The 138,505-nt window shown below is 37.5% G+C and overlaps 9 protein-coding genes and 1 long non-coding RNA gene across 20 annotated transcripts; 9 read left to right on the top strand and 1 right to left on the bottom strand.

The window, feature by feature from the left end:
- Positions 1–2,840: 2,840 nt before the first annotated feature.
- On the top strand, positions 2,841–9,614 carry grk7a (G protein-coupled receptor kinase 7a). The gene is made up of 4 exons (XM_079380291.1): positions 2,841–3,683; positions 3,838–4,275; positions 6,268–6,548; positions 6,884–9,614. The coding sequence occupies exons 1-4, from the start codon at positions 3,087–3,089 to the stop codon at positions 7,215–7,217; spliced, it is 1,650 nt and encodes a 549-aa protein (XP_079236417.1). The 5' UTR covers positions 2,841–3,086; the 3' UTR covers positions 7,218–9,614.
- Positions 9,615–10,027: 413 nt separating this feature from the next.
- On the bottom strand, positions 10,028–23,134 carry atp1b3a (ATPase Na+/K+ transporting subunit beta 3a). Its single transcript, XM_079379694.1, has 8 exons — positions 22,876–23,134; positions 21,486–21,614; positions 21,247–21,345; positions 20,930–21,117; positions 18,088–18,138; positions 14,049–14,135; positions 12,805–13,293; positions 10,028–10,514 (listed from the first exon to the last, which is right to left on the bottom strand). Exons 1-7 carry the CDS (start codon positions 22,988–22,990, stop codon positions 13,126–13,128), a joined length of 837 nt encoding a protein of 278 aa, XP_079235820.1. The 5' UTR covers positions 22,991–23,134; the 3' UTR covers positions 10,028–10,514; positions 12,805–13,125.
- Positions 23,135–26,364: 3,230 nt separating this feature from the next.
- On the top strand, positions 26,365–30,982 carry LOC306845945 (uncharacterized protein). The gene is made up of 6 exons (XM_079378966.1): positions 26,365–26,588; positions 26,720–26,887; positions 27,348–27,611; positions 27,878–27,970; positions 28,184–28,198; positions 30,339–30,982. The coding sequence occupies exons 1-6, from the start codon at positions 26,531–26,533 to the stop codon at positions 30,389–30,391; spliced, it is 651 nt and encodes a 216-aa protein (XP_079235092.1). The 5' UTR covers positions 26,365–26,530; the 3' UTR covers positions 30,392–30,982.
- Positions 30,983–31,832: 850 nt separating this feature from the next.
- On the top strand, positions 31,833–52,078 carry xrn1 (5'-3' exoribonuclease 1). 2 transcript variants are annotated; one of them, XM_079379135.1, is made up of 42 exons: positions 31,833–32,037; positions 32,981–33,213; positions 33,514–33,611; positions 33,854–33,963; positions 34,038–34,148; positions 34,256–34,341; positions 34,417–34,504; positions 34,616–34,784; positions 34,856–34,923; positions 35,540–35,674; positions 36,678–36,747; positions 36,972–37,077; positions 37,182–37,271; positions 37,795–37,951; positions 38,058–38,177; positions 38,268–38,437; positions 39,382–39,499; positions 39,605–39,700; positions 40,399–40,499; positions 40,620–40,751; positions 41,105–41,267; positions 41,383–41,496; positions 41,577–41,675; positions 41,827–41,942; positions 42,959–43,105; positions 43,198–43,287; positions 43,451–43,586; positions 43,667–43,723; positions 43,819–43,951; positions 44,036–44,105; positions 44,240–44,435; positions 46,208–46,303; positions 46,381–46,473; positions 46,621–46,710; positions 46,895–46,972; positions 47,577–47,693; positions 47,803–47,944; positions 48,086–48,246; positions 48,969–49,082; positions 49,252–49,351; positions 49,448–49,605; positions 50,569–52,078. In XM_079379135.1, exons 1-42 carry the CDS (start codon positions 31,963–31,965, stop codon positions 50,857–50,859), a joined length of 5,094 nt encoding a protein of 1,697 aa, XP_079235261.1. In that variant the 5' UTR covers positions 31,833–31,962; the 3' UTR covers positions 50,860–52,078. The 2 variants fall into 2 exon arrangements, with proteins under 2 accessions (XP_079235261.1, XP_079235262.1); XM_079379136.1 differs by having other exon boundaries at positions 31,895–32,037; positions 46,211–46,303.
- A 419-nt stretch (positions 52,079–52,497) lies between these two features.
- Positions 52,498–65,208, top strand: gk5 (glycerol kinase 5). Its single transcript, XM_079378949.1, has 16 exons — positions 52,498–53,052; positions 53,128–53,221; positions 54,252–54,327; positions 54,416–54,509; positions 55,896–56,027; positions 56,103–56,178; positions 57,131–57,192; positions 57,711–57,784; positions 57,878–57,938; positions 58,037–58,163; positions 59,012–59,116; positions 60,394–60,488; positions 60,612–60,715; positions 62,154–62,213; positions 62,307–62,440; positions 63,884–65,208. The coding sequence occupies exons 1-16, from the start codon at positions 52,924–52,926 to the stop codon at positions 64,048–64,050; spliced, it is 1,590 nt and encodes a 529-aa protein (XP_079235075.1). The 5' UTR covers positions 52,498–52,923; the 3' UTR covers positions 64,051–65,208.
- A 237-nt stretch (positions 65,209–65,445) lies between these two features.
- ppp1r7 (protein phosphatase 1, regulatory (inhibitor) subunit 7) lies at positions 65,446–70,514 on the top strand. Of its 2 annotated transcripts, XR_013782006.1 has the most exons (11): positions 65,446–65,511; positions 66,148–66,243; positions 66,331–66,386; positions 66,469–66,534; positions 66,681–66,811; positions 67,355–67,517; positions 67,629–67,745; positions 67,834–67,938; positions 68,282–68,368; positions 69,249–70,157; positions 70,275–70,514. XR_013782006.1 is itself a non-coding variant. In XM_079378590.1 (10 exons), the coding sequence occupies exons 1-10, from the start codon at positions 65,472–65,474 to the stop codon at positions 69,423–69,425; spliced, it is 1,038 nt and encodes a 345-aa protein (XP_079234716.1). In that variant the 5' UTR covers positions 65,446–65,471; the 3' UTR covers positions 69,426–70,514. The 2 variants fall into 2 exon arrangements, 1 of the variants encoding a protein (XP_079234716.1); XM_079378590.1 differs by having other exon boundaries at positions 69,249–70,514.
- Positions 70,515–71,974: 1,460 nt separating this feature from the next.
- On the top strand, positions 71,975–84,576 carry ubxn7 (UBX domain protein 7). 4 transcript variants are annotated; one of them, XR_013782012.1, is made up of 12 exons: positions 71,977–72,077; positions 73,611–73,767; positions 73,885–73,952; positions 77,274–77,339; positions 77,422–77,534; positions 78,516–78,662; positions 78,771–78,861; positions 79,854–79,981; positions 80,062–80,518; positions 81,864–81,943; positions 82,745–83,447; positions 83,585–84,576. XR_013782012.1 is itself a non-coding variant. In XM_079378728.1 (11 exons), the coding sequence occupies exons 1-11, from the start codon at positions 72,008–72,010 to the stop codon at positions 82,904–82,906; spliced, it is 1,539 nt and encodes a 512-aa protein (XP_079234854.1). In that variant the 5' UTR covers positions 71,975–72,007; the 3' UTR covers positions 82,907–83,531. The 4 variants fall into 4 exon arrangements, 3 of the variants coding, with proteins under 3 accessions (XP_079234854.1, XP_079234852.1, XP_079234853.1); XM_079378728.1 differs by lacking the exon at positions 83,585–84,576 and having other exon boundaries at positions 71,975–72,077; positions 82,745–83,531; XM_079378726.1 differs by lacking the exons at positions 71,977–72,077; positions 83,585–84,576 and adding an exon at positions 72,211–72,328 and having other exon boundaries at positions 82,745–83,529.
- Positions 84,577–84,746: 170 nt separating this feature from the next.
- On the top strand, positions 84,747–90,550 carry LOC306846489. The gene is made up of 4 exons (XR_013782075.1): positions 84,747–85,048; positions 89,393–89,471; positions 89,638–89,719; positions 90,161–90,550. It is a non-coding gene; the product is annotated as an uncharacterized lncRNA (long non-coding RNA).
- Positions 90,551–91,506: 956 nt separating this feature from the next.
- tfa (transferrin-a) lies at positions 91,507–99,256 on the top strand (the record flags this gene model as incomplete). The annotated part of the gene is made up of 13 exons (XM_079379930.1): positions 91,507–91,521; positions 91,607–91,709; positions 92,532–92,714; positions 93,603–93,763; positions 93,959–94,106; positions 94,415–94,569; positions 94,674–94,770; positions 95,403–95,564; positions 95,677–95,827; positions 95,938–96,005; positions 96,100–96,287; positions 96,532–96,697; positions 99,120–99,256. 13 exons carry the CDS (start codon positions 91,507–91,509, stop codon positions 99,254–99,256), a joined length of 1,734 nt encoding a protein of 577 aa, XP_079236056.1.
- A 13,120-nt stretch (positions 99,257–112,376) lies between these two features.
- LOC306846444 (eukaryotic translation initiation factor 4 gamma 1-like) lies at positions 112,377–137,909 on the top strand. Of its 6 annotated transcripts, XM_079379838.1 has the most exons (33): positions 112,389–112,780; positions 122,269–122,348; positions 122,519–122,637; positions 122,726–122,809; positions 123,000–123,032; positions 124,621–124,800; positions 124,887–124,971; positions 125,750–125,860; positions 126,194–126,345; positions 126,421–126,513; positions 126,600–126,678; positions 128,504–129,310; positions 129,399–129,484; positions 129,587–129,773; positions 130,487–130,620; positions 130,710–130,832; positions 130,921–131,328; positions 131,895–132,041; positions 132,134–132,367; positions 132,551–132,655; positions 132,820–133,089; positions 133,233–133,341; positions 133,883–133,997; positions 134,087–134,352; positions 134,446–134,570; positions 134,676–134,848; positions 135,030–135,155; positions 135,233–135,314; positions 135,412–135,510; positions 135,875–136,009; positions 136,140–136,221; positions 136,345–136,485; positions 137,213–137,909. In XM_079379838.1, the coding sequence occupies exons 3-33, from the start codon at positions 122,563–122,565 to the stop codon at positions 137,392–137,394; spliced, it is 5,028 nt and encodes a 1,675-aa protein (XP_079235964.1). In that variant the 5' UTR covers positions 112,389–112,780; positions 122,269–122,348; positions 122,519–122,562; the 3' UTR covers positions 137,395–137,909. The 6 variants fall into 6 exon arrangements, with proteins under 6 accessions (XP_079235966.1, XP_079235968.1, XP_079235969.1 ...); XM_079379840.1 differs by lacking the exon at positions 125,750–125,860 and having other exon boundaries at positions 112,377–112,780; XM_079379839.1 differs by lacking the exon at positions 123,000–123,032.
- The last annotated feature ends 596 nt before the right edge of the window (positions 137,910–138,505 follow it).

Consider the following 138,505-nt stretch of genomic DNA (forward strand, 5'->3'; position numbering starts at 1 on the left):
TTTATGAAAGAGGAAAAAGTGGGAAATAAAATAACAAAAATTGTTTTGGCCAAAAATATTGTAACAACAACTTGCTCTGATGAAAATGAGACATTATTATTATTATTATTATATTAAATCTTGTCTCAATCAAAGACTATAGAGGACTTTGTCTCAATGTTTTCCAGATGTTGTATTTTTTACACACAACACAGAAATATAACATAGTTTGAAGGACAGAATTCACAAATAAATAAATAAAATGAAATAAAATATTCTGGCAAGAAACAAGATGAAACCAACATGCGAAATGTCAATATCATGAAAATATTTGACATAGGCTATTTTTGTTAGTTTAAAAAGTCATGATTTTACAAACGTGCAAAACATCATAAAAGTGCATGTACATGGATATTGAAGGCATTTAGCAGATATTCTTTCTAAAATGACTCTTCGTGGTTAATTGATTTTCTGCTGAGAGACCTTCAGTGCCATGTTGCTGTTGCTCAGATCTCTGTCCATGTGGAAGAAAGATGTTTATTTTCATGTGTTTCTTCTCGGTCAAAGTTCTTTCCACAATTTTAATGATTTTTACCAGCTCATAATGATTGTAACATAATAACAGTTATCCACTAGAGGGCAGTGTGACTTGTGACATGACGCGATGGATAAGACACTGGGACTGATTGACTTTTAGCATGAGAGCTAAAGCTATCTAATAAGAGAAAGTGGAGCCATTGCCAACAGGCAAACAACTCCTCTGACATCAGTTTTTACATTATTATTATTATTTTTATTTGTTTTAGCTTTACTAGTAAATAAAAGTACTAGACCTCTTTACTCTTAAAATATTTTTTTGTAATATATGGATAATTCCTTAAAGCCAGTCAGTGTAACTGAGCAGATGTATGTAACCATGTACTGCATTTACTGTTAACACTTGACATTCCCTTCCACTTGACATTTACAGGAAATGCTGAAACAAAGCATATTTCAAAAGAACACCCTTGAGACTATAACCTCCACAAACATTAAGCTGAAAACTCTGAACCAATTTGTTAAAGTTATAACATCGTAAAAAAAACATAGTAGACATGCAGAATAATGTCTTTATTAATAATATATTTAATTAACCTGTTAAGACACTTACAAGCAGTGGACACAGTAAATGTGCAATGCTTCATATGGTCATAGATTATATAGTATAAGTATAATGTTGAACAAAACCCTGTTAATGTTGTATTTAGCCATTTGCGCGAGTGACCCGCTGATCTGCTCAGTACTTTGTCTCTGGGTTAAAAGCAGATGGGGGATTGTTAGTCTGTTCTCTCCCTCCACCACCTCTTTAATCCTCTCTTGTAAGAGGAGGTGATCTCCAGGTGAGAATGAAGGACAGAGATGACTGCCTAGCTGTGTCCAATCTAAAGAGAAAAGTGAATATGTGCAGAGTTACCATTTGACAGTGGGTACAGATATACATGTCTATTAATTAAACAAATTTTCTTGGTTCTTTGTAAATATACAGTTTGATACAGAGATACAGAGATCGCTCCCAAATAGTAAAAGAACTGTGTAATTTCTGTTACTGCATGACCTCTGACTGCAGCATAACATCCCTGTCAATATGGCATAACTATAACCAAGTATGGTTCATCTTGATCCTTGAGACTGTTCTAATTCTCATTTTGTTTTTATAATATCTACATTTTTTGTGTATAGCCTATTTTATCTTGTTTTATCTTGATTTCATTTTCTCTACAAACTGACCTTTTTAAAACTAACAAATGGTGTGAGATATAATGTAAAGGACTGTTTGTGAAATGAATCTGTTTTAAATGGTCACCTAGGCTAGTGATCTCTGTATTTCATCACAAAGTACAAAGAAGGAATTAATGTGAAGGGTAATGCTTATTAAAGCAGGTCTAAGAGAGATTGGCACACTGCAGAAATGAGGCCAGTGCAGCAGAGTGCAACTCATGAAGGTACAATGTTTCTACTTACAAACGTCAGCAAAGCCACATAACCTGAACTTACCTGGCAAGATCACTGTAGACTTCAACAAAAATCAGGACAAATAATGATTCATATTTGTGGTCATAATGTCATATTTCATTGGAATTTGTGACACAGGATTATTAACTTGCATTCAGAGTAAATCACTACATCATAAATATAGTACTGATTATTTATCAGCTTTTATTCCTGCATAAATCATATGACATGCTCAATAATAAGCAAAATCTTGCTTTTCTCTCATTAAAGTAGGATTATAACGCCACATGCTTACAATTTTGCCTAATTTTGTGCCATTAACTGACACGTAGTCCCAAAGCATTATGCAAAGTGTGATAGCTCAGAATGAATCCCTGAGTGAACGTACTCCAGTAAAGACAGAAAGCATGTGGATACTTGTAGATACTTACGGCAGATCCTTCTGAATAAATTGTTTTGAAAATTAAAAAAGGTATATTTGACTAAATGATTATGCTAAATTAAAAAAAGGCAAACTGCTAATATTTGAAATCAGTAAGTAAAATTATTCAAAATCATATGATTTGTCAACATATGGACATTAGTCCCTTTCTTTGGTATTTGGTGTGGCAATAGCACATTAGCCATTGGCCTATAAACAACAGGAGAAAGTTTTAGTGCATCCTGCTAGCCTCAGCATTTTGTACGCTCCATGCTGAGCTGTTAGCTCTCGCATTTTTGCTCCTCTCATCGTATCACCATTTATGTTTAGACAACAGAGCCCGATGGCCATCCATTTACTAGCGCTTTGCATCTGCCTAAATATAGTCAGCCCTAAAGCTACTTAGTGGGAGAACCCTCTTATAAGTTCCTTTCCTTGAATAGTAGCTGAGTATAGACCACACAAATATACTTAAGTGAAAATCCCTTGCAGGTATTTAATTCTAAATGAGTAATTACTGGGTTGTCAGTGTGCCTTGGTCTGCAGGTGCGTGTGTCTTAGTGGCTCATTCGCGCCTTGGCTTCGAAGCGAGTCGCACACAAACGCACTGGCAGTAGCATCTTCTAGCCTGATACCGCAGAGCTTCTGGAGCTATCTATTTCTCTGGGGCGACTAACCTGATACAGCCGCCACAATGTGTGACATGGGGGGACTCGATAACTTGGTGGCCAACACGGCCTACCTAAAAGCCCAAGGGGGTGATGACAAGGAAATGAAGAAACGTCGCCGAAGTCTCTCTCTACCCAAGCCAGAACAATGTGCGACTCTCAGGTCGACTCTGGACAAGGAGTTTGATTCCCTCTGCGAAAAGCAGCCTATTGGAAAGAGGTTTTTTCGCCAGTACCTGGATCAAGTGGGGCCAGATTGCAAAGCTGCTGCAGAATTTCTGGATGATCTGAACGACTGGGAATTGTCAGAGGCCGCTGCCAAAGACAAGGCCCGTACGAATATCATCAATAAGTTCTGCAAAGATGGCTCCAAGAGCTCCCTCACCTTCCTGACTGGAGATGTAGCAACCAAGTGCAAGGCGGTTACTGACAAAGATTTTGAGGAAGTGATGGGACAGGTGAAGGAGGCCACCAAAGAGTTCATAAAAGGCAAGCCGTTTACAGATTACCAGACAAGCGAATTCTTTGACAAGTTTTTGCAGTGGAAAGAGTACGAGAAACAGCCAATCACTGAAAAGTACTTTTATGAATTCAGGACACTTGGAAAGGGCGGATTCGGAGAGGTAGGTTCTTTTCGCGAAGTGCAGTCTATTAGCATATATTTTAAATTGTCAACCTTAACTAGGAGGTGCTAAAAATTCAGAGTACATGTCTTAAATCAAAGATATCTTGATGTAGTCTCTCAAACTTAACAATGTCAATCATATACACTTCCAGGTGTGTGCAGTGCAGGTTAAGAACACCGGCCAGATGTATGCCTGCAAGAAGCTCTGCAAGAAGCGCCTCAAGAAGAAACATGGTGAGAAAATGGCCCTGTTAGAGAAGAAGATCTTGGAGAAGGTCAACAGCATGTTCATTGTCAGCCTGGCGTATGCTTACGACACCAAGACCCATCTCTGTCTGGTCATGAGCTTGATGAATGGAGGTGACCTCAAGTATCACATCTATAACATTGGAGAGAAGGGTATTGAAATGGATCGGATCATCTATTATACAGCTCAGATTACAACCGGGATGCTCCAACTGCATAACATGGACATTGTGTACCGTGACATGAAGCCAGAGAACGTGCTCTTAGATAGCCAGGGCCAGTGCCGTCTTTCAGATCTTGGTCTCGCTGTGGAGATTCCCGTTGGAAAAACCATCACCCAGAAGGTGAGTTAATCGCATTTATGCTGTGATCAGTACCGTTAAAGGCACCGGATAACAATTGGGTATGCTTGTATGAGATTAATAGCATGGAGAGTCATTCTAAAACTACTAAAGGAGATGAACAACTTCACATACAAGGCTCAGTTAGCTGCAGTGTCCTTACCTGCACCCTTGGCTCATCGTCTCTTTAAGCTTTTGCATTGGTAGGCCACAGATAATTGTGATTAGGAGGATTCTTCATTAAATTATATTTATTTTCACTCAATTATATCATTATTCATTTCATAATATGCTCTGCATTAAAACTCTGCTGTAGCTAAGATAAGGTTACTTCTTTCAGAGGGCCCACAAGTGCTTCACCTTTGCCCAAGAGGTGCAATAATCACAACTGGGTCTCTATCTCACTACAATAAACAGTGTTATACAAAATAGCATGAAGCTATTTAGTTTATAAGTTTAATAATGTATTGCAGAGTTATTGATAGTAAAATGACAGTACACTAGCAAGTAGGAAGCTTGATGAAATTTACTGATGAAATTATGATTGATGAAAAACTTTACAGAAGTAAATTGAAAGCTCGTTCAAGGAATTATGCCATAGGTAACAAAAATGACCAATTAAATTACTCAGTCATAAGTTAAGGGCTCATTACAGATTTCAAAGGTCTTAATATTTCAGCACAACACAAATTAGGTTAATTGAACCTTTAGTTTTAGAAAGTATCGAACTAAATGGTTGTTAGAAGCTACATTTGTAATGACAAATGGCATTTGTAAAGATACATTTATATTAATGTAGTATATTCATATAACAGAGGGAATATACTACCTTCATTGTGTTGTCCCTCAGCTTTACATGGTTTTTGTTTGGTATTCATATTTTCTTATCATACTTCTTAAGCTCACTCTGGTGGAAAAAAAGGAGGTTGCATATTCAGTGTTGTCCCTCATGACTTGTTTATCTTTGATATGTTGTCAAATGTCAAAATGAAACAACTTTCATGCAGTGACCCTAAGCTTATTATCCCGTGCCCTTCTTGAGTCCTCAAAGCAGGCTGAAGCCCAAGCTGAACCACCAGGGGTTTGGTTGGCTTTACACTCCTGATCCTCTTAGGCAGAATTACACAAATCTGTCTCTGATCAGATAGCCAAAGGCTGGGGACGCGCATGCATTTTATGTTTAAAGGCTTTGTGTTTATCACTGCCATTTTCTTGTCTTTCTTGAACACTTTATTGACTGTTCTTGAAGCCTTGATCTTCTTGACATCTCACAACTTTAAAGCCACGACCCAGCAGTTTGATTTATGTAACTACACTATATGCACAAATTATAGCTTCAGAGGTCTGAAGGTCTAGGTCATTCTAGTCTATGGTAATCTAATTATGTTAGTCTGGCACAATGACCATGCATCTTTTCCCATGTAATCACTACCAAAAAACAATGCTTTTGTCTGGAACATCTTAGTTATTCAACATGATTGTGTTGTTGTAACTATTATCACACCTTAAATCCCCAAATGATTTTTAATCACCCATAATGGTCTGTCTTAAAGCCATGCAAGTAAATTGAAGTGCTCTGCTGTTAGATTAGCCATATAGTGAAAGCATAACGTTGTACACAAAGGTGCACATGTGCATTTGAGCCTAAGAATGGATATCTTTATATAACCAGACTGTCCAGTTCATCACAGTGGATCGGCACATGACTCCTGACAGGTAGTAGAGGATTACAATTAAGCTCCTTCTTTCTGGCAAAGAGAGGAAATGAGGTACAAGCAATAGATAGGGTAATACTTACATAAAATGCTCTACTACTACAATGCTGTTACCTTAATAAACTCCTCTGACAAACAGATATGCTCCTCAAACCATGACAGTTTCATACAAAGGGGCGGTTTTGCATCTTATTTAAACAGATTCCTATGGGAAATTATAATATTAAAAAAGTTCAGTCTGAGCTTTTGTCCCTCAAACCCTTTGCTTCTCTTTTCACAGGCTGGAACAGGTGCATATATGGCACCTGAAATCCTCACTGAAATCCCATACAGGACATCAGTGGATTGGTGGGCTCTTGGTTGCAGTATCTATGAAATGGTAGCTGGCTACACCCCGTTCAAAGGTCCTGAAGGCAAGAAGGAGAAGGTGGAGAAAGAGGAGGTACAGAGGCGCATCATTAACGAGGAACCTAAATTTGAGCACAAGAATTTTGACGCCCCCACCATAGACATCATCAAGCAGTTCCTCAAGAAAAAGATTGATGAACGTCTTGGCTGCAAGTAAGTCCTTCTATCCCTCTTAACCTTCTGATCCTTCAGTGTATTAAAGCAGGATATGTGGACCCTAACCTGTTTGAAATCCTTTACCACAATATTCTCCAATAGTGTCCTACAGGTCAAAGGTATTGTATCAAATTCGTATGCCTTGGCAAAGATGATTTTCTATATATAAAATCCTATATATCCAACCTATATCTCTTCTTTTGGGCCAAATGTAATAATGACCAAAAGCCTTGGTTTTCTTGAACCAGAAAATGGCAATATTGTGAAATGCATCAAACTCCTTTTTCCCAAATGACCAGAGTGTATAATTGTTACTTGTACTATTCTCACAGGGGTGATGATCCCAGGAAGCACGAGTGGTTCAAGTCCATCAACTTTGCGCGTTTGGAGGCTGGCCTTATCGATCCACCCTGGGTGCCCAAACCCAACGTTGTCTACGCAAAGGATACAGGTGACATTGCTGAGTTCTCTGAAATCAAGGGTATTGAGTTTGACGAAAAGGATGACAAGTTCTTCAAGGAGTTTGGCACAGGTGCTGTGTCCATTGCCTGGCAAATGGAGATGATTGAGACTGGACTCTTTGATGAGCTCAATGACCCCAACCGGAAAGAATCATACGGTGGTTTAGATGATGACAAGAAATCGGGCACTTGCACGCTTCTGTGAGAGGACCAATCTAGCCACCCAGTCCAGAATTCACCAGCAAATGCTTTCAGTGGCATCACTAATATGAATGAAACTGTGCTCTGTGTCGAAGAAGAGTGGACCGTGACTGGAAAGAGATGGGACGTTAGTCCACTGTAGCATAGAAGGAGACACTTCAGTTGCACCGCCACATGGTTTGAGAAACACTCTAGACCTTCCATGATGTGGTGGACTGAGCTTTGGACAAGTCAGGGAAGTTCTTCTCTGCAGTTCCTTTATGTCTCGTGAAATAGTCAACCTCCTATCCAACAGGGGGTGCAAGTAAAAGTACTATTCCCTATTGAGAAGATGATAGAAGAGTAGAAGACTACAGGCCACCTAAGGATTTTGATGTAACAATAGCGACTCAATGTAATCGGCTACAGTTTGTGATCAGAAGGCAGAGATGTGTGGACATGCAAAGTGGAGTCATTCTCAAGAAGCAGCGGCTTGCATTTCAAACATCTCCTGCCTTGCCAAATCACAGTTTATTTGTGGATTAGTTCACTGTGCACTAGTACACAATTGGCATCTACTGTACACATACTCTTTGTAAGACTTTAAGAAGCTACTGAAGGTCAGGCCCAGACGGAATCTACGGAATTCGTCCTCGTTTTTTGAATTCGGAATTCTGTGGAAAGTTCTACAAGCTTACGGGTAGCTGAAAGCAAAATTAAATAAGCCAAAGTTCCTCCACCAATCGATTTTCCAAACCATTTGTCCTATGTAGGGTTGCTTGAGCCTATCCCAGCATCTCAATCTGTAGACAGGGAAAGACCCTGGAGAGAAGGCTAGTCCATCACAGGGTCAAATTTGTGAAAATGTGTAACAATATAATTGTGAAGGATGCAAAACTGTTGTAATGGTGGGCGTTCCAATTGCACAGATTCCATGTGGGCCGGCTTGTTGTGACACATGTAAACATCTACATGCTAACAAAGTGCATTTGAATGAATTGTGTAATTGTTCAACAGAGCTCCAATGATCTCTGTTGTGGAGAATTGTTAACTCATGACCTCCATGCTTGTGATCTTTGATAGCAGGGCTTTTCTGATTCTGCACCTTGTGTGTATAAATATGTACATATAAATATGAATTAATTAATCAACATATATTGTTAGCTCTGAAATAAAATCAGAGCTTGATTGTTTAGCATTTAAAGGTAATTCCATTTGTGTTTTATGATCATATCCCATCATGACAGAGTGGTAAATATGTGCACAGGAAACAGCCTTCCTTTACAGATAAGTTCAGCTGAAAGAGGTCAGTCCTCAAGGGCTTTGGCACTGTTATGTCTGCTAAATCCTCACCAGTTGCGCTATGTAACCAAGGTGGAGGTTATGACCTCTTCCAGTCTTCAGAGGTGTTGCTTCTATGATGCTGAGCAAGAGCAAACAACTGTTATTGTGACATAAAACTGACCAAACTACCCGTCTGCAAATTAATAATTTGTTCTGTTTTTGCGTTTTTACTGTTTGCTAGGTAAGTAATAATGACTGAATCGTCATAATTGTATATAAGGTTTGAGAATGATTCTAAATAGAAATTTCAGATATTCATCAGGGGCATGGATTCAAAAATGGATCAATAAAATGTTTCTTTCTTTTACAGATTTACTAATTAGCTTTTTCCCCCTCCCATAACACTGGTGCTTGGTGCTAATTCAGTTTCAAAGCAGCAAATTCAGAGGTCTCCCATTATTTCTGGTTTGAATGTGTTCCTGAGATAAAGTGTAATTCCTCAAGTAATGCTCAATGAAAATTTAACCATATGCTAACCTGTGCAAGAGTCAAAATCTAAAAATATTCCCCAGATTAAGGAGTCAAATCACAGACTGCCTGAAAAGTTCTGGGCTGAATTCAGAACACCACACTTATCTTGTAAGGCGATAATCTGGTTTATACTCGCGTACTTAAATCAACCTCTAATCCTTGGATCCTCCAGTCTGATTTGCTGAACCAAGACAAGTCACTCTCACCAGACTTACCAATTTATGATCTCCACACATAAATGAATCTGCTTCCCGCATTCAAATACTGTTACATCACTTCTGAGCTTTATTAGGCAATGTACATGTAGAGATGGTGTGTATATTACTATTAATATGCAGGTCTGCTTAGTTGTTGAAAGTCAGAAAAGTCTTCAGCCGGTAAAGCTAAAGACCCTGTTAAGTCAAACAGATCCCACTCCTCCTTCTGTGAATCAATATCCACTAATGCGGAAAATAAGCTTATGTGTGTAAGAAGCAGTGTTAGTAAGAGTGTCTCTTCACATCTACAGGTAAAAATACACGTTGGGAGTTTTGATTTTGGCATGTTTGTCAGTAGTCAGAGGAGTTCTCACACTTTTAATAATAATAATAAAATTTTATATTTCCTGAAATATAATAGCAGCTTTATATTTTAATAATGCTTTGTGAAAAACATATTGTTTTCAAAATAATAACTGGGACCTTTATATATTTATCTGTTTTTATATTATAATTTATATTGTCACAGACCAAAGCAAATTATTATACTATCTGGAAATTACTTGGCAGTGTATTTATTTCTGTATAGACCTTTTAAAATACAAACCAGATTAGTTTTTTATTAATTACTGTTTAAAACCGAGCCTGTCAATAGAATAAAGTAACTGTGATTAATCAGCCTTAAAAATTCTAAATTATTAAGTGTGTGCTAAATAGATGATTGCATCAATTACCTGAAACATTGGCCATCTTAAAAGACCATCTATGTACAGACTGAAGCAGATTCCCATGTCTGTGACTAAATGTGGTCAACTAATCAGTTGATGCAAACTGCTGATTTATTGATAGCTGTTGGCAGGAACAGACAGTGCTATGTTTGGTTGAGCACTGTGACATGTTTAAGGTAAACTAATATAATATGCTTTTAGACATTATATTCTAACACCATCATGTGGTACGTTCAGGATATTACAGACAATTTACAACCACCGCTTCCTTGTTTTCTTTTTATTTGTCAAAATAGCATTTGTACCAAGATGTTAAATGGCTCTTAAGGCATCTGCATGAACGAGGATCCATGCAGAGGTTATGAAAATCATTTAGGTTACAAATTTGCTCTTTACGTATTTCATATTTCAAAAATGTGTCAATGTCACTTTTGTTTTACATAAATCTTATAGCAATATGACAATACGATCATTAAATATATTCACATAGAGCAACACAAACACAAAAACACCAACTAAGGGTTAAGATAGCGACTAACCCGTTTCATCAATCACAATGTAAACAAAATCCCTTTAAGGGTACTGTCAGGGAACTGTTGTGTGTCTGTCATGTGTTCCTGCCCCTTGTGCCCATATTTGGTTTGTTTCCTGTCCTTGTCATATGTAATCATTAGTTAATTCTTGTCTAGCCGTGTTCGTCTCGTTATCTATGATTTACCTGTGTATATTAGTCCTGTCTGTTCCGTTAAACTTTGTCTGGTCTACTCGTTACTCCCCGGTGTTCCTGTCTGTGTTTTGGTCCTGCCTTGTCTTGCCCTGCCTTGATGTTAAGTAAAGACTATTATTTGAGTTTATATCCTCGTCTGCGTGTTCCTGGTTCCTCCCTCGTGTGTGCACCGTGACAGAAGACCAGACCTAAACAGTAAGCGGCGCCCCTTCACCTCGTTTTGTTTTCCGTTTTGAAAAGTCTTTTGTTTGTTCCTGTTTTTGGTCTGTCTCTCGTGGCATGGAAGTCGCCACTCGACATCCCGCCTTAGCCCACTGCAAGTCGGCGTGGGAGTTCGGCGGGATCGCCGCGAGTGTCGCGAGTCCGCTGGCCGCGAGCCCTGCAGTCAGCCGATCGCGGGAGAAATTCGCCGTTGTCCGCGGCTCATCCAACCCGCCGATCGTGGGAGATATCCGCCGCCGTCCGCGGCTCCCAGCCTGCCGCTCACCCAAGTCCGCCGTCCGTGGGGAAAGCCAACCCACCGTCGGCGGCTTCCCCAAGTCACGCCGCCGTCCGCGGCACACCGAGCCCGCCGTTCGCGGGAGTTCACGCCGCCACCTGCGGTTCACCCAAGTCCGCCGTCCGTGGGGAAAGCCAACCCGCCGTCGGCGGCTCCCCCTGTTCACGCCGCCGTCCGCGGCTCCCCTGTGCACGCCGCCGGTCCGCCTCTGACTCAATGCCCGCCGGTCCGCCTCTGACTCAATGCCCGCCGGTCCGCCGCTGACTCAAGCCCACCGGATTGCCGCTGACTCAAGCCCACCGGATTGCCGCTGACTCAAGCCTGCCGGTCGCCGATACCCTCTCCGTGGATCAAGTCCCACCCAAGTCCGCCGTCCGTGGGGAAAGCCAACCCACCGTCGGCGGCTTCCCCAAGTCACGCCGCCGTTCGCGGCTCACCGAGCCCGCCGTTCGCGGGAGTTCACGCCGCTACCCGCGGCTCACCGACCCCGCCGTTCGCGGGAGATCACGTCGCCGTCCGTGGGGAAAGCCCACCCACCGTCGGCGGCTCCCCTGTGCACGCCGCCGATCCGCCTCTGACTCAATGCCCGCCGGCCAGCCTCTGACTCAAGGCCCACTGGATTGCCGCTGACTCAAGCCCGCCGGATTGCCGCTGACTCATGCCCATCGGCCGCCATGACCCTCTCCGTGGATGAAGTCCACACGTCACGGCCAGGAGTGCCGTATGTATGTCTCGTTGTGCCCACAGGAACATTTTAACTTACCATGTCTTGTCCATGGAGACTCGTCTGGGGCAGGCGGCTCCTTGAGTTGTGGCCATGGAGGCCAGTCGCAGCCGCTTGCCCCCCCTGTCGCAGAAGTGGAGGAGGTTGCTGAGGGACCCTGTGAGGGCCCCTGACTCCTCGTCATGCCCAGAGGAAGCCTCAGCTTCCTAGCCAGCCCAGGAGGGCTTTTGGTTCCTGTGGGATGTCCTGTCGTGTTTGTCTGACCCTGGAGGGTTTCTGTCGTGTCTTGTACTGTTTTGTCTGTCTAGCCCCGGAGGGCTCCTGATACCCCCTGGATTCCCCATGGAAATTTTGGGGGGGGGTAGTAGAGCTCTGGGTGGAGTGGGTGGGCCGAAGAAGGATGCCATGGCCACAGTTACCACCTGCCATGGCCTCCTGAGCTCCCTGCTCCGCCATGGGTCCTGTCTGTCTGTTCCGCTCTGGAGGTCCCCGTCCTGTGGTCCGTGTCTGTCCTGAGAGGCCTCCAGAGCGCCCACCCCCCCCTCCCCGATGGAACTGTTAAGGCTCGGGACGAGCCTTTCGGGAGGGGGGAGTTATGTCAGGGAACTGTTGTGTGTCTGTCATGTGTTCCTGCCCCTTGTGCCCATATTTGGTTTGTTTCCTGTCCTTGTCATATGTAATCATTAGTTAATTCTTGTCTAGCCGTGTTCGTCTCGTTATCTATGATTTACCTGTGTATATTAGTCCTGTCTGTTCCGTTAAACTTTGTCTGGTCTACTCGTTACTCCCCGGTGTTCCTGTCTGTGTTTTGGTCCTGCCTTGTCTTGCCCTGCCTTGATGTTAAGTAAAGACTATTATTTGAGTTTATATCCTCGTCTGCGTGTTCCTGGTTCCTCCCTCGTGTGTGCACCGTGACAGGTACAACATAATGACGTTAAAGAATTCAAAACATCTAGGGAATGCGAGGCCCAGAGTTAAAATACAATTAGATGTTCAAAGACACTCTTGTCTTCAGCAGGAGGAGGTGCTAGATAGAAGACTAAACCGGGTTCCTGTGGAGACACGGTCAGTAGGATTCATTAACAGAAATCAATCAGTCATGCCTGTCTGTGGAGAGTTAAATTAGGTCCTTGAGACCTGCTGAGGACCAGCAGGACATACAGTGGGGGTTTAAAAGGAGGACAGGGACAACAGGGAGAAAAGTAGTGCAAGTTTCACTTTAGCGTCCGCACCAGCAGCTGCTTTATTCGGACACCAGGACACGGAAAGTGACTCGACCGAGAAACTTATCACGCTCGTCGTTGTTTTTGAGGTTGGAGCCCTCTACCTTGCACTCTAAAATCAGCTCGGAGTTGTAGTCTTCCTTCTTAAGAAACAGCTTTACGGCAACCAGAGGCTGAACATAACCCTCCTATAGATGACCAGAGACAGAAAACCAAGGTAAAAAAATGTGTACTTCAATATACACACTTAAATTAAGATGTAACACTATATTGTCATTCTATATAGTATAATACTATTTTTGTTATCTTATAACTATACTATTGAAATTTTGTATCATTTATGAATTCGCCCCATTCACTTCCATTGTACATGCCTCCATTGTAATTCTACGTTTTTGAAGAAATTAACAGACAAGTGGATTTTTTTTTGTGGTAATCAACATTGTTATAAATACTAATGACTGACCTTAAATGTTATTGAACCTGGAACATTCCTTTAAAGGAATAGTGCACCAAAACAATTAAAATTCGCTGAACCCTCAGGCCATCTAAGATGTAGATTATTTTGTTTCTTGAATGAAACAGATTTGGAGAAATATAGCATAATATCATTTGTTCACCAATGGATCCTCTTTCACTGGAGAAATCGTGATGATAATGGATTTGTTTATTACTTTTTGCTTCGCAAGACTTAATTTATGGACTTTGTTTTGTGGATTATTGTGATGTTTTTATCTGCTTTTTGGACTCTCATTCTGACGGCACCCATTCACTGCAGAGGATCTATTGGGGAGTAAGTGATGTAATGTTAAAATTTCTCTAAAACGGTTCCAATTAAGAAGCAAAATCATCTGCATCTTGACTGGCCTGAGGGTGAGTACATTTTCAGCAAATTTTCATTTTGGGGTGAACTATTCCTGCATGTTCTGAGCTCTATACTTACATGTGTTTTTTTCCCATAGTAAGGAAAGTACATCCTATCAATAGTCCCCTCATGGGGAAAATACTGCATCTGGAGAGGTTTACCACTCTGAAGAGAAAGAAGAAAATACCATCAGACAACTGAAGACAGCAGGCTGTCACTGGGTGAGAGTGGATGATGCAGTTTGATGTAGTTCTAACAATAACATATGTAAAATATAGCTGCAAGCAGCAATGACGGGGCCAAGCATTCCAGCGGCAAAATGAGGAGCTAAGCATAGCATGGAGCATCAGACCAACTCCAGAAATGAGTAATCAAAGGCATTTACAGATTATTGTAGTCCAAATGGCTGGAAAATCATTTAAAACTACTAGTAATAAGATTGAATGACTTTTCACTTTTGACCAACAGGTGGCACCGTTATCAAATCGATGAGGTGTGTTCTATGTGAGGTGACAATGGCACACACAAAGTTTGGTGTCAATATGCCAAAGCATTGCAGAGATACGGCCTCAAGTGTCATTTTGGCGTCATGCCTCAAATTCATTGTTGTGGTATGTGAAAACTGTTTTGTCTATCAACACAAATTCCATAACTTTTTGTCAGCATGGACTGAAGATGATATGAATCGATTTTGGTGAAAATCGGACCAACAGTCTAGGAGGAGTTAGAAAAAGTAGATTTTTAAAGAAAATCAAAAGGGTAGAGAGGAAGTTTGGCTGACTACGGCAACATTGGTATCGCTGTTCTGAGCAAGACCCAAGGAATCTATTAATACAAGTCTCATTACAATAGGCAAAATTCACAGAAAGCTATTAGCATTTATTTGACATTTCATTGTAAAGTTTTACCACAAGGTGGCACTGTCTTAAAACAGTTTAAGTACTTTCAGGTCATGGTCTCCATGGTAAATATAAAGTTTTGTATTGCTACACCAATGCATTCGTAAAATATAGCATTTTATGTCATAAAACTATTATAGTCAATGGTAATTTCATGTTTTGTTCAAATATAGCGCCACGAAGAGGCACAATCCCACCAAAGTTTGTATGTGTCCTTAGAGTGTGCCCATACATATGTGTCAAATTTGGTGAAAAAATCCAATTTTGTTTTGGAGTTATAGACATTTGTGTGTAAGTAGATGAAAAATGAGTGACTGCCGACATTTTTGTGCCACTTACTATCAAAATTTTGGCAATTGGGCATTAGTGTAAGGTGGTTTCGTGTCGATCGGAGTAACGGTTTCAACAATATTCGCAAATGTTTTTTTAAGCGCTACAATGCAACGTAGCACAAACCATAAGCCAAAATCTGGCAAGTTTGATATCGCTGGACTCGGCAAGGATTCAGGAGTCTAAAAATGTAATTCTCGTAAAAATAGGTCAACCCCACTCAAAGTTATAAGCATGTGAATATTAGATTTTATCACTAGGTGGCGCTGCCTCAAAACTTCTCAGGCTCCTTCAGGGCATTGTGCTGATTACCCATACCACGTTTCGTAACGATATGTTAATGCGTTTGTAAAATATAGCATTTTACTACAAAATTCAACATAGCCGATGCCCAAAATGGCTGACATTGGGAAAATGGTTGGACTCGGCATGATGCACCGAATCTAAAGAGACCAGTTTTGTGATTTTTGGCCAATTATTCACAAGTTATAAGCAAAAATATGCATTTTTCATATCTCCTGACCACTAGGTGGCACAGCGCCGAAACACTGCAGGTAGCCTCAGGTCATGCTTGTTATAAAAAAATGGCTGCCCACTGCTCCGGGTGTGTGTTCACTGCTATGTGTGTGCACGTTGGATGGGTTAAATGCAGAGCACGAATTCCGAGTATGGGTCACCATACTTGGCAGCCATGTCACTTCACTTCACTTATAATACACACCAAGTTTCGTGTTGATCCGTCAAACCCTTGCGGAGATATAGCCTCAGATCCATTTTTGCATGCTTTTCGGCGAATTCGTTAGTGTGGTATTCGACAACGCTTGGACGAATCAACTTGAATTCCATAACTTTTTGCCACCATGGTCTGTAGATGATCTGAGCCAATTTTGGTGAGAATTGGACGAACCGTCTAGGACGATTTCGACAAAGTAGGTTTTAGCGAAAAAACTAAATCTTACGATTTTTGAATTTTTGACTTAATTCGACAAGGATTCAGAGGAAAAAATTATTTTCATTTTGTGGCTTACAGTTCAAAAGTTATTAGCATAACAAAATTTTAATTTTGGACTAGTGGTGGCGCTAGAGAGTTTGAGTTAGAGACTCCAAATTTGCTGTGGTTACTATTGACAGTATCATCTATCAGTGTGCCAAATTTTACAACTTTCCTGCAAGCGTTTCTGTGGGCTGCCATTGACTTTCCGGCGGAAGAAACGGAAAAAGAATAATAATAAGAACGCTAACGATTACAATAGGTGCTTACGCACCTTCGGTGCTTGGCCCCTAATCATCCATGACATATACAGTAGCAAAAATACATTTGAATGCAGAGCATAATGTATCCCAGCAGAGAACAGACAAAGCAGATTGCTGCTTTGGACAAAACAAGCGCTAGAAGTCATGCTGCTGCTTTGCCATGCTAAATGAATTAGTATTTGTTCATTAGCCATCTTTCTTGATCAAAAGTAGTGGCTCATTAAGAAAATGTTCAGATGGTAACCATTGTGATAATGGACAACTGATTTTGATTAGGGATGCGAGTACATCAGTACCACATCAGCTACACTCTTAAAAATAAAGGAGCTTCACGATGCATTGGAAGAACCTGTTTGTAACCTAAATGGTTCCCTAAAGAAGCTTTAACATCTGAAGAGCCTTTCTGTTTCACAAAAGATTCTTTGTAGTGAAAGAAGGTTCTTCAGATTATAAAAAGGTAAGAAAGATTCTTTAAAGAACCTTTGACTGAATGGTTCTTTGTGGAACCAAAAATGGTTCTTACTATGGCATTGCTAGAAGAACATTTTGAAGCACCTTTATTTTTAAAGGTGTAATATTACAGATATGTAATTGTGCAGCTCACATTCTCTACTTTTTTTATACCGCCATCTGACGCTCAATGTTACTCAATAAAACACTAATAATTGAATAACACTGTAATTTAATCTTTAGCAAATCACAAAAAGACTATCCATTTTTCACACTGTAAATAATAATGTTTATGCGTAGCATTTGAAATTACTGATTTTAGTTTTTATTGGTTTATATTTTGTTTATTTCATTTCAGTTTAGATTACATTAAATATATCAGGGTGCATCCCTAATTCTGACAAAATGTTGTGGCTTGCAGAAAATTTAAGGTAAGGAATGATAAAGCATATAAGAGACATGCTCGATCACGGTAGATGCAAACGAGACACCGGGAGAATGACAGAGACCAGTGATCTTACCCATCACTTCACAAAGGAGTTCAACTGGCAGCATGCAATTGAGACATGAGAGATAAAGAAAAAAGGGAGGGAGAAAAAAAAACACCCTTGAGAGAGGATGGAATAACAATTAGAAATCCAAGCAGGAAACACAACAACATATAAATCAAACTTTAAAGCTGAAATGCACAAGAAAATTGCAGAAATACTGGCAACTACAAACACCCAACACTGTTTTGCTGTTTTACAGAGCAACGAAACACCCCAAAATAATCAGACCTTTGATTTGCTAGTATCTTACAATTTGACTGGCCATGTGATTTTTACATTCGTTATATCTTGTTATGAACCCTCAGTGAGCAAACCAAAGCCATAATAGCCAAAACAATAATGATAAAGGAAAATGGTTAGGTAGACAAGAAAGTAATTGTTGGAGAATACTTAGAAGACCAGGCATGGACCTTAATTGTGATTACTCTGAGAAACAGCCAGCATGGGGTCTTAATCTCTTAAAGTTGTGTTGAGGCATTTGTGCCGTTTTAGTTTTAAATTGCAGCTTTAAACCACATGAAACACCACAAATACAAACATATACATTAGTTATGGTCTTATACTATATCTTAATATCAAAATGTAAATCATTCTTTATTTGGCACCCCTATTAAACAGGTCTACTTTTGTTACCTTTGATGTGCAGTTGATGTATGGATCTCCAGCTGGCTTAAGACCAATGATCTGAGGGTTAAGAATAACACAATATCAGCCTGATTTACCCTCAGTAAGTCAATAAGTCGATATGAATACCCAAACACGTTTACTCTTGAAGACAATAGTTTGGTAGTGCATAATTCATTTAGAATGACATGCTTTGTATCTACAAAAATACAGTAAAAACAGTAATATTGTGAAATATCATTACTATTTTTGTCATATCATAACTATTTATAACTAGTTATATCATAACTATTATTAACTATTTATATCATAACTATTTTCTATTTTAATATATTTTAAAATGCAATTTATTCCTGTGGAAATCCAATTTACTCCAGTAAACAGTTGTGTGTTGTCTAATATATTTTGTGGCAATTATGATACAAATTTTCAAGGTTTCTTTAATACATAGAAAATGAAAAAGAACAGCATTTATTTAAGGGGTGGTTGACTGTTTTTTTTTTTCTAGGTTTGATTGTGTTTATGGGGTGCAGTGCAGTCTAACATGTGTTAATGCTTCGTTTAAAAAAAAAAACCTTTACCTTTATTCTACACCGCTCTGTCCCTTCTCCTATAGAGAATGGGAATCTACGTCACGCCGCGTTGGATTCTGCCATGTTTTAGGACACACTCAGGAGCACACAGTGTAAACACACGCAAATCACCACAGAAAAAGCTGACCATTTACTATATTTTTTTGAAAATCATCTTACATACTCTTAGAATAAAATGGACTAATATGTAAATCTCTTTAAATAAAAAAATTGCTCTGTGGTTTGTCTGAGAGGCTGCAAATATGCATTATTCAGTCTCCTTCACTACAGAGGTAACGTTACTGATATTGGTTAGAGTAGCAAAACCATGGCTATTTTTTAAAGGGGAGAATACATAGCTATATCTCAAACTGTGGATCATTTATCATTGTTATATATTGTCATAATGCCCAGTAAAACTGCTCAATGTAAAGAATTAAGCCATTATAGAGGTAACAGAACTTACTAGGCTGCTTTGAAACTATCTGTACTGTGGATGCCATGCAAATAAATACCTTGACTTGAATGAACCAAGATGAAGATTCCTTACTATTAGAGATACCAAACAACGATGCAAGCGATCAAATAAATGAATGAATGAAACTTAATCCGTACAAACAAGTGGCTGGGTATCAAAGAGCTGCCACAAGATAACATTTCCATATATGATTTTCTTCTATTTGTAGTGTGAGGGCTTACAGTTTAATGCAAATCACTGTATAAATCTACAGAGATCAATTATTAAGCCACATATTTGAGTTGTTTACCATACCGAGGTAAGGTTTAACTTTCATCCGAGTTCTGTAGTGAATGTAGACATTTTATATTATTTTGTTTGATTCAACTTAAGATCACGTTGAAATGATTAACGCTTACTGTGTCATCATAGCATTGATCAAAAGCAGAGGTATTTCATGATGCAGACATTGATCAGGGCTATGACATAGCCCTTATCAATGTCTGCAGGAAATACCTCTGCTTTTTCAGCTTTCTAACGTTGAAAAAAATCCAGTTTTTCACACCGGCCATGCAAAGGGCTCTGGCAAATGATGTCAAGTGAGCCTTAACCACTCCAACGCGGTCCTAAGTAGAATAACATAAACATTAAATAATATCAACCTTCTACATTCACTATATTATCCAGTCTCTGCTGTAGCTCCCAAGACCTAATTTCCCAGAATGCATTGCTGCTGTGACATTCCCAATCTCTATAAACACGCTGATCATTTCCTGCTTTTATGAAGACCCTCCCTCAGAAATAAGCAATGCGCTCTGATTGGTTAGCTAGTCCAGTGTGTTGTGATTGGCTAAACCGCCTCTAGTGCGCGTCTAAACGTCCCCCCCTTCACCTCAGGGGCATGTGCTCCGGTTGTATTGTAAACAATGGCGCCGTTTATATTGCTTATCAATTTGAGCCCAAATGAGACGCTGAGGATATTAGTGAAGAGGATCGCTCAGAACCTGTGCAAGCATGGCTCTTAATGGTATGTTTTTTGTTTGTTGTTGTCCCATACTTTTAGATAATCTGTTATTTGTAAATGCTGCTGCTTCTGTTAGCTTTTAATATACAGTTTTATCCTGAGTAAAGCTTCAATACAGTACGGCAACCGCACGCGTGTCCATGTATAACGCTTCTCATAGCTATGTGAAAAAATTGTATAAATGGAACAGTTCATTGTTTGAGCTGAGCTGGTGATCTGGATGAGAGATTGAAGAGAGAGAGAGAGAGAGAGAGAGAGAGAGAGAGAGAGAGAGAAAACATTGATTTCGAAACTAGTGAATCCATTAGAATCGTTAGAAGAAAAAAAAAATCGCGATTCATACGTACACCCCTAGTTTTCTTCTTCTTCTCTAAAGCAGCGCCAGCATGGCCTCGCCCCCTTTGTTGCATGTTCCCGGGAGCGGGGGTTGTCTGGGTTTGTGATGTCACAAACCCAGGAAGTAACTCGTTGTAGTCCCTACGAGCCGTTTTTGTAGGCATTCAATTAAACTGCCAGAATAAAAAAAAAAAAACGATATCTCCGTTTGCATTGAACTTTCAGCGATGCAACTTTGCAGATATTGTTTATGCTCAAACAGCAACATTACACGCTAACTATCATTAAAAAAGTGTCAACCACCCCTTTAAAAATAAAAACACATTTGTAACATTATAAATGTCTTTGTCACTTCTGATCAATTTAATGCATACTTGCTCGTTGCAAAATAAATGTTTTTTTTTTTTTTTAATCATACTGACCCCAAAACTTTTGAACAACAGTGTATGTAAGGTTACTCACCCTATTCATCTTAACAATAACACATGGCTGTCCTTTAGCATAGCCAAAAGTGGGGTCCTCCATCCCAGAGCAACGCTGCAGTAAACTCCTCCTGAACTGGCACACCTTCTTCTGAGGTTCCTCATCCTGCTCAGAGTACTGACCCGCCATACACAAGTCATTTTTGGCTTGTTCAGAGTCATTATACTCTGGAAATGGAAAACAGAGAAACTATAAATATACAAGTACTATGCAACCAGATGAGAAATTATATTTAAAAAAAAGAGGGGAGGGGGGGGGGGGGGGGGGGGTTGTGAGGCAAAGAGTAGAGCACTTACGATGCAGAAATGATTCTAGATGCTGGACATACTGGCCATATTCAAGAGGTTCTGATCTGTTAAAAACTATATTCAAAGAGTTTGGCCTGATAGCCAACCCTGCAAAATAGAAAAAAGTTAGTTATACTTTTTTTTAAATAACTCATAGCTGAATAATATATACAACTTGAAATAGCCCTTTTAATTTACAATCTTCAATTCATAATTACTATCAATGTTTCCAAAACTGAAAAACTCACCTGGGAACGCAACCCGATCTCGATACTTTGGTGTGTCTTCATTCAGCGTCTGAAGCATCGCCCACATAGTGAAGACAAACATAGCAGCCAAGAAGCCATAGAAGACCAAGTAAAAGAGGAGGATGAGACCTGAAACACAGTAGGCTACTTTTGAAAATCATTTTCAAGCTGAGCCGAAGCACAACCAAAACAATGTTTTTCCACAAGACGCATGCACTTTTTTAACCGATAGAGGGCCAAAAGGTGTTGTAAAGCCTTCATTCATTTCAGTGATTTAAAAAAAAAGATGTTAAAATAAGTGTGGAAATAATTTTGCGTGTAATATATATCAACTCATTAACTCAAATAATGCTATTTTCCATCCAGCAGTTGATCGTTGTCGCTCAAAAATAATCAAATGTGTCATTTTCACAGAAAGTTTAGTGAGGCGTGAAAACCCCAGGCCTGACGACGTCACGGCGCTCAGCGACGACCCTTTGATGTTACCGACCGCTCTGACGTCAGGTCTTTCTTCAACACGAACGAGAATAAATGGGTTTCTAGAAAATCGGGGTCGTTATTTTGACTGGGTGAAAACTATTCATTCTGCAGGCCTTTAATCATTTAGACTAGTTTTACTAGCCAAGACAGTCGGATGAATTAAATAGGCGTAATGGGCCTGAGGTCAATGAGGACAAGAGAAGGTTAATCATGGCACGAGCCTTTCTCTCACATTAAGCAGTAAGCATACAGAGTGTCTGATAATATTATTGTTTTTAAGGATACCATCATGGAATCAGCGCCTGTTTTCGGTAGATAATGTAAACAAGAGCCTTCCTTTAATAAAACAGATGTACGTAGATTGAAAACCACAGTCTGGAATAAAAATATTTTTTTGCCTAATGATGATTATTATTAGCATCTACAGAGGCTCATTTATCTCACCACAGGGAATTTCAGCTCACGCGCAACATGGACGTAGTCATTTCCTTAAAAATAATGTCATTAAAGCACTGCTGTCGCTTCTATGTTCTATAGCTAACATCCTCATATTGATTCAGAATTTATTTAATTTACAGAAGATCTGCTTGGACCTGGAGATGTTGAGCATTGAGCATCATATTTATTTATCACTGTAGATTATTCAAAACACAGACGAGAGAAGACACAAATCGCCACTAATGTCATCAGTGAAAGAGTTGATGACATCAAGATGTCGGAATGGCTAAAAGATAACGATCACTTTCCTCAATTTCATTCTTCATTCATGACCCCAGGGGGGTCTTCATGCTTTAACGTTAAATGCTGAACAGTTTTCTGCAACAAAATCCGCACTATATGCTTATTTCTGTAAAATGCACATTTCAACACTTGCATGAAAGATGCGTTCACAGGGCTTGTGTCAGCTCACCCCAATTCCTCGCAGTCCGACCGAAGAATTCTCCAGTTCTTGGATTGTAGATCACGTCTTTCCAGCTGTTCTCGGGCTCTTTGCCCTCCGCCGGGGTTTCGCTCTTTTTAGACATGCTGGGATGAGGTGATGTGACCTGGTCTGAGGAGGCTGAACTCAGGGGGCTGATGCCCTGATGAACACCAAAGAACCTCTGGCGTCTCCAAATGCACGGCAACGCTCCTGATGCCAAACCTGACCGACAGCAGCACTTTATGTTGTGGGGGGGAGGGAACGAGGGGGCAGCGCTAATGCGCATGCGTCAGCTATGCGACCCTGAAGTTGTTACAAATTGATTGTGAATTTTTAAATGCCGGAGAAGCTTGGTGTTTGGTGTTTCAGGAAGTAGCCTAACAAGATGAATTCATTTCCATATACATAGGCCTATAGTGGTTATGTGCATGTCAAAAAAAGGATACACTAATTATAGTAACAACAGCAATAATAGACCTAATGATTATTACTTAAATGTTACTTTTTGTAGGTGTTGGGATGTTGTCATTTAATTTCAATTACAAAATGTGTTTAGTTTCTTATTTTAAATTTCAGATAAAGTTGGCACCAAATAAATGTTTACATGTTATGAAACACATGACACTCATTCTGAGATTCTGTGAAGATGAAATTCAACCATTGACTTGATTGATAGATAACCTTTGATTAATACGGTCTATAATTTTTGAAGTACTAAGACTGAAATAGTATTTTCTTGTAAAACCTAATGGCTTTATTTGCTACTTCAAAAATGTAAACACGGGAACAAAGAGAAGAACTGCAAAAATGAATGCTATTGCCATCACTATTCTTCAGCTTTCTGAGTGCAGCTGAGCTGTAATCAGGCAGTGCTGTTAATCAGAAGCAAGATCTCAGTAAACACAGATTACTTATGTAACACAGAAAGAAGAATTTGTTAAATGGGAGGGTGAAAGGGTTGTGGCAATGTACCCTGCTGGAGCTGTCAAAATAAGTTTGTTGAACTCTTGAATTTCTTAAAGAAAGAAGACCCGAATCTTGAATCTTTTTCAAGATTCTTCTGATCTCGTTACATTTAAAATCAAAGGCGATTCCATCTGTGCATTATCCTCCAAACCACAAATTTAGTCCAAATCACGTGGTCAGTTTAAACATTTTTCATGTATTATTTGAATTAAAATGACAATTGTCATAAGAAATCAATGAAAATCAAAAATGGTCAAATAAAAAAGACATCTGAAAACAAATACCAACAGTATCATTTACAAAACATATTAGGAACGTACTGGGATTATTAAGTAAAATATTGGAAATATCTTTTAAAACAGAGAAAGAATAAGTATAGTGTGTGTAAGGAGCTTTCAAAGTTTGGATCAAGTCTGTATGAAACAGACAAGATGCTTCAGCAAGAAATGCACATCTGTCAAGCCCTGTTTGAGTGTTTTGTTTTGTTTTTACGTGAAGCTAAAAGCTAAAAGCTAACATTGTTCAGTGTCTTACTTGAGGTTAGTTGAATAAACAATTTCAGATCATTCATTTGAATAAATACTGCTTTTCATTCATTTTCAATCTGTCACAATTGTCTTTTCTCATTATGTGCTTCTGAAGTGTTTGTTTAAGTTACAAAATGTATAAGTCTGCAACAAAACAAAAACATGAAAAAAATTCTCAGAGCCTTATCAAATACTGCCTCTTACTGGTCAGTAGGTCTAGAAATAGCATACAAACTCCTTGATAAAGATGACTGTTGGATTTTTACTTTGTTCTTATATTGAGAAACAAACTTGTCAACTTGATGGCTGGTTAGTTTAACTTTCATAGTTTAATATTGCAGAAACAGAAAAATGTTTGTCAAAACAGGTCAATTTTAATGTATTTTACTTTAACGTCTTTGAAATGTCCTTTAACCTTCCCTTTCCGATACAGATTTACAAAGTGAATAATTATTTTTTAACTATACGTTTTGTTTTAGCCAGAAAATGTGGTAGTAATTTGAATGATTTACAGGCATTAGTGTTCTTGTTAAACTATACTTTCTGCAACACAGAGATGTAAAATGACCAAATAGTATATTTATCATATTCAGTTGTTGTTGTTAAATATATCAGTATCAGTATCAGTAATGAAATATGTTGGATTTGTAATTCATAAAAACGAATTTGAAACATGAAAAAACGTAGAAAGCAAATTTTAGCAGCATAATATACAACATAAAATGAGATGAGGGTTTTTTATTTTATTTTTTTTGGTATGGAATCTCAACACTAGCAGTAGACCCTCACTATCTTCTAATCTTCTACAACTATTCAACTACTAAGGCACTTTTAACTCTTGAAACCATTAACCAAAAATATGCCCTGCTAAGTCACTGGGTTTTTTTTTTGGGGGGGGGGGGGGGGGGGGGGGGGGGGGTTACGTATTGCTTTCTTTCTTGTTGGTAAGTTTGTATTGCAGCACTTCTGCATGTCTTCTCAGGATGAACCATCATTCATTTTCAAATCCCTTTGTATTAAAATGTCTGAAATTTAAATGTAAACATATACCACAAAACACTAAGAGCAAATGTCCAAAGAGTATGTGCCATAAACTTCCAGTGTCCTGAACAAGACTAAACCCAGGACTGGTTTCTCCAGTAGTATTTGGGTCAGAGCACAGGAAATTTTCAAGATATATTTGTCATTTATTTTTTAAGTGAACATGATGTACATCACGCCGTGTCAAAATAATTCAGTTTTTTCTACATTGTTTAAGTCTTTTAGACTGAAAGTTTTTAAATCCTCTGCTTTTCCTTTTCTTATTTTAAGTATCATAAATTCCTGGCCTGTTTTCATCTTTTGCCATATATGGTTATGTTACGGTTCCTCATTCTCCCCCTCTCTATTTTTTAAAATAACTAAAGAAAGTAAGAAATGTCTTCATTTAAAAAAAAAAAAAACTAAATAATAATAATAATGCACAGATTCATTATTACCAGTGTCAGAAAACATATGGTTGCCTTCCAGCTAATTTTGCACCCAAGAGTGTTTGTTTTAAAATAGTGTGCTTTATTTCCTGCTGGCAATGTGTGTAATTTCACATTCATTTTCATTAAGATGAAGCTTTTGCTTTTAGTCTCCAAAAGAATGGCAGTGAATGCCATTGTCTGCTCTCTTTCAGTTTTTGTTTATAATGACCTACATGATCCTGCTACTTATGTTTTTCCAGCACCTCCCTAGACTAAAAAAAGCTTTCTTTCATGGCCCATCATGCGTTTTAGGAAAATAATAATAGGCTAATTATCAAAGTTCCAAACACTTTTTCTGCTTCAGTCTTAAGGATAATGAGAGAGACTAAAAACTCTCCAGTGCAGTTTCTATTGAATATTTCTGTTTTTATAGCTGTTAAATGTCAACTTCAGGTCAGTGTTTATATGTTACAGACTCTTCACCCTGGTGTGACAGCCTCCCTCCTCAGTTTCTCCTGCTAACACGTGCTCTCAGTGTCTACTAGTTTAAGACAAACCTGCACACTGCATACTTTAGTCGTCTTTTTAAAAAGAAACTGTGCAGTGTGAATCAGCATCATAGATACAGAAACCGAAAGAAACAACATTTGATTACATGTTGTCATCGCCGCTCGCGCTTCACATTAATGTTACGCAGAAATGCTCCTCTTTGTACCCTTCGCTTTTCTTGTAGATTTATCCTGGTCTCTTCCAACGGGTAAGTCTTTTATCCTGTTATAGCATCATTCCTAAACCAGGAGTATTTCCATATTTTCCTCCGTTATGATCTGTTGTTTTAAATATGGTCAAGCGATAAAGCCCTCGTCTGTGTGTTGTTGTTGCTGTTAGACATTATTATTCAGTTCGAGCGCAGTGTTTTGCTGAACGGGACAGTCGTGGAGAGGATCCTTGTCAGTGAAGCGAATTTAAAGGGACAGTTCGACAAGCAACCTGCTGTCAGACCCATTGAAGATGAAATCCTGAAGATGATGGTGGAGAATGATCACGAATCAGCAAGTAAACAATGTTGCTGCAACATTTTAAGAAGTTTAGCATTAGAGAAGGAACAGTAATATTTTTAACGATGCTGATTTTTTAATGTGCTAAACTAATATTTAGAACCTAATTTTAAAAGTTATATTTTTAGTATATCTCTGTATATAAAATGTATTTCCTTCTTGTGTTGGGTTACTGTAAAGTTTAAAATACATAAGTGAGTAAATTATATTGAATGACTGTTACTTTAAATGTAACATATGCAATGTTTGAGCTTGGACATGCAAATTTGTGTAAACAATAAGTTAAATGTACTGTTGAGCATATAATGATGTTGTTGAATGCAATTCCTTAGAGATCCACCAAGTGGTGCCATTTATTGGATTAAGTAAAAATATCAGAATTATTGTAATAAATATTGCTCTGTCACGTATTGTCATGCAGCCAGTCTGTGATAATAAAATCCATCTTTATTTTTCAGGTTATGGTACCTATATACGTTTGAGGGAATGTAAGCTGCGAGGATATCAAGTCCTGCAGCTGTCCGACCGGTTTCAGGTCAATGGCAAAGATTTCCTGACTTTAGATTCAGACAGTGATTCATGGACAGTGTTGATGCCAGAGGCACAGGATCTAAAGCAGCCATGGACACTTAAGGCCGAGCACGCGAGTCTAGAGAAAATTCACCTGAAGGAAGAATGTGAGGAATTCATTAAAGAGATGAATGACACCCAGAATCAAGAAGGTAAACTCTTATGATGATTATTTGTTAGAGTAATTGATGCAACTTAAAGAAAATCCCTCTTATTAAAAAATGTTGTTTGACTAAAAAAACTGTTGTTGTTCCCATACAAAGCACCCTCCATATTTATTTATTTTACACTACACTTTTGTGAGTTTCAACTGTGAACATTTTATGAATACTACACTATAATATAATAAAATAATACATGACTACAGGATTCTTGTATCTGAATGTGGAGTTTATATTATCTGTTGAATGTTTTTCAGGGCTCGGTGTGTTAAGAGTGATGGTTCCAGTTCTTGCCACTGTTCTCTTCATTGGATTTGTCTTTATGAACCTCCTTATCTTCAAGCGACATGGTGAGCATACGACTGGAATCATGTGCTGTCACATGTGTATTTGTGAAAACACCACTGCAAACCAGTCAGACCACTACCAATGATTGTTTTAAATGGATAAAAAATGAAATGATCACAATGAGCGTAAAAATATGTTTTGTTTGGTGTCAGTCACATGTAACAAGTTCCCTTCCTCCTTTCTTTGTCTTGCTCTTTCTCTTTTGCTCGATGCAGGTCATCAGCCAGGAGGTGAGATGTTTTACATTGTTTACTAAATGCCTTAATTGCTGCAATATAAAGGCTGACAGAAGATTATATATTGACATTGATACAGCTGTCCCTGTCGACTAGACGGCACTCAGTGATCTAAGGTTCCCAGACTCAGATGTTCTGTAATCCATGTTCTATTATCCTAGTTAATAAGAAGTGAATTTCACTAAAAATGGATTTAATAGTACAACTTGGTTTAGAATTCACTAGAATTGTATATTCGCCTTATATTTAACTACGTTGGCCACAGTTTACATTACAATGGTACAGTGTAATTAAAAACATTTTGAAAATATTTAGCTTTATGTGGTAAAGTAAAAAATTTGACTATCAACCATGCTTAAGGTTACAGCAACAAAAAAATTCCTTCAGTAATTGTTCTCGTGTGTCTCTTACAGAAAGTAAATACAATCCATGAGCTATAAACTCTCAACACATTAATAAAACAAACATAGAGAATGTCTCATACTGTTTCTAAAAAGCTATGTACATACATTCCGTAAAGGAACAGTTCACACGAAAATGTACTCACCGTCTGGCCATCCAAGATGTAGATGAGTTTGTGTCTTTATCAGAACAGATTTGGAGAAATTCTGCGTTACAGCACATGCTCACCAGTGGATGGGTGCCGTCAGAATGTGATGAAAACATCACAGTAATTCACATGACTCCAGTCCATCAATTAACATCTTGTAAAGTGAAAAGCTGCATGTTTGTAAGAAACAAATCCATCATTAAGGTGTAAAATACAAGTCCATAATCAATAATAATAACTCCTGTGAAAACATCCATCCCCTGTTGTCCTCTTACATCAAAATCCACCAACGAATTTGTTTAGAATGGTTTTGGACTATGTTCACTTGTAAATGGTGCTTGATCCGTGCATATTTTCTGGTTCAGACAAGAAGATCTTTTTTACAACAGAAAACTATGTAATGAATAGAGAACTCGTATTTTGGCCTGAAGCAACAGTTTGAAGTTAAGATAGTCTTGATGGATTTATTTACTAGAAATACTTCAGCTTTCAGCCAGCGGAGAAAGTGTAGGCGCTGTTGTGCCTTTTTGGAGAGTGACATGGTGTTAGTGGTGAGATCCTCTGATGTGCACCCCCAGGAATTTAGTGCTGCTGACTCTCTCCAAAGTCGAGCTGTCGATGGTCAGTGGGGGGTGGTCAACGGAGTTTCTCCTGAAGTCCATCACAACCTCCTTTGTCTTCTCCACATTGAGGGACAGATTGTTAGTGCCACACCATTCAGCCAGCTGTGCCACTTCCTCTCTGTTGTGTGTTTCATCGTTGTTGCTGATGAGACCTACCACTGTTGTGTCATCCGCAAACTTGATGATGTGGTTGGAGCTGAACTTGGCAGTGCAGTCATGGGTCAGCTGTGTGAAGAGCAGCGGGCTGAGCACACAGCCTTGTGGGGCACCTGTGCTCAGTGTGGTAGTGCTCGAGGTGTTGTGGCCGACACGGACTGACAGAGGTTTTCCAGTTAGAAAGTCCAGGATCCAATTATAAAGGGAATTGTTAAGGCCCAACAGGTTTAGTTTATTTATGAGCTGTTGTGGGATTATTGTATTGAATGCCGAGCTGAAGTCAATGAACAGCATTCTAACATAGGAGTCTTTATTTTCTATGTGAGTAAGAGCCAGGTGGAGGCTGGAGGAAATTGCATCGTCCATAGAGCGGTTTGGACGGTATGCAAACTGTAGCGGGTCGAGTGTGTTGGGGAGGCTGGTTTTGATGTTGTGCATGACTAGCCTCTCAAAGCACTTCATCATGATTGGAGTCAGTGCTATGGGACGGTAGTCATTTAGACAGGACACAGGTGACTTCTTTGGTACCGGTATGATTGTTGTGGATTTGAGACACGAGATGTAATGCTAAATTTCTCCCAATTCGTTTCACTGAAGAAACAAACTCATGTGCACATCGGAAGGCCTGAGAGTCAATAAACTTAAAGGAAAGTTTCACTTTTGGGTGAACTATTCTTTTAAAAGGTCAACACCAGTGGACTAGCTCAGGATGTGTAAAATTAGTCATACAGTCATACCAGACAGGTGTGTTCACATGCTTTTATGCTGTTGATTATCAAATGTGTTATTTATTGCTTTCCTCTAGGTGTTTTAGGCTCAATTATCCACTATCCAGCTCATCACCTTGAAGTATCATAGGACGAACAGAGTCAAAAGGACATTATTCCAGCGCTGAAAGGTCCCTATAGCAATCACCTAACCTGCCCGACCACATTATTGTGAAAAGTCAACTCTTTGTCATGATTCCAGAAGTCTTAGACTGATTTCTAGGTTCAGTAATAAAATTGTTCCAATGTATATATCAGTATATATAAAAATGTTTTTTCTTGAAATGATCTTGAAAGCTTAATTTTTAATTGTGTTATTAGTATTGTATGCGTCACATACTGTTGCAGAAAGGTTAACAACAATAGCTGTGCCTCCAAAAAGCAGTTTAGCTTTTATTTGGTAATTTGTTTTACTGTAGCTGTGGTCTTTTTATGCTACCAACTGATATTCTACCATTTTTATAGCACAATCTTATTCGTTTTCTTGTGTGTAATGTCAGCTAGACATATTTGTTTTTGATGTGTAATATGTTACATTTTCCTTCACTAAAACAGCTGATAACATGTTTGAAAGCATCTGTATAGCCTACCAAAAGATTTTCTTCTAGCATATTATTTGTGAGTTCATCCAAAAAGACCAAAACCAGCAAATAACCAAATAAAACGTTTTCTTACCTCATAGTAGGTCTACTCTTTCATTATTCATTCCACTTTTTATTTATTTTCTCTAATAAAGATGGAGTAATTTGATATAATATAATGGTGTTATATATTAAAATATGAAGTATATAATAACATATTATATAAACCATTGTTCCTTTTCAGAGATAAAACAATTAATGTATTAGTAATTATTTTATTATGTCATTAGCATGATTATTTATCATAGTAAAGTTAATGCATACAAATAAAACTATTTGTGCAAAAAATATTTTGCGCATAACACAAATGAACATTTATGAATTTGGTTTGTCTGCCTTTCATCTTTTGACTGAGTCTGTGATTCACAGCAGACAGCCCTAACTAGGCCAACTTCATATTTTAGTACGGTTTATAGATATGATATAACAATATAAACAAGCCTACTAAAAGACCTACAAAAGAATATCAACTACATGTAGCATGATTTACAAGAGTCTTTAAGGTCTTACAAGGGTCTTTGATGTTTCTTTTTATTCATAAATGGCCCAGTAAGCACTATAGAGGATAAGTTACATGTGCAGAATGCTCTGGTGAACTACACTTAACCTTGGCCAAGAGAGAGGGAATGTTGTCGTGTCAAATTGCCTCTTTTTTCTCACATTACATCACATCCCTAGTGGTACGTTTTGTTTCTGCCGGAAGAGTGTGCTGGTCGTAAACTTCAGGGATATTTTCTTATAGTTATAATAATTACATAATTTGAAAATACGTGTGCATTTTCACTTACATAACTTGCTAGTTCCATAACGTTGATTTAATATTAATATTATGTTTCTAGTGTTTTACAAGTATCGGAACGATATTAGAAGATGTTTCCACACGGACATTTTATTGGCTGGACAGTAACAGCTCATACAGAAACTAAACCGACTAGCAACACCAGGCTATGAAATTCTGCTCGCATTGGCTTCTGATTGAGTTTTCTCTTCATTGTTGTTATTTGAAGACTTACACGAGAAGATGGGAGTGCCTAAATTTTATCGATGGATATCGGAGCGGTATCCGTGTCTGAGCGAAGTTGTCAAAGAGCATCAGGTGAGCTAGTTTGGCTAAATATAACAGGCCGCATAGAGATCATTTACAGCTCTGTGAACAGAAGCTCAAACCTTACACCTAACAGATACAAAACCTTAGTTTTGCTGTCCCTCCTCCATGAATATGTTATGTATAGAGGGGGATGTTATCTTTATGTTTTACCGACATTATTTCTATACTGTACATTATAATGACTCTGTCTCCAAATCTAATGAGCTGTCTAACGTTACCTAGACATCGTAGGCGATTTTGAACGAGCTACCAATCATAAATATGCAGCCAACTGTAACAAGAAACACAAGCTGAAACAGTAACTTTAGCAGGTGATTCAAGTTCAATCAGCAACATTTCTGACCATTACTCGGAACGCCCCTAATACATTTATTTATTTATTTAATTGAACGCTGAAGACCACCATCATGCCTTCCTTGATAGACTCCAATGAGTGTTAAATATTTTTCCTGGACTGAACCGTTTTAAATATAAATAGATAACGTTTTTAATAAGAGATAACGTTTATCAGATGTATTTGTCATTTGAATATATTTTAGAATCTGTATGTTTTATTTAGCTTATGTGTGTGTGTGTGTAAAACTAGTCCTGTTATTCACTTTGTTCTCGCCATGAAAGTGACTTGCTGCTGACAAACTAATTAATTCAATTATTTGTATATTTTAGTCTTAGTAATTTTAGAACATAGCTGATTTATTTCATTTAGTTAAAAAGCTTTTAGGTTTTTCATGTAATCATATAATAGTTGCATTGAGTACTTGTTTTTCATATTGTTATTTTAAAGTTGTTTATTTGTGTTATACTCCACAGTTTTTGTTTGTTTGTCTGTTTTTGAACATAACACTACCCCTGAGATTTTTTTTTTTCTTCAGAGATATTAGTCATATTTGGTCAAGTTTACTCCAGCCTTGTGTTCTCTCTCTCATCCCAGATCCCAGAGTTTGACAACCTATATTTAGATATGAATGGGATCATCCACCAGTGTTCCCACCCCAATGATGAGGACGTACACTTCCGTATTTCTGAAGAGAAGATATTTGCTGATATTTTTCACTACCTGGAGGTGCTCTTTCGCATTATTAAGCCCAGGAAAGTGTTCTTCATGGCTGTGGATGGTGTTGCACCCAGGGCCAAGATGAACCAGCAGCGTGGAAGAAGATTCAGGTATAGCAGAAGACCTCAACATAACACATACACAGAATTTAGACTGAAATATGAAAGGCTTAAGGATGTTTATTTGATGTTTTATGACAGGTCATGTATTAAAAAGTTATTTATTGTCTTTTACTATGACAGTTCTTTGTGCACTGCTTTTTTTATAGATTGATGTAAGTGGACAGATAAACACAACACATACATTGGCGTTTAAAAGTTTGCAAATCATACCAATCCCAAACCATTGTATCAAGAAAATACATTTTTTAAACTCTGAAATAACTTTTTTCTGTCCTTTGTGTATTAAAGGTCAGCAAAAGAAGCTGAGGAAAAAATCAAGAAGGCCTTGGAGAAGGGTGAAGTTTTGCCCACAGAGGCCAGATTTGACTCTAACTGCATCACCCCTGGTTTGTGTGCTCATTTATTACTCTTATTCTGTCCTACTGATGTTGTATACCATTCATTTTCTATCATTTTACAGCAGGAATGCATATGAACTTTAATTATAAAATTAAGAAGCTGGTTAAGGTCTAAATTTTCAATGGGTTTTAAATCATGGATAGGATGGTTGATACTGGCTGTCTGGTGTTTTTATGGGACTTTGTTTCTGCTAAATTCTGATTCTGTTTCTCTTACTTGACCTCTGTAGGAACGGATTTCATGGCCAGGCTACAGGAACAGCTTAAATATTTTGTTCACAATAAACTGTCCACAGACAAAGCATGGCAGGGAGTGAATGTGTATTTGTCTGGTCATGAGGTGAGTTACGTGACTTCAGAGCTTTGTGTGGTGTGCATTTCTGTGAAGTTCTTCTGATTCCGGTTTCTTCTCAGACCCCTGGTGAAGGAGAGCACAAGATCATGGAGTTCATCCGTTCTGAGACCACCAAACCTGGTCATAACCCAAACACAAGACACTGCCTTTATGGTCTAGATGCCGACCTGGTGAGTACAGTTGTGTGAAACAGAGAAATGTTGGTCATAGTCCAGTTATTTTTGTATTTATTTTAAGCATGCTTTCTCCTCCTTTCTCTCTTTTTTTTTTTTTAAAGATGATGCTTGGCTTGACCAGCCACGAGCCTCATTTTTCTCTCCTCAGAGAGGAGGTTCGCTTTGGAGGTAAAAAGTCACAAAAGAGGTAAGTGTGGCATTATTTTCATTGCGCCAAGTTAAAAGTTTGTGTTCCTTTATAATATATTTTCCTGGTCTGTAGGATAACAGCTCCTGAGGAGACGACCTTTCACCTGCTTCATCTCTCTCTTATGAGGGAGTACATTGATTATGAGTTTTCAGGGCTCAGGGTGAGAATATATGTCTCTCTCAGATGGCGTGATAAGCACAAATCTTGACAAAGTTATTATAAATAATATACTGAGCTGTAGTCTGCTCATAAATTCATCTATTTCCATTAGAATAAGATCTCGTTTGAGTACGACCTGGAGCGGATCATAGACGACTGGGTTCTGATGGGTTTCCTGGTGGGGAATGACTTCATCCCTCATCTTCCTCACCTGCACATCAATCACGATGCACTGCCACTGCTCTATCGAACTTACATCAGCGTGCTGCCCAGTTTGGGCGGTGAGTCAGTCCACCCGCATGTTATTGTAATATAATGCTGATAAAGTGCTGATTACTGTTGTCTCCATCAGGCTACCTGAATGAAAACGGTCATCTCAACCTTGCCCACTTTGAGAAGTACCTTGAAAAGTTGTCAGATGTGAGTGTTTGGAATTTTTTTATTTTTTATTTGTTCAGCAAAGATGCATTAATTTCATCAAAAGTGACAGTAAAGCTTCAATTCATTCAAAAATGTTGAATAAAAATGGAGCACAAAAAAGCAGCACAACTGATTTTTAACATTGATAATGATATGAAATGATTCTTGAGCAGAAAATCAGCAAATTAGAATGATTTCTGAAAGATCATGTGACACTGAAGTAATGGCTGCTGAAAATTCAGCTTGGACAAAATGGAAAAAATTACGTTTTAAAATATATTTAAAAAGAAAACAGTTTAAGTTAAGTTAGCCTAAATGTTAATAGAACTTTAGATTAATTTTTTCTTGTATAATGATCAAATGAATTCATTACAAAACAAATGCGTATTTATTCTTTGGATCTGGGCTAAATGACTAAAAACACTGTTACTGCATTCCCGACATGGGATAGATCCTCAGCCACCTCTGATATGCCAAATACAGACAACACCTGTAATATTAAATCCAAAATAGATGCACCAGATTTATGAAAACTATGATTCCCAATTCATTATATACTGCAAGAGGAAGGTAAATTCACCTCTTAGTCCATTCCATCTCTCTCTTCTCTGTTCAGTTCGACCGGGAGCACTTCAGCGAGGTGTTTGTAGATCTGAAGTGGTTTGAGAGTAAGGTGGGGAACAAATACCTGAACGAAGCAGCTGGGCAGGCAGCCGAGGAGGCTGATGCCAAAGACATGAAGAAGAGTAAGGTGAATATTTAAAATCATCACAAACAATGAGGAGCCTATCCTTGTTTCAAAGAGGGGGTGTTAGAAGTAACCATGTGCTGCCGCCATTGTCTCATGTGAGTCCGGTTCAGTTTTAGTTACCAGGTTCCTGTTTTCTAAATGAATGTGCCACTGTTCCTGCTTTCACCTCTTTTGTTTCTTCATGAATAGGGCTTTGATGAATGAGCAATAGTAATGCTGGCTGTGTTGTGTCGTTTTCTAGCTGGTCTATAATAAGCATTTAAAATAAATAATTACTTTTTTTTTATTATTATTTATTTTGTGTCGTTTAAAGGCATAGCTCACCCAACAATTAAAATTAATTTGCTCACCATCAGTTCGTTCCAAACCTGTATGAATTAATTTTTTCTGCTGAGCACGAAAGAAGATATTTTAAAGAATGGTGGTAACCAAACAGTTGACGGTGGCCATTGATTTGCAAGTCAGCGCTACCGTCAACTGTTTGGTTTCTTTTGTGCTTAACCGAAGAAACAAACTCATACAGGTTTGAAACAACAGCTCCGTGATAAAGACTTTACTTTGACCTGGGTGAACACAACACCCTTAACAGCATAGAGAGTTTAATTACTGAAATTTTGTTTTTAGTTTCTGGCTTCATGAAAACTTTAGTTTGTGTTTTGTAAAAAAAAAAAAATTGATGTATCGCATTAAAAATCGGACTCTTTTTCATACAAAAACAGGACATAAAAAGCACAATAAATGCAGTTCATACAACTAATGTGCAATATTTTAGGCTGTATGATATATTATCATGTGACGAACGGACTCATTATTCACTGATAAACAGCTTTTACTGTGATTCTTATATTTTGGCCTTTTTTTTTTTGTTTTTTTTTGCTCATTGTATGGTAAAGATCAATGTGAAAACTCTGGATTTATTTATTGATCCATTCCACACAAGAAAGAAAGGTTCATGGAAAACAAAGACAAGCTATTTTTTTAAGTGATCCTTTTATTTTTTCAGTCTTCGGGCAACTCTCTGTGTCTTGGTGCTCTTGATGGAGTTAGGGACTCTCACAGCACTCCAGGAAGAGGTACATAAACCCATTGTTCTAGATATTGGCTAGCACTTTATTTTAGAATTCTATGCATGTACTATGTACTTACTATAATGACTGGGTACCAACCTTGAACCTAACCTTAAGTCCAAGTAATACATAAGTGCACATACTGTGAAATGAAGTGCAGCCAGACAATAACGCACATTTTAAAGCATTCAGCTTGTAAATAAAGCTTAACATTTTTCACAATGCACTAGAAGGCGCAGAGGAAGACGGTGAGGAAGATGACATGTTTGAAACAGAGTTTCGACAGTATAAGCGCACTTACTACATGACCAAGATGGGCGTTGAAGTCGTCTCAGAGTAAGTCTATTCATTTTAATTTTGGAATGGATGGAAGCATGTTTTGTCTGCATCTGACAATGAATAGCTTTGTGAAAACTAATTTTCTCTGTTTCATCTTGCAGTGAGTTTTTGGCCAATCAGGCTAAATGTTACGTGGAGGGGATCCAGTGGATCTTACATTACTACTACCATGGAGTTCAGTCTTGGAGCTGGTAAGCTGAGAGACAGAGTGAATTATGCTTAAAATAGGGCTGCGTGTTTTGGAAAATATTTTAGTTTTGTTTAAAAATAGCAAAATACAGGTTAGCTGTGTTTGTTATTATTAATAATAATATAATAATTATTACTTTTATTAAATAAAATATAAAAAAAGAAATTAGTAGTTTTTATATTTCACTGTAAAATATATTTTTAGGAACAATATAATGTTATTTTACATTAAACGGTAAAATTACAATGCTAATATTTATAATAATTTCTAACGTTTGTTATGACAGGACACCACCCTTAAGCTCTTAAAGCTGCTTCTTTTGTCGACAAGCGCTTATTATTTCAAGTATGGGAAGATGATTGGCCTTATTTGCGTTCCTAAAAGCACATTAATATTAATAAATGCTTTCTTACGATTAATCATGCAGTCCTACTTAAAAGTACCAGGAACAAGAAAGTAAATTGGGTTGGTTTTGATGTAATGTTGGTTTCAAAGGATCGTACTCACCTCTCAAATCACTATAGGTATTATCCGTACCACTACGCCCCCTTCCTTTCTGATGTGAGAAACGTGTCTAGTCTCACGTTGACATTTGATCTGGCCAAACCCTTCATGCCGTTCGAGCAGCTCTTGGGCGTCCTCCCTTCAGCCAGCAAAGACCTTCTTCCACAGTGTTACCAGGTGGCACACACACACACACACACACACACACACAAACATTGAGTCCCCATTATGTCAATGTTCCTTAGAAACTGTCCCTCATTTATTGACTGGCTGTCCTTCACAGCATCTGATGACGTCACCGGGCTCACCCATTGTTGAGTATTACCCACAAGACTTCAAAACGGACCTGAACGGCAAGCAGCAGGAGTGGGAAGCCGTGGTGCTCATCCCATTTATCGACGAGGTGCTTTAAACATCTGCATTCACTGTGTTTCTCACCATAACAGCTGTGATGGAAGTGCAGTTTCATGATATGATATGCGTTTGCGTTCAGAAATGCTTGTTAGCTGCTATGGAGACCTACAGTCATAAACTGGCTCCATCAGAGAAGGCCAGGAACAGACATACCGAGTGTGCCGTCTACTGCTTCGATAAAGAGCTGGACTATGTCTACAACTCCCCCCTCCCTCAGCTCTTCCCCAACATTGTCCACTGCCATGTCAGGTATGTCCTGTCTGTTGTTGAATCTGCATGCCACAGTATATTTCACCCGCTCACATGTTAACATGGTATTAATCCTGATTGTGACGATAATAAATCATGTGCTCGTTTTAATATACTGTTATACTTTTGCATTTACATGAACACTTCATTTTATAGTTACAGATAAATTTAATTATTATAACTTCTAGTTACTTGTTTTATTGTTGTACCTTGATTTTAATATGATTAGTCACATTTCTGTATTTACCTTTACACCTGTCAGTTTATAATAAACAGATAAATTCTAATTAATATTGCAAATTATATATTCTTCTTATTTAATATTAATAGAATATTTACCTTTACTCTTGGCACATTCTAATTAACAGAAATTCTAATTAATTACTAATTATTTATTCTTCTCCTTTTTATTTAATATTATTTGTAAGAATATCTTGCCTTCATTTTAATATGGTGTCACAATTCTGTATTTACCTTTACACTTGGCACTTTATAATTACCAGATAAATTCAGATTAATATTTTTTATTAATTAATAATAATAATAAAAAACAATATAATTTCTTGCCTTCATTTTGATGTGGTGTCACATTTCTGTTTTTACTTTTAAACTTGTTACTTTATAATTACCAGATAAATTAATTATTTAATATTCATATTATTAATATTAATGCTTTAATATTAATTGATCGTATTAATAAATTGAAATGTTGATATAGTGTCACAGTTTTGTATTTATGTTTCCATTTTTTCACAATTATATTATTTATTTATTTATAGTTTTGTTGATATTTATAATTTGTAATGTTCTCAATTTAATACATTGCCACTTATGTATTTACATTTATACTTTACACGTCACATCAGTACACTCTGAACAGTGTCAGCGCTTGATTTATTTATTTTTTGTCTTTTGGAAATAACATCCACCGCGTTTGTGTTTAGGCAAACACCGATCCCGATGGATGCCTGGCGTGTTTCACAGGATCATGTAGCGCATAGGATTGACAGAGGAGTTCTTTATTTCTGTGGCTTCCCCACCTTACAGCACATCCGTCATAAAGTAAACAATCCTCAACCTGCCTGTCTGCAGATTATCCTATTAATGGGGATCAGATCTGATCATCACAGCATTAATGATAATTTTCCTGCTGTATCTCTCACACAGTTTTATAAGAAGAAAAGTGGAGTGATGGTGTTCCAACAAAGCAGCAGAGGGGAGAATATGATACTGGACATTTTAGCCAGCCAGGAAATGGAACAGGTGGGCAGTTTGTCCCCTCACACTAAAGGCCGCTTGACTTGTAGTCTTAATGACTTTTTAGGACTATCTCAGACACTAATATACATTTTGCAGGGTTTCTTAAAAAGAAAAGGCCTAAATCACTCTTCCGCAAATTAAGGCCTAAAAATGGAATTTGTTAATTCATAAGATCATGTTGCAAAAAAATAAAAGGAAATCTTTCTATTTTTGCTTTCCACTGCAAATAACTAATCATCCTTAAATCAAGAAACATTTAATTGATAAGCTAATTGAACATAACGAAGTCTTGTTTTTTGAGAAACTGAACATAATTGAGTGAGTTTATGCGTAAAACAAGAACAAATGTGTCAAAGGTGTATGCAAACTTGTTTTCCCTTTGAATTAAGTAGATTTTTCCGATCCCATTGTCAGATATCGCTTCATTTTGCTTCTCAAGTAAATATATCTTCATTTTGAGAATATTTATACATTTGTATTGGAAAGCCAGTGTGGCTTTTTTGCAGTAAAAGTTATTTTCTGTTTTCTATTGGTTGTGACCAGGGACCATATTGACATTTACATAGAAGGAAATTGAATAAACTGAAGGAAACAGTTTATTCAATTTGAAACGAAAAGGTCCTATAACCTGCTGAAAACCTCTTTTCAATGTATGTTGATTTATGGTAATGTGGTAATATGTGTGTTTCTCCTCGTTGCAGATGGAAGATGTCTCGGCGCTGGTTCTTGGAAAGTCTTTGTTTGTGAACTGGCCCCATTTGATGGAAGCTCGTGTTGTAGCTGTTTCAGATGGCGAAACAAAGTAAGTTTGTTTGTTGTATTTTCTGTTGACATTTCTAAATGAGTTGCTGTCATATAGTCATGTAGCTCACTCAGACTCTCTCTTTTAGACTGTTAATAGTGTCTCACTCCTATTCTGCAGGTTTTCTTTAGATGAACCATCAGGATCACAGGTGTTGTATCTGGGGAACACACTACCGCCTACTAAAGTCACCCGTCTGACTGATAAAGAGCAGAAGGACTGGGTCAAAGAAGTGCAAGGCCTTTCAGAGCAGTATGCTGCCCTTTTTATTCATGCTATTGGTACTTGTCTAATAAGCTGCAATGTTTTTATCTGGCTGATACCTGACTTGCATGAGTGAGGTTTTATTCAGTGTGGCAGTATTTGAATGAGTTTTTTTCATTGTGGTGTATTAATGGTCGATGCAATTTAGACCATACTTCATGCCTATAGGCTCTGGTATCTTTACAGTATGAACTAATTTTTTTAAAAGCAATCCTTAATCTTAGCTATGCATGTTCAGAGTTGTAGAAAGCTTTGCATATTTTTGAATTCTGTCATGTTAAGTGTCTATGTTTGATTGTTTGAATGTCCGTATGTAAAATATTACTTTATCTGCTTTTCAGCTTCAGCAAGCGCAAAGGCATTGTGATCAATGAGACGGATGTGGTGGTATATGCCCAGCTGCTGATAGGCAGGAAGTATGTCGTTGGTCAGAACGGAAAGGTCCATTTGGAAAAGCAGTTTGCCAAACAGGTCCTGCCCTATCCCTACCAGACCATTGTGAAGGTAAATATTAGAACCACCCCAAAAGTAAACAGGAATTCTAACCAAGAACCTGCTTCTTGGGAAAAATGTAAAAGTTGTTTGGATGTTTTAAGTATGCAGTTTTTTTTCACTTCAGGATATCAAAGCCTTTGATTCATCATTGGCGCGCTTCAAGACACTGGAGGAGCTGTTTCACCCAGGAACCGTTGTCTTTATGGTTGGAAACCCATATTACGGCGCAATGGGAGATGTATGTACTGGTTTTTGTGCTCTTCAGACCAGCTGGAGTTGTTAAATGCCAGTTATGTAGGATTTTTTCTGTTTGCTTAGGTGCAAGATTCTAGTGATGTCATCAGTGAGGGACGGGTTAGAGTGGTCTTCTCCGTACCGTGTGAACCTCAACTTGATGCCTTAATACAGAACCAGCATGTAAGTTTTAAATCTGTCTTTGCCCAGTATACTTTGCACTATTCTATGTTTTTCTTCAGTTTATTTACTTGTAATTGTTTTTCACACTGTACATTTGGCCTTGGTCTGATTTGTTTTTAGATTTTACCAATAGTCTTTTGTTTTTGTTCAGAAATACTCTGTGAAGTACAGTCCTGGGTATGTGCTCGCCTCCCGCCTTGGTATCACCAGCTACCTCGTCTCAAGGTTCTCCGGTAGCATCTTCATCGGAAGAGGATCCAAGAAAAAGTCAGTGAATAAAATAATACATACTTTGAATCATTTAATGTATTGTTAATACATTGCCTTTCAAAAGCATTCAGACCTTTTAAACAATTATAGATCCAAGGTTTACATTTGTGACACTGGAGCACAAAACCAGTTTTAAGTCACACAGGTATATTTGTAGCCGTAGCCAACAATACATTGCAGGGTTCAAAATGATCGATTTTTCATTCGGATAAATCATTAGTATATTAAGTAGAGATCATGTTCCATGAAGATATTTTGTAAAATTCATACCGCAAATATATCAAAACGTAATATTTGATTCTTAATTATGCATTGCTAAAGACTTAATTTGGACAACATTAAAGGCGATTTTCTCAATATTTTAATTTTTTCTCAGCCAAATATTGTCCTATCCTAACAAACCATGCATCAGTGGAAATCTTATTTATTCAGCTTTCAGATGATGTATAAATAAAAAAAAATTACCCTTATGACTGGTTTTGTGGTCCATTTAATCTCTGATATTTTTATTTAAAAGCACTATTTTTCTCCACAACAGTTTTTTGTAAGAACTTTTAAAATTAGTTATCTATCTAAATTTGTGATAAATTCCATAGGAATACACAATATGTCAGGATCTTAAGTTATTGGCTGATATTAGAGGTTCTTTTAATATTCAAGATTTAAGAGTTTTATTTGTCACATACACTGGTATCGGTTGATTTTGGATATTTAATTGTCACTTCCCTTTTTTACCTTTAGGTTACCTTTGCTATTATCAGAGTAAATTCACTTGCAGAATTTAATTTCCTTTTAGTGTTTACTTTTTTTCAGACAATATAGGCATTATCGGTCATTAAAATATATATATATATATATATATATATATATATATATATATACATACATGTAGGTATAGGTTATCATTTTAATAATTGTATATCAACAGGATTTGGCTTTGATTATTTAATGAACAATTTTCATTGAATTTCACTAAAAATGAATGGCTTTTGAATTAATGTTTCTCTGTACAGTCCTCATGGAGAGCAGAAAGTCAATGCGGGCCTTAATCTCAAGTTCAACAAGAAGAATGAGGAAGTTCCTGGCTACACCAAGAGAACAGAGAAAGAGTGGCTCTACTCTGCTGCTGTAGAGGATCTTTTATCTGAATACTTAGAGAGGTGTGTATGTGTATTGGAGGTTGTGTGTGTGCTTGTGGTTGTACCTGTGGTTCTGCAAATAATTGAACAATTTTTTTGTCCTTGTCGCTCAGATTTTCAGAGCTTTTTGACTATATATCACGAAACAGTCACGATGACGTCTTTTACGAAGATGACATCTGGCCAGGAGAAGATGAGAATGGGTGTGTTTTGAATCTGTTTTAGACGAGCAGTAGTACATGGAATGCAAAACCTCTTTTAATATTACTTTATTACCGATAATTAATTATTGTTCCAAATGCAATGCATTTTCGGTATGCCAGACTTTATAATAATGACCGTTTATCATTGTGATGCTTTAAATAGTGCTGAAAAGGTCCAGGAAATCCAGGGCTGGTTGAAAAACCATCCAGTCAGTTCCTCCTCCCGAGTTTCATGTGATCTGCAGATCCTGGATGCTGGCATTGTGGAGAAGATTGAAGAGGAGCTGGAGAAAACAAAGGTGATTATCACATACAAACCTCAACAATCACAATAGCTGTTCTTTCTGTGGATGATGTGTTGATCATGTGTGGGTCACAGGCAAAGAAGATGAACAAGAAAGTAAGGGTCACTGTGAAGCCCCACCTGCTTTTTAGGGTATGTGTTTGTCAGTGTTTATATATTATAAGAATTTATTTTATTTATATACATATAGACCGAGAGAGAGAGAAAATATGCATGTGTGTGTGCAGCCTTTGGAGCAGCAGCACGGTGTTGTTCCAGATCCTGACGCAGAATATCATCTGTTTGACCGTGTTGTCAATGTGAGAGAAAGCTTCTCTGTCCCTCTCGGTCTTCGCGGAACCATCATTGGTATCAAAGGAGGTAAAAGTGTAAACCCAATGCAGACTCTGGCATCCTTCTGCATCTCGTTTTGTCCTTCATTCTTTGTCTTTCCTGTTCCATCAGCTGAACGTGAGGCTGAAGTTCTGTATGAAGTGCTGTTTGATGAAGAGTTTGCTGGAGGACTCACTGTCAGGTACTGAAGTTATTTTTGATCAAATGAAAAAATACTTATTTCATAACCATTCAAAATTTTACCAACACCAAACTTTAAACGGTAATGTGTGTGAGTGTTAGACAGTGTTTTATACGCATCTGTTGTGTGTACAGGTGCTCTACTGGGCGTGGCTATCGACTGCCCCCCAGTGCCTTAATCAACCTGAGCCACGGCAGCAGAAAGGAGCATGGCTCTCACAAACTCACTGCCATCGTCAAGCCCCAGCCCTCGTCTTCATCCCATCTGACACACAAGAGCCAGCTGGGCGGCCTTAACCACTCGCCACGCTCACCGTTTATACCTACGCAGGTAATGGGCGCACATTCATTCCTCATAATCAGGCCCTCAGTGACTCTACTGATACTCAACTAGCAAATAGGTCATAAAGATCCTCCTTTATGCTGCTTGTGGTAGAGTTCAATATCTCTGAAGCAGAGATTTTGGACTTTGGCACAGGACTGTGATTATTTAACTTGTCTAGGACTCTGTACTTTTCATTTGATTCCTACGAATAGATTTTAAATGACAAGGGCAGATTTTTTTATATACATTTTTATTATATACAGTATATGGGTCAAATACGAAATATCCCATTTTGGTGTCCGCATCAAATAAAATTTCTAAAAGTGGTTTTATATACATAGAAAGCATACTAAATGCAAGTAAAATGTTGGCTTTAATGATTCAAATAAGTTTTGTAAAATAAAATGTCAAAATATGAAATAATGTTCCATAGTCATTCAGTGTAACCGATATGTGACCCTGGACCACAAAACTTCAAGTCGCTGGGGGTATATTTGTAGCAATAGCCATCAATTTTCCTTTATCAAAAATCATTAGGATATTAAGTAAAAGTCATGTTCCATGAAGATATTTTGTAAATTTCTTATCATTTTTTATTAGAAATATGCCTTGCTAAGAACTTCATTTGGACATTTTCAGGCGATTTTATCAATATTTAGATTTTTTGCACCCTCAGATTCCAGATTTTCAAATAGTTGCATCTCTGCCAAATATTGTCTGATCCTAACAAACCATGCATAAATGAAAAGCTTATTTATTCAGCTTTCGAAATTGACACTTAAGTCTTGTTTTGTGGTCCAGGGTCACATATATTTATGTGTAAATTAAACAACATACTTTACAAAATTTAGTATGATCACTCTTATATATTTTAATATTTTAAATGATTGAAAACTTTTTGCTGGCAAATGGATAAAACCTAGTGGTTTGAAGGATAGTAGCAAAGACTGGTATAGATTTAAAATTAAGATTGATTAGTTTTTGGGGACTGCACTTTGATCCTTAAATAGTTTTTTTTAATGACATCTAATGATCCTGTTTCCAAATATGCCTGAAAAGACTTTTTTTTGTTTGTTTGTTTTGTTGATGTTTTAGTGGGTGTCTTTAGTGAATCATGATAAAAATGTACGATATACTTTATTTTTTGCTCTGAGAAATATAATTAAACAAGACATATGAGTAGTTGACATGAAAATTGGACTGTGTCCCATGCTGTGACATAGCAAAAATGTAGAAAAACAACCTTAACATACAAATAACATGAGAAAAATGTATCTTCATTCTTAAAGTTACAAATAGCAAGAGAGAGGTTTATCTTCAATGTTAGAAGTTTTTTTTTTTTTTTTTTTTTCATCACATCATAGGACCCATTGATATGTAAACTACCCATATATTAATGTATGGAGAAAAAAACAACAACATTCAAAGCTGTATTAAACTTTGATTGTTTTGATGCTTAAACCCTTTTTTGTCTTTGACCTAAATAAATAATAACAAGAAGGTTACTGGAATAAATCAAGTCGCATTCGGCTGGTGATCCAGAGCTAAATATATTATTTTGAAAAGAAAGGAGATTCAGGAAATTAAATGAACCAGATTTGCATGAGCACCACAACTCGAACGTTAGTACTTGTGTGCTAAATCTGTTAGGTCTTAATATTAAGGTGTGATTATTAAGTAGAAATCTGTGAAGTGCCAACAGGTTCCCCTTCAATAATGGAAAGGGAAGTATGTTGTTCCATGTGAAGATCTGACGGTGTTGAATTTCCTATTGACAGCAGCAGAATGGCCGACAGAGTTTTAATCTCAGGGCTGACACTCAGGGCAACAGAAACTCACCTCACAAAGCCCTCAACCAGAAAAACCAACACAAGGTATGAATTGTGTGAGGTATAGGGGCTCTGGGGATTGTTCATGATCCAGTAGAAGACTTTTCTTTGTGTTCCTCTAGGGCTCTAGTAATGAGAAAGAGTTCAGTAATGTATGGCAGTCTCTTCAGAGTTCAGGAATGCCCCAGAAACCACCAGCTCACTGGCAAAATAATGTAAGTACTCTCTCTTAATCTGTGTGCTTGTGATCAGTGTTGTTATCATCAACTAAAACTAAACATACTAAAAAAAAAAATCATACTACAATAGTACTGGTTATCATATGTAGTATATGACGTGTACCTGGTGTTATTTTTTGACAGGCTGGAAAAAGCAGTGGACCGATGCTACTTCAGCACCAGCTGGAGGGCCAAAGTAAACAAAGCCAAGGCAACGATCCATCCAGCAAACTTGTATGTTTTCATATTTCATACACCACTGCACTGTATAAGTCAGCTGTCAAGCCCTATCATTTGATCAATATGATGACCTTATACATTTATACAGTAGCTTATATTCTAATATCAAGTTTTCTTTATTAGCTTTCTCTTTTATATTTTATACTGAATGCTTAAGTTTTTTTTATTTATTTTGCAGGCCTCAGGTGGCAATATTAGACTTCTGAAGAGAAATGAGGATGTGAATATGGCTCTCGTACAAGGCCCTTCAAATAAGGTTTGTGGGTATGGTTTACCCAAAAATTAATATTGTCCTAATTTACTGTTCCTCGTGTCATTCCATAACTGTGTGACTGTCTGTCTTTCGTCTGTGAAACACAAAATAAGATGATTATAATTGGGGTCCAGTGTTATTAATGTCCAGTGCCAAACACAAAAGGCCGATTTAACAGTTAAAAGAAACTCATAGGCTATATGTTTGGAACAACTTAAGGATGGGTAAATGATGACAGATTTTTCTTTTTTGGGTGATCTATCCCTACTTTTTTAGTATACATTCATATCAGCATAATTTCAAACAGTGTTTTGGAAAGATAAAAGCTGCAAATAAACCTGAACAAACAGCCACCAGGGCAATCACTATCTGTTCTTGGCTTCTCATTCAATTCATATCTAAATAAAACCGACTGCGTGAATATGCGGATTACTCAAGAGGTAGATTAATATACAGGTGCCAATCTACAACACACATTCCACTTTCACTATTATGCACGAGTCATGTGGAAATGATTATATGAATGACTCATAAAAAAAACCTAGCAATTTTTTTGGCAATAATTAGTATAATACATTTTTTACTTATAGTATTTATATGTTTACAGGCATCTACAGAATTTGAGGCGCTTATAGCCAATCTGAAGCTCTCAAAGGATCCTGAGCCACCTACAGAGCCCAAGAATCAATCAGGAGAGCCTCTTTCCCCTCAGTCCTTTGCCATGGTGTGTAATCCATGGTTCTCATATCTGCAGCACAAAAGAGTGAAAAGGCATGGTTATTTAGATGTCTTTGAATGTTTCAAGTTTTTTTTTTTTTTTTTTTTTCGAGCAGAAGGGAACTCTGCTATTGAAAGAAATGTTGAAGATTGACAGCTCTGGACCAAGTTCCTCTGCCCCTGATTTCACTGGTGGCCAGGATTCAGCTAACCCCAATGCCCAACAGCAGAGCAAGAGACGCTCCAGCAAAAAACTAGGTACTGCATTGTGTCCAATCAGAACCAGAATCAGTCTTGTAAGATTTCAGGCTGTGGAAATGTACTTTGTTAGATGATTAATTCTCAAACCTGAGATGCACAATGAATAATAATAATAAGTGAATGTTCTCTGTCTCTCAGCTGCTCGGATAAATACTCCTCAGACTGATGCGCCAGCAGCGGCGACTCCTCCTCTGGCTGGCCAACCACTCCTCCTCCCCAGCATGGCCACTGAACTCGGGCGGGTATGCATGGGGCTTGGGATGGGACCTCCAGAGTTCGCATTCCTCCGCAACAGACAGGTTGGTCCATCTCACAAACTCCACCTAGATCTGTGTAATCTGGAGTAATGTGATTTTCAGTTGATGGAAAAGCACAGGGACTTATGAAATGCCCACAACTAAAATGAGGTTAAACCAAAATACATATTTATAATAATGTGCGATGTAGATAATTTGATAAAGTGTGCTGTCTAAGAAAGAAAAAAACATCCATAAGTCCATATAACAATACATATTTAAAAAAAATCAAGTCAATCATAATTTGAGTTTTATGTTTTTTAATTTGGTTAGATCTTTACAAGGACTCTGACCAGAAAGTTGGAGGAAGAATAAAAAAAAAAAGCTCAATACCCAAGCCATGTACTGTCATAATTGACATAAAACAATGGTTCTGATTCACTAATAATTGTGTGGAATGGATTATTTCTGACACTAACTTCTCCCAAAACATTTTCTGTATGAATGCCTTTTCACACCAAGACCAAGTGGTTGGTGTGAAAATTAGGTGCGGTAAAAATTTTAATTTGAATGAACAGCAGTTAACACACATTTGAATGCTGTCAGCGTTCCCCCTACTTTTGTTTAAAATTTAGAATACATTTTTGTGCAAAAGTTATTGATGAATGAATGTTGAAAGGTCATATGCAGATTTCAAGCACAAATTTGTATGTAGTTAAGTGAATGAGACTTAATGTTTTCTGCCTCCTCTTTCCATCTCATTTGCTCTTTTTCTTGTTCTGTAGAGTCTCACAGTGTGTCAGGTGAAGTTGTCTAATGGCCTGCTGGTTCACGGTCCTCAGTGTCAATCTGAAACTGAAGCTAAAGAGAAAGCTGCTCTCTTTGCCCTTCAACGATTGGTAAGTGCAGAAATGATCAATTTGTATTAAAAAAACAATGATAATTCAACGACTTTTCTTGTTATATAATGAATGATGTGCCTTAATGGAATATAGTATAGTCTGCAATAATTTTAGTACATGTTAAGACCTTGTTGACTGCCGAATGAAATCATCTTGACTTCTGCAGAACTCACTGGGTTCGTTCCCACTGCCTCCTCCCATATTCCCTGGAGTCCAGCAGATGAGGCCACTTGCTCCTCATCCCTCCATGTTTGGTCAGCCAGCAGGTCTGAGTCATATTGTCTATTTTCTGTTAATTCCTTTTCTTCTAATGCAGATGTTCTTTACATTTGCACTTGATCTTATATTTTTTGTTTACACAGGTGGTCTTCTGATGCCGCCACAAGGCTACAGACCACTTCACTGGGGGATGCAGTTTCCCCACCAGGGCCAACCGTTCTATGGAGGAACTTTCCCTGGAGCACGGGCCCCTGTGGCATCAGCAGCCAGTGGATCCCACAATCAGTTTGTTCCCCTCCAGGTAAAAACAACTTAATATTGTCAAATATAGATTTTATTAAATTTATTGCACATACATTCTGAATATTTGAAACCATTTCAATACTCTTTTTCCATAGTATCGATACACTGGTACTAGCTGCAGATTTACGACATCAAGTTGATACACACAGTAATGTTCATTTTTATTAATTAAGGACATAGTCCTTATGTCAACGCCGATAGCCTTATGGTTGATGCACCGACATATACAGCACAACTGCGCTCCTGGCGACTTGAGTTTGATTCCCGTTTTGAGGTCCTATGGCAATCCCTCTCCCCTCTCTCTACCTAATACTTTCCTGTCATCTCTCCACTGTCCTGTCTGAGTAAAGGAATACAGAAGCCCAAAAAGATATAACTTTTCAAAAAAGTCAATTGCACTGCGTGTTTCAGAACAAAGTGTGGCACTGTGATCATTTACACACATGCATCTCAAAGTGGTTCAGTAATTTTCCAGATAAATAGATTTTGAGCCATAAATAAATGTAAAGATATTAAGCAAATTCTCAAATATTAAAGAACAAAATCAGCAAAATCATGTGGTTCAACCGACATGCAAAGAAAAAAAACATTATCATGACTGTGCATCGAGGTCAAAATGTCTTTTAAAGGGATAGCTCACCCAAAAATGAAAATTTGATGTTTATCTGCTTACCCCCAGGGCATCCAAGATGTAGATGTCACCTACATCTTGGATGCCCTGGGGGTAAGCAGATAAACATTTTTTTGAAACAAATTTTCATTTTTGGGTGAACTATCCCTTTAAAATGTTAGGTAGTTTGATCTGTTTATTACGACCAGTCAAGGTTAGTTCAGGTTGTGGAACTCCCCTGAAACATATTTTTTTTCAAAATACAAAAGAGTATCACAGACACACTTATTTGTCACTGACCCATTTATCCTGAAATATCACTTTAGCTATAACATGCCTTTTTGTCTTTAGGTGACCAAGAAGCGAGTTTCAGGCAGAACTAAAAACCAAGAGGCAAACCAAGTGTCAGGAAGCTCTGCCTATGCTGGTCAGACCCCAGACGGTGGACTGGCTGCTTCTGCCCCAGTGCCTGCATTAGCCCCCAAGACCCCCCCACCCCTCAGCACCCATGAGCCTGCAGATAAGCCCACCACACCCAAGACACCCAGACAGAAAGCCAATCCTCACACACCCGGCTCGGCCTCCAAGCGGAAACACCGGAAACTGGCAGTCAATTTCGAGGCTGCTAAAGTGACGGACTGAAATCATTTTCTCACACTGTCCATCTCTCTTGAAGGAGAACCCCGACATTTCATAGCAAGAAACAAGATGCAGTTGTCCGTCTTCATGATTCGATCGTTTGGTGAGACAATGCATTTGTCACTGGCATCAAATTAGTTTTGTATTCGTTATAGTTGGCATGTTTTGAGTGAAGGTAGTGGAGGAAAACATTTTTATTGATTATTGCACCAAAATGATCATAGAATCATGAAATGGGTTTTTACATTTACCTCAGCTTTTTCCTTTCTTTTCCTTTCCTTTTTTTTTGACCCAGATCAGACCTTTAAGCTTTTATAATGATCACTGGTTATTTTCTGATGCTGGATTTTAATATTCAAAGTGCAATAATTAGTTTTGTAGACAAGACGTTATGCACAAGGAAGTGATACGATGTGGCACAAGCTGCTGCAATACAACATCTGTACTCGCATTTCATTTTTTCTCTGTTGCGCAGTGTTGCAGTCCAGAAAGGAAGGATAGAGAATATCATCGCACAGTGTTACTCGGAAAGCAGTTAAGCTGTCAGACTGAACCCTTGGATCTAGTTTCAGAGGTTCAAATTAAGACCAGTCCTATGCTCAAAGATCTGTTGGAAGCATTCTATGGAATATTTCATAGCCCTAAAGCAGGTGTTAAAACCAGCTCATGATGTTCATCAAGCCAGGAAGCACACTGATTTAAGCAAATGTAATCTCTGTGGATTTATTGTTTGTATGTGTGTGTGTATATATATTTATATACACAAGACTAAACATGGTTGGGCAGGGGATGCAAACTTAAAAATGATAATAAGATGCCTTTCTGATAAGACGTTGCTCAAATTGTGAACATTTCAAATTGGTTTTATTTTTGTATTCGCCTACCTTTTTTCCAGGGGAGATGTTTAAGTTCTGTGGTTTTAAAATGAATTTTGTGTATTTAGATCTATGGATTTTATATGCACCATTTTACAAATGGATAAATAACTATTTCTATGCCGGCACCCTTTTTGTTTTCTTCATCTCTGCGTATTTGTATCCTGCCAGATCTCTTTTGTCCAAGTTTTAAAAGATCGCAACTAAACCCTTTTATTTTTTAATGACATTTGAGTTGTTTATTTAATGACTTAAAACCAGAATGACAAAAAAATGAGTGCACCTCCTAACAAGATGGTGTGCTGTAAATAGACATTTTGTTATCATAATAAACATTTTGCTATCATAATGCCTCTGATCTTGTGATCATTATTAGGGTTTCACAGTGGTGTTTTGACCATGCTTGCATGATTTTGAAACTCTTTTACATGTTGAAATGTTTTATTTCCTTAAAAATCCAACACAAGCAAAAATAATTGACCTCTAATGGCCTGGCTTATAAAGCTGTTCAGTTATGACCTAAATTTCAAGGACAACCCAGAAAATAATATGTTAACAAGTTGCTATAAGAAATGCAATGATTGTCTGAGCATCTTATTGGCAAAAACACTGGAGCTTCTAAATTCATGTTTGAAACATGATTGCTACTCTTGTATCAACATGTAAAAGTCTCTTCCAGTAATTTTGACGTTCGTAATGGTGAAATGGTTTTCTGAAATGGTGCTCTGTCTCTTTAAGAACTCTCCACACCTATCGACTGATGTGTGACGTACTGATTTGTGCTTAATCGACCGCCTGCAATATTTTGCGGTCTTTTCAGAAGTTAATGCGTCCACTTCAAGTTTCGGTAACTTTTATCACTGACTGGTGAAAACAAACGACTGTTTAACGATTTAAAACTATTTAAAATAGGGCGCGAGTTGGGGAAAGTTTGGGGACATACATAATATGCTTTCGATTATTATTTATCCATTCAAAACACCCCTTTGAATGAACACATTGAATCTCATCGGATTAAACATCTGCCAGTGGTCTGGCGTTCAAGTCTATGGAGGAGTGAAACTCAAAGGTCCACGGAGCAAAGTTGAAAACGGGATCATTTGACTCCAGTTTGGATCCTCCCTGATATAAGTTACTCGCAGCCATGGTGACTAAAGTAGGCTTGCGGCTTTTTGAATGAACTCATTGTGCGATGGGGACTCAGAGAAACGGCTTCAGCAAACGAGAGACTTTCATTCTCTCTGTTGATGTGGGAACAACCTCCATCAGGTGCCATGTGTACGACAAGAGCGCCAGTATCAGGGGATCCTGCTCCACGAAGGTAAATGACCGCAGGATGACTGACTTACAGGATCGTGCCAGTGTGTGAAATCTGACAGCAGCTTCCTTGTTACAGGTGTCCCTACTTTATCCTCAGCCTGGATGGGTAGAGATTGACCCTGAGGATCTGTGGAAAGGGTTTGTGACTGTAGTCAAAGGAGCAGTTCAAGGTCGCACCCAAAAACTTTTTGGACACTTAAATTACTTTACATTTTTTTTAAATAAATGTCATTGCATCAGATTTTAGAACATTAAACCTAGTGGTATGCTTGCAAACAAATATTGCACATTCAATAACAAACTGCAGTCAATCTTTCTGTTTTGTGTGAATAAACTGTGTTATAATTAAATGATATTAAAACAGACTATTTTTACTGGTGTTGCAAGATTTATCAATCCCAACGCATTTACTGTCTGCATTTTTAACAGGTTGATTATATAAAATATTATGAATAATGCATGTTTGATACTCGTTATTAAATATTTTAAATTAAAATAATTACTTTTGTGTTTGTTTTTTTAAGTAAACCGTGAGTGAACAGGATTTTTGTAATTACATCCTGGAGCATATTATTAAAGTGTTATTGCACGTATGTTAATGTGTAATATGACACTGTACAATTTTACAGTCCAAACTTTCAGTATGACAGTGAAAATATAATAGCATTTAAACTGAGCATTACTTTCACATGCTGCCTTTTATGAATGTAGTGTTTGTTTACCAATAAATACATACATACATTAAATAATCCGTGTGGAAAGAGAATCTAAAACAAATGAATTCAGCATATTGGATGTTCGATATGAGAAGGTGTTAATGTACTTTTCAGGGCTACTGTAAATCATTTTGATGTGCAGTCTGATATATTAGTGGTTGAGGCCCACTATAAGTGCTTAGCAAACATCTAGAAGGATGCAATTATTTTAATTTTATTACATGAACATAATCTTAATTGATATGCTAAAAACACTACAAATAAGGATGTTAAACTCGCATCATCTTTTTAGAAATTAGAGTTATATTTACTGCAACAGAGGTGCCAGAGGTACATATCAGTTTAGATAGAAAGGTTCTTAAATATTGTCTTGGACAAAGGGAGGCCTTGTAGTCAAAAAGGTTGAGAACCTCTGTGATAAATGTAGGTCCATGAGTTTACAATAATGACAAGACTCCTCTCCTCTTCTGTCTCTTTGGTTTAGACTCAGGCTTACAGATGTGCCAAATGGAAAGTCTTGGCATCTCAACTCAGAGGGCAACGTTCATAACATGGGACAGGTTTGTATATATTAAATCCCGTGATTGTTTTGCAGAAAACTGAGTGAACTGACTGAGGTGACATGTATTCTTTTGTTATCATCTCCAGAAGCACAGGAAAACCGTTTCATAATTTCATCACGTGGCAGGACATGAGGGCAGCCGAGTTGGTGAGATCGTGGAACAGGTCCTGCACTATGAAGGTGAGACATCTGTGCATGATGTCATCTTGGGATATATTTGTTAATTGCGGACAGTATTATTGTTTTTACTGTTTTTGATCAAATAAATTCTGCCTTGATGAGCATAAGAGACTTTTCAAAAACTTACAAACTCCTTAGTGAACCATAGTGTAATTCTATCACTACAAATAAAATGCTTACAAAATTGTTCTACTAACCCATACTATATAAAAAATAACTGTGTATGTGTTGACAAGCTATTGATACTTTTTAGGAGTGGGTACAGTTGCTAATAATCGCCAAATGGCTAAATAATATAATTTAATAGCAGTTAATAAATACCAGTTTACCGCAGTTTATTACTGCAAACAAAGTGTGTATTGTTTGGACAGTGACAGATCGTAGTGTTTGTCGTTCATTGTGTACGTCAGTGAATGAGTGTTTGTCCTGTAAGCTAAATGAGCAATACAGCAGTGAAACAAGAACCGCTCTGACTGCTCGAGCACGGATTGCCGATATAATTGTGTAAGGTGCTGACTGTGAATGTGGATGGGAATATTTGGCCTGTGAGGATCTTTGTTACACATGCTAAAAGTGCTCATGTTTGAGTCAGCAGAATGCCCTCCTTAGTGGCAGGTTTGAGTTTCATGTTTGAAACCTAGTGTGGTCATGTAATGGTCCTACTGCATTCACATTACTTAGTTTTGTCCTATCATTGCAGAGACAAAACAATGTCAGTTTGTACATTTTTGAATGTCTGAGAAATTTCAACCCATGTAATTGCAGAGCAAACATCCCTGTGTATGTAGTCGCAGATAGAACTGGTTATACTTGAACAACTTTCAACAGAGTAAAATGTTTTCAGTATCTTATCACCGAGGGCAGAGGTCAAGCTTGAAGGTGGCGGTCTACTGTTTTATTTTTCTTCATGTTACTCTTTTCTTGTCAAGTCTTTTTAAGTTTTTTAATTAAAAGTGAATAGGTTTTTTTTCTTTTGTTCATCGTAACCGATTTGCATTACATCATTTGGATCCTCTGCAGTGAATGGGTGCCGTCAGAATGAGAGTTCAAACAGTGTGTTTGTAAGAAACAAATGCATCATTTAGACGTTTTTAACTTAACCAATTAATAGAAGAGTCCTCTATCAATAATATTGCTTTTTCCAGTGAAAACATCAGCTTGTCAGAATCAGAAATATGCACAGTTTAACCACCAAATACAAGTAAATGCAGTCCAAAACACTTCTAAACAAATATGGTAAGCAAGTGATTTAATGCTAAGTTTATTCAAATCTGTTCAGAGAAACTCATCTACATCTTGAATGATCCAAGAGTAAATACAATTCGGAAAGTTTTCATTTATTATTATTGCTTAAAAACATTTCTTTGCATGTATGTTTTATGGCAGACGGTACACGGAGTGATGAAGATGCTGCACTTCCTCACCAGACAGAAGCGGTTCCTTGCAGCCAGCCTGGTAGTTTTTACCACCCAGCATGTGTCACTGCGTCTTGTCTGGGCCTTGAACAACATTCCTCAGGTAGTTAAAATATGGCATTCAGCATTTGTCTTCTCTAGGACTAGTATATTTATCCTTAACCTCCTCTCTCCTCAGTTGTGGCAGGCAGTCGAAGACGGCTCCTGTTATTTTGGGACCATAGACACCTGGCTGCTGTACAAACTGACTAAAGGTGGGTATTTCATTATGAAATAGAAATGTTGTCCTCTTGTATAGACATAATTTGAACAGTGAAAATCAGATAGCTGAGTGCAAAGTATTCTGGCTGGATTTCTTTGAGAGGTTGCTGAAATAAAACCAGTTTGATCTGTAAGAGGCTCTTCAGAGTGATCTGCTCAATGAAAGCGTGCCACAGATCTGATATCTTACATCACTGACTGACACTATTCTTAGAAAGCAATTTGCCTACAACCCTTGACAAAGGTGAATGAATGTCACACACCAGTGTTATGAGTATTAATCATAAGCTGCCACATATACACAGTGATGATTTTACAGGGCTTATTATCATTGTCACATTTTCCAACTTGACACATCAAGTGATAACGATGGCCAGGAGCCAGTGTGTAGTGTTTCAAGCTATTTAATTGTATTTTGCATTCATTAATCACATAAACTATCGTTCAGAATGGTTCAAGTTGGTTGGTTTTAATGATGTTATAAGAAGTCTCTTATGTTCACCAATGCTGCATTTATTTGATCAAAAAGTTAAAACTGTAATCTGTTGAAATATTAAAATTTAAAAGAAATATTTTCTATTTTAATATATTTTAAAATGTATTTTATTTTCATGTGATGGAAAAGTCTTCAATGTCACATGATCATTCAGAAATTATTCTAATATGATGATTTGGTGCTCTTATTATTATTATTATTATCAATAATAATGGTGAGTCAATCTGAAATCCCTTTGCATACCTTTTTACAATTAATTCAAACAATTAATCACGATTAATTGCACACAAAATAAAAGTCTGTGTGTATTTTTTTTTAAATACATGTGTGTATTTATATACACAGAATAAATATACACAGCATACAAACAAATGTAAACACAGACTATTATTTTGGATGTGATTAATCATTTGACAGCCCCATTTTTATTATTTGTTTGTTTTTTGCAGGCTTGGTTCATGCTACTGATTACTCTAATGCCAGTGCAACCGCAATATTTGATTCCTATCAGGTCAGTTACAACTGTCCAATTACTATATTTGTGTGATTGCTGTTATCTGACCATTACCTCTGAATTGTGGACTACAGTACAAACACGTGTATCAGACATTTAAAAACAGATAGTTAGAGGTAGTTCACCCAAAAATGGAAGCTATCATTTGCTCACTCTCATGTTGTTCCAACCCTGTATGACGTTTTTTCAAACATGGGACACAAAAAGAGAAAATGTGCTGCGCTTTAATATACAATTGCTTTGTTTGAGGAACAGGGTGAAACTTGTTCCCCTTTGTCACGGCACATAACAGTTTAAAGTAAATCAAAATGTACCTCAAAAATGAATGCACATGCTTGGTGCACAGTATTCCAAAAATGTTTTTTATCCATCATTTTTTGGGGTGAATTATCTTTTTGCGTTGTTGTTCTTTTATCATTTGTCCATATAGTGTCTGAAAACATGCTTCTGTAATTGGTGCCTGCTCGTAGGATGTTGTGTGTGCTCATAGTGTGTGTGTGTTGTGTGATCATCAGATGTGCTGGAGTGGATTTGCTTGCTCACTCCTCTCTATACCTCTGTCCATTCTCCCCAGTGTGCAGAACACCAGGTAATCATGCAACCTGAATTGCTCTGATATTTCCAAATACCTTCTAGGTCACTTTTGACTAAACAATTAATGCTCTTTTTTTCTCATATTTAGTCATAAATTTGGCACATGTGATCCGTCCATATTCGGGGTGCCCATCCCAATCATGTCTGTTGTGAGTATAAATGTTGTCATGCAGTTTTAATAATATATGTGTGTGTTCTTGTTTTTGTATTTGGTGCTACAACCCTACATTTCATGTCTTTGTCACAGATGGCGGACCAACAAGCAGCCATGTTTGGAGAATGCTGTTTTGACATTGGTGATGTGAAAATTACTATGGGCACAGGGACCTTTATGGACATCAATACAGGAAACAAACCACACACGTCTGTTGCTGGTATGTCATTCCAGTGCTGCTCGTACCTTATTGGTTAAGCTTTTCACAGTATTCAATTGGAATTCAACTGAAATGAAAGAAATACTGCTAAACCACTAGACCTAAATAATCAAAGAAACATCTAAAACATCTACACAGCCAACTAAACAGCATTTTTGACTGCATGGAATCAAAAGTTTTGTGGCTTTTAGTATCCACTAACATTCAAAGTGACCTTTTTTTTCAAAAGAAGTATATTTTATTCAGCAATGTTGCATTAAAATGATCAAAGATGACAGTGAGGACTTTTATAATGTTACAAAAGTTCTTTCAAATAAATGCTGTTCTTTTGTTTTATTTATCAAAGAATCCTGAAACAATGTATCATGGTTTGCACAAAATATTAAGCAACACAACTGTTTTCAACACTGACAATACAAAATGTTTTTGCACCAAATCAGCATATTAGAATGATTTCTGAATGATCATGTGACACTGAAGACGTGAGTAGTGGCTGCTAAAAAATTAGGTTTGTTAGCACAAAAATAAAATACTTTTAAAAATATATTAAAATAGAAAACAGTTCTTTTAAATTGTAATAATGTTTGACAATGTTACTGTTTTTACAATAGTTTTGATCAAATAATTGCAGGCTCAGTGAACATTAGAGACTTTCATAAAGATTAAAAAAATCTTTCCAACCTCAGACTTTCAAATGGTAGTGTACATTACTGGAAACAGCATGTTAGGGCACCATGTGACCCATTACTCATCATCAATCTGTGTGGCGAGCGAGAAAGGAGACCGTAATGCATCCATTTGTTGGTCCCTCTTTATATCTCTCTTTTTTTCATCTGTTTTCTGAGTAGGCCTTTATCCGCTGGTGGGCTGGAAGATCGGTGCTGATGTCGTGTATCTGGCCGAAAGTAATGCTGCTGGAACAGGTGCTGCCATTAAATGGGCCCAGGATCTAGGTGAGGAGGAGGACTAATGTGCATTTACAAGCCCACACATATTTCTTAACTTGATTATGCATTATTCACTACCAAAAAAAAGCCATTCCAGATAGGGGTGTGCGATATATATCGTCTGTGATTAATATCGTAATTGTTGTTTTAACGTTTTAACAAAAACCATTTAAAACACCCCTACAGAGCGCACGCTTAGATTACGTGAAGTCTAGACTTGTGCGAGTGCGCATTTAGAGTGTGTTCTTTCACTGCATGATTCAGTCTAATAAAATGCATTTAGAATGATCACAAAATCAAGACATGGAGGCAGAAAATGTATATATTTATTTTAACTATGTGCCGTTTTTCTCCAAAAATTACCATGATGATTTTTTTACAACAGCTCAATAAATAAGAAGTTAAAAAGAATTATGTTTTAGACACCATATTGCCTATTGTTGCTCTATTTTGCCAACAAAAATCATTCCAAACAGCCACAGCACTGTTTTACGTCTCTGAACAACATGGCGGTGTTTCGTTCCTGAATGATTCAACCTTTAAATAATTTGGTTCAATCGCAATGATTCACTTATTAACAGTGACTTGCTCATTTTAATTTCACATTTCGACTTTTTTTTTTTTGATGTTTTTCATGTTTTAAATCATTTCAAATATCAGTATTCAACATTTTCTGTTTAATATATCAAAACATTATTTATGCATTTGTAAATGCGTTCCTGTCCTGCATTAAACAGTGTGTGAATACATCTAAATGCCACTTCAGATGCAGCTTCTGTTTTCTCTGCATTGCAAACATGAATTTTGTTGATACTGATTTCATTTGCTTGGTAACAGCCCAAATGTCTCATTCTAATTCACTGATTAAATGTAAGAATGTGACTCAAAAGATAATGGACACTTTTAGAAAAAATGGCTTTATAAAGGTAAAAAATGCCCATAAAATGTAAAAATCTGTTTAAACTTATAGGAAAAGATTCATTTCTATCAGTGTTACCTGACCACCACAGAATATGAAGAGTATCAAAAATTTTAGGAGTCAGCTTTCCACGGCAGTCCTTAAGATACCAGCACAATAACACGCTCAGCAAAATATCGTCTAATTATCGTTATCGATAAAATCCCAGAAAATATTGAGATGTTATTTTTTGCCAATTTCGCACACCCCTAATTCCAGATAGTAGATGCATGTTCCACTCCATTATGAGAATTTTTTTAACTTGGATTAAGTTAATAAATAATTTTATTATTGCAGCGTAATTTCTTTGATGCCTGTCTTACAGAGCTCTTTTCTGATGTGAAGGAGACTGAGGCTATAGCCACTAGTGTGGAAGACTCAGACGGAGTGTATTTTGTGCCTTCTTTCAGTGGCTTACAGGTGTGTTTTTTGTGTGCATCCGTCATACTGCTTTTAAGTTGCTGTTCATTCTCTGTTGTAAATACAAGAGAATTTTATACAGTGTCGTGTCATTTCAAGACGTTCTCTGTTGATATGCAACAGGCCCCTATGAATGATCCTAAAGCTTGTGCCTCTTTCATGGGCTTAAAACCTTCCACAACCAAGAGACATCTTGTTCGAGCCATTCTGGAGTCTATAGCGTTCAGGTGAGCTTGCAAGATCTGACTGTATCATCAACATAAGATGTCTCATGAATCAAAAAATGTGATATGTTAAAGCTATAAAATGTCAAAAGGCACTTATTGTGTCAAGGTCAGAAAATAACCAGGGCTTTGGGAAAAATGGGTAAATATCAGCCCGTAATAAAAACAAAAGTTAATTTCTGACACTAGTATATGACCATCTACACTAAAACACTGTGCAAGCTAAATTAATCAATCAGTTCTCATATACATAGTGCTGGATTGCTTCAAATCATCTGTTCTTGTTCTGATAAAATGCAAGATAACCTAAATAAATGATTAACGCCGGTGGAACTGAAAATATTTGAGCATCAGAACACTGCAGGACAATGTAAATAGACTTTGTCCTCAACTGTATGTGTTTTGAAGCATATCCAATCCTGTTTGTAGAATTTAGCTTATTTTATTTTGCACAATATTTTAATAATTTATTGTATTTAAATTAATTTGTATTCATTTAATAATCTAAAAATGAATTATCCACAATGAATTCTTTAATGCTAAATTATTACTACAGTTCTTTACTGCAAGGAATGGTCACGCTATGAAATTTGTAGAAAAGACCAAATTTATCCCCAGAAAACCTGCAAATTCTTAGGCCATTTGATCTCAAATTGTGTTTGCAGGAACGAAAATGTCACTTGGGTTATAAAGCACATTAAATTCTTAAAATGAGTTCTTCAATTATCATCTGCTTTGGTGTACAATCAGAAAACAGAAATGAGAAGGTGACTGGATTCAAACCACTGTCCCTTGGCATTTTATACCAATCTAGAGTAGTTCTCAGGCCTCAAAATAGAGACTCTTTCCAACTTTCTCATCGTTTCAAAAGTTCCCCCAGCAGAGAAATAAAGGCCAAAGTCAATAGCCTAGGATAGTTTTCTTCTCATGTTCTTCTGTTCCAACTCCACTATATATCCTGTAGAATTGTGTTTCTGTTTCTTCATGTTTGCACTGTAAATGCATGTCATAAATAGGGATGCATGATATAATGGTTATCACAGATATTGGATTTTTATTGGATTGTTGTCTCACTCTCAAAGTGAATCTCCATTTTTCATACTGTACATTATAATGTGAAAATTTTACATTTCCAACCCCATCTCAGACGAATATGCACGTTTTTATTTTTTAAACAAGTTAGCAATTTAGTATGATCTTGTATTTGTAGGATTTATATTCATATTCAGTATGATTTTGTATTGGCAATTTAGTATGATTCACACGAAAACATTCATTTTAACCAAGCATGAAGGTTGAACCCTATAAACCCAACTCAATAGTTAAAATAGTTAACATTTTTACGGGACTGTGTTGGACTTGGATCAGTATCAACCAGTGCATTCCTAGTCATAACATGGTAATTCTCATGCCACAATTCAACTGCAATTCTGATTTTCAGGAACAAGCAGCTCTTTGAAGTCATGCTTAGAGAAACCCATATTCCTATCACTAAAATCAGGTGAGGGTCTTGCCCTGTTTGTGTGTCATACTGCATTGAGCTTGATCCTGCCTGTCTAAACTTCTGTGCACACATTTTGCTACACATTTACAGGGCAGATGGAGGTGTTTGCACCAATAATTTCATCATGCAACTCACAGCTGATCTGTTGGGGCGTAAGATAGAACGTCCAAGCCACTTTGACATGTCCTGCCTTGGAGCTGCTTTTGTTGCAGGACTTGGAACAGGCAAGGATCCAGCCACATTTGAGTGCAGCAAATAAACTCTTCCTAATCTAGGCTTAATCCGCTTTAACTCTGTATCATAGTTGGTAATCAAATTTCTAAGGTCTCTAAATTATCTACATGATCAGAACTTTTCTGAAAAACCCGTTGTGCACAATCTACTACATACCTTCAACTATCTGATTGATAGTCTATACTTGCTTAGCAAGCCTTTTAGTATAATTTTCAAAACAAGGTACATGTGACTTTTACTGGTTTACTTGATTATCTATATGTGACCCTGGACCACAAAACCAGTCATAAGGGTAAATTTTTCTAAAATTTTGATTTATACATGATCTGAAAGTTGAACAAATAAGCTTTCCATTGATGTGTGGTTTGTTATGATAGGACAGTATTTGGCCGTGATACAGCTATTTGAAAATCTGGACCCTGAGGGTGCAAAAAAATCTAAATATTGAGAAAATCGCTTTTAAAGTTGTCCAAATGAAGTTCTTAAAGTATATTTACAGCTTGCACCAGCGCAAACCATCTTGGGCGTTAAAATAGTACTGTCTGGATTTACTAAAGAGCGCAGGGAAGAATTATCACTGAAAAGATGTGGACAGTATTTTTGCGCCTGATCTTATTGAATATGCATTTGTAGAAGTTTCCCTTTCAGACGCAAAATTTATGGGAGGAGAGTATTAAAATGAATCAGACCACACAATTTACTTACGTTTTGCTTGTCAGATTACTGGTATTTGCGCCATTATTTAATGCCCAAAAAAAGAGTGTCAAAGTATTTTACACCTGTGTCATAAGCAGATCACCCGCACCTGATGAGCATCAGCTCTGCTTATTTGTGACTGTTAATTTGTACTGCGCTTGGTATATTGCATTGGTCGATATGTAAATGAGATGTTGCATCTGTGTTTTTAATTTGCATGTTGTCAGTAAATAACCCGCAGAAATTTCCACACCTTTTGGAATTGCGTTCTTGCGCTAATTTGCCCTGATTAGTAAATCTGGCCCTAAGCCTCTATCAACTTACTAAGACATATTATTGGGAGATATAAAGTTACAGCTGATATTTATTTATTTACTTATATGCATTTTATGTAAGTCGTCTGCTATACTGTTATAAAGATCTCTGATTTAAATGACAAGAATCAGGACTTCATCTTACTTTTGCCATATAAATATCAGCAACTGTACAAAATTGCATGTTTTTCAATTGTTTTTTTTTTTATTTTTTTTTATTTTTTTTATGAGCTTCATATTTTCATGTATCATACTAAATGAGCCATAACCTGATGCATCAAATATAGTACTCATCAAAATCACATAAATACTTTTTTCCTGATTTTTGCCTAAAAGTTCAATAAATCATTAAAAAATAAATGTATTTCAAATGTCAGACTTTAAAGATTTAATCTGCCCATTTTATTTTGAACTGTCCTTTAGGCTACTGGAGGACCCAAGAAGAGCTGAAGAAGCTTTTGACCACAGACCAACATTTCCTTCCCCGAAGGAGTAAAACAGATTGGGACAAGGGCGGCCCATACAGAGGTGTACTGCAGAGCTGGGAGAGGGCTCTTCAGCGTTCTATGCACTGGTACAGCCAGCCCTGATTTATCAGATTAATACAAGTTTCTTCTGTGAACGGGTTTAGGGCAGTTCTCTCTGTCACTGAGAAAAACACTTGAACAGAACGATTTCCAATCTGGATTTGGAAACTTGTCCCAATCAAAGGTTAGGCACAGTTTTGCCAAATCATGGGGGATTTTACAGATTTACAACTTGTGTAAATCCAAATCACCCAGTTGTGAATCCAGTGGTATTATGATGATGAAGTGGCAGGCTACAGCACAAGTCCTACTCATAGTATTATGATTTTGCCAATCAATATTTTAGTCATTAGGCACTAAAAATCAATCAGTGCCTTAATCCAACTACTGTTTTTTTCTTTTTTGGGGGGGGGTTATGAGCAAATGAATTAATATAAAGAGCCTTAACTCGAGGTTTTGCTGCTCTTTATTTTTATCATACACACAGTGCATCCATTTATTGTATTGTAATTTATACAAGCATTCATTAATGCGGTTGTGATTTTCATGTAATTTTAGTTAATATTTTCTAATTGCATATATAGTCTTGGCATTATGTAGGTTATTTTTTAATCAAATGGACCTCATAATACAAAGAGAATGCTGCAAACATGGAAAACTTGTTACCTGAAGGACTATAATGGCTAATGTGTTTTTTCTTCCACTTTAATCATCCAACCTGCTATACTTGTTTGTATACAAAACTGTTGCAGTGTCACAGATTGTCTCTTTATAGTATCAACAGTGGCTAAAAATAGCATACATTCAACTGAAGTAAAAATGAGTAACTGTGAAACTGTATAATACCCTAGGCTTTTATCACGATCTTAAAGAAAGAATAGACAGTGAATATTTGGAAAGCTAAATGTATTAATATATCATCAAAGAACTCATTGTGCCATGTTTCATGTCAGTATGTGAAATTAGTTGGTTTAATAAAATGTCAAATTGTGTGCTTTGTCATTCTAATAAAGCAATGGTTTTCAATCTGAGGTCAATGGACATATACATTTCTGACTACCTAATTAAACATTAACTATGACCTGGTAAACATTATATAATTCATGGGTCTAAAAATGGTAAAAGTCATGTTTTTTTGAATGAAATTGAATATGAAATTAGATGGCTGAAGTGCTGGGGCTCCGAACAATGTAACAGTGCAAAGTCTCTCAATAAAAGACTAAACAAAATAAGGATTCATTAATTATATATTTAAATGAGAATAAATTGGTGTGAATGAGAAATAACAACAGATTTATTTATAATAGCTAAAAAAAAATAATCTCGGAGCATTTTTTGCGTTTGGTTTTGTCGTGTATTAAATTTATTATATAATCGTAAATTATTTATAGATCATTTCAAAGGGTGTAGGAAACGGATTGCAGGTTTGCTATTGGTTGATCCAAGTGTCAATCATCTAGCAAAGTGGGCGGGATTAAAGGAAAATGGCGACTTTATCTGTCGGAGAGCCTCAAGAGATGGAAGGTGAGCTGACTTGTTTATTTAAAATGACTTATTTTCAACGGAACCTCTAAAAAACAGCGATTATTCTTTTTGTTCTCTCTCTTTATAACCAAGCTGTTTCTATTTTTAATCAGTTAATACATTCGTGTGCTCTTACCATTCATTCAGACAGAAATGTGTGATTGTTTACGTTTATCACACAGCTAGCTAAAGCTACTCTTATAGTCTGCACGCATGAAATGGCGATAAAAGCGGCTTCATTTCTTGGTTGCTATTTTGAGTGTATTTAAATGCCAGACCTCTGCTCAGCTGTGTGTTTAGTAGTGGACAGGGCGTCAGAGCCAGCACACCTTGCTGGTTAGCTAATGTAGCCCACCAGCTCACATTGTTACCTGTTAAAGTCTCACCTGTTCGGATGGATAAAGTGTAGGAGAACCTGCATGTGAGCTATCAGACGCCTCCATTTGTTTCCAGCTGCTGTATCAGCACAGTTTGCTAGATGCTGCTGCTGTGGGATGAGGGTGTGTGTATGGGATGGGTTCATCTAATGAAATTGTGCTATCACGATTATTTGGCCCAGATAACAGCAGTGGTATTTTGTATAAAGGTTAGTACTGTGGGTGTGTCTTAATTATTCATAAAAGCTGTGATTTAAAGTTGACAGGAGGGGTGAATCTGAGGAATCTGGTGATGATGAGACCAAGAGGAAGAGTCTCAATGGAGAGGTCGACTCCTTGCAAGCTCCTTCGACTGGTGAGACCACCTTGGCGTGAGGAAAACAATTAAAATGATTGGTTTTATGATCCATTTCCTTATCGCTTCTCTCACTTCCCTTTTTAGTACCCGAGGAGTCACCTGTTGACATGGACACCATAACCTTAGACCCAGATGAGGAGGTGAAACATTCAGTTTTTGAAAGCGTAGACAGATGGATGTTATTAGCAATATGATTCATTGTGTCTTAATTTATTTATTTAGGATGTGGATCTGGTCCACTGTCGCATTGGGAAGATTGAGGGTCTGGAGGTTCTTCGGAAGGCAAAGGTGAGAGTATTGGGGGGTTTTTTGGGAGGAGGGGGGAGTCTAGTTACTGGATAACGATTTGTATAGATTTGCTTATTTGGAGTATCAATTAATTATGCCAAATTACAGGTCTTAAATTTAGTAATTTTCTGTGTTTCTATCATCAGACAATTTCTCTTAGGCAAAACCTCATCAAACGCATTGAGAACTTGGACAGCCTCGTCTCATTGAGGGAACTCGATCTTTATGACAACCAGATCCGCAAACTAGAGAATCTTCAGGCCCTAACAGAGCTTGAGTAAGTCAGAATTTTTTTTTTTTTTTTTTTTAAATACATAAGTTATTTACACACTGCTGTTCAACAGTTTGCAGTCAGTGTTTTTTTTTTTACCAGTTTAATACTAATGCATTCAATTTCTCAAAAGGTTTTAAATTTTTCTATTCAAATTCATCGTGACATTTTTTTGGGAGGACACAGATGTCAGGATAACTGCCCTAATATCATAATGAAGAAGCTTTGTTAAATAAAAATCTTGAAAGGAAAGTGTAATTTAGCATGATTGTTTTGCGAAAAAAAAAAAAAAAAAAAAAAAAAAAAAAAAAGCTGCTAAAAAAATGTATCCACAAAATCAAAGTCAAGTGGTGCAACTGGCATGCAGGAAAAAACTAAATATCATTAAAAAATAAAAAAAAGCACAGAGAGGAAAGTGGTATAAAGGTTTCTTTCAAAACTGTAAAAAACCAACATGAATACATTAATAAAATATTTTCTAAAAATTTGTATCATCCCTTGTACTTGAAGAATTGAAAAACATGCCTCATTTGTGATCGTGATTTGCAGGCAGCTAGATGTATCGTTCAACTTACTGAGGAAGATTGAGGGATTGGAGTGTCTCGCAAAAATCAAGAAGCTGTTCCTGCTTCATAATAAGATTGCAAGCATTGCCAACCTCGATCAACTGGCGAGCCTCCAGATGCTTGAGCTAGGCTCTAACCGCATCAGGGTGAGACATCCGAGACCACATCTGCTCTTTATGTTACATATTCTTCTTTACTTACTCCGTGTCTTGGCTTGAATTTTATGTATGCGAATGCTTATGTTATGCAAATTTTAGGTTATTGAGAATCTGGATTCTCTTACTACTTTGGAGAGTTTGTTCCTTGGCACAAATAAAATCACTCAGCTACAGAACCTTGATGGATTGCACAGTCTGACGGTTCTCAGTATCCAGGTGCGTTTTTGCTAGAAAGGTTTTTTTTTTTTTCTTTAAGCCAAATTTGCCTTCTCCGTTGGTGTTAACATCTGTTCCTGTCTGACAGAGTAACCGCATCACGAAGTTGGAAGGACTCCAGAATCTTGTGAACCTGCGAGAGCTTTACTTGAGTCATAATGGCATCGAAGTCATCGAGGGCCTGGAGAACAATGTAAGATCTAGCATGGTTGCCCACAGATGCAATACTTCTAAATTTGCACAAAAATGTTTGTGCCTTAAATCTTGTTAAATATCTGTAGCAATTTGCAAGTTAAAAAAACCATTATAAAATGCATGTTAAGAAGCTGTCAGGCTGAAATCAGGTAGTTTTGTTTAATAGTCACGTTTCTCCAGCTATTCTGAAGTTCTCTGCCTCTCCACTGCATCTTTTCTCCACAGGGGATGTGTCTGTGTTCTGATCTGTCGTCACATCAGTGGTTTTATTTTTATCTGCCCCAGAATATTTTAGTTCTTGAAAATACATATCTTTCATCTTTCTTCCCTTTCTTTTTTAGAAAAAGCTGACAACTTTGGATATCGCTGCAAACAGGATAAAAAAGATTGAAAATATCAGCCATTTGACTGAATTAAAAGAATTTTGGGTAAGAAAATAAAGACAGGTTCACTTTTTTTTTATCTTATAAGTCTCCTATGCTCAACAAGGCTACATTTATTTGATCAAAAATAGTTAAAAACCGTAAATTATGAAATATCGTTACTGTTATAAGTAACCGTTTTCTATTTTAAAGGGGTCATTAAGTGGAGGATCAAAATGTTCTTGATATTTACATTCATAAGTGTACAATAAAAACATACTGCAAGTGTGAGAACTTAAAACTAACTCCCCAGTTTAAATTATATACATCTTTTCTGCCCTTCTGAAGCTCATATTTGAAATTGGGAGTTGTGACGTCATGATCACCATATAAAATCAAGGAGGTGTGATCTTAAAAGCTCATGTCTGTCCATCAATCACAAGATCAGTACTACTGTTCTGTCAGAGGATGTAAAGAAATTGCACTTCCAAAACTTTGAATAGCCTTCCCTAAAGATTCGATAATTAGAAATGCATGGCTGAAATTTATTTTTTATGACTTGTCTGAGAAACTGAAGTTTCTTCTGCCAACTGCATTTCATGACCCCTTTAATATATCTTAAAATATCATTTATTCCTGTGATGGCAAAGCTTAATTTTCAGCATCATTACTCCAGTGTCACATGGTCATTCTCATATTCTGATTTGCTGAACAATAAACATTTATTATCAATATTGAAAACAGCATTTAGAAATACTTAATCTTTACTTAAAGTTGAATTCATGTTTGCTGAATTAAAATTGTATTTATTTATTTTGAATGGCAGTATATGTAAAAATCATACTTTGGAGTATCAATGCTTATTTTTTTTATTTTTACTTTAATAACGTATAAAAATTACAAAGCATTGTTAAAAAGCTTTTTTTTTTCATTCTTCCTTATACAGATGAATGACAACCAAATTGATAACTGGGGAGACTTGGATGAACTCAAGAACACCAAAGGTCTAGAGACTGTCTATCTGGAGAGAAACCCTCTGCAGAAGGACCCTCAATACAGACGCAAGATCATGTTGGCTCTTCCCAGTGTCAGGCAGATAGATGCCACCTTCATCCGTTTCTGATCATCCACCTCATTGTGCCCTCCCTCACCCAAACCATCCACCACTTATTATAAACGCACCACTACCATATTACCCTCATGGACACCGTCTGCCCTATTTATCTTTTTTTTTTTTTATCTCTATGTTTAATTTTTAACAACAAAAAAGAAGAATCTCACACTCCCAGTGTTGCCATTCCATGTGCTGGCACCTTTTACTCACACAGAGACTATATACCTATGCTCTGACTTGCGCTATAGTGTGAATGCTTGTTAATTTATTTTCAGTTTAGGACCTTATCAGTCTGAACTTAGGGAGCTGACGCCTGTTGCTCGGAAAATGTATATCAGCGCCAAGTCTTGCTGCCCTTAGCATTTTGGTTAGGAAATCATTTCATCGTAGTTATCCCTTCTTTCTTTCATCAATTTCAAATCAGAAATTTCCACCCTCTGATTTACATCAGGTGGTTAAAAAATTCACATTGCATTCAGGTACTAAAGATGGCTATGAGGAACTTCTTATTCTTTGATGTGATCAGGGACTATTTCCGTGAGTGTTATGCTCTTATGGATTCTGTTTGCATATCAGTTCTGTTTCTGGTTGTAGCAGTATGGCTGGTTGAAATGGCATTACGCATATTGTTCACTCTTCATTAATACTCAGTGTTATTAGAGATTAATTCCATGATAAATGAAGGTTATTCCACACAATCTTAAGTGATTTTAGGGATTCAACAGAGCAAGGTGATGTCAGGTGATTAGTATTTTTTTAAGTACTTTTTTGTGAAAAATTAAATATCACAAAATATTCACACAGAGACACCTCATATTATTGTATGATCTGCAGAGTCGTTTTTTCCCCCCGCAATAGGAGGTGAATGGAAGAGGCCACAGTGTGGTGACTGTGATTGGCCACTCCCATTTTCCAGGAGAGAGGGGGGTCCGAGGGGTTTCACTCAGCTGAGTCTTTATGGAATGAACCCAGTCCCTTGGGTTAAAGAGCAACTGCATAGGATTGCTTTTAATTTGCTTGAATTTTCACTTTGTTTTACAAGCTTGGTTGACTGTTTCAGAATTTAATGTACTATAAATAAACAGAATTTGAACAATGCTCACCCTTATGATGTTTGTTTTGTATTTAAGTATGTATGTTTGTTTTGCATCTTGTACATGATTTTGATCACAGAGAATTTGAAGCTTTTAATAAAAACAGACACTCTAAAATGGTCATGCATGAGTCATATTCAAATCAAATATTTGTCATTAAATCATGTTATATAACAGCAATCGCGTGTATATTCATTTGTTTCAGTATACAAATATTACAGCACGATATATTTATGTCATTACTTCTAGCCTGTATAACCCTAAATTGAGCTTGTATTACATTTACGCACATGAAATAATGGCAGTATGCTAAATTTACATTCGATTTTTCATGAATCACAGATTTTTAGCAAAAGCTACAACTGGTAAACAGTGTCCCTCTACACTGCAAGAGTTTAAATAAACTAGCAATAAATCATAAAATGTTTGCATATTTGTATTCTTTTGAATGAAAGCAATTTGTGAAATGCTGAAAATACATATTTTGATGTAATTTAAGAGATTCCATGTGTTACAAAATGTACATGTTCCTACCATACATCAAAGAGATATCTGACTACAACAATACACAATTTTGAACACAAAGTGGTTATACTGTAAATATAAATATAAAACAATACATATTATATTTTAAGAATAAATGTATGTCTGTTTTGTCAGAACAGTGGATGAATAGGGATTTTGTTTAGACTACTTTCATTGCAGGTGTTGACTGATCTAAAAGGTGCATGCATGGTGAGTTCATTCTTTCTTAATTGAATTCCTGTCAGGACCACTATTGTCAAAGATGATTGATAATTAGCATACAGTTTGGATTGGTGGTATGGTTCTGTTCTGGGCAAGAACTCCCTGCGCATCCATGCAGCCTAGCATGAATGAGAGCAGGGAGAGCAGCGATAACCCCCCAAGATAAACAGAACAGAACCAACAAAAGTATTGCAGATATTGTTAAAGTTCAGTCATTTATGTACACATTTTAGAATTAGTCTGATTAAAAAAAGAATCAGAAGGCAGGATCCTGACTGACAGAGGGGGAGTTGGGGATGGAGGAGGGTAATTAGTTATTGAGCAATGTGAAAACAGCTGATAATACTGACAGACCTTATATATGGACGCTTAGATAGATGTCGTATTCCTGTAGGTAGATGGGGATATGCTGAGAGTCAGCTGATGCGAGCTTGACCTGCCAAAACTAAAGCTATGTAGACTAAAGCATTTTATAAATTTGGCAAAATTTCTGACAATTTCATGTGTCATGGTGTATTAGAATGATGTTATGATCATTCCTTACACATTTTACATAATTTAATCAAAATTTTAGATTAGTCTTCTTAAAAATGACCCCCATTTGCACAGTGGCATCTTGTCCGTTATACTACCTATGAACTACATTACCCAGAGATCCAGAGAGGTGACGCACGGAGGCAGATGTGGAGAGAGATCCTATTGGTCGATGCCGCGCATGCGTGCAGTCGTGTTGTTGTCAGTGGCGGCAAGATGGCGACTCTCGGAGACGCATCAGCCCCGGGGGTTAATGGGTTAATACAACAGTTCACAGCCATAACTGGTAAATATTGACATTTTGCATTTGCGGGAACTCTTGTACAGGCCATTTCGCTTGAGTAAAACACGGGGTCTTCAGAAATGCTGTATGTATTGAGAGGGCATCATCATTACTGCCCCCTCTGTCATGCAAAGGAAAGAGACTAACGAAAGCTTCGGCTAGCTGCTATCTGCTCTTGCTTTAATATGGATCTACATGCAAAAGAACAGAAAGCGGGCGATCTAATGTAGACTAATTTCTAAAGTATGCTGATGGTAATGTAAGACTCTCTCAGACTGAACTTTGAGCATAACGTTACTTCTGTTATTTCACCATCGCTACACGTGTAACACCTTTAAATTCAAATCTGGCTCGGGCTGCACTGATTTTCACTCTATTATTATTATTCCCACTGCTAGATTTAAACGCTACAGGTTGATTGTGTGTTTGGACGTTTCCAATCACCGTGAGTGTGTTTAACAACTTAGACAAGTGTGTGTGGATATGAGCCACAGTCCACAATATGGCGGTTTGTGTAGAGGCTGATTCTCAACCAGTTATCCGTTTCTCTGTATGCTTCTCACAACTCGCATCTAAGTCAAAGATACACACATAACTATGTTCTTAAAGCACGCAGACTGTTTAGTTTAGCTGTCATTGGAGGTGTGCGCAAAGGCTGCTTTTGTGCATCGCATGATGGTGTGCATCATTTGATAGTTTCGTTTCTGTTGGTCAGAAAATACAAGCCATGTTTCGCAGCTCGCTACTTTTTGGTAAAGGTGAAAGATGCGCTGGTTGTGCGCATGCGCGCTCTCTGAAGGGGCGGGCGCTGCTGCTGTGCGTCTTCTACGTAATATTAGATTTTTTTTTCCAGCGCATTTTGTTTGAAACTTACTACACTGTTATAAAACTATAAGGGTTTGAACAAACTAGGTATTTGTATAAGTGCTGAACAATGTAATATCTTAATATAGGTTTCCTTATCAATATTTACCATGGTTTCCATACCACAATTATTTTAAAACACCTTAATTATTGCATTTTTACCTATTTATTAGTTTTATCTGGCATACCATCATGAAAATTATAACATGGGTCTTTTTCAGGCCAGAAACTCCCAACCACTACCAAACACATGTACACATTTTTATGTCTGATGTAATATATTATAAAAAATCAATGTTGAACTTTCTCACTAGATGGATTGCAAAGATATTTTTAAAACGGAAACAGAATGCTTAAGGTTAGTGTTTACAAAATATGAACAAAACAAAGTTATTTACAATTCAAATATACCATTTTGTAGTGCCATGTCACTATTTGGTGAAACAGCACTGCATTAATTGTGTTTAAAACATATGTCGCCATACAGTATAGTCAAAGGTAATCCTTGTTATTTAGTGTCTGACACTTATTTGAAGACCACAGTACCAGTAGCATGTTAGGTTACATATTCGGCTCTTGAAGTGCATCTGTTGTATTTTTTCCAGTGTGTTTATGTTTCACCTCACATAATATATGCTGGTGATATCTTTGCATGTGTGTGTTTGTTTGCAGGAGCCACAGAGAGTGTAGGGAAGCATATGTTGGAAGCATGTAATAATAACCTAGAGATGGCCGTCACCATGTTTCTAGACGGAGGGGGCATCGCAGAGGAACCCAGCACAAGTGCCAGTTCAGCCGGGGCATCCAGCAGCAGACATCCCCCCGTAGAGTGAGTGACTTCATATGACACACCAAAAGCTCTTGGTCTCAAGCTGCTGTATTGGTTTTTTGAGTCACTGCATGCTCTGTGCTTTGAGTTTGAAAGCTGTGTTCTCCTCTCTGGCAGAGATGATGTGCGAGCACCCATTCCTCAGAAGCAGGACATTCTGGTGGAGCCAGAGCCCTTGTTTGGAGGTACAGTTCCCATTTATACATCTTATCTGTCTAACCCAGGGGTTCCTGAACCTTATTTTGTCACCCAACCCCTTAGGTGTAAAATATTTACTTGAAGTACATCCCTGAGATTTGACTTTATTTCAATAATTTATTAACGTATTTGCATGTTCACGGTTTTCTGTTTCCAATTAATGGTCAGATGACATGCAAGTGCATATATCAAATATTTAATCTAAGTGCAAGTGTTTTATTCTTATTTTGTAGCTAGACTTTAAGGTGAAAACTTTTAATTGTGATAGTGTCTTTAAAAAAATTAAGTTTTCATTTAGCCAAAAACACAAAAAAGGAAAATTGCACAGAAAGTTTATTTAATAATCAACACTCAAATCAAAACTTGAGTCATATGTAAAGATTTAACTTGCAGTAGCGAAGAAGAAGAGTATGTAGTAAGGCTGTCAAATTGATCAATCGTGATTAATTGCATCCAAAAAGTTTATGTTTGCATGATATTTGTGTGTATTTATACGCATATTTAAAATACACACACATAAATATATATTTAAGAAATATTTACATGTGTGTGTGAGTATGTATGTATGCATGTATGTATATTACATATATTTCTTAAATATAAACATGTATGTGTGTGTATTTATATACACAGTACACAAACAGATGTGACCCTGGACCACAAAACCAGTCATAAGGGTAAATTTTTTTTAAATTGAGATTAGTGCTGTCGAATGATTAATCGCATCCAAAATAAAAGTTTTTGTTTACATTTTATATGTATGTGTACTGTGAATATTTATTAAATACACACACAGTATATATTTTGAAAATATTTACGTTTATACATTTATATATTTATATTCTTGTATTTTATATTATATATATAAATATATTTAATATATAAACATAACTTATTTTTCATAACTACACACGTGGTCAGAATTGTTGGTATCCTTGGTAAATATGATCAAAGAAGGCTGTGAAAATAAATCTGCTTTGTTAATCCTTTTGATCTTTTATTTAAAAAATTCACAAAAATCTAATCTTTCATTGAAGAATTTGAATTTTAAATGGGGGAAATATCATTATGAAATAAATGTTTTTCTCTAATACACATTGGACACAATTAACGGCACCCTTTTATTCAATACTTTTTGAAACCTCCATTTGCCAGTTTAACAGCTCTAAATCTTCTCCTATAATGCCTGATGAGGTTAGAGAACACCTGACAAGAGATCAGAGACCATTCCTTCATCCAGAATCTTTCCAGATCCTTCAGATTCACAGCTCCATGACGGTGCTTCTTCTCTTCAGTTCACCTCACTCATTTTCTACAGGGTTCAGGTCAGAGGACTGGAATGGCCAGCAGAAGCTTGGTTTTGTGCTCAGTGACCCATTTTTGTGTTGTTTTTGAGGTTTGTGTTTGGATTATTGTCCGGGTGGAAGATCCAAACATGGCCCATTATAAGATTTCTAATAGAGTCAGTCACTTATTGATTTTTTATCTGTTGGTATTTGATAGAATCCATGATGCCATGTGTCTAAACAAGATGTCCAAGACCTCCAGCAGAAATATAGGCCCACAACATCACAAATACAGCAGTATATTTCATTGTACACATGGGGTGCTTTATATCCCTGTGTTCCCCAAACCCATCTTGAGTGTTTGCTGCTAAAAAGCTCATTTTTTAGTTTCATCTAACCATAGAAGCCAGTCCCATTTGAAGTGCCATTCCTGTCTGATAACTGAATATGCTGGAGTTTGTTTTTGGATGAGCTAGGAGAATTTTTCTTGAAACCCTCCCAAACAACATGTGGTAATGTAGGTGCTGTTTGATTATTTTGTTTAGGTTTTCTGACCCCGAAACTCAAGCTCTTTCTGCAATTCTCCAGCTGTGATCCTTGGAGAGTCTTTGGCCACTCAAACTCTCCTTCTCACCGTGCATTAGGACGATATAGACACACGTCCTCTTCCAGGCAGTTTCGTAACATTTTCTGTTGATTGAAAATTCTTAATCATTGCCCTGATGGTGGAAATGGGAATTTTCACTAGTCTAGCTCTTTTCTTAAAGCCACTTCACTAATTAATTTATGAAGCTCAATTATCTTTTGCTGCACATCAGAAATATGTTCTTTGGGTTTTCTCATTGTGATGGATGATTAAGAGAATTTGGACTTTGTTTTCCCTCCTATTTATATTTCCGTGAAACAGGAAGCCATGGCTGGATAATTTCATGTTCATAATCACCCTGGAGTGCTCAAAATTGTGAATATGAATGGGAATATACTTCAAATATATTTTACTCATAAGAATTTCTAGGGGTAACAGTAATTGTGTCCAACATTTATTTCATAATGATATTTCCCCCCATTTTAAATTCTTATTCTCCAATGAAAGATTAGATTTTTGTGAAAAAAAAAAGATCAAAAGGATTAACAATGCACATTTATTTTCACAGCCTTCTTTGATCATATTTACCAAGGGTACCAACAAGTCTGACCACGTGTGTATATACATCAATGTGTTTGTATTTATACATAATTAATGTACACAGTATACACACATATATTATGTAAACAAAACCGTTTGGTTGCGATTAATCGTTTTACAGCACTAATTGTCTAAGATTTATCACATGAAAGCTGAATAAGTAAGCTTTCCATTGAAGTATGGTTTGTTATGATTGGACAATATTTGGCCGAGATACAACTATTTGAAAATCTGGAATCTTGAGGGTGCAAAAAAAATCAGTTGTCCAATTTAAAGTTGTCCAAATGATGTTCTTAGCAATGCATAATACTAATCAAATATTAAGTTTTGATATATTTACAGTTGGAAATTTACAAAATATCTTCATGGAACACGATCTTTACTTAGCCTAATGTTTTTTTGGCATAAAAGAAAAATCTATAATTTTGACCCATACAGTGCATTGATGGCTATTGCTAAAAATATACCTGTGTGACTTATGACGATTGGTTTTGTGGTCCAGGCAGTGTCACATACAGTATGTAAACACAAACCTTTATTTTGGCAATTAATCGATTTGACATCCGTAGTATGTAGTAGTAAAGAGGAAGAGATGATCAGGTTTATGTGCGCTTCACTATGAAACACGCAGTACATCAGACTATACAGATATTTAATTAAATCCAAACATTTGATAATCAAATCAATGATAAGCTATTTCGCAATTATCATACAGCCTCATTTATGTATTTAAATTTTACATTCAATATGATTATTTATTAGCTTTTTATTAACTCTCAAACCCCAATTTGGGAAACCCTGGTTTTGTTTACTTAAATAATACCTCACTTCCACAGTACCAAAGAGGCGTAGACCAGCACGATCAATCTTTGATGGATTTCGGGATTTTCAGACAGAAACCAGTAAGTACATGTGAGGCATTCTGATGGTAGACATGGTCTAGTGCTTCGTCTGAAACCCTGCTGTTGTGATGTGAATCTTTAGTGCGACAGGAGCAGGAGTTGAGAAACGGAAGTGCAATGGACAAGAAGCTGAGCACTCTAGCTGATCTGTTCCGTCCCCCCATTGAACTCATGCACAAAGGCAGCTTTGAGACGGTAAGCTCTACGACTGCTTTAGTGAACACATTAGTATTACCAGTAACACATTCAGTTATCAGCTAATTCATGTGCTTCAGTCCTCTGTCTCATTAAGTACAAAATTTGTCAGCATAATAATGTGTTTTGTTCCTGGCCAAGAACAAGTCAAGCCCTGCAAATCAGGGAGTGTTCAAACACAGGTTCAGGCTGTTGTGAGCCTTACAGAAATCAGGCCGGGTGGCATCAGTTCTTGAAGAAATGTTCCTGGTTCAGCTCTTTTGACAGCATCTGCGACTGATACGGCAGAAAATAATATAAAAACGATCACAGAAATGCGCTTGTAAAAGTGTAGGGGTCAAACTATTGCACAAGTAAATTTGCATTCAGAGAAAAATAAAAATTAAGAGGAAAAGAATTTGTGCGCGAATCAAACTTTACAAATGAGCCAAAGCTATCAAAATAAACATTGTCTATTTTTTGTAAGTTGGATTTGTCTCAAAAATACATTGTAAAATATATTTAGGCTTTCGCTCATAGCTTATTCACACTTTCTGATCTGAATTTTGTTTTTAAACATGAAAAAGTTAAACTTTATTCAAATAAAATCAGTATATTTTGTTTTAAAATAACAGGGGCCTGTTTCATAAAACAATTTTACCAAATAAGCCAGGCTTATTTAAGTTAGTCTGACTTATTTTGAACCAAATCAACTGACAATAAGTCAGACTAACTGAAATAAACCTGGCTTATTTGGTAAACTTGTTTTATGAAACAGGCCCCAGGTAACATTTCAGAGCAATATTGATGTTATAAAAAAGAATCTGTAGGTTTCATAGAAACCTGTATTGTAGACTGTTTATGTAAGAGAATAAATAATTTCAGCACAACAAAAATACAAGCTTGTTTATGCTTTTAATTTGTTTTAATATTCCTGTAAGTCAAGTCATTATTTCTCCCTATGTGATTTAACACATTCCCACAATGCATTTGTCACCTCAGGCGAAAGACTCTGGTCAGCTTGAGAACAAATGGCTGATGATCAACATTCAGAATGTCCAGGATTTTGCCTGTCAGTGTCTAAACAGAGACGTGTGGAGCAATGATGCTGTGAAAAACTTAATCAGAGAGCACTTCATATTCTGGCAGGTACATTTACACAGACATAAATGTCTTCTGTCCTTTGTCTTCCATGAGATTACTTGAGTTGTGAATGTGAGCTTTTGAGTTGTTCAAGTAAGCTGTTTTTGCTTATAGGTGTACCATGACAGCGAGGAAGGGCAGAGGTACATTCAGTTTTACAAGCTTAACAAGTTCCCCTATATATCTATCTTGGACCCTCGTACAGGTGAGAGACCCAAGGCAGTGTTGAACTGATTTGTTAAAAAAAAAGTTTGGACCAATTCATTTCAGATGGCCATGCCAAGTCAAACTGAAAATAACTAATGTGTCTCTTCTATAATGAGCATGTTTTTGATTTTAAAAAAAATATTTTGGAATTAACAAATGCCTCATAAAATGAATACATTTATAAAAAGATATATATTTTTATGTCAGTGTAATTGAAAGAATATTTTTTTAATCTTAAAAATGTTATTACTTTTTCTTGATTTTTGTTGTTGTTGTTGTTGTTTGTTTTTTTACATTTACATTAAATTCATTAACATTAGTCTTAAATGGAAATGTAAAAATATCTGGGGTGTAAAAAAAAAGCCTCATAAAATGAATACATTTATAAGAAAATATATATTTGTGTGTCAATGCAAGTTGAGGTTCTAAAACAATATATATTTTTTTAAATCTGGTAAAAAGATAAGTTTTTTCTTTTTTTTGTTTTAAACCTCTTGAAAATGGAAATGTAAAAAATGTTTCAACTATATAAAACCAACATAAATTCAGAGAGTACATTACTAAAAACCTGACACATGCATTTTGAACTAGATTTTTATTAAATTCATTGATTTCAAACCGTTAATACTGGTGCTTGTCGTTAATGTTTGTATAAATTTAAACAATATATACAAATGCAGTTTCTCAAAATCTGAATGATTTTTTCTTATTGCATTACACTGGTTTTGCTATAGTTCATGTATATTCATGTATAATATAGAATTTTTTTAAATTGATAAAGTAGTAAGACTAGTAAAAGCATGGTAATAACATGATTCCATGAAAGTTTTCAATATTTACAGATTCAATCAATAATGAAGTAATTTATCAGGTACCTTATGGTTTTATTAAAACATTTGTATGCATTATCAGGGAATGGTTAAAAACTTTAAATATATATATATTTTAGATTTTTTTCACCTTTTTTTCTTTAACCTATGACAAATACAGGACAAAAGATGGTTGAGTGGAACCAGTTAGATGTGACCTCATTCCTGGATCAGGTCACAGGATTCCTATCGGAGCACGGGCAGCTGGATGGGCAGTCCAGTCAACCTCCGGCCAAACGGGCTCGTTCTGTAAGTGTTCACATTTAAGGTTCCTGAAAAAGCATTATGTGTCTTTGCTTCACATCGCAGACTTTTATCTGTTTATTCAGGAGAGTTTGATAGATGCCAGTGAGGACAGTCAGTTAGAGGCCGCTATCCGGGCCTCTCTTCAAGAAACACACTACGAGTCCACCCAGGACAAGGCAGAGTCCCGCTCAGATGATGATTCAGATGCCGAACCTTTCTCTGACAGCGAAGGCCTGATCTCAGTGGATGGTTCGGATAATGATGCTGGTGGAGGAGAGGATTCTTTAGATGGACACGTCTCTGCAGAGGTAGCTCCTCCCACCAGGCCGGACAGCCCAGCCCATTACAGGAAGTCACCACACAAAGAGTTATGCCACAGGAAAGAGGAGAGTAAGAAGAACCATCTAGAGCCGGTCGGGCTCAGTCACAGTCAGACAGGACAAATGGAGTCCCAACAGCGGCTGGGAGAAAACCACAGATCCACATCACACCAGCCCTCAGAACCTGCCGGCACCAGCACGGAAGATCCAGACGACAACGGTATACACCATTTCTCTTATGTCATTTGTCTAAAGGGATAGTTCACCCAAAAAGAAAATACTGTCATTATTTGCTTGCCCTCATGTCATTGCTGTTTTTTTTTTCTCTGAAGATAAGAGGAAAAATCTTCACATTAGGGCTGCATGATTAATCAAACGCAATTTCATGCGCAACTTCTCAGTGAAGCACGATTCTGTGATCAGTAGTAAATCTCCATGTGAAGTGAAATCGGTCTGTGATCATGACAGTGCTTTTTGTCAGTGTACTACAGCTCTGTATAGTAAATGCTGCTCTATCTGAAAGCACAGCGAGTTTGAGTCACTTATAACATAAAGTAAATAAATATACTTTATTATAATGAAAATTATAATAAGAACTCAGATAAACCATATTTTGTCGTAGTCATGAGTCAGTCACATTGAATCAATGAAAGCAGTTCAATCTTCTATTAACTGGAAGGACATGCATTACCTTTCTTCTGAGGGGCAATATTTGGATATATATTTCAGCGCAAGAGCGCCCTCTGGCCTTCGGATGGAGATTTACTACTGTTCACACTTGTTCACTGACAAGCTGCGCATGAAAATCGCAGTTTTCGATTAATCCTGCAACCCTACTTCACACAGTTCATAGTGACCTTGTCCATCAAAGTCCGAAAGAGCACTATTACTCCACAGCAAAGGTAGTCCGTATCCCACTTGTGGATCATATTCCAACTCAACTGAAGTGCAACAACATCGGTGTGTGAGAAACAGACTGAAGTATTCTCTGATAATCTTTCCCTCCAAAGAGCTGTTAATTTAAGAATCAATGTGTCCAGATGAAGTCAGAACCAAAGCAAACCCATTTGTGAATGAATCATTCTTTTGCGCAAGAGAAGAATCTTTGCAAATTCGGTGCATTAATTCAGTGATCCATTCATAAGGAGTTTGTGTGCTATCAACTGGAATGAAAGAATATCAGTTAATAATGACTTAAATTTCAGTCTGTTCCTCACAGAAATGTAGGGTGATCATACGTGCCATTTTTAAAGGACACATCCTGGGTGGGATTTCTATATTGCCTAACATCCCGTAAAAATGGCACGTATGGCCACCCTAATTAGACGGATTAACAAGACCCTTCAAATGGTCAGTTTTGTTTTGTCATATGGAAACAAGCTTATCTTTAAACATTGACATTTTGTGTTCTGCAGAAAAGATTTAGAATGATTTAGAATGAAATGTGGGTGATGTAAATAATGGCAGCTTTTTGGTGACTGTCCCTTTAAAGGATTTAAACATTTATACATGCTAATAATATTCAGTAAGAATGAATTAATGTACTAAAATGACTCTGTCCACAGGTCCAAAGGCCCGTTTAATGCTTCGATACCCAGATGGCCAGAGAGAACAGATAGCACTGTCTGCTAAATCTAAACTCATGGTGGGTATAGCGTTTCATGATGATTTTTTTATTTTTATTTATTTAGTTATTTTTTGGCCATTGCCGACTTTGTCGCTTTTATGCATGTGAACATATGAATTATTCATATCATGATAATTGCTGAAACTTTTACTGTGGTAAAAGGTTGACAAGATAAATTTGCTTATTAACATTTTCAAATAACAAAAAGAATATACAAGAATAACACAGACCATTCAAAAAGCAAATACAAAGTGAGTACTAAAATCTGACTGTTTTGTAAATACTGTTTGTCAGTACTTTCTTCTCCATAAAAGCTGGTGTCAGAAGTTGTGCAGCATTGCTGTTGTGTACTGGAGCATTTCTGCTCTTTCTCAAGCGCCACCTACTGTCAAAAATCTGGTACAGTTTAACTGGTTGATGGAAAAGAAGCTAAGAGCCTAGAACACACATTTCTAAAAATCGAAATAGTTCGAATAAGGGATCTAGAATTATCCATGGTATTGTAAAGTGTTCACAATAACAATACAGTGCTTTAAGGCTGTACAATTTGGGGGAATTTTTTTTTTCAGATATAAATTATTTTGTTATTTTGAATTTAAAAATCCAGGTTTGCTGTGCTTGTTTGTAGGGCTGCACAATTCAGCTAAAACGTAATGCCAAAAAAAACAATATATGAAAACCTTATTTCTGTTAAAAAGGAAAAAAGTTTGCAGCAGGAGATGTCTAATACAGAAACATTTTCAAATGTGTGTGAATTCAGATTTTGTTTTTTATTTTGGAGATGTAGCCTTCATTTTCTTCCTCTGTTCTTGTTTGTAGGCACTGGTGAGACACGTTCAGTCTAAGGGATTCCCCAACGAACGTTTCGAACTTGTCACCAACTTCCCCCGCCGAAGACTCGCTCACTTGGACTATGACATCACACTGCAGGAAGCAGGACTGTGTCCGCAGGAGACTGTGTTTGTGCAGGAGAGGAATTAGCCCCTCCCCTTGTAGATAAATTACACCCCCTCCTGTCCTGTCATTTGTGCCCTAGAAAGACTGAATTGACTGTGCCCTGTTACCACTTGTCTTTTTTTCCTTTTTCTTTTTTTTTTTTTTATATTAAGTCCAGGATACTCAGAACATTTGGTAGTTCATAGGGACCGTCCCTTGAGCTGCATTTGTCAACATATTTATTTACAAACAACTTGGCACATCCCATCCTACCTGGGTCTAATTCTTCAAGACAGTACGTGTCCATGAGTTACGCTCATAGTGATATGGAAATTAAAAGGGTTTTACAAATGGCATTGATGTAGGGAAAACATTGTGTATCATGTATATGCAAAGTTTCTAAGGATTGAACATCAGTTCCAAAGTGAATACAGTTCCTGTTAAAATCATCTGAGCAGGTTGGGATCCTACTGAACGTGGGCTCAGGTGATGAATTGGGATGAATGTTTATTATTTAGAGGTAAACCCTCACATATCTCATCTGCAGTGTGCAGGGACGGAAGAAGTAGAGTGACATTTAGCTATAGTAAGTTTCTATCTCCTTTTTTATATACTGCATCATTTCCACAAAAAACTGATTCTCAAATATAATCATTGAAACAAAAGGGACAGCTGGTCCTCTTGAGTATTTCTTCAATAACTTATTCCATTTCTCCTGTTTAGTGACATGATTTTTATCAAGAATATGCGGTTTTGAGTGGAATCCTCCAGATGGGAGCTTGGATATCTCATATGCCTCAGTAGAAGGATCATTTTTTATGCATATAGGGCAACTTTTTTTTGCATACAGAATCTTAAGTGATTCAAAGTGACATATTCTCAGGTTTAGCTTAGTAGTGCACCAGTATTATGAACAGTATGAGCGCAAGAATGTGGCCACTGGGGGGCAGACAAATACTCAAAGTAGCTGCAGCATTTTTCTCATACGTATCTAAATGTAGATACCACATTAGCAGCTGATAATAACCCAAGTCATGCACCGCATTGTAATGGTAAAACCTAGTTATTCAAATGAAAGAATATCTATTCCTGCCATATCTATTTTTCTAGGATCTGATTTTCACAGGAGATTTAGTGTATCATAAATATTTAGTTGATCATTAGTGCTAAACAATACTGCATATGATAAATAATAAAGAATATTTGTTAAAGCTCTTATATTACTGATCATCAGAGAATCCTACTGTAGAGATCTATGGTTTTTTACAACCATATGTTGCACATGGTGTAAGTCAAGTTTTTTTTGGTGTAAGTCAAGTCACTATTATTTGTATGGCGCTTTTAACAATGCAAATTGTGTCAAAGCACACAGCAAAATCTCAAGTGTTGAAATGAAAAGGACTTTTAGAGTAAAGTGTTAAAGTTGTGGTGTTGAATTTTAGGGGATTAACACTACTAGTGTAAACGGCACCCTCTGACCGGTGTAAATACAGAGAGTCACCCTCACCAAAGTCTCTTTAAGACAAGTCCCGTCACGCGGCGGCCATCTTTAACGCCTCTCGGGCATCCAAGAGCAGCTCCTATCACTTTGTATGGGGATTGGGGAAACATCAAATTCTCCAAAACTGTTCACCAAGTTTACGATTAAATTTCATATTTGAAATCACGAATGAAATTGGACAACAACTGTGTCATAAATGTTGTTTCTTTTGGTCAAATAGCGTTATAAGAAGCTTATTTTTCAGGCTAGATCAGCCAGAGCGCATGCGCAGGTCTCAGGGCGCTGACTGTTCTACAGCAACCGGGACTTCTAACGGCAGCTGCAGTGACGCGCTGACTTTCCCGATTAGCGATTGGCTCTTTCATTCAGAAGGCGGAGCTTCCTGCGTTTGAGCGGCCAATTTAAAGGGCATATTGCAGGTTAGAGACTCCAGTGAGTCGATGTATAGAAAAATGCTGCAGGAACTAGATTTTCTTTAAAATATACTTTAAAATACGCTATTAAGGCTTCTGGGGTCGTTTTTGTGAGAGAATTTTACTTCCGCATCTGAAACGCGCCAAAACCGAGAGGGGTCTGGCTGCAGACCGTGGGCGAGTGGAGCTCCACTCGCTAACAGGAAATACGTCACCTCCACACATAAATAATTCAAAATGGCGTCGCTGTGAGTTCTTCAAACTTTAACTCAGGTAATTTTACCTTATCATTGCTACAATGGTGAACTGACGCTGTCGTAACGTTCAGTGCAAGCAGAACGCACAGGGTTTGGATGAAATTACGCACAAATGGATGAATGAACACGATGGAATTAGACATTTCTAGCGAGCAATGTTGAACTAATGCCTATTAACTGGGAGCAGTTTAGTGTTGGGGATAGGTGAATGGTACTCTCAGATCAAATGCAGTGGCATTAATTAATATTAGCATCAATAAGTCTAAGTGTTTCATTTTCCTTGTAGATGTTGGCCCTTCATACCATTGTGGGCAGCATTGTGCAACACTTACTGCCATCAGCAATCTATATTTTAGTGGGACCTATGTGAGTTCTGTGTAGTACAATGAAGAAAGTAAGTCAGCTGTCTTTCTGTAGGGGAAAAATATCTTTATTATGGACCTCCACATCCCCCCAACATGGCTCCCACCCTTGAATTGTGACCCTTTAGACAGTCTTCCTGTAAGGACCTACCCATTTGTACAGCAATAAATAAACTGATTTGAATTGGCAACATAATATGCTTTCTTTAAGGTCGACTCCACAGAGAAAGATGCACTTATATTCCCACTGTGGACACAAGGGCATTTTTTGCTATGTGTAAGTGATGCATGCATTCTAAGAAAGTTTGTCAAGCTACACCGTTGATGTTAAAAAGAAGCATACGAAGATTCCTTTTTGCAACACTTATTGGAATATTCCACTTGACAAGTTATCTCATTGCCAAGACTATTCTCATAGGTGATGCTGCCACTCAAAAGAGGAATACTGTTCCTCGATTCACTGTATGCACAGCGGGAACAAGGCTTTGGCCACAAGCCCTACCGAGACATCTTGAGGTTACAACAGGATGATCTATTTTGGCAGTCATGTTCCCCTGACTTGCCCACATTAATGCAACTACTTTTGGCAGTCACGTTCCCCTGACTTTTCAATGCTGCTTAGGAAAACTGCACAGATATAGAACCTCCTCACGTTTTTTACTCCATTAAAATTGTTAAATTGTGGAAATTAGTCATTATTTTACTATTTGATTTGTTCAAGTTAATTTCATTTGTATAGCACATATACAACAGGCTGACCAACATGCTTTACAGATTATACCACATACACCGAAAAACAGACCAGACAAAATTTAATATAACAAAAAAAAAAAATGTATATATATTTAAAAAAAAGAAGGTATATGTTGTTATTTAGCTTAAAATACAAATGTTTCATTTAATGTTCACTGCTAAATATTACACTGTGTTTACTTTCTAAAATGTATGGAATGTTACATTGGTAGTTGAAATATGTATAGTTAAAAAATAAACATGAACAAAAGGCAGAGGACCTCAAAATGTGTATTTTAAACCTACTTCTATGGTTTTATGTCTGTAGTGCAAATTGCTGGGGCAAAAAAATTATAAAGAGAGCGCTGTCGTGTCATAAACCGTAAAAGCTTAGTTTATTATTATTAATGCCAAGATAAAAGTACAGAAAATATCAACATTATGTACAAAGAGGTGGCATTATATGCATCTTCTTTTAAATGGCTTACTCCAAGTAAAAATGTCTGAGGGACCCCCCTAAGTCTATTTTTTACTTCTTATGGGGGGTCCCGGATCCCCCCAGCCCCCCTTCAATTCGAGCAGTGCTTGTGCAGTGTCTGACTCTACATCCAGGCTTTGAGGCTTGCTGTTTGCTTGCTGTCTCTTCAGCTGCACGCACCGAGGCCCGGAAGATACCAGACTTTTTCTTGTTAGGAAACCTGTGGACTCGATGTCCTGATAGGCTGGAGTTCGTGCAACCTGCACAAACACAATTTACCATGACAATGATAAATTGAAATAAAAATAACTACCGAAAACACACTGACTCGCGCGTGCTCAGAGTGCGGCACACGACTCCCTTATGTGACGTAATATGATGCGATGTTGAAAAAAAAACGTTTTTTGAGAACTCTGTCAAGGAAAGCGTCACTTTTTAAATTTGTGCCCTCGCGTCTTGTAAAACATTTTCAAATCCTGCATTAACGGTTCATATGATATTTTCATACAAGGTTATATATTCATTTAATTTTTTTTTTTTACCTGCAATATGCACTTTAAGCTTTGCATTTTTTCCCATTCAAAACTATACGGGAGTGTCTTGGGTATTCGACCTTATTAACACGATTGAGTGTTAGTTACATCCGGGACATTTTCTCGTGTGCGCACCTCCTGAAGTATTTTTCACAGACGCCATTTTCTTTGCTCACGATGCGGAGCAGACGATGACGTTTCTTTTATAAAAGGGGAAATCCGACAGTAAGTGTTTTTAACCCATAAGATCCCGGACCGATTTCTCCTTAATTATGGGGCATATAAAACAAAACAAATGGACCACTTATAACATGTTTCTGCAGTTGTTTTTGAAATACAACCCCTCCTTGTGAAAGATCTGTAATGTTACATATATGAGACACTGGGCGTTTATGATAAATAATAATAAAAAAACATTTAGCTAAATAACTATTCTTTTCTGTTTATTTGCTTTTTCACAGCATATATCAAAATGATTACTTTTCAGGGAAGATAAAACAAAAACCTTTTTCAGAAGTAATACAGTTTTTGTATTTTATTTGCTTTGCCACAACATATTTAAAAACCACATAACTGTGACCATTAAGTTTTACAACAACTATTTATAACTTATCAAAATTCTACCTTTTCAGGTATATGGTTTAACCAGAAATTAATAAAAAATAAAATTAAATTCACAATTCGAAAATGTGCGAACTGAATAAAAATAAACAACTACCTCACATTAGAGATCAACATGTTAAACGTGCACGTAGATTTGTTAAAATATGGTTTGAAATGAGCAGCAGAAAATATATAACTAAAATAACTGAATCAGCTAAATTAATTGAGCAGCTCATTACCATTTTTCTTAAAGGGATAGTTCACCCAAAAATGAAAATTTGATGTTTATCTGCTTACCCCAGGGCATCCAAGATGTAGATGACTTAGTTTCTTCAGTAGAACACAAATAAAGATTTTTAACTCCAACCGTTGCAGTCTGTCAGTCCTATAATGGCAGTCAATGGTACTCACGGCTTTGAGAGAAAAAAATAAAACATACAGAGACGAAACCAAATTAAACCCTGCGGCTCCTGATGATATCCGTGCGGTGGATCAGAGGTAAAAAAAGATAAATACTGTTCAGTTTCTTGCACAGACTGATCATTTTGTGTCTTTAGACCTCAATGTATCGTCACGAGCCGCAGGGTTTAATTTGGTTTTGTCTGTGTATGTTTTTTTTCCCCATTAAATGACATTATATGACTGACAGACTGCAACGGTTTGCGTTAAAAATCTTTGTTTGTGTTCTACTGACAGAACACCATTTTGGAAATGTTGCCATGGCAACAAAAAAATGAACACATTGTCACATGACTGTACCTGGGTGTTCATTATATGTCACTTAGGGACTTCCTGAGTTGAAAATGTGGGATAATGCTTTAAAAAGACCTTTCCAGACAATCACCATTGTTTGTGACACGTGGGTTCTTATTAGGGCTGAACGATTTTGGAAACTAATCTAATTGCGATTTTTTTTTTTTTACCAATTTTGCGATTGCGATTTAATATGCAATTATTTTTTAAAGCTCTTTAAATCATTGTATAGTATGACCAACACAATATTACATAGGTAAAACATAAATGTTCTTTTCTGTGGCCTATATGCTACAATGAAATTAGGTGATGCATGAATTGATATGAATTACATTATTTAACAGCTACAATCACAGTAGTATATTGACTGATTTGTTGAACTTCAAGCCTTGTACGCATGTAATGATTATGACAACATAAAGCCTTGACAAATAAGCATGGTGAAAACATTATTATGAAAGTCAGTAACAAATCACACAAACTAAAGTAGATTGCAGAAATATAAAAACAAATCTGTTGCTTTACCACACTCAGTTTTTAGGTAATTAATTTAAAGTCACACTAATAAACATATGTAAACATGTGGATTGCACTTTTTAAACTGTGTTAACTTTAGACAGATTTTAAATAAATAAGAATTTATTTATCATCATGTTTTGAACACATGAGCTCAGTGAAATGTTCTATGATTGGGTGTTAATATTCTGTTCATATTGGTTAAAGCTGACATGGATGCCGCTGCTGCTTACAAAAAGAAAATATTTTTAAGCCAGCGGCTTTCCACGTGTCTCCCATTGAAAATGAAGGATTTCAGCATTACATTGTGTTTTCAGCAAAAGTGAGTCGTATGGGTTTGGAATTACAATTTTAAGTAAACTATTTCTTTAATATTGTTACAGATGGTTCATGCTGGCTTAACAGACAAATCAAAAGGAGATTATGTGCTTCATGTATGAGTATGAAGCCACCAATACATGGGTAAGCCACAATTGCATATTTTAAGATTACTGATTGTCATGTTTATTTATAGAGTCTGATCTCTTTCTAAAAAATTATCTTTCTATTAAAATTAATTAAGTTTTTGATATGCATGGACTGTCATTTATTTATGTGCTGTCCCATTTATGTGCATTCATTTTGATAGGAGTCGTCCAACCTCAACGCAGAGAGATATGTATGCACTTGGAATTGTGACTTTGTCTCTGTCGTTAAAGACCCATTTTCTAGTAAGACTGACTCTCTTTTTACAAAATACATTTACAGTGAATGAAATGCTTTTCCTTAAAGGGATAGTTCACTTAGTTCATTTTTGGGTGAACTAACCCTTTAAGTCATCATTTACTCACCCTTGTGTTGTTCTGATGCTGTATGCCCTTCTTTCTTTTTCGGACCTGCTTGTCCTTATATTGTCAGTGTATGCCAATCAATATCAAGTTTTTAAAAATATGCAAAAGTATCAGAGTGGAAATAGTTTTTGTGTTCCTCAGAAGACATAAGATCATACAGATGTGGCACCACATGAGGATAAATAAATGATAACAGAATTTTCAGTTTTGGGAATTGTTCTTGTCTTGCAATTCATACTTGTCTCTGACATTTCACCTGATAAGTTTTAATAAATGGATGTGAAATGATCCTGTTTTGTTTTTTTGTTTTCAATTTTACAGGGGCAGTTTGTGACGCTGCAGATAGGAGTGGATATCTTGCTTGGCTGAAAGCTGCAGAGAAACGCATCTCGTCGAGACTATTCTCTCCAAGGAGGTCCAAACATCAGCACAGACTTTGATTAGTGAGCATTAACATGCATTCAGTGTTTATGGTAATGAATGGAATGCTGTTGTTTAACCTGATAAATGTCAGCATTATAAACCTTTTGACATTAAGAGTACACATGGACCAAATAAGAATATGTTTTTTGTGTCTTTGCACTGATTTGCTTTGACATTATGTTTAATTGTTGTAAGAACATGTTCTTTACATGTATTGAAAACATGTGAAGACATTTTGGTGCAGGGAAAAATATTTACAATGTCTCAATAAAACGAATAAATAAACGTAAACGTGTATTGTTTTGTGGGTTTATTTTTTAATATTTTCACCTGAACACTGGTGCAGTGTTGACCAATTTATCCATGAGTGTTAACTTTGAACACCAACTTGTGTTCTCATCATCCATTCTGGTTTTAATATTTGACATTTCAAGAGTTTGTTAGTTAACACTGTCAGAGTGTTTATGATGTTAACTCTTTCAAAAGTGTTAATTTGACACTTTACGCTCTTGAGTAATATTTACAATGTACACAAGTCAAATACAGGCCAGTCCATTGATTGCCAAACGCACAAACAACGGTCTCAGAACAGAGACAACACTGTTTACTCTGAGCAAAAGTCTTTACAAATGCAGCCATCCACCACAAAATGATTCAATCATGTTAAGGAGCATGTAAGGAATCTGAATGCAGACTGTTTGGTTAGCAATAACTTGACACACAGAGATCAGGACTAATTGCCACAGGGACTTTATCTTATCTATAAGATTTTGAGTTAAAATTTAGTTAAAAAACTTGCACATAGCCTGCACAAACAGATATTGAGAAATCATGAGCAAACAGTGATGATGATGATTGGTGTGGATGTGTTTGTCTGATCCAACCCACTTGTGCTTCCTGAGCTCCTATAAAAAGGCTCATCTCTCCTGTCTCCCCGTACCAAAAATCCCTGGTGAAGGCCTAACATGAACATCCTGCTCATCTCGTTGCTGGGGTGCTTTGGTAATTGCCATGTTTGATATTTTTGGCATTTTCTTTCTTCAGTTCGTATGTAATCATTGCGCTCAAGTGGACTATTAACTATTAACGGTGTCGTTTTCTTTGCAGTTGTGGCACTGTCCTCAGCCGGCGCTCAGAAAGTCAAATGGTGTGTGAAGTCACAGAATGAGCTGAAGAAATGCCAACACCTCACCACCAAATCACCTGAGCTTGAGTGTCTTCTCAAATCTTCTTTAACTGAGTGCATGTTAAGCATCAAGGTAATAAAACAGGCTTATTATTTTACCTCACACACTGTTTGTTTAGTCGAAGTAGTATTTTTATTAAATTGTCTGTGATTCACAGGATGGTGATGCAGATGCTATAACTGTAGACGGACAACATATTTATCAAGCTGGACTCAAGCCATATCTCCTCCGTCCTGTTATAGTAGAGAAATCTAAAGAAAGTAAATCTTTTATTATTTTATTGTGGTGCTGATGACAAGAATATATTCAATAAGATGCACACTTCAAACATTTTCATTATTCATCATAACCTATTGACCAAATGATTGGTATCATTCAATGTAAACATATTTTATTGCTAATATGACAATTAAATGTAAATTATTTGGTAACTCTTTAGTATAGAGACCAATACTATTAACTAGTTGCTTATTAGCATGACTATTATTAACATATTGACTGTTTATTAGTGCTTATAAAGCACATATTCTACATTCCTAATCCTTCCCAATACCTAAACTTAATTTAATGAGCAGAAAGTGAGTTTGAGGCAAAAGTCATAGTTAATGGTTGGTTAATAGTGAGACTTGGACTTAAAATGAAGTGTGACCAAATGATTACATAGAATATGAAGCACAATTCAGATGGATCTCTTGAACTGTGATTCTATTATTTGATTATCCAGTTATTTAACTAAATTGTTGACCAGAGTATTTCAGATTAATGTCAAATTTATTTGAATATAAAAATAAATGAATAATGATGTCACTTTATATTTGACATATTCTCCAACTGGGATAAGTTTACACAGAGGGGGCTTCTTTCCCCATGTAGGGTGTTCCTCTTAGCTCAGTGGTGAGACAAGATGGCCTCCATTTCAATTTTGTGCTATAACAACTACATTAGCAAATGTTTAATTATATTTACATCGCCATTTGGCACATTATTAAATTGTTTCTAAATATCTTTTAATTTATCAATGAATGGTTTCTGACAGATGTGTTTTTGATTCTGTTCACCACCTTTCTTCAATTCTTCTCAAGGATGCTGTTATGCTGTGGCTGTGGTAAAGAAGGACACTGACTTTACCATCGATGATCTCAAGGGAAAGACTTCATGCCACAGTTGTTATCAAAGGCCTGGAGGCTGGAATATGCCTATTGGAAAACTGGTTGAAAAAAATACGATTCCCTGGGACGGTCCTGATGACATGCCTCTTGAGAAGGGTTAGCGTGGCTAGATTATTATTATTGTGTGAATTAATATTACATTGCTCTCAGGAATACTGATATCCGGTGATCTGATATTACCAAACTGGTATTTGTCATAACATTTATTATCATAATCACAAGGACTTTTTTTTTTTTTACACATTTTGTTATTCTTCTAGTTCTTTACCTATAACAGTTAATGAATCAGTAAAATTTACAGTACTTCTGTATTGAAAAATTAAGTGGATATGGCACTACTTTCAAATGTTTTGTGCATGGATTTTTACATTTACATTTATTATTTTAGCAGACACTTTCATCCAAAATACAACAAGCAAGTCATCATAAAGAGGCAATAAATATGAGAAGTGCTAGTAATAAAAATTTAGGATAAGGATTGCTTTTTTATGAGTCGCTGTGTGATAAGCTTAATACAATAACAGGTTTCACAATACAATATCAGTTTTTAGTTGTGCTCTTTTGTGTTCTCCAGCTGTGTCACAGTTCTTTTCAAGCAGCTGCATTCCTGGAATATCAAAAGCCCGATACCCAAACCTGTGCCAAGCTTGCCAGGGTGACTGCAGCTGCTCACAAAACGAGAAACACTACGGTGATGAAGGAGCCTTACAGTACGGTTCACACGATCACACTCTCATATTCCATTGTCTTCTCTACATATGAACAACAATATAACTCCTCCATTCTTTCCAGGTGCTTGAAAAATGGTCATGGACAAGTTGCCTTTGTTTGTCAGGATGCAATCCCACGTGAGTAATATCTTTTGCCAAAATCTAAAATATTATGGACCGTCTTAGAACTGTTAAAGATATTAGAGTTGTGACAGGAGGTTATGATTCCATGGCTGCTGATTTTCAAGCTTATTGTCCAATCTGAACTCTCAAGCGAGTGAGAGGCAGAACTACCAGCTGTTGTGTATGGATGGCAGCAAGAAAAGCGTTGAGGAGTACAAGGACTGCCACCTCACCAAAGAGCCTCTCCATGCTGTCATCGGCCGCAAGGACGCAGATTCACAGCAGATTTATAAAGTCCTGAAACAGATTCCGGTATGCCAATTCAAATGAATGTTGTATTAGTAACTTTTAATTTCTCTTGACCACATTAATACTGAAGAAAGACCCTGACATTGTTTTAAAAAAGGGAGTAATATTGATCGAAATCTAGATATTTAACCATATAATACAATACATTCAGGAGACACTGAAAGCCAACTTTGAATATTCAACTGTTCTGTTCATCAGGATTCAGATCTTTTCTCTTCTGCTGCATTTGGGGGTAAAGACCTGATGTTCTCAGACTTTGCATCTGAACTGGTGGAGCTCCCTAACAGCACAGACTCCTTCATCTACCTGAGAGAAGATTACTTTGAGGCCATGCATGCCCTTAGAGGTGACACACAATTATCCTAAGAATGCATTTGAATGCATACAGTGTCCCTGAAAAATATTAGAACAATTAAGCCTCAAATAATCATGTATTAAACATTTATTTTAATTATTTAGCTTAATTTATCTTCCATTGCTAAAAATACAGGTATATTATTTAGCCTTTTTTGTGTGAACTTCATGGTACTGACTGCATGCTGTACATCCACTGAAACGGAAAACTGCTCTAGCATTATGTGAGTGCAGGTGCCACATATTAAGTGGTGTACTGTTCTTGACATTTACGTGATTGTATGTATAACTTCTTATCAGTTGGGAACCCATCAGCCCCGCCTCAAGACCGTCCAATTGACTGGTGTACCATTAGCCATGCAGAGCAACAGAAGTGTGACAAAATAAGCAGTCTGATTCCTCGTATCAAGTGCCAGAGGGCATCGTCTGTGGAAGAGTGCTTCTACAAAATCATGGTATTGTTAGGTCACGTGGATGAGTGCTGAGGTTGATGTCAATCATCTTTATGCGTTGTCCTGTAGGTTAATGTTCTGTTTGATTTTCTCCTTGACTTTAAAAGCGCAAAGAAGCAGATGCCATTGCAGCTGATGGTGGCCAGATATATATTGCTGGAAAGTGCGATCTAGTTCCGGTTATGGTTGAGCAGTATAATCAACGTAAGAATGAACACTCTCACATTTCATAAATCAGTTCATAAGCCACCTGTTTGTCAGAATTTACATGTTTGATGAAACCTAATATTATATTCTCGTTTTCCTTGCAGAAAGCTGTGATGCTGGTGCTGGTGCTGGTGGAGGTAAGTATAACATACTTCCACTTGAAGCACTGGTCTGTCACAGATTTCTATTAAAATTGTTTTGTTGTCTTAAAGGGATAGTTCACCAAAAAATAAAAACATTCTGTCACCATTTACTCACCTTCCACTTTTTCCAAACCTGACTGAGTTTAAATAAACAGCAGAGTCCACACCACAACCATTACGATAACAGCAAAGAGGAAAGATATGCAGTTAGGTCCATATATTTAGATACTGACACAATTTTCATAATTATGGCTTTGTATGCCACCAGAATAGAATTAAAAGGAAACAATTAAGGTGACATTGAAGTGCAGACTTTAAGCTTTACGTCAAGGGGTTGAACACAAATATAACATAAAAAGCTTAGGAATTACAACCATTTTTATACACAGTCCCCCCATTTTCAGGGGCTCAAATGTAATTATTGTTATTGTTATCTTTATTGTTCTTTGTGTTAACGGACATTTAAACTTTCTGTGATGTGCACAGAGGCCTCAAGTTACTATGTTGTGGCCGTGGTGCGTAAGGGCTCAGGTGTAACCTGGAAAACTCTGAAAGGGAAGAAGTCCTGCCACACTGGCCTGAACCGCAATGCTGGTTGGAAAGTCCCAGATTCAGCCATATGCGGCCAAACACCTGACTGTAACCTATGTGAGTTTTTAGTAAATATGCATTCGCATTTGGTTAATTATTTTTTTATATGAACAATCACAAAAAGTTGTTGTAATCACATAAAATGGCAAATTTTCTCTCCATTTCTCAGACAATTTCTTCAATAAAGGCTGTGCTCCTGGTGCTGATCCTCAATCAAACATGTGTGAACTGTGTAAAGGCCGTGGGAAGGCAGTGGGAGATGAGAGAAAGTGCAAAGCCTCTTCTGATGAGATTTATTATGGTTATGATGGGGCTTTCAGGTACTGGACCATATGCCACACACTGTTATTAAAAGGAAAATGTGCTTTATTAGATTTGTACGCTGACTCAACGCCATAGTCTAAAGCAGAATATGATCTCACTCCTATAGGTGTCTTGCAGAAAACACCGGTGAAGTTGCTTTTATCAAGCACACTATTGTTGGGGATTACACTGACGGTTAGTGTGGTTTGCATTAATAAAGATTCACAGTTTTCATTTAAATATTATATTTTTCTGATATGGTCTCTTCTCTGTATCTATATCTGCTTAGGTAAAGGACCAGACTGGGCTAAGGATCTGAAGTCTGATGATTTTGAACTGATCTGTCCAGAATCACCAGGCAAATCAGTAAAACACACTGATTATGTTAAATGTAACCTCGCCAAGGTGCCAGCTCATGCTGTGATCACCCGGGAAGATGCACGCGCTGATGTGCTGAACGTTCTGAAGCAGACTCAAGTGAGTTCATTGCAGTTCTGTGTAGATCTTCCTGCCATTTTCATTTGTGTTTCTGTCACACATCCTGCATTTGATCTATTGTGATGTTGATAGCGCTGATTGGTAACATTTCAGTAACTCTCTGGTTCAGTTAACTCTTTCATTGCTTTGTGTTACCAGACCAGATTTTTTACTTCAATATATTTCTTAATTTTGTCTGCAAAGTCATTTGTCTTTGTTTTTGAATCTCTTCTCTATGTTTCAGGCCAATTCAGATGTTCAGCTGTTCAAGTCAGAGGGTGAAAGAAACCTCCTTTTCACTGATTCCACTAAATGCCTTCAAGAGAACACTAAACCTCTGGAGGAATTCCTGGGTAAAAAGTACATTGACATGATTGAAAGGACCTACAAGACTGGCCAGGGTCAACCAGGTAAACAGTGTCTATGATTTCCTACAATGCCCGGGTAAATTCTAGGTCAAAAAAACTAAAAATTATTTAAGTATTAAGTTTTATAGCCATGTCTTGTTGCTTTTGATTTACAAAATGGTGTCCACTTCCAATGTAGTGATTTATTTTAATATTTTTCTTCACAGATCTGGTGAAGGCCTGCACTTTGAATAACTGCATAGTAGAAAATTGAGTTCATAACAGAAATTCAGGCCACATGAGCTTTACCTGATATGTTTCCCCCAACTAAGAATCTCTAAATCACTAATTTCTCCTGATAAGTTACCAGAATGAGGGAAACATGATGTTCATGTTATGCTGCAGTGTCTGTACGAATTCATATCTTGTGACGATCAAACTGTTCACACTCAGGAACAGTGATGGATGTGATCAGGTTTTGGTTTTATTACAACAGGGGTTGATTTCTCAAAACCATGTCTGAGAGTGTTATAATTATAGCTGGAGTATTAAAAGGCAACAGAAATAAAAACTTGGTTGAATGTCTGCACCCCCTTCTGGTCTAGCTGTGCAATTCATATCATGTCAAGCGTTATACTGTCATTCTTGGAGGAACGAAACTGCATTTCTCTTGCAGGTCCTGCTGTAACATAAAAATAGTGTGAGCTTTCAGACAATAACACACACATTACACACAGAAGACTGCCCCAGCCAACATTGATATGTGGGCCCCATATGGGTTATACCCGGGCAGCATGGGTTCCATGTGGGCATGGGATGAAAATGGGCAATTTATGTGGGTCCCATATGTTTTTCACAATGTGGGTCCCATATAGGTTTGCACATATGGGACCTTCATGGGATCTATGTGGGCTTAGGCTGAAAATGGGCAATTTATGTGGGTCCCATATGTTTTTAACAATGTGGGTCCCATATAGGTTTGAACATATGGGACCATCGTGGGATCTATGTGGGCAAAATTATTTCACACTTAAAAAACATCTTTACACCTTTAAACTTTTGGTTAATGGTCACTTTTTAAACAAGGAATATAACTGTTTAATATTTTATGGATCTGATCAAAATAACCCCTTTAATGAAAATGTGTCAATTATCAATATTATCACAAATTACCAATACATATAAAACTAATCAATATATACAAATTATCAATTGTACCCTGTGCATTTATCAAAATGCATTTTTCTTTTACTGCGCACATTTTAGCAGGGACAATTACAAACACAAAGTCTAGATTTTTTTTTTTTTTTTAACAAATTCCAAACTCTGGACTTATATCGGTCTCAAACTGGACCTACACTCTCAAATGATCTTCTGACAACACCTTCCGCTTGACAAAATAGTCCTGTTGCATTCAGTTTTTAGTTTGGATTTTTTTTCTCTCACATAGTATCATATAATATAATATGTCATTGATCTTGGCTGAAAATAAGTGTACATTTAAATTTAAAACTGTAAAGATTTTAAATATTAGAAAAAAATTCCCGCTCTGGCGCAAGGATACAGTCTCTTCTAAGCACAGTGGAGCGACAACAGCACGGCCGGAGTTTCTTTTATCAGTTCACAGAGGACCAATCGGAGCGAAAATAAGCAGGTAAAATACATATTTTCAAGAAATGATTTTATTATCCACGGTTTCAAGTATTGGGAACATTGTTTTGAAAGTTTAAATTACCTTTAAAGTAATGTAAGTTAGCCTTTAAAATAATGATGTTGTTTTTTTTTCTGGCCGCGTAACTTAACTTACTCGCTAAAATGTCTGCATAAGCTTAAAACATGTCATTTTCGTTGACGTTAAGGTGTAGTTTTGTTTTTTGCCTGATGTTAATGAAGTAGGAATCTCAATTGTTGTTTATTTTATGCTTTACTGATGCATTTTGTGGCCGTCTAGCCGCCATTTTTTCATTTGAGGGAAAACGGAATTTCGACACAATTTATAATAATAACCGTGTTTGAATGGCAAAAAGTTCATGTTACATTTTACATGTAACGTTACTTATTATAGAAATAAATTGTGCATTAATTTATGCAACTAATCTAAGCCAATCCCTAATCCAGACCCCATGGAAATAGTTAACCCCAAAATGAAAACGGTCATATACTTAGCCTCATGTACAAACCCATAAGAAATTCATTCCAGTGGAGGGACAGAAATGTCTGATTTCAGTAAAAATATCTTCAATTGTGTTTAAAAGACAAATATGTTTTATGGGTTTGGAACAACCTAAGGGTGAATAAATGACAGTTTTCATTTTGAGGTGAACTAACCTTTTAAACCTATAGTAAGTAAATGTTGTAAATTAATATTACAGAGTACTTAAATGTACACCTACACTGTGACAAGGACACTATAAATAAAATAAAATGTAACCAAAGTATGTAGATGGACATTTTCAGATGATTGTGTAAACTTTTGTTTTTATAGGTGGACTGAAGAAGAATGCAATGACCAAGACCGTGAACCAGAAAGACATAGAAAAGGCACTCTCAAAATGGTTCACAGGGGTTAGAGACCGGGGCGGAAAGAGAGCAATCAGGTCACAGCAGTCTTCAGGACTGTAATCAATTTTTCTGTGTCCATCCGCACAAATTGTTGAGTCCTAGTATATTCTTACTGTATTGTAAGGTAAACAGAGTTTTTGTGTTATGTTTTATGTTGTCATTTAGGTTTTAAAAGGGTTTCTTAAAAGGGATAGTTAACCCAAAATTAAAAAAAATCTATACTATCTGTTCTATTGATTTAAACCAAGGGTGTCAAACTCTGATCCTGGAGGGCCACAGCCCTGCAGAATTTAGACGCAACCCTAATTAAAAGCACCTGATCCAGCTAATCAAGTCCTTCAGGCTTATTTGAAAACTAGATGGTATGTGTGTTGGAACTAAAATCTGCTGGGTTGTGGCCCTCCAGGAGTTTGACACCCCTGCTTTAAACCCATAAGACTTTCATTCATTTCTGAAACACAAATTATGTTTTTAATGAAATTAAGACATTTCTGTCTCTCCATTGAAAGTCTATTCATGACTTTTCAGACCACTTGAATTAAAAAATGAAATAATTTCTTATGGGTTTGGAGTAACACTAGTTTTCATTTCTTGACTGTTGATTTTTTTCATTTTTTTTATTAATATTATTTTTTAATTGTTACAAGTTTGGTTATGTGAAATCAGCTGTTGGGATAGTATCACCCTGTTTTAAATTAAACTGGTAACTTTGGTGTTTAACACTACAAAAACCAAGTTTTATTGAAAATGTCTGAATTATAATAAAGTATTTGATATACTGTACTTTTACATTGTAATTATTTATTTATTTTTTAAATTGCACTTTTCATGTTTTGAGATTTTGTAGATTAATGAACAGTGGAATATTCAAGCAAAAAACTGACATTTACCTAACTAAAATACTAATTTTGCTTTTATCAATTATTCATTTATTTTTCTTATATCACAGGTCAATTAGAATTGATAATTATAAATACTGTTCAGGCTTGATGCGTCAAAAAAACAAATAAGAACAGGCACATATGGGTGTATGCCATATGGGTTTCAAAACGAGATCAATATGGGTCTTATGCATGTTGCCCAGTTGGGCCCCATTCAGGTTCTATATGAGATTTATGTGGGCTAATTCATATAGGGCCCAAGTGGAACCCGCGGACAAACCCATCTAGCCCCCATATTGGCCCCTCCTTGGATTGTTAGCTGGGTCATAAGTGGGACCAATATGGGTCTTATATGTGTTGCCCAGTTGGGCCCCACATTAGTCCCAGTCAGGTCCCATATGAGATTTATATGGGCTACTTCAGATGGGGCCCACATGGAACCCATGGACAAACCCATGTAGGGCCCATATTTACAGCCCATATGGGGCCCACATGGGACCCGTGATAGAATGTTGGCTGGGGCATTACATAAAATAGCACATAATAACATTATGAATTACACACACATAACATTAATGCTGAGCATTTATATATAAATCAGTACTTGACAGTATAAACGGAGCACTGTAGAAAATGTGGAAAAAGCAACAATCCTTGCAAAGTATGCATATAGATTCCTGAGTGACATGAGACGATTTCTCAGGACAGACAGACATAGATAGGTCATCGTTATTAACTGTAGTAGTCCATTTTTTTAACCTTTGTGTCACATACAATTTAATAGCACATTATGTACTGAAAGACTGCGTGTGCAAATCTTAAACAACTATTGTTTATTAAACTTTCAACATTTAAACAATTCAGAAACAAGTAGAACCACCAAAGTATCTGAAAATAATCAGATAATTAGATGTAGGGGCTACTTTACTGTAGATCACTTCAACAAGAGAGACATAAATGTCACTAAATACATACAACTTATTGCATGCCATGTTTACAGTAAACTTTTACCAAAAACTACCTACAGTAACAAAGTATTTTTTTGTGACTGTGAGAAAATGTTTTTTGTGACCGTGAGAAAGAAAAATCCTGCATGCATGACAATAATCGCTCAAATACATGAACATACAAATTACTAGCATGTGTCGGAAGACTTGCATGAGTCGGAAGTTAACTTAGAACAAATTTAGGCAAAAATGCCCTGCACAATTAAACTAATTTACAGCGGTCGCGAATGAAGTGAAAATTAAATCGAAAATGTCGATTGCAGCATTAAATTTAGATACGCTCATATCTCACCATATTTCTATTTCTTTTTACATGTTTTTACAGCGTTGCATGTTATAACCAATCACACACGATTCTGTTGAGCTTATGAATGCAATGGCCAATCAGAGGCGTTCAAATTAGTCATCACTGCTAAATTCTGAGTGAAACACGGCATGGTTGTTTTTGTAAACGTGTTAGATTGACATTAGCAGGGGCATAGCCATCATTTCAGAAGCGAGAGGGACAGGAATACTATTCTGTCTAAAATAATAATCTCTCTCTCTCTCTCTTACTTTTAATTGGCTAAGAAATCAAATAGGCTACAATGCTGGACAATTAAAAATAATTTGTATTCTATTACATTTTGTTCCCTATATTTTCCTAATGACAGTTTTATGATCAGTTTATAGTTAGGAGGTATAAGTGTGAGAATTAACCTGTGCCAGTCTACACGTGGCTCCGGCAAACTATTGCAAACCATTCAACTGCTGGGAATACGAGGCACTCCAGACCAGTGCTGAGACAGTTTACAGTTTATTCTGCACTTCTTGCTCTTATAGCAATAAATAAATTACTGTTATAAATGCTGGTTATTTTTAAGTCAGTATTTTCCATGCACGAATCACAATGAGTGTTGTGTGAATAACATTCACACGCATACAGTGGTGTTCAGAAAGGTCACACTGAAAATCTGTTATTCAAAGTCTAATTTAAACATTAAAATAAACAAAATTCTGCACTGTTTGTATGATAATCAAACAGATTTTTATCTGAAAATGTAAAAAAAGAGAATGTAGGTCTACTGTATAAAAACAGCATGTAGCCTATTTAATTGGCACATTGATTAACTAGAAAAATTAAAATTGGCACTTCACGCCCAAAAAAGTTGCCGACCTCTGATCTAAGATTAGCTGTCTCAATCCAGTAATCAGGTAAAAATATCAGGAAATGACACCTATTGCCATTCCACTGGGTCATTTGTCCAGTCTCAGATATTGTATGGACAATTATTTTCTTGTTATGAGTCCCTTTTGGACATTCAGCATGAGAGAAACATAAGCACTCCATAATGATCACATTGCATAATTTTAGATACAAAGAAAATTTCAGGTAGATAGGCTATATTGTATCTTTAAATTTAAATCAAGATTTATTGACACTGGCTATTGAAAACCTTTAGGTGAACACACTTTTATTGGTCATTGGGATCAAATTAGGATCAGGGTTCAAGACTTGATGTGGATAGTGCAAATGGCATGCAAAATAATACATTTAATCAGTCAAAAATGCTTTTTACTAATTACCCATTTTGCTGAACCTGCATCAGTTTGTACTTTACGCTCTTGCATTGAGTAATATTCACAATGTACACAAATCAAATACAGACCAGTCCACTGATTTCCAAGCGCAAAAACACAACTGTCTCCGAACAGAGACAACACTGTTTACAAATGTCTTTAAGAATGCAGCCATCCACCACAAAATGAGTCAGTCATGTTAAGGAGCATGTAAGGAATTGAAATGCAGACTGTGATGGGCTTGCAACACATCAACACACAATTTAATACTGATGCACACAGCAGCAGAGATCAGGACTAATGCCACAGGGACTTTACCTTAGCTATAAGCTTCTGAGTTAAAATTCCAGTTGCATTAATTACAATTTCAATATCATCATATTAAAACACACACACACGCAATAAAATTACACTAACATTCAGTGTCCACTGCAATGATTGTAGATTTGAACTAAAAGGTTAAACTGAAGAGTATTTTCCATAAATGTTATGTTAAGGGCAAGTTGCCACTTGTTTTAATGTAATTTTGGTAACATTTTAGATTAGGGAACACATATTCACCATTAACTAAGAGTTGTCCCTCAATAAACTTTTAATTTGCAGCTTATTGATAGTAAGTAAGGTAGATGTTTGTAGTAGTTATGTTTAGGTATTGGTATAAGGCAGAGGTCTTCAACCCTGTTCCTGGGGACCCACTATCCTGAAGAGTTTAGCTACAACCCTAATCAAACACACCTGAAGCGGCCAAACAAGCTCCTCAAGACTGCTTGAAAATTGCAGGCAGGTGTGCTGAAGCAGGTTGGAAATAAACTTTCCAGGAGAGTGGGTCCCCAGGAGCAGGGTTGAAGACCTCTGGTATAAGGGATCCAGAATATGGCCATGTAGAATAAGGCATTATTAATATGTGCTTAATAAGTACAGTAAACAGCAATATGCTAGTAATATGCATGCTAATAAGCAACTAGTGAATGGTGTTCCCTGATCTAATGGGTTACTTAATTTTCTAGGTGCATGTACAGTATAATTGAACTGTTCTACTATTCATTTATATAAAAAAGACAAGTAATGTTTATCGTTAATAAATGTTTGAATTTAAAATGAAATTGATTGGGGAATTTCCATGATAGAAAATGGCTCCTTCTGTAAAATGTGAACTGGCACATAGCCTGCACAAAAAGATATTGAGAAATCATGGGCAATCGATGATGATGATGATGACGATGACGATCTAGTCTTGTTTTTGTCTGATCCAACCCACTTGTGCTTCCTGAGCTCCTATAAAAAGGCTCATCTCTCCTGTCTCCCCGTGCCAAAAATCCCTGGTGAAGGCCTTCCGAGCACATCACAGTACAGAGACAGCACTCATTAAGATAATAAATTATATTCGCTTCAATTCTGATTCTGGCAAAATATCAGTGCTGGTACTACTAGATCTTAGTGGTGCGTTTGACACTGTCGATCATAACATACTTCTAGAGAGACTGGAAAACTGGGTCGGGCTTTCTGGGATGGCACTCAAATGGTTCAGGTCATACTTAGAAGGGAGAGGTTATTATGTGAGTATAGGAGAGCATAAGTCTAAGTGGACGGCCATGACATGTGGAGTCCCACAAGGCTCAATTCTTGCACCGCTCTTGTTTAACCTGTATATGCTCCCACTAAGTCAGATAATGAGGAAGAACCAAATTGCCTATCACAGCTATGCTGATGATACCCAGATTTACCTAGCCTTATCTCCAAATGACTACAGCCCCATTGACTCCCTCTGCCAATGCATTGATGAAATTAACAGTTGGATGTGCCAGAACTTTCTTCAGTTAAACAAGGAGAAAACTGAAGTCATTGCATTTGGAAACAAAGATGAAGTTCTCAAGGTGAATGCATACCTTGACTCTAGGGGTCAAACAACTAAAAATCAAGTCAGAAATCTTGGGGTGATTCTGGATACAGGCCTTAGTTTCAGTAGTCATGTCAAAGCAATAACTAAATCAGCATACTATCATCTCAAAAATATTGCAAGAATTAGATGTTTTGTTTCCAGTCAAGACTTGGAGAAACTTGTTCATGCCTTTATCACCAGCAGGGTGGATTACTGTAATGGTCTCCTCACCGGCCTTCCAAAGAAGACCATTAGACAGCTGCAGCTCATCCAGAATGCTGCTGCCAGGATTCTGACTAGCACCAGAAAATCTGAGCATATCACACCAGTCCTCAGGTCCTTACACTGGCTTCCAGTTACATTTAGGATTGATTTTAAAGTACTTTTACTTGTTTATAATCACTCAATGGCCCAGGACCTAAATATATTGCTGATATGCTCACTGAATGAGCAAGGCACCGAACCCCCAACTGCTCCCCGGGCGCTGCAGCATGGCTGCCCACTGCTCCGGGTGTGTGTTCACGGTGTGTGTGTGTGTGTGTGTGCATTTGTTCACTACTCACTGCTGTGTGTGTGCACTTGGATGGGTTAAACGCAGAGCACCAATTTCGAGTATGGGTCACCATACTTGACAATACGTCACGACTTTTTACTTTACTTTACTGAATATAAACCAAACAGACCACTCAGATCATTAGGATCGAGTCAGTTAGAAATACCAAGGGTTCACACAAAACAAGGGGAGTCTGCTTTTAGCTATTATGCCGCCCACAGTTGGAACCAGCTTCCAGAAGAGATCAGATGTGCTAAAACATTAGCCACATTTAAATCAAGACTCAAAACTCATCTGTTTAACTGTGCATTTGTTGAATGAGCACTGTGCTATATGTCCGAACTGACTGCAATAAATTTTATGTATAATCCTTTTCTTTAAATTAATTTTAAATCAATTTCTATATCATTTTAAAATTCCTTGTTTTTATTATTATTATTTCCATGTTTTTATTGATTTTTAATGTCTATTTCACTTTCTTTTATGTAAAGCACTTTGAATTACCACTGTGTATGAAATGTGCTATATAAATAAACTTGCCTTGCCTTGCCTTGCCTTATATGAACATCCTGCTCATCTCGTTGCTGGGGTGCTTTGGTAATTGCCATGTTTGATATTTTTTGACATTTTCTTCTTCAGTTCTTATAAATTATTATGCTCAAGTGAACTATTAACTATTACTGTGACAGTCACAGAATGAGCTGAAGAAATGCCAACACCACCCACCAAATCACCTGAGCTTGAGTGTCTTCTCAAATCTTCCTTAACTGAGTGCATGTTTAGCATCAAGGTAATAAAACATGCCTATTGCTTTACCTCACACACACTGTTTTGCTTAGTTTAAATAACATTTTTATTAAATTGTCTATGATTCACAGGAAGGTGAAGTTGATGCTATAACTGTAGACGGACAACATATTTATCAAGCTGGACTACATCAATATCACCTCTGTCCTGTTATAGTAGAGAAATCTAAAGAAAGTAAATATTTGATTATTTTATTGTTATGTTGATGACAAGAATATATTTCATATTATGTATAAGATACACGTCAAACATCTTCATTATTATTACATCATAACCTACTGACCAAATGATTGGTATCATTCAATGTAAATAGATATTTTATTGCTAATATGACAATTAAATAAAATGTATTACATACAATATGCATTGCATTACAGATGGATCTGTTATTTGATTTGTAATTTATTATTCAGTTAAATAAATAGTTGAAATAGACAATATTTGATTTAGTTTTTGAGATTAATGACACATTTTTCAAATATATAATTTGATTCTAAATGATAAATAATGATGTCAGATAATATTTGACATATTCTGCAAAAATTAGATTAGGTTAATAGTTGGCATGAGTTTACGCAGTGGGGGATCCTCTTAGCCCAGTAGTGAGGCAAGATGGCCTCCTTTTTATGATTTTCAATTCTGTGCTATAAAAACTAAATTAGTGAGAGTTTTTCTTTATTTTTCTCTTAATAATATCTTGGAAGATGCATCATTTGGCACATGCTGAAACTGTTGCTAAATATTTTTCATTGTATAAGTCAATGGTGTCTGACAGATGACAGGTGTTATTGGTTCTGTTGACCTCCTTTCATCTCTAATTCTTCTCAAGGATGCTGTTATGCTGTGGCTGTGGTAAAGAAGGACACTGACTTTACCATCAATGATCTCAAAGGAAAGACTTCATCCCACAGTTGTTATCAAAGGCCTGGAGGCTGGAATATATCCATAGGAAGACTGGTTGCACAAAATAAGACTCCCTGAGACGGTCCTGATGACATGCCTCTTGAGAAGGGCTAGCGTGGCTAGAGTATTATTGTGTAAATTATTATTACATGGCTCTCTAGAATACTGAGATTTGCTAATATTGACCTATTGACTAATATTGACCTAATATTGACTTATTCTTCTAGTTGTTTATCTATAGAAGTTAATGAATCAGTCTTGCACATTTACAGGAAATAGCAAACTTCTGTATTGAATATTAGTCCGCTCATTCACAATTGGTGATCTATTAAGTCGTGGCCTAATGGTTAGAGAGTCGGACTTGTAATCCAAAGGTTGTGAGTTCGAGTCTCGGGCCGGCAGGGATTGTAGGTGGGGGGAGTGAATGTCCAGTGCTCTCTCCACCCTCAATACCACGACTGAGGTGCCCATGAGCAAGGCACCGAACCCACAACTGCTCCCAGGGCGCCGCAGCATAAATGGCTGCCCACTGCTCCGGGTGTGTGTTCACTGCTGTGTGTGTGCACTTTGGATGGGTAAATGCAGAGCACGAATTCTGAGTATGGGTCACCATACTTGGCCGTATGTCACTTCACTTTCACTCTTTCGTGTAACTGAAAGTGGCACTACTTTTGATTGTTTTCAAAATGTATTTATTTAGCAGATGCTATTATTCAAAATATAACAAATGATTCATCATAAAGAGACAATAAACATGAAAAGTGCTAGTGATGGCTATAAATAGAAATTTTAACCTTATCCTAACAAAGTTAGGCCATGTGACAAGCTAGATGTAACAAGTTTCACAATACAATATCAGTTTTTAGTTGTGCTCTTTTGTGTTCTCCAGCTGTGTCACAGTTCTTTTCAAGCAGCTGCATTCCTGGAATATCAAAAGCCCGATACCCAAACCTGTGCCAAGCTTGCCAGGGTGACTGCAGCTGCTCACAAAACGAGAAACACTACGGTGATGAAGGAGCCTTACAGTACGGTTCACACGATCACACTCTCATATTCCATTGTCTTCTCTACATATGAACAACAACATAACTCCATTCTTTCCAGGTGCTTGAAGAATGGTCATGGACAAGTTGCCTTTGTTTGTCAGGATGCAATCCCACGTGAGTAATATCTTTTGCCAAAATCTAAAATATTATGGACCGTCTTAGAACTGTTGAAGATATTAGAGTTGTGACAGGAGGTTATGATTCCATGGCTGCTGATTTTCAAGCTTATTGTCCAATCTGAACTCTCAAGCGAGTGAGAGGCAGAACTACCAGCTGTTGTGTATGGATGGCAGCAAGAAAAGCGTTGAGTTCATGGACTTCTACCTCGCCAAAGAGCCTCTCCATGCTGTCATCGGCCGCAAGGACGCAGATTCACAGCAGATTTATAAAGTCCTGAAACAGATTCCGGTATGCTAATTCAAATGAATGTTGCATCAGTACCTTTTAATTTCACTTGGCTGCATTATTATACTGAAGAAAGACCCTTACATTGTTTTAAGAAAGGGAGCAATATTGATATAAATCTAGATATTTAACCATATAATACATTCAGGAGACAATGAAAGCCAGCTTTGAATATTCAACTGTTCTGTTCAACAGGATTCAGATCTTTTCTGCTGCTTTTGGGGGTAAAGACCTGATGTTCTCAGACTATGCATGTGAACTGATGGTGCTCGCTGAAAGCACAGACTCCATCTACCTGAAAGAAGATTATTAGAAGGCCATGCGTGCCCTTAGAGGTGACACACAATTATGCTAAGAATGGATTTGAATGTACAGGGTCCCTGAAAAGTATTAGGACATAAGCCACAAATAATCATGCGGTTACAGAAGACTCGGACAGAGAGAAATGGATGAGCCAGATAAACCAGATGTTTGTCAACTGATGAGCAATGTAGAATGAAACAGGTGGGTAATGAACTTGGCAGACTTCGGTAGAGTGCAGAATGGTAACTTGATTATCTTCTCACGATAGGACGTTGGAGAACTGGAGATGACACACACCTCATCTAGACAGGAGACTTGGAAGGAACACGGGAGCAGACTGACATCGGAGAACACACTCGGGAGGAAACACTGTGGGTAAGTAGACACGGCGGTAAGTAGCAGGCATAGCGCTGTGAAGCTTCAGTAGTCCTCTTCGCAAAAACGAGACCAGACACTGAGTGCTTGGAGGTGTGTGTCTTTATGGAGTGCTTGATGAATGGCATAATGACGTGCAGGTGTGTGATTAGTATTCAGGTGAAGGAGTGCGTTGTGATTGGCTGGTGACAGAGCCTGGCAGATCTGTGACATATGCATTAAACAACATTTATTTTAATTATTTTGCAGTCATTCCTTGCGCTGTCTCTCTCTCTATATAACTGTATTTATTTTTGTATGTGAACTTTATAGGTACTGACTGCATCCAGTCAGTGAGTTGTGAGAAATGCTTTAGCATCATGTATTTGCAGATGCCACATTTTAAGTGTGTTGAAAAAAAAAAAATTGGGGCCTTGAGTATGTAGTTCTTGATATTTACTTGATTGAAAACATTATTGAATATTGTATGTATAATTTCTTCGCAGCTTAGTATTTATGGAAGTCAGTGGGGACTAGCAACTGTTAGGTTACCAACATTCTTCAAAATATCATCTTTTGTGCTCAACAGAAGAAAGACAGTCACAGTAAGCAAATGATAGAATTTTCTGAATTATCATTTTTGGGTGAACTGTCACTTTAAAGCACAACTGTTCACTCCAAGGATGATAATGATATAATTTTAAAATTTGTTCTAAATTTAAATTGTTGTGTCCACACCACAACCATAAGAATAATGGCACAGAGGAAAGATATAGTTGGAATCACTTTCAAGACTATAAAAACATTGCCAATCAGAATCCACCGTTTAAAGAGTTGTGGTAGACAACAAACCTGCAGAGCATGACTGGGCTAAGGATCTGAAGTCTGATGATTTTGAACTGATCTGTCCAGAATCACCAGGCAAATCAGTAAAACACACTGATTATGTTAAATGTAACCTCGCCAAGGTGCCAGCTCATGCTGTGATCACCCGGGAAGATGCACGCGCTGATGTGCTGAACGTCCTGAAGCAGGCTCAAGTGAGTTCATTGCAGTTCTGTGTAGATCTTCCTGTCGTTTTCATTTTTTCTTTCACACATTCTGCATTTGATCTATTGTGATGTTGATAGCGCAGGTTGGTAATATCTCAGTAACTCTCTGGTTCAGTTCACTCTTTCATTGCTTTGTGTTACCAGACCAGAGTTTAACCTCAATATTTTTCTGCAATTTGTCTGCAAAGTAATTTGTCTTTGTTTTGAAACTTGTTCTCTATGTGTCAGGCCAATTTGGATGTTCAGCTGTGTCAGAAGGTGAAAGAAACACTGATTCCACTAAATGCCTTCAAGAGAACACTAAACCTCTGGAGGAATTCCTGGGTAAAAAGTACATTGACATGATTGAAAGGACCTACAAGACTGGCCAGGGTCAACCAGGTAAACAGTGTCTATGATTTCCTACAATACCGGGTAAATTCTAGGTCAAAAAAACAAAAAAGGCTTATTTTGTGGCTTACAAAATGGTATCCACTTACAATGTAGTGATTTACTCTAATGTTTTTCTTCACAGATCTGGTGAAAGCATGCACTTATGTAGGCTGCCCTGGCCCAGAACCATGCCCAACAAGACCACCACCAACAAAAATCTTTGACTCTTTGACACATTACAGATAGAAGCCTGCCTTGCATAATATAGCACATAATATCATTATAAATGGCACACACATAACCGTAACGATGAGCATTACATGTTAGACTGTCATTCTGAGAAGAGAAATGTCACAAAAATGAACTGAAAGGAAAAAAAAAGTGATAAAAAATAATGCAATGTTGGTGCTGGAATTAAATACACCGGACATATTTCAATGATGTATTTTATTAATTCTTTATTTGCTTGTTTAAATTTAATTTTGAGTAATTTGGCCCTTTATAATAAAACGTGTAGTTCATCATTAGTAATTGTGGTAGTCTAGTTAGTTTTACCTTTGTGTCACACAAATTAATAGCATATTACATACTGAAAGGCTGTGTGTACAAAACTATCAGAAACAAGCGGAACCACCAAAGTATCTGCAGATCTAAATAATAGAGAGATTCTTTATTTTTCAGATGCTTGCTATGTTTACCAGATGTTTTTCAGAATTAAAATACTTGCATTCATTTGAATTTTAACAGTTAGAAATATTAATGTAAATTGACTAGAACCTGAAGACTATTTCACCACATGGTATGAAGCAAAACAACATAAGTTTGTTTGCCGCTGGATGTGTTTCTGTGAAATTTTCAGCTAGTTATAAGGCTAACGGGTCACATTTCAGACATTTGTTGTACTTATGTTGTTTCCTATTTCTATGCATATTTCATATATTTCATGATGCTTTTAAATTTACAAAAATAAATTTACAAAGGGTCCAGATAGGTGTGAGATTCTGCTGGGTGCCTGCTCATGTAAATATAAAAGGGAATGAGAAAGCAGACAAAATAGCAAAGAAATCAACCAGGCTGAGCGAAATGATAAATATTCCCTTTGGTAAAGGAGAAGCTAAGGCAATAATTAACAAAGAAATGAAGAAGAAATGGCAGGACAGATGGGACATGGATAATAGTGGAAGGAAATATTATAGTATACAGAAATGTATTAATGCACAGGATGTGAATGGAAGGAATAGAAGGGAGGAGTCAGTTTGAACCAGGCTGAGGTTTGACCGCACAGGGTTAAATAAAACATTGCTTTTGTTAGGTAAAAGTAAATCAGATGAATATATTGAATGTAAAATCACAGAAAATGCAGGACATATACTGTTGCATTGTAGGAAATATAGGGAAGAAAGGATTAGATTAAAGCAAAAGATAAGTCAGACAGGAAGAACATGGAACCTGTTTTGGGAACAACAGGAGAAGGGGTCAAAGGATGCTGTTGTGGAATATCTGAAGGATACAGGGGTATATTATAGGATTTAGATAGTAGTGGGGTAATTTTTAGAAGTTATTATTATTATTTATTTTTTCTTTAAATAGATTAATTGAGATTTAATCCATGCTGCATACTCCGGTACAGTAGGTGGCGGTATGCACATGAAGTCATGGTTGTAGTCCGCCAGAAGAAGTAGTAGTAGAAGAAGAAGTTGTACGAATGCCGTATTTCGCGTAGTGTTTCGTCAAAAAAAAAAAAAGAATAGATAGATAAATTGACAGACAGATAACAGATTTATTTATTTATTAATGAAAAATTCAGAGCAATATTGATTTATGCTCACGGTTCGTTTTATATCTGTCTATTATTTCTTACAACATTCCGTAATTTAATTGTATAAACGTGTGATTTGAATTGACTTTTCGTATGCGAATTTATAAATTAACGTTCATAATCTGAAGTCTGTGTAAGTGGAGGAGACTTTTATTATTGGTTCTTATTTCTACCCTTGGCGAATGACCCCGCAGCGCTCGATTAACCCGGAAGTACCCGCGCGGCTCACTGAACACTCCGTCCGGTTCTGCGGGCTCAAGGGGAGAAGCGCTGAAGCACCATGGCTCTGTTCTAATCGCGTTTATTAAGAGAAGTGCGATCAATTTACCGGCAATCCGTCACCATCCGCGCCTTAAACATGGACCTCCAGTCAAGAGGCTTGTCCTGGGGGCATCATCTCTATCAGTAGTAACATCTGGAAACTGTATTTATAGTTTTTTCCCCCCATACTGTCACTTTTTCTCGCCTTTGCACGCTACATGGGATTTAAACCTAAAGTGTCAGCAGCTAGCCAACACTTCTCACTTGATCAACCCAAATATCCCTGTGGAAACCAAGACGCCCTCTATTAGTAACAAAAACAAACTCTCAAGAAACACGCTGAAGTCTTGTCCTGAAGTTTTCTGATTTGTCCGCGGCGCCGGTGAGTAATGCTGCCTCTGCTAACTCTGATAGCCGCCTCTAAACCGACCGTCGCCGGGGCCAAGCGGGCCTAGATTGATCCTCACCCCGGGTTTAATGTTGAGGTGTGCTCCCCTATCAAACATTTTCTGCATCAAACGCTTTTCTTTTAACTGTTCACTGTTATTTTCTCAGTTTTCCTTTTTTTGTGTTTCTGAGGCTTTACTTCGCTTTTTTCAGTTTCACATTCATATTGCTCGTATTTCTGGGAATCGGTCCTCTGAAATTCGGGGAACATACAGACTCGGCACAGTTTTGTCCCGCTGAGGTTGATTTGGCCTATCTTCTGTGGATGGCTTGTTTTCTGGTATTTGAGGAGCATTTGTGACCGTTAAATGTCTCCTGTGACGTGTAAGTTAGTAATGTCGGCACGCGCACGCTAGAATAAGTTTGGGTTTTTTCCTCAACAAACTCGACTTTACCGATGTGTTACATACGATACTGTAAACGAACCGGACCGTCGTCTTTCAGCAGGTCATTGATTTAGAGGGGGGTAGCTAATAAGCTAGTGCGGTGAAATCGACACTTCCCTTCACATTTGCTTTGGGCCCGGCTTGATTTGATCGTTTTCTCAGATGACTGTCGAGGTGGGTTTTCGCTATATGGCGTGTTGAGGTCGTTAAATCTTGGTTTGGGAATAAAACGATGTTGTTGTGGTATGGAAAGTGGAGTCAGCGCCACATGGAGCTAGCTCTGTTAGCCTCGCCGGCAGTGCATCATGGCTGCGCTGTGACACGTCTGTAGGAGCAGCTTCTGGGAACCCAGCGTGCACTAAACTCAACATTTGGAAAATGTTACCCTAGTGGTTTATTTTTTTCAGCAGAACCTAGCGTTTTTTTTGCAATGAGTTCAAAGCTATTTGGATTTTGGAGTTTCAGTATATGAAGGATTTCATAATTGAATCAGCCTGTTTGGCTAATTTATTTCCTCGTGGCTCTGGCATATGAACCACTATAGTGGGTTTAGTTGCTTAAAGGTGTAGTTAAACCCCCAAATGGACTTTTTCATTGTGTATTCACCCACTTCTGTGGAAAACAATGTAATGCAGTTTGACGGTTTCTTTTACCTTTCACTTTCATTGTGTGGAAAAAAATATGCAGTGGAAGTGGATGGTGAATATGTAATATCTACTTTTGAGTTATGCAAAAGAAAGTAACTTATGATGGGAGCAACGTGAGGGTGAGTAAATGAGTTTTCATTTTTGGAAGGGAAATATGGCTGTGACAATCATTAAAGGTAATGCTTGTTGCAGAGAGCATTAGAGTATATATATATATATATATATATATATATTATTTTTTTTTATTTATTGTTTGATGCTAATTATTTTTTTATGGAAGTACATTATAGATACATATGCAGTTACATGATGCGTGATATGACAATGTTATTACAATAAAAACATTACCTTGTTATAAGTCTTTATATCGATACATGTTAGTACAATATTATCAATTTATAATAGTGCTTTGATATATACATCTCTCTCTCTCTCTCTCTCTCTCTCTCTCTCTCTCTCTCTCTCTCTCTCTCTATATATATTTTCACATACAAACAAACGTACACATATATAAAACTACTGTAATATAACAATGTGCTCAGTCTGCCACCCTCATTAGAGTCTTGTCAATAGGTCATGCATACGCTGATAACTCTTTAGTAAACTAACCTAAGACATAACCTGTTCTGGCACCTATGTTTGAACACTGCATCAAATGCAGTATACTTTGATAAGTTGAGCGTTCAACCTCTAAAAAAGTATACTTTGGGCCTCAAGCATTATGCGTATGCAAGGGGAGCATACAGTGTGCGTGACACGAATTTCATCATCAGAATAGTATGCCCACCACCCGATTTTTATTTTTTAATTAAAATTTCATTTTGTACACGCAAGTCGCACATGTGCATTGAATTATTATTTTGCAGTAATCGGTTGTTCCACAAGGTTGCAACTAGGGTTGACAAAAGTACCATCTTTGGTACTGAAATGTAAAAAATGTGACGATGCCAGCATTTCCTGCAGGGAATTCATAGGGCTGTCTACTAAAGGCCAAAGTATACTTAGTTTTTGTACGTGTACGCTACCGTATGCGTACAGGCAAATGCGCAGCCTTTCAAAGTATACTCCATTTGAAGTTGTACGCGAACGTAGGCGGTCGACACATGCGCACTAGAAAGCTTCATTCATGTTCAGTGTCTGCTCTATTTTTTCCCCGTTAAGTCATGACTGATAAAAAATGTTTGAACTCTTTTAAACCAAAGCTGAGCCGTTTCATACCCTCTCGCTCACAAGCGCTCGTCAATGTGAGCGTCTGTTGTTGCAGTCTCCGCTATTTTGTTGTCGTTGTCCGTCTCTTTAATTTCGTTTTCTACTGTGAAACAATGGCCAGGGACAGTGTTGCCACCATGTGGAAAACCTGATTACTGCAAAATAACTTAAGTGCACATGTGCGACCTGAGCGTACAAAGTACGCGCAGTTACAAAAATCGGGTGGTGCGCGTACTGTTCTGATGACGCAATTCGTGTCACGTGCACTGTACGCTGTCCCTCGCGTTAGGGCTGCTCGATTATGGAAAAAATCATAATCACGATTATTTTGGTCATGATTGAAATCACGATTATTTTACACGATTACTCATTGACTTTGGAAATATGTTGCATTTATTGAACAGAACAGTGAATTCTCCTTAAAACAGATTAAGACAGATAAAACAGATAAAGGCAAACAAGATCAACAATGTAGTGCACTTCCACAATCTTTTGAAAACAAGTAATAAATAAAATATAAATAGTAAATAAAATAATAAATAAATTAGTCCAAAATAAATTTGCTCACGTATGTGCCTTAACAAACTGAAAAATGCAAAACAACATTTTACAACATTCTACACTTTAAACATAATTAACAATAAAATTCCGGTCAGTAACTCAGTCCAAGAATATTTTAAGGCTGGCACACTATCGCTCAGAACTAACAGCAAATATGTTTAACTTCAACTTTAGCCTATGTAAACATGTTTCAACATGGCCAAAATGCTGATAGGGTTACAGATCTAAACCTTAAAGGTTTTTAGCCAGAAACACCAGCCTATTCACATGATCTGGTTTCAGTGATGAACGCAAGCAGGAGACAATATTTCCCCTAGTGCTAAAGACTCGCTCTGATGAAGAACTTGTGGCTGGAATACAAAGATATTTCCTTGCCAGGTTGGAAAGACGTGGGAAGATTCTCTGAGATTCCTTCCACCACTTCAGTGGGTCTTCCTCAGCATCCAGTGTCTCTGTCTGCTCTTTTTCTGCCATCTTCACTCATGCTGATTTTTAAATGCGATCAGATACCACATACGCAACTTCTTCGCTGACAGTATAGAGTGAGAGAGTTCGGGCTTCTGGAAGGGCGAAAGTGCGGATGGGCGCGCGCGCGTCAGAACGCAGGTCAAAATAACTTTAAAAAAAGGTGAATAATCGTTTTTTTTTGATTACACCATTTTTGTGATCGTTGAGACCCGAAATCGAAATTCGATTAATTGCACAGCCCTACCTCGCGTACACGTGAACAGTGACAACAGTGTAAGATCTTAAGATTAATTCAGTTCAATCCCCTTTACCTTCTTTCTGCCAGCATTAAATAATCCATAATTTTATCTGTTCTCACTTTTATAGACACGCTTCTCATGGTAATTATATGCTATGGGATTTGTTTGATTATTTTAGCCTATTTTATGAAATTGAGTGCTGTTGAGCAGATTCTTAAACCCTACTAAACACAGAACCAGTTGCGCATGATCATTGCATTCGATTATTTTCACAGCTCTACCGACTGGTATCAAAGTCAGTAGGGATGTAACTATTACCGGTTTGACGTTAAATCATGATAAAATTCCCCCTGGTTAGTGTTTCATATTAATTATCATTAAAACCGTATTCGATTACTGCGATCTGAACAACTCATGATAAATAAATACTGTCCAACATAAAGCACAGTTTTAAGTAACACTCTCATGTGCGCATAGCGCGCGGAGTAGTTTCGTTTTGAGTCGGGTGGAAAAGATGGGAGTGGAAAAGATGGGAGGTTTTAAAAGAGTGCTAAGGAAATTATACAAATGAATATATGAATTAATTATATGAATGTACTTCTGAAGGATCTGACTGTCTTCAGAAACGAGTCGATGGCATTTTGTTTTCATCTTCGCGCCATGTAATACCTAAAGGAAGTGTTCTTAAACACAATACTGCTTTGTTCACGGGAAATTTTAAGTCAAAAAATTTAGGAGCGCATTAAAAAAATTTAGGGGCGCATTGCAAATTTTTCAAATTAGGTGTTTTAGCTTAATAAGGGGATACAAAGAGACATTTACAAGCACAATTATTTAATTTATCAGAATACAGAAAGTACACAAGGTTTTTAAATAATTTGACTTCAGACACTATTTAATAGGCTAATTATGTAATTAGTTATAATCCTATTAAACTGTGTCGGTATAAAATTCTCACAATAATCATTGAAGCTTTTGTCATATGTTTTTGTTCTTAAATCACAATATATAATTTCTAAGTGAAAAAAAGTGTTGTCCTCCTAACAGGTTAAATAACTTTAAAGATAATTTACTAAAAGACTTTTATAAAAAATATAAAGTAAACAAGTGTTTCAAGATTAGAGTGCAAAAGATTGTTCAAATGAACGAAAGAACAATAGGTAAGTAAGGTCCCATTTGTTAACATTAGTTAAAGCAGGTTAACATTAACTAAAAATGTGCAATAGCTAATTGTTGCAGTAGTTAATATTCTTTGTTAATGTTGATTAATAAAAAATACAACTATGTTAGTTAATGTTAGCTCCATTGAATTATATTAAGACAACTTTTGATTTTATAATGTATTATTAAAAGTTGAAATTAAGATAGCATTATTAATAAATGCAGTCATTGTTTTTTTCATGTTAACTAATGGAACTTGTGTTACTGAACAATAATAACGAATCAGTCGTTGATATATAGATAGGCCCACTGTTCTCTATTATAGATCAGTGGATGGGCCATGTTTTAGCTTAGAAAAAATGTTTGAAAATAAATAGCTCATTAAGTCTTTAAGTAAGAATTATTTGATGCTATTGTGAAGACTAAAGCGAATATAAATATCTAAATGACTGTGAGTGTGAAACGTTATTTACACAGTTTTAGGAAAGTAGCGCAGCTGATTTGTTTACTGGGTTACCGGGGTAACGGCAGCGCCCTCTAGTGGCGAATGTGCGTCATTCAGCGCGTCTTCACTTTAACTCGCTCCGCTTTTCTTCTCATCTGTGCTCATTTAAATTAAACCGTTGCCTTTTTAAAGTTCTAAAGTAATCATATGAGGCTGCATCGCAATTTTTCCATAAATAAACAGAATAAATTAATACGTTTGTTATAGGCTACTGTATAAGTTAGGCTGTTTTGTATTTTTTGTATTCGCACTTGTGCTCCTAAATACATTTTCCAGTTCGCACACATCTATTTTTAGTCGCAAATGCGAGTGAAATGCTCGCACTGTCGAGCCCTGTTTTTCATATAAAGCGCCACCTGCTGTCAGAGAATGGATTTACAGAGACTTATATATTTACATTCAGCCTGTGTGCAGCAGTTTCTGTCTGGCCAAAAACGGACCGAATTTGCATGCCCTGCTGTAAATTTTGACCCGTTGATGAAAAACAAGCTTATGTGGATTCTACACATTTAAACAATTCAGATAAGTTATCTAGAATTATTTATGGAGCAGATAAAATACATGGCCTATAATAATTTATTAATCAGTTATCATTTTGCCCCTTTTCTTTATTTACAGTCTGAAATGTGAGGTTTGCATTTTTACTTTACTTTTACTTTTAGACGCTTTTATCCAAAGCGACTTACAAATAAGAAAAAGTAGCTAAAACTAAAAGTTAACACTCTGTAAATACTCTATACACACCCATTTAAGAAAATACAGAAATTAAATAAAATTGACAAATGCATACAACAACATTTCAATAGTAAACATAAAAAGGGAAAAAAGAAATAAAATAAAAAGGATACTTATATCCTTTGCCGTTGTCCTAGCCCGGAAGAGTCGATGGTCTTATTTTTATGAAACTTTTTCAAAGCTTTGTTTGAACATTTACATTAGATATTTGAACATGCTATTAAACTGGTGTCAGTCAAGTTGTCATTTAAAATCCGAACATTATGGGTAATGTTATTGTTTTAGTGATTATGCAAACAGTCATTTTAGAATTTTATTTGCTGTTTGTTGATTTTTTTAAAATAAAACTTGAAGTGATTTATGTGTTGCTACTTTTCGAACATCTCCACATTTTAACAATAGCCTGATAATACTGATAACCGTGATAACTTTGGTCACTATAATCGTGATAAGAATTTTTCATACTGTTACATCCCTACTCAGTACTTTTGGCAACCCTAGTTGCAACAATGTCCCGGGCCGTTGTTTCACAGTAGAAAACAAAACTAAAGAGAGAGAACTGCAACAACAACAGATGCACAAATTGACAAGTGCTTGTGAACGAGAGGGTATGGCATAGCCAAGCTTTGATTTAGAAGAGTTAAAAATAATTGTTATCGGTCTTAACTAATGGGGAACAATGGCACTGGACATGGATGAAGCTTTTAAGAGGTGATGTATTGACTGCCTGCATTTGTGCATGACCTCAAATGGAGTATACTTTGAAAGGCTATGCTTTCGGCTATAGTGTACGCGTATAAAAATAAAAAACTTTGGGCTTAAGTGCCCTCAAATTTAGGGACAGACTTTACGATTGTGTGGTGTATAAGCTAGTGGCTTTTGTGTGAGTTTGTAATGGGTGTCCAGTGTTTCCCACATAATTGCAATCTTTTTTGTGGTGGCATATATATATATATATATATATATATATATATATATATATATATATATATATATATATATATATATATATATATATATATGCAAATTCATTCTCTGCCAGCAGGAAGTGCTGTTGGAGCATAGAGGTTTCTCCGGTAACGGCTGTACACAAAGCAGCGCTCCGCTCACAAACGCTGCTTTATCAGACATTACGTGTAAGATGAAATAAAATGACATCCAAAATTTTCTAAAGACAGTCCATTTCCTTCTGAAATAATATAAAAACACCCGCACCGGGTTTAGATTTTGAAACGTTCAGTGCTCATTTTTATTCAGCAAAGTCAAAGCCTTTTGGAAAATCTGTTTGTGGCGGTCAGTTTCGATATTGTGGCGGGACACCACAAATAAATCAATGTATGGGAAACACTGGTGTCTTACCAGTTCTCCCAAATGCATTGATCTTAACTCTACAACTCGAGCCTGCCGTTTCCTCCCCCCACCACCCCACACACACTTCATCTGGATGTCATGGATGGCTGGGCATCGGGCTATATTGAACACGCTCGTGGCCTACCCTCCCCCCTCATGCCATAAATATCCCATGTTTAGCTCGTTCATCTCTAGGTTTTCTATGTCCTACTTTAGTTACACCCATGACACCAATACCTTTCTGACCCAATGTCCCCCTTTTTTTCCCTTTTTAGAAAGAAATTAATAAATGTAGTTTTGCCTTGGTTGTCTGTCAAAGGCTCTCGTGTTCCCTCTGAAGGAAGCACATTCCCCACGTGCTTCAGTTCCCCAGAATCGCTCACCTCCCCCGTCTGCCCTCTGCCAGAATGTCAGGTCTTTTTCAGAGTGTCTGAGGGTGTTTATTGGTTGCCATCTGTTGGGATCAAATACACAGAGCTGAATTGTAAGACTTGCCCTATTGTGTGAGGGTCACAGGGGGGCATACAGACACTCCCAGAATAAAGAATCTACATCTCTATAACCCATGGTCTAAGCTCTCCAGCTGATCTCCTGCGGCTTCCCCATCCTTTCTCAGCTGAGCTGAGAGATTGTGTTAAATGGCCAGTCTGGCTCTGTGTGTTTGAGATCTTGAGGGTGTGGTGTGGTCTTATCTCAATTGACACTAGGAGACCCCCACCCATTCTTTACTTGCTCGCAGAATGCATTTATTCAGGCCTTTCTCAGAGCGTAATCAGGTACACGGTGTACGTTGCTACAGCATAATTGGTGCGTCGTATAGTTCCTGTCTTTGCTGCCGTAATGTTTGACATTCAGATATTTTTCACTGATGGTGTTAGGGTTAGGGTGTTGTTGATGCAGCTGAAACATGTTCTTTGAAGTGTTTTAAGATGAATAGTGCTAGTTGTTGAATGTTTCCTGCCCTTGTGCATAGTCTGTCGCTACTGATACTTCACAACTGTTCAGAAGTTTGGGGTTGAATTTTTATTTAATTTTTTTTCTTAAGAGTTTAATACTTCTGTTCAGCACTGATGCATTAAATTGATCAGCGACAGTATACATTTATAATGTTACGAAAGATTTCTAGTCTGAATAAATGCTGTTCTTTAGATCTTTCTTTTCATCAAAGGCCCTGTTGTAAAACGGTGTTTTAGAATGAAAACGATCCCCGTTTATCCACCTATAAATATCTATGGGTACGTCAATGGGCATGATGTTATTGTATACGTACATGGTCATCAAGGATACGCATTGCGAATGTGGGCAGCCACGCCATCGTTTTCAAAAGTCTCCGTTTTGTCTCCGTCACTGAAACGCAACCCCGGAGTTTTCAAACAAAAACAGAGTCTGCAGCATTTTCAAAAGTCCCATTTTCGACCTCGAAAACGCCTGAGTAGTGTAAACGATAAGTGTAACTGTAACACAAGTTATGCATTTTAAAATGAGAACGCGCTAGTGTAAACGGGGCCAAAGAATCCTGGAAAAAAAGTCATGGTTTCCACAAAAATACTATGCAACACAACTGTTTTAAACATTTATAAGAAATGTTGCTTCAGTACCAAATCATATTAGAATGATTTCTGAATCGTATTCGAATGATTTCCAATCATGTGACATTGAAGCTTCAGTGATTCAGCTTTGAGCTTGATACATATATTAAAACACAAAACTATGCTTTTTACGGTCTTTTTGGTAAAAAACAAACAAAGCCTTGGTGACGTTTGAACGATAGCTTGTCACCTAATCAAATATTTGAAGGATTACATCATGAGGCTGATTGTAGCTTGATTTTTCTTTTGTCGAAGGAAACTGAGCTATGATTGCGTTGTATAAGTTTGTTAGTCCCACTTTGCAAAACACAGATGGGTGTGGTTTGTGTGACTACAGTGTTTACATAAAGTTCTTTTAGTCTAACAAATCAAGTTTTTGAGTTGTATTTGCATACAATGTACTTATTCACAGGATTGATCATATTCTTGTACCTACATTACAATACAGAACTTGACTAAGAGATCTGATTTTGGTTGTGACATGAGCACATTCCTACCCTATTAACTGATTAACTGATGCTAGTCATTTTTTTCAGTGCAATATTAAACTAATTGCCTCTTATTTCTCTACAGGGTGAATTGCTAACACACTACACAAGGACTCACCCTGAGGGCTTTTCGATACCCCAGAGATTCATAATACTAATTTAGAGGTATGATTTTCACAAATTATCTAAGAAACACATTGTGTTCTTCACATACATGGCTGTAAAATTAATTTTGATTAGTTGGCATTATAAAGTTCAATCTTTCTCTTATTTTAAAAATATTGTTGGTTGTATGTAATTATTAATCACAAAATCATGTTGTCCTGATTCATTAGTTTGGCAGGCAAGTGTGAGGCCCCCTTATGCAGAACCACAGGAAATGAATAAACCACCTCAGCCTATAACAATACCCCCTGCCGTTCCCCACCCCGCCCAATCGCCAGGACTGACACAGGTGAAAGCGGAATCGGCGAAACCTACAATCATGAGCAGACGTATTTGAGTCTCGTTTAACAATATCGGTGTGTCCATTTGTTCCACAGGCTGCCTATCCCCCAGGTCAGCCTTCCTCTGTTGTTTTTCCCGGGCCATCTCCACAAATGAACCCTGCACCGCAAGTCAGACAGGTACACCATCTTCAAGCTATGAAACTCTCCACGACTGACAAAGCTTTCTGTGTGTTTTGTGGCTTAGCTAGATGTCTAATTCCTGCTTGTGTTTGAGGAAAAACTGCACGTGTGGCAGAGTCCGCTTCCTTTTTACATCTCAACTTTTTACTCTTTTACTCTAACCTTTTACTCTTTACTTTCCTCCCAGTTTGCACCAGGGCCTCGTGCTTTACACCAACAGGTACTACCAATTTTCATAAACTGGAGCCTGCTTGATTTCCAAAGTCTTCTGTCTGTACACCCCCCCCCCCCCACACACACACACAAAACTAGTCTGTAATAAACTGCAGGTTTTCTTGCATTTAGGTGCTGCTTTTGCTGGTCTTTCTGTGCTTTCATTACCATTGTCACTAGGGTTGGGAATCCATATGTTTAAGTTATCATGTTCTTAGACTTGATAAAAGTGATGACATGAACCCCATACTGTTTCTTTGGTTTATTCGGTGTCATTAAGACCGTTTCAACCAATTGGTCTTTCTGATTTATTTTTTTTTTTAAATTTTTTTATAAATAACTGGCTCATTAGTTACTGGTGGTACTAAATGCCTGCTTTGTTGCATGCAACCAAGTTACTTTTACATTCAACCAAATAATCAATTGGATTGATGCGTGATTTGGACTGAAAAGCCTTCTTGTAAACACTTCAAGCCGATTGAAATTTCAGTCAGGTTGAAAGGTGTGGTGTAGACCTGAAATAATCCGATCAATGTGAAAATGTGGAATGTAAAGACTTCCCAATTTCTTATGCACATGTTTATTTATATATATAACAAACTGATATATTTAATATTTACTTCTGACATGGACTCTTCAGCTGTCTTTTGGATATGTCATCAAGGCAAAATCAATTACACTTGCCATAGCTGTGGTGACATTGTGAGGCTTTCTTCAGTTCATAACATGATGACTGGGCACTGTGTCTGCTGGGGTTTTGTTATCAATACATGTAAACAAATATGAGCATTGGACTGCCATGCTTTGGCTTCATATAAACAAATTTTGGAATCAGAAATTGGATTGCAATCAGTAGGTTTTAAGTTTAGTGCAATGGTTAAATTTCATGCAGTGGTTTCTGCGTAGACAGAAGAATGCATGTTTGAGAGTTAACAGAACTGAAGCTTCTAAATCATATAATTCGGAATACAATTTTTTTTTTTTTTTTTCAATTCTCAACCCTAATTGTCAAAGAGAGCATGCGTTTTAATAGCCATTTTGAGTCTCATCCTTTCACCATTACCAGCTTGTTCCCTGTGTGCCACTGACCTTTGTTGTACTTGCATTGTGTTTCTCAGGCTTTTCTTAACTCTGCATGTTGGAAGCTTGCTTTCACTGCTGAAGTCTAACGTTTGCTGCTTCTTGTTGTCTGTTTCTCTCTCATGCCTTCTTTCCACTCTATTTCTGCTATTTTGTGTGGCTGAAGGGTGGATTCAGGTCACTGCAGGTAACTGGCCCTCTGATCTTCCTCTGGCCACAGCCAACATAATTAGACTGTCCAGAGTTCTTGTCATATATGCATGTCAAAGTGTGCATGAACATTTTAAAGAAAAATCAAGTTACAAGTTATTCTAATGAAGTTTGTACAATAAGACTAGAAATTTGTAAGAAAATCAGGAACTGTTCGAGATCAGGTGATATTGAAGCCTGGAGTAATGGCAGCTGAAAATGTAGTCGTGTTTGCATGGATGTGGATGTAATAACAGTACAGAAGCAACAGAACATGTGAAGTTTGGTCTTGTGTTTCTTCTGAGTCTCTCTTCTTTCCTCAACAGGCGTACTACCCTAACCGGCCCAACATGCAAGGCAGTGCCCCTCGGGTCACACCCAGCAGCACCCCCCGGTCTGTTGCACCCACTCACGTCTACCAACCTACCTCACAGGTTATGATGATTCCCCAGCAACAGTTACAATTCGCCAACCCTCAGGGCCATGCCATTTTCCTACATGGACAGGTAGCACATTGTTCTTTTACTATCCAAGTTGTGCACTTTATGTGAGGCTGTTCGTGCATCTAACGATTTCTTGTTTTCTATTGTAGTACCGCGCCCCGTATATGCCGCCAACACAGCAGTACTCTGCAGGCTTTTACCCTGGAAGCAGTCCAGCTGAATACGGTACATATGGTAAGAGGTTCTGCTCTGGGCCTCCCCTGTTTTGTTTGAACCACCCAAACCTGGTTTTTCTTACTTGTGTATATATTGCTCTTAACTCAAAAGTGGTCTTGAACCAGTGTGTAGAACATCGATTCCTGATATTGATCTTTAAATGTTCAGAAAACATTTTTGTAGATTTGTTGCTAGTTGTGCCAAAATTACACTTAATTCAAATTACATTTGATAATGTACCAGTATTTTTTCGTTTTTCAGTAAAGAGAATGAAGATAATGTGCTTAATGTGCAGTTACTGTAGCAAAATAATTTTGGTCCTTTGTCAATAGTATGTGAATGTATTCATTACAAAGAAGTTACTTTCAAACCAAACTGCTTTGTTTGAACTTGAACCTATTGTGAAATCTATTGCCCTCACATGAAATTCCAGATCATATTAATTACTCCAGAAATGACTGCATTACCACACAACTTTGTGTGACTGCTTATTCCACCCCCCCACCCCCCTTTTCGGAATACAAAATTCACCCATGTATGTTTTGGATAGGTTTTGAAACTTCACCTTAGACTTATGACTGTTAGATTAGTCAAATACATTAAATAATATCCCTGTCATAACTAATCACTAAATGCCTAGTTCTACCTTTCGTGTCTGCTCATATTATTGCCTCACTAACCGTGTTCAGCACTTATATCTGCTGCTTGTTGTTTCCTCTTACTCACTCTCGACCTTTGTCTCTTTCTCGGTCTCTGTTTGCTTTCCTCTCTCCCCTTCTCCTTTGGCTGAGTTCAGATCCCTCTCTGGCAGGGAGGGAGAGGCAGGGGGGTGGGGGGAGAGGTGCAGGTAGAGAGAACGGACGTCTCTCGCTGCACGGAGCTCCTCTCACCTCCCAGCGCTATCCTGGTGAGTCTGAAGAGCAGGGCTGTTTCTGTTACACCTCTTGTCTTTGTCTTAGCCTGGCTGGTTGTTTTAACACGGCAAGGAGACATGTAACCTTTGCTGTAATGCTACTTCAACCTTTGACACGGTGTCCTGGACAAAAATTGATTTTTGGGATTGATCTGTGATTATTATTAAGTGGTTTATCTCAAGAATGTGAAGGGTTGTTCTTCCCAGCGCACCAGAAAGTGTTTTTGGCTGGAGGGGGAATGCTTTGCATGTGTATCCCCCTCCCATTAAAGCTGACTGTCTCTTATTTTGGTATCTAATCTTGTCTCTTTATTTGTTGTTGTCTAGCGGCTGCCTATTATCCTGCAACACAGCAGTACCCAACGTCAGTGTCCGCCACGTCTGTCACGATGAATCCCCCCCAGCAGCAACCAGCTCCACCTCCACAGCAAGCTCCGCCTCAGCAGTCAGGAGCAGTCAAACCTAGAGAGCGCAAACAGGTGGGTGGAAACAACATTTGGTGTGTTTTCATTTTGATTCATTTGTCTGTGACTTACCAGTTGTTTCCTTTACAGATCAGAATACGTGACCCCAACCAGGGTGGACGTGACATTACTGAAGAGATCATGTCTGGTGGGAGAACAACCTCCACACCCACTCCTCCACAGGTTTGTTGATAGCTTCATGTGTTTAAAATGACATGAACATGGCAAAAATTACATGCTGCTTTTAACGGATTGCTGTTCTTACGCAGACTGCTGGTCCAGAGGTGGGAGGTCCTGACCAGACCAATGGTGAAAGTGATCTGCCTGTTGCTGCTGTGATCAGAGCTGGTGAGTGTGCTTTCTTGAAAATACCCAAACAGGTTTTTGACGTTAAAGTCTGAGTTCCCGCTATCCTAAAAATGTGGAAATAATTAGGGATTTTCAAAAGTGGTTTCCAAGGCTCAAAATGTTAGAGGACTAAAAAGTTTGGCACCAGAAGTTTTAAAGCCATCTAAATACAAACAATATCGACCCGAGGCAATGTTAGCAAGTGTTGGAAACTTTTCCTTCGTCAAAGCAGAGACCAGGAGACTTTGGGATAAGTTACTCTTTATTGAGGAATATCCATTCCTGGCTGGTGGAATAATCTTCCCACCCCTATCCGGAACGCCGGATCCCTGGCAATCTTCAAGCAACAACTGAAAACTCATCTCTTTTGTCAGTACTTGACTTCATACTAAACTCAAAAAAAAAAACTCTTTCCCTCTATCTTTCTCTCCGCTTACTAGCTTGTACTTATTTGAACAATGACTGAGACTTGGTGTTACGAGCACTTCCTCTGTCTGATTGCCTCTTCAAGATTAATCGCTTTTTGTATTCCCCAATTGTAAGTCGCTTTGCATAAAAGCGTCTGCTAAATGTAAATGTAAAATGTAAATTGAGAACTCTCTTTGCGTCGCTGTAGTCATCCAAGTCTAACTCAAACAGTATACATTGTAGTTTGTATGCATTCCAAGGGGGAGGGATACATAGAGGTTGAGACAATCTAAACAAAGCATGCAAATGCAGTACAGGAATCGGCCCATTAACAGAATTTCCCCAGCCCTGACATCATCAGCATAACAGTGTGATTCAAATGCATAGGTGCTAATCCAATCAGCCTGACAGTATCACCCATACCTTCACATTATCATATCTTAACTTGGGACAATGACACTGTTCAGGAGGTGCATAAAGACAAAAGGTTAATGTCAGACACCTGGATTGCTTGACTTAATCTTCTTTGAATATCATCATCTATGCCTCAAATGCTAAATTCAGTCTACTAAACTTTCTCTGTTTATATACTATTGTATTGGAACCTAAATTAAACATTTAATAAATTTGTAATACAACACAAGAAATACATTTTATTTGGAGCAGTACTTGTTATTTATACACTGGAAGTTTATTTCATTATGAAAAGTGACGTTTTTCTCAAGGTGAAAATGACAGGCTTTGGTGTTATCTGATTTTGACACTTTTTGCTGAAGAATCAAAAACACCTCAAAGGCCATCTTTTTGTGCTTCCTTTTGTTGCAGGAGGCTTGACTCGAATTCCGCACTCAGTATCTTCATTTTTAATGTTTTTTTTAATTGTTATTTATAAAGTGCCTGTCTGAAGATGGAGTATTCTGTTGTATTCATTTGCCTGCAAATTCAGTGAAAAGTCACGTCATGCATAACTTGACTTTCACTCTATAAGTGGTGTCACTTCAGTGTACTCCTTCACATTCCTATAAGTAATACGTATATGTAGTGTTATATTGTAATAATGTTTAAAAAACTTGCACATCATTTTGTGAAACATCTTGTGTTTGAGGTTATCTTAACTTTTTAAGATGTTATTTGCTCTGATTTTTAGGGACATTCCTACCAGGAATTCAAATTTGTAAGTTTTGTCTATAGAGCAATCTTAAGAAAAGAGATCATCAAAACATTTTTGTTTTTGGGATAAAAAAATATTCTTTGGAAAATGGCTAATAGCAAAGAAAAATTGTATTCTAAAGAATGCCTTGTGAATCCAGCCCCTGGATTGTGTTCCAGTTTGAAAGATAAAACAGCAGGTGTTTTTATTTTTTTTAATGGTTGTGGTTATTTTATGTGCACACTGTTTCCTGTCCTTAATCCTCAGATGATCAAGTGAAGTCCGTGGCTCCTCCTCCAGCTGTGTCCACCCCTCCTCCAGCTGTGTCCACCCCTCCTCCAGCTGTGTCCACCCCTCCTCCATCAAACACGCCAGAGCAAGCCCCCATTGCATCTTCAGCAGCTGACTCTAAACCTGTGCCAGAGATCAGATCTGCTTCACCTGCGAGCAAGATTCCCATTCCTCCGGGAGAAGACCCAGTGATATCCCCAGCACTCTCACCTTCTCCTCCTCCTGCAAACAATCCCCAACTTTCAAATCCTCAAATTGGTGACAGTGTGGATGCTCCAGTGCTCCCTGATGCCCCAGTTCAAAGGGAGGAGCCCGAGGACGCCCCTCCATTGGAGCCAACTTCTATTGGCGTTGAGAAAGAGGAGTCAGAGGTAGCCAAAGAGAAAGAGCCTGAACCTGTGGCCGAAACAGAGGCCACATCTGATGAATCTAGCTCGGCTGGTGTCATCTCCACCCCTGTGGAGCCGCCTCCTGCTGTAGCTAATGATGGTGAGGTTGCTTCTAAGGACACCACCCCTCTATCCACTGAGACGCCCATTCCAGAGCCAGTCGTTGATGAGCCAAAGGAACCGCCTTTGTTTAACGGTTTGCCTGAGGACTCTGCAGAGGCTCCAGTAGTGAAGCCAGAGAGCTCCACTAATCCAGTTGCTGAACAAGAGGTTCCTCAGGTCCAACAGAGCTGCCTTGTGGCTGTGGAAGCACCTTTAGAGGAAGCAGAGAAGGAAAAACCAGAGGAGACTGCCCCTGTAAAAGTTTGCCCTGTTGAGGAAATGACTATGCAAGGTGGGGAAATAAGTTCTCGTAGAACAGTTAGCATATTGTTTTTTTTCTCCTTCCGGATGAAGTTTGACTTAGGTTTCTCTCTTCCTAGCTGCCGCAACAACCGTGCCAAAGAAGAAAAAGATCAAGGATCTGAATAAGAAAGATGTAGGAGATGTCCTAGATGCCTTCAGAGAGGTTTGTATAGTATGGCACATCTTGGCTTTATTACAGTAGGACTTCAGTGACTGTTGCGACGAGTACAGTTGTGCATTTTTAAATCTTCTGTATCTGTTTCAGCCTGAGGAAGAAAAGCCTACTCCTGAGCCAGAGGTTGCTCAGAAAGAGCCCTCCCCTGCTCCAGCCCCTGCCCCCCCAGCTGAAGAGACAGACGAAACATGGGAGGACAAAGAGGACAAGCTAGACACAGAAAATATTGAGCCTGAGGCGTCTAAACCTGTGGAACAAAAGTATCAATATAAAGAAGGTTAGGAGTTAGATTATTTGGATCTCATTCGGTAATGTTCATCCTGTTTTATGTATTACAGCAATATATGAGTACTTTTATTTAAAGAGCAATTTACTGTAAATAGACTATCGTTCAAAAGTTTTCAGTCAGTAAGATTTCTTATGTTATCTTTTATTCTCACCAAGGCTGCATTTATTTTTTTTATCAAATATACAGTACATCCGTAATATTGTGAAATTATATTAATATATTATTTTTATACATTTTAATATAAATTATACCTGTGATGGCAAAGCTGAATATTCAACTGCCATTACTTTTGTCACATGGTCTTTCAGAACTTATTCTAATATGCTAATTTGATGCTCAGGAATAATTTTTGTATTATCAGTGTTGAAAACGGTGGTCTCACTGACCACAGACTTTTAAATATAAAACTTTACATTATTTACATTAATGCATTTGACATGTTTTGATAAAATATTTTTTACATTGGTACATTATTTAAAAAAATTGACTTTCATTGCGTTATTTTGTGTGTTCAGCAGTGAATAAAATTTATATTTTTAAATTGATATCATAAAAAAAAAAAACTTTGAAAGTTGGGTACATAATGTATCAAGACTATTGCTTTTTAGTTTGTCTTGTGCAAGGCAAATTCACCCTGTCTTATTCTAAATGTTTGTGGGCCTGTTTTGCAACCGTTTTTTCTCTTCACTCTCTTTTTGCAGAACAATGGAAGCCCATCAACCCAGAGGAGAAGAAACGATATGATCGAGAATTTCTGCTTTGCTTCCAGTTCATTGGTGCAAGCATGCACAAGCCAGAGGGTTTGCCGCACATCAGTGATGTTGTCTTGGACAAGGTGAGGCTTCTATCTGGACCCAACAGTTTTAATCTGTCTCTTGCTAAAAATTCTAATCACCCTCTTGCTCTTTGTTGGTTGGACAACAGGCAAATAAAACCCCCTTGCGGCCCTTGGATCCCAGGAGTCTGATTAACTGTGGGCCTGATTTCACACCTTCATATGCTAACTTTGGTAGACAGTCATCTGGCGGAGGAGGGGGGCGAGGACCGGTAAGTTGACTTTCTTTACTCTCACGATTCAAAATTCAGTTATAAGTAATGTTCCTGTATGTTGAGATTGATCATTTATTTTTAAAAGTTGCACTCCTCTCAGTCTGCACGGCGCCCTCAGCCAGGGCGAGGCAAAGACCAAATGAATCGCAACCCCAAGATCATCACCAGCTTGTCTCTTAAAGACAATGTGGAACTCAACCAGGCTAAGAATGCTTGGACGCCTACAGTGAAGAAACAAGTCCGAGGCCGTGGAGGAGAGGAGGAGGAGGAAGACTCGGAAGCTGCGAAAACGCAGGAGCTTTTCCGCCGCGTACGCAGTGTCCTTAACAAGCTCACGCCACAGATGTTCCAGCAGCTGATGAAGCAGGTGACGGAGCTCACCATAGACACAGAAGAGAGGCTCAAGGGTGTTATTGACCTTATCTTCGAGAAAGCCATCTCCGAACCCAACTTCTCTGTAGCTTATGCCAACATGTGCCGTTGCCTTATGGGGGTGAGTAACGTTCGGCTGTATGTTGGCTTGCATGTGTGGGCTCCAGTGATTACTTCCAATTTGAGCCACGTGTCTGGGCCACTGACATACTCTGATGGGATTTAGAAACCTGATGAGCTTTTGATAGTGTTTGTCAGGAATATGTTTCATTGATTTGTAATTTCTGCAGTTGCAAATGTAGATTAATTTTTCATCTTTTAGTGAAAATATCCACTTGTTAAACTCATGCTTCAATTTCATAATACTTTAGTTCATCTTCCAAGCATACGTATGACCAAAAAAGATTTGTCGCTCGAGTGAAAGTCCTTTTTTGCCAAAAATGTGTTGCAAGTTAATAAAAACATTTGTAAAAAAAACTAAAAAAAAACCGAATTAAGCAAACTGTTTAATCTTAAATCTTCGGAAGAGACTCGACCTATTTATATGATGAACTGATTTAAATTGAGCCTTTTTTGTCCTTGTTTGATGTGCAACAGATCTGTACATTTGAGCTTTTGTTTACCACATGACAAAATTACCTGAATTGCTGAAGTAATTGAAATATTGTCACTGATTTGCTTTTCCAGCTTAAAGTCCCCACTACAGACAAACCGGGAGTCACTGTGAATTTCCGTAAACTACTACTCAATCGTTGTCAGAAGGAGTTTGAAAAGGACAAGGATGACGATGAGATCTTTGAACAGAAACAGAAAGAGCTGGATGCTGCCTCTGAGGTGATGTCTTGCCACATTTGTAAACAATCAACTTGATACAAGGTGTATGAAATAGTTCTGTTGAAATTAAAGCAGTTTTATTTTTACCTTAGGAAGAGCGTCAGCGCCTGAAGGAAGAGCTGGAGGAAGCCAAGGACAAGGCACGTAGACGGTCGCTTGGAAACATCAAGTTCATCGGAGAGCTGTTCAAGCTGAAAATGCTGACAGAACCCATCATGCATGACTGCATTGTCAAGCTCTTGAAGAACCATGATGAGGAGAGCTTAGAGTGCCTCTGCCGGCTGTTCTCCACTATTGGAAAAGATCTAGACTTTGAGAAGGCCAAGGTACAGCACCATTTGTATTTATGCAGAATGCTGCAATTGACCAAATACCTGTCAGATTATGAGCTTCACACTTATGTTAGGTCTACATTTCTTTTGCGTGTAGTATATTGTTCTGTTGTATAGCATTTTAGACAGTCGTTAACTTTGTTACAGTCAGATTTAATGTTACTCTATTGTATGCAGCCACGAATGGATCAGTACTTCCACCAAATGGAGAAGATCATTAAAGAGAAGAAGACGTCTTCTAGAATCCGCTTCATGCTTCAGGATGTTTTAGACCTCCGAAAGGTAACCACATGCTTGGTTAAGCAAATTTTCTTAAGTGGCATTTGCCACTGTAGTATTTGTCAGTAACCTCATTTATATTTCTTAAAAGACATGTGGTGTCTTTCAGTTCTTCTCGCTTTACATTCTCATTCTTTTAACCGTATAATATGGTCTCTGTCGCACAGAACAACTGGGTGCCCAGAAGAGGAGATCTGGGTCCCAAAACCATCGATCAAATCCATAAAGAGGCAGAGTTGGAAGAACATAGAGAGCAAATCAAAGTACAGCAACAGCTGCTGTCTAAGAAAGACTCCAGTCAGGGTCGAGGGGGCCGTGGTGGGCCGCACTCCTCTGGGGGCCGTGGTAGCCAGACCCAAGATGAGGGCTGGAACATAGTGCCTATTTCCACTAAGAACAGGCCGATTGACACCAGCCGCCTCAGTAAAATTACTAAGGTGAGGCTTTGTGACCTTTTTTTTTCTATTTTAGAATATCTTACTTTAAAAATGTAGTTGTTAAAAAAATTAAGTTTTCATAGCAGAATGATTTGAGATGTTTGATGCGCTTAGCCATATTTTTCCTGTCTTTTTTTCTTCAGCCTGGTGATTTCAACAACCAGCTGCTGGCCCCGGGAGGAAAGGGCTCATGGGGTAGCTGGGGTAAAGGGAGCAGTGGAGGCACAGGAGCCAAGTCCACTGGAGAGCAAGGTGAGCCCAGTTACCTTGAACCTCACACAGAATAGAGAAGGCCAGCTTTTAATTAATGTCATAAATAGACTGTTAGTTTTAATTGCTGCTGTTTACCAAGGCAGTGGATATGAGTGATACCTCAAATCATGCTACTTTAGGAAAAGTGGTGTTACTTTTCGTTGAAATCAGACTTATGTTTTTGTGGTGGATGATAAAACTGGCAAAAAAATTTTTTTATATAGACCGAAGATTGTGATAAATGAAGATACAAGACTGGACCCCTGGTTGAGAAGTGCTATACATTGACATAGGGACACAGGTCTTATCTAGGAACCAGAGTGACTTGGAGACTTTGATTTCTTTTTGTCTTGAGCCAGTTGTTAACCACCGAGAACGTTGTAGAAACAACTCTTAGCAATCTTAACAACAGCATAGAAATCGCCCTCAACATTGTAGCTTGTGTTTTGTAAGCATCACTCATTTTCAGAAAATGTAAAGAGATGGTTGTCAGTGTTTTTTGATAAATGCAAGCCTAATGCTGTCCTTTTATCTGATGCAGACCAGGGGAGACCGGCCACTAGCACGCTCAACCGCTTCTCTGCATTGCAGCAGTCTGGACCCCCATCATCATCATCCTCCTCCTCACTTGACTCTGATCGTAGAGTGCCCCAAAGGTAAGTTTGTAGTGCTGTTTTTGTTTTGTAGGGTAAATGAGTACTAACATCAACGCTGCAAGAAATCTAATTACATATCTGCTATGCAGGAACAGCTCCAGTAGGGACCGTAGCGATAGAGATCGTGGTGACAGAGACAGGGATCGCTTTGACCGATTCGATAGTAGGCGGGAAGACCGGTACCGAGGCATCGACAGACCCCGTCAGGCCATCACCAAACGCAGCTTCAGCCGTGAAAAAGATGAGCGCAGAGGAAGCGACAGTTGTGGGCCACCGGATTCTGTACGCCGTGTGTCCAGCATGACAGAGAACCGCGATCGAGGCAGTCGAGAGCGTGAAAGAAGCAAGGAGACCGGTAAGAGTCGATAGTCTTAAAGAACTGTGCAGTACAGGTCTTTGAGTTGACGATTCATAAATTGATGAACACTTTACCTGTTGGGTTTCTCAGTGAAGCCAATGTCGGCTCCTGCTCCACCACCACCTGTTCAAGCCAAACCCGCCCTGAGCGAGGAAGAGCTGGACAAGAAATCAAAATCCATCATTGAAGAGTATCTCCACATCAACGACATGAAGGTATGTACATCCATATGTATTACAGACCCAGAAAACATTTTGAAAATATCCTGTAAATTCACCCTGGCATCTTCCACTTGTGTTATTCATGTTACTCTTTTGTAGGAGGCATTGCAGTGCGTGCAGGAGCTGAACAGCACCTCTCTGCTCTTCGTGTTTGTACGGAACGGTGTTGAGTCCACATTGGAGCGCAGCACCATCGCTAGAGAGCATGTGGGCCTGCTGTTTCAGAAGCTTGTTAGTGCTAGAATATTACCTCCTGAGCAGTACTACAAGGGGTGAGTTCATAGACCGCTGCAGTTTATTATTCTGTGCAATAGTATGGCAGGGATGCACATAATGACATTGAAGCCTGAACATTGTAGCCACTTTTTGATTTTCAGCACTGATTTCTACACAATATAAATGGTTTCTCTGCGGCTGTGCACTCATTTTATTATTTGATTTCACCCACTCTAGACTGCAGGAGATTCTGGAGATGGCAGATGACATGGCCATTGACATTCCTCATATTTGGCTCTACTTGGCCGAGATAATCACACCCATGTTGCAAGAGGGAGGCATCCCCATGGGCCAGCTCTTCAGGTTAGGCACTGAACCTTGGTTTTCAAAGATTATAAACAATCAAATAAAACCATCTGACCTTTTTAAATCATCCACAGCGAAGTGTCCAAACCTCTTCTCCCTATGGGCAAAGCAGCAATCTTGCTTGTTGAAATACTTAACCTTCTCTGCAAAGGACTGGTCAGTATCATGCTGTGGCAAATGCTTATGAAATATTTGCATATATTGCAGCTTCAGAGTTTTTAAAATTTTGTTTACTTCTCTGTAATGTTCTCAGAGCCACAAAAAAGCTGGAGTGATGTGGTTGGAGGCGGGACTCAGCTGGAAAGACTTTCTGCCTGAAGATGAGGATATCAATAAGTTTGTTACAGAGCAGGTACTAAAAGCTGTTTTGTACTGTATTGACGGTCAACATTTCTGAAATGTATATGTAAAAAAACAAATTACTGCATAAATATTATTGTGCTCAAATGTTTTTACTGGCAGTACCCAAAATTTGCATTAAATGTTCTTTTCCTCTGCAAGAATATTTTTGTATGTTACATGCATTTGTAATATAGGTACAAATTATATATATATATATATATATATATATATATATATACACATATATATATATATATATATATATATATATATATATATATATATATATATACACATATGCACATGCGCACACACACACACACTGTGCATATATCTTAGTGAGCCTGAAGGTCATTAAGATGCTATATTTGCAGAAAATGGAGTTCACTCTGGGTGAGGAGTCTGAGAAGCCCGGTGAGAAGGAACTCACTGCTGAGGAGCTGAGTAAACATTTGGACAGGTTGTTACAGGAAAAAGCCAACAACCAGAGGATCTATGACTGGGTAGAGGTGAGTGTGTGCGCTTTGGCTGTGATTCAAGGCTCTTTAATCAAACATTAAGGTATTGCAGCAATCTGCATTATGGGTATAACATTATGCACATGGGACGTGTACTGACTGGTGTTTCTCTCCTTTAAAGGCCAACCTAGATGAGCAGAAAATGGGCTCCAATCAGTTTGTCCGGGCCCTGATGACGTCTGTGTGTCAGTCTGCCATTATATGTGAGTGACTCTATTAGATGCAATCCACTTCCCTCACTTTAGATCCCTCAATTTTGACTTCAGACCTGAACTTGCACTGACTTGTACTTGATGTTAATTGTGTGCATTAATGAACTGTTATAGGTGAGAACCCCTACAAGGTGGATACGGAGCAGATTACCCAAAGGGCCAAGCTACTGCAGAAGTACCTCTCTGATGAAACAAAGGAGCTGCAGGCACTCTATGCTCTCCAGGCTCTCATGATGCAGATGGAGCAGCCTGCCAGTGAGTTTTTTTTTTTTTTTTTTTTTTTTTTTTTTTTTTTTTTATATTGTCAATCTTTTTACAATGTATTTATTTATTTTATTTAAACTGCTCTTCAAAACTTTGGGGACAGTGAGATTTTTAGCACTAAAAGGCTAAATGCTTACTAAGACAACATTTATTTGATCAAATTCTGTAAAAACAGTAATATTGTGAATTTAAAAAAAAAATACATTTTGATTAATGGAATTTAATCTTGTGATATCCACCTTTTTCTTCAACGCGGAAGTAAGCCTATGGGTGAGACTTCCAGTTCATTAGCCGTTATAGATAAATAACAAGAATAACAATGTGCAGTAAACGGTAAAACTCTTTGGACTACAAACCAGTATGTTCATAATTAAGATAATGCATTTAAATAATATTGTAAGACACACACATCTTCAATATCAAGCAGCAAAACGAACTGGTTTGTACAGCTAAAAATAGCTGGACGCAGATGAGACTGGAAGCTAGACCCATAGAATTTACAAATGGCCGTGCCCATTTTTACGGCAAGAAAAAGGTGGATAAAAGCGGACTTTTCAGCAGCCTTCACTCCAGATCCTTCAGAGATCATGCTAGTATGCTGATTTGCTGTTGAAAACGGATGATAATATTTCTGTAGAAATGGATACAAGTTACTGTTTTACAACAAAAAAGTACACTGGTGGTGTAGCTGAATAAGTGTTGTCTCTGTTTTACCCAGATTTACTGCGCATGTTTTTCGACGCGTTGTACGATGATGATGTGATTAAAGAGGAAGCCTTCTACAAATGGGAGTCCAGCAAAGACCCGGCGGAGCAGCTGGGGAAGGGTGTGGCCCTGAAGTCAGTCACTGCCTTCTTCACTTGGTTACGGGAGGCCGAGTCCGAATCGGACAACAGCTAATCCTGAACTTTGCTAGCCCAGGTAGCACTGGAGAGAATCTGCTGCCAGGGACTAATGAGAGGAGGATGTCTGGCAACCAAGTTGAACTTGATCCTCATAAAGCCAATCTTATCTGTTCAGGGTGGCTCTTGACAGATATAAACTACAATCATTTCTCAGTCATTTCTTTTGCTCTCTATATCTATTGTGGCTTATGTCCACCAAAAACAATAAAAAAAAAAAAAAAAAAAAAAATCTGCAGGACTGCTTCAACGTGTTACCAATTCATCGTCATTTATTTTTAACAAGAAATTCTTGGGGAAAAAAGTACAAACCAACGCTGCTCTTACATGTTAATATAGATTTATATGCAATGTGGTATATGACGAAACAGACATGGTGTCATATATTGTGTAGAGGGTGTGATGGCGATCATGTCTTTTAGGTTTGTAATGTCGGATCAAGCGCGGATCTCTTACAGGCGTTTTCTTTCGTGTGCGTGCGAGAGGAGTCGTTTTTAAATCTACAGAGACTGATACATGAGCGTAGTATTTGATGAATTCTCTAAGTGACGAATGAAATTTGAGTAGCGTTTGTATTTCGCTCTTTTTGCTTCCTGTATCCTTTAGAAAGGGGTGGACCTGTTGAACTTCAGGATGATGGTTTTGGATGGACTTTGACCTTTTTGACCTTAGTGCTGCTGGATGAGGTGGGGGTCCAACATGCTTCCAACTAAGCCATCCTTGTCCTGCTTCCTAGCCCACACTTTTGCGTCTTACCTCTCTTGAAGAACTGATGGGGGACTTTGTGAAGCCCCACTTGAGCAAGCCTGCAGTGGAATTTTAAGAGAAATCATTCAAACTTGAAGCATATAGAAAAATCAACTTGATGAAATGACAGTAATGATCCTAAAGCCTTTTCTACTTGCAAAGTGGAAACACATTTCAGGAGCGTTCTGTACATACACATGGAATGTATGTTTTTTTTTTTTTTTTTTTTGTTTGTTTTTTTTCAGAAATTAAAAGTTAAAAAATCTGATGTAATGCCATTTATTTCTTCCAACAGAAATGGCAATTTCCCTGTATTTAAGATTTGTTTTCTTCCAGATGGTAAGAGGTGCTTACAATGATCC

Source organism: Barbus barbus (assembly GCF_936440315.1).
Source record: "Barbus barbus genome assembly, chromosome: 26".
In the NCBI taxonomy this organism is placed as follows: domain Eukaryota; kingdom Metazoa; phylum Chordata; class Actinopteri; order Cypriniformes; family Cyprinidae; genus Barbus; species Barbus barbus.

What these genes read in the sequence shown, in the direction of transcription:
- grk7a (XM_079380291.1), top strand. Translation starts at nt 3,087, where the DNA reads ATGTGTGACATGGGGGGACTCGATAACTTGGTGGCCAACACGGCCTAC. An exon ending in GAAAGGGCGGATTCGGAGAG is followed by an intron (nt 3,684 to 3,837) that starts GTAGGTTCTTTT and finishes ATACACTTCCAG; the next exon opens with GTGTGTGCAGTGCAGGTTAA. An exon ending in GAAAAACCATCACCCAGAAG is followed by an intron (nt 4,276 to 6,267) that starts GTGAGTTAATCG and finishes CTCTTTTCACAG; the next exon opens with GCTGGAACAGGTGCATATAT.
- ppp1r7 (XM_079378590.1), top strand. Translation starts at nt 65,472, where the DNA reads ATGGCGACTTTATCTGTCGGAGAGCCTCAAGAGATGGAAG. An exon ending in CTTGCAAGCTCCTTCGACTG is followed by an intron (nt 66,244 to 66,330) that starts GTGAGACCACCT and finishes TTCCCTTTTTAG; the next exon opens with TACCCGAGGAGTCACCTGTT. An exon ending in TAGGCTCTAACCGCATCAGG is followed by an intron (nt 67,518 to 67,628) that starts GTGAGACATCCG and finishes TGCAAATTTTAG; the next exon opens with GTTATTGAGAATCTGGATTC.
- xrn1 (XM_079379135.1), top strand. Translation starts at nt 31,963, where the DNA reads ATGGGAGTGCCTAAATTTTATCGATGGATATCGGAGCGGTATCCGTGT. An exon ending in CCTTAATACAGAACCAGCAT is followed by an intron (nt 41,676 to 41,826) that starts GTAAGTTTTAAA and finishes GTTTTTGTTCAG; the next exon opens with AAATACTCTGTGAAGTACAG. An exon ending in TTATCTGAATACTTAGAGAG is followed by an intron (nt 43,106 to 43,197) that starts GTGTGTATGTGT and finishes CTTGTCGCTCAG; the next exon opens with ATTTTCAGAGCTTTTTGACT.
- ubxn7 (XM_079378728.1), top strand. Translation starts at nt 72,008, where the DNA reads ATGGCGACTCTCGGAGACGCATCAGCCCCGGGGGTTAATGGGTTAATA. An exon ending in GCCAGAGCCCTTGTTTGGAG is followed by an intron (nt 73,953 to 77,273) that starts GTACAGTTCCCA and finishes TCACTTCCACAG; the next exon opens with TACCAAAGAGGCGTAGACCA. An exon ending in ACAAAGGCAGCTTTGAGACG is followed by an intron (nt 77,535 to 78,515) that starts GTAAGCTCTACG and finishes TTGTCACCTCAG; the next exon opens with GCGAAAGACTCTGGTCAGCT.
- LOC306845945 (XM_079378966.1), top strand. Translation starts at nt 26,531, where the DNA reads ATGCTCCTCTTTGTACCCTTCGCTTTTCTTGTAGATTTATCCTGGTCT. An exon ending in ATCCTGGTCTCTTCCAACGG is followed by an intron (nt 26,589 to 26,719) that starts GTAAGTCTTTTA and finishes TGTTGCTGTTAG; the next exon opens with ACATTATTATTCAGTTCGAG. An exon ending in GAATGATCACGAATCAGCAA is followed by an intron (nt 26,888 to 27,347) that starts GTAAACAATGTT and finishes TTTATTTTTCAG; the next exon opens with GTTATGGTACCTATATACGT.
- gk5 (XM_079378949.1), top strand. Translation starts at nt 52,924, where the DNA reads ATGGGGACTCAGAGAAACGGCTTCAGCAAACGAGAGACTTTCATTCTC. An exon ending in CAATATTTGATTCCTATCAG is followed by an intron (nt 57,193 to 57,710) that starts GTCAGTTACAAC and finishes TGTGATCATCAG; the next exon opens with ATGTGCTGGAGTGGATTTGC. An exon ending in CTGGAGTCTATAGCGTTCAG is followed by an intron (nt 60,716 to 62,153) that starts GTGAGCTTGCAA and finishes TCTGATTTTCAG; the next exon opens with GAACAAGCAGCTCTTTGAAG.
- atp1b3a (XM_079379694.1), bottom strand. Translation starts at nt 22,990, where the DNA reads ATGTCTAAAAAGAGCGAAACCCCGGCGGAGGGCAAAGAGCCCGAGAAC. An exon ending in TCGGACTGCGAGGAATTGGG is followed by an intron (nt 21,615 to 22,875) that starts GTGAGCTGACAC and finishes ACTGTGTTTCAG; the next exon opens with GTCTCATCCTCCTCTTTTAC. An exon ending in AGATCGGGTTGCGTTCCCAG is followed by an intron (nt 21,346 to 21,485) that starts GTGAGTTTTTCA and finishes TCTATTTTGCAG; the next exon opens with GGTTGGCTATCAGGCCAAAC.
- LOC306846444 (XM_079379838.1), top strand. Translation starts at nt 122,563, where the DNA reads ATGAATAAACCACCTCAGCCTATAACAATACCCCCTGCCGTTCCCCAC. An exon ending in CTCGTGCTTTACACCAACAG is followed by an intron (nt 123,033 to 124,620) that starts GTACTACCAATT and finishes TTTCCTCAACAG; the next exon opens with GCGTACTACCCTAACCGGCC. An exon ending in ATGTTTTAGACCTCCGAAAG is followed by an intron (nt 132,656 to 132,819) that starts GTAACCACATGC and finishes TCTGTCGCACAG; the next exon opens with AACAACTGGGTGCCCAGAAG.